Source organism: Epargyreus clarus, unplaced genomic scaffold (genome assembly GCF_041222505.1).
Source record: "Epargyreus clarus isolate Ecla_fem2 unplaced genomic scaffold, WU_Ecla_fem_2.2 ptg000017l, whole genome shotgun sequence".
In the NCBI taxonomy this organism is placed as follows: domain Eukaryota; kingdom Metazoa; phylum Arthropoda; class Insecta; order Lepidoptera; family Hesperiidae; genus Epargyreus; species Epargyreus clarus.
The window spans coordinates 13,918,910-14,035,044 of NW_027332225.1; the positions used below are offsets into that span (position 1 = coordinate 13,918,910).

Here is a 116,135-nt window from a genome sequence, read left to right on the forward strand (position 1 = left end):
AGAGTGCCAAATCGTCACGGTAGACGTAACCGAGAGCAGCGCAAAGCGCGGCGGCGAATAACTCTCCACACGCGTATCGCGCCGCACCGTGTTATGTCCACTACGACTCGTCATCAAGTATCATCATATCAAATTCAATTCGAAAGAAAAAATATTTATCTCCCGCATCTAACTTCTGAGTGCAAGCATAAAGTAAGTGTAGACAAGTGTAGCAAATGCAATTCCCAAATTTAGATTATGTAAGGTGGCTAGATCTTTCATGGGTAACTGTATTCGCTACTACAATAAAATACCCGACCACATTTTGAATCTCACAGAAAAAAAAATCAAACATGTCAATTAAACAAACGCTATGTAAATAAGCGTACTAAGCGATTATTTGACTGACAAAACGGTGTGGTCTGAAGTAGTTCCAGCTCCAATAACATTTTTTTTTTCAAAAATGTGTGTTCCATAACGAAACACCTTGTGAAGTGGTTGTGTTGACATTGAAAAGTGCTCTATTTTGAATAAAAAAAAAATAATTTGATTTGATTAGACAGGTTGTTGATTACCATTGGGCTGGTCGGCCTCGGGGTCGGTGTTGGAGCGCCTGCGCTTGCGCGGGAACTTCCAGCCGCCCGCCGCGTGCTTCAGCTTCGGCAGCGGCTCCATGTCCAGCACCTGCACACAATACACTTTGTTATTACACACTATTTACACGAATAATTATATGAATAGTTTATTATTGCAACATTACATACAGTACAAGCCTAACATGCAGTTGGGATGATAATATTTAGTGTCAGATGATGATATTTATATTTTGAGTTAAGATGTTCTTGGCCTTGTGTCGTAACCGAAAAAAAAAAACAAGGACCGTTAGTGTAAGGCCATGTGTGTAGAAAGTTTTTCATTTATTGAGCTCATTCATCTTACTTCATACTAATGTTATAAATTCGAAAGTTATTGTGGATAGACGTATGTTTGTTTCTCTTTCACACTAAAACTATTGATCTGGTTTGTGAGCAGAAAAACACATCAATCATCATTTTTTAATATTTCGGTAGTCAGGTGGTATATAATAATCTTGATTGATCACCTATATAAATAAAATGTAGAACAAGAGTGGTACTGCCACATCATCTTATACTTATATTATATTAAAAAGAGTGTAACAAAACGTTCAACGCACCTTGTGAATTTGTCTAAATGCGATTTGTCTGAGGAACTGTTGCGCTGACGCTGTTAAGTCTTCTCGCTTTTGCGGGGGAAGGTTACCCAGGGCATCCTAAAATAACAAAAAAATACGCATTAGGAAAAGTGATTATAGTTTAGTGGAATTTGAAAACATTTTGGGTATCATGTGTAACCAGTTGATGTATAGTGATAGTAGAGTGGTTTGCAATTTAACATTAATCTGACCATACAAGGTTCGAATTCTAGGCAAATTTACAAAGCTCAGATCGAAGTTAGACAATGTTTAGAATGAAAAATATAATATAGCTGCAGCACATGAGCTTGCAGTCCACCTGATGGTAAGTGGCTATTGCCGCTCACGGACATCAACCCCAGATAGGATGGCTTTAATTGTAACTGAAAATATTACGAGAAATCTACTTATTCGGAACTTAGGAAGTTTTTTATAAATAATAGTTTTTATCGCGCAGTATCATTAGATATTCCTACCACAGATGCGCCGCTTCCCCTGAGGACTAAGCTGGAATGCCTCGTAAAAGTATGTCTCCTGTACCAGACCCTTCAAACCAGAACACAGCAGCGCTTAACACTGTTATGATAGAAATAGGTGTGGCGGTGGTTCCGCCGGAGTTGAACCACAAAGGGTTCTACCACATATACACAGTGCGTGTTACGTGTTGAGCGATAGCGTGTCGTGTCGTGGTGTGTTGTTTTGTGTCAGTGTACAATATATCATGCACAGTGCGTGTTGGGTGTTGAATGTCGTATCGTGTCGTGTTATGTTGTGGTGTGTGTGGTACGTACGACGAGGTCCTTCTCGCAGGGGTCGCGCAGGCCGGGCCCGTGGTCGAGCAGCAGGCCGCCCGCCACGGCCTCCATGACGCGGCGCAGCGCCTCGCCCGGCGACAGCGCCGCGCCCGCCGACTGCATCACGCCCGACACCAGCAGCTCCATCGCCTGCGCACACACACACGCTCACACATGTAACGTGCGCTCGCACCGTTACGGCTCTTATAGTATATGTTAGTTTGTCACGGCTTTCTCAATAGTAATATAACTCAATTTTATGTACTATTTTTTATTATAATATGGGCATTAACTTGTCAAATTTGTTAAATTCATATTTAAAAAAAGATTAATAAATATTTAACAATTTTTTATTTGTAAAGTTTAAATAGGAAATGTGTATATTATTAAATTAATCATAAGTGACTATCGAAATAACCATAAGTGACCATTTTCACGCGATGCGATGCTTAAGTGTTACCATAGGCATATTACTACCCTTACAGATAATTTAAAAATTCTTGTAGGACTCTTATCAAACTAGAAGAACTTTGTAATCTAAACATAAAACCAAAATATGTAAATAACCAAACCATAGACAATTTATTAATTAAATTATTCAATTATTATCAATAACATGTAATAAATAATATATGTTTTAATTATGTTATAAATATTGTATTATTAGCAAAAATAAATAATAAATACCCTACATTGTACAATACAGTAATATTAATATTTTAGATAAAAATAAGTACTGCTATTTTGTTTTAGAAACTATGAAAAGACCTCTAGTCAAAATATGTATATTAAGCATGAATTTGTAAATATTATGATAATTAGAGACAAAATCAGTATACTCACGTAGGGGTTGAGCGGCGTCCAGTTGGGGATGCGGCGGCAGAGGTCGCGCATGATGCGGATGATAATGACGCACGACTGCAAGTTGGCCGCCCTAGCCTGCGACACCGCGCTCGTCAGCCACCCGCCCAGTAGGGCTAGCGGCTGCCTTCAGCCCTATTTATTGCTCCTCTCTCTCTCGCACATAGCGAGATCTTATCTCACAAACTTTCAAAAATTACCAAAGGATAAGAGCAATAAATGAGGTTATTAAAAAAAATTGACTCAAACTGCGTTTCCTCATTATGAACTCCCAATGGCTATCATGCTGTGCGCGGAAACGCAGCTTTTTATCGACGAGCACGTGTAGCCACATGTTCACGGGAGCGGAAACATTTTTGAGGAGCAAATAAAAAATTAATGTTCTCGTGACTAAATCGATTAGCTACTTGATTATTGATCGTAAAATAAAAAATAAACATGTGACTAAGAAATACGTGCGCACTCCCACTCGATACTGTCAAGTTAAGGGGGTGAATTCGGCAACGCTGAACACGAAAAATTTGTTTATTCTTTTTATTCTTCAGTGAAGAAGAATACGTCGCAACTCCGGTGTGCAATTATAATAAGCAATAGGAACTAGCTATATTGGTTTTAAATTTTTATTTTATCACAAAAAATACACCTTCACTGCGACGTAGCTTGACCGAATAAGAATGAACAACTTTTGACTTTTTGCTATAAAACTTGTGACTGAGGCAAAATTATTCTAGCTTGTATTGGAGAAAAGGGGGTTATTCAAGTTACTTTTAAAGCGGGGGGGGATGGTGGAGTGCGCACACGTTTGGTAATGTGGGCGAATGTACCTGGAACCACTTGGCGTGCCGAAGGGCGGCCAACGCGTCCAAACACTTCTGCCGCGGTAGCACATCCTTGTCGTCTCGCTTTATGTCGCCACCCTCTAGCGACAACAACATAAAGGGTGTTTGACCATCAACACATCGACGAAAACGGGGCAAACATTGTGGCGTCCCTACGGCCCTAAACGTTACGGAGGTCGGGGGCGAGCTGCGACAAACTCACCAAAGCCGATCGCAACCCGAATCGACCACGTAACTTATATACATATCATGTGCGTGCCAATTGTTAAATTACATCATATTAAAAATACTAATAAATAAAATGCACGACCAATGTGGTACGATACATTTGATAATAATTAATAATAAATAAATAAGACTGATGTGTACGGATGCGATAGTGAATAATATGATATATTTATAGCGACAGCAAATGGTATGTTTGCTCCGTTTCAGTTGATATCAATATACCACTGCGGAGTCTTGCGTAGCGCATCGAGTTCGCATGTGATATATCTACGGGGATGATCAAAAATCCTTTCTTCTCGCCGCTCTTATCCTACTCACACCTAAAAATAAGCATCCAACACGGTGCCCGGCCTCACGCCGGGCGGTAAACTTAGAACAAATTATCTTTTTTTCCACAATCATCATCCATATAAAACACAAGATACTTCATGAAAAATACATAGCAACAATTATAGTACGGATTAAAAAAAAAGTATATGAAGAACAATAATTTAAATAGAGGTGACTGCTTAGCTTTAGTAGATAGTTTGTTCGCTGGGGGAGTTGGTTACATCGGGGGACGTTCGGGTCATCGGGACAACGACGACAACGACCAATATCAGCTGCCGTGTAATCTGGCATCGAGCGATCGTGAACATTAAGCTGACCGTCCATTGGCTACTATCACGTAGGCTACGATACGCTAGCTTGTAGCTTAAGCTACAGAGTAGTTGTTTAAGTGTCTGCCGGTCGGAACAGCGGTCGATCTGTAAACGATGGATCGTCTACGCGTCTGTATAGATGATAGTCATAGATAAGTAAAGATTACTCACTCCTAACAAGAAAATGGAACCAGTTTGGACATTTGAATGAAATTTTCTCTGTCATCTAAATTAAATTAAAAAAATGTAATTTTAAGATCATTTACGAATGAAACAATATTTCTCCGCACTTTTTCGATTTCTTGTTTCTGCAATGTCGGCATTGTTCCGCATAAATTACACCATGTCAGCCATTAAATGGTTGACAGAACTGTCAGCCGTTTAAGTCAAATAAAGGCTTCCTTCAATTACCAGGCAGTGAGATATCTATACTAATCTATGACCCACCTAAACCACCATTACGCAAAGCAAAGCAGAACACAAACGTTTTTATATTATTATGGCGGTCTATTCAGTACACAACTTCACTTGTTTTTTCGGGAAACCTAACACCTAAGGCAATTAAAACAATTTCAAGAAATTTTTTGGGCATCATCTTCTTGAAAATCGAATGTAATCAATATAGTTAAAAAATTAAAGAACTAATCTACGATGATAGTAGTGAACGTGCGGTCAGCCGGGTACATAATGCTTCAGGTCGTTTGTCCACCGCACCGTCACCGAGCCGATACCGAGAACGAGATTATTTTGGGGCCGATTTTAATATGTCGTAACTGCGATAGTTTTCCCAACGCGACCGATATCGGCGGTTTATTTTGTTCCTGCTGTCACGTGTGTGACGGCAGCGTATGGACAAGTTCCAATGCGTTTTATACTGCCGGCACATCGGCACGTTAAAATCTCGGTGTCGATGTAGCGGTCACGCCGATCTACTCGAAATATAAGCGGCCGGGATGACGGACGCGCGTTTACAGTAAATGTATGTACGCTACTTCAGCGCCATCATTGATTATCGGTATGGGCTCGGTGACGGTGGCGTCAGGCAGCGCGGCGGGTCGTTGTCGTTGGTCGTGGGTCGCGGCGTAGTACCTGCGGGCTCGCGCATGACGGCGGACGTGAGGCTGACCAGCACGTTGACGGCGCCGTCCGACACCTGCACCGCGCCCTCCGCCGGCAGCAGCTCCACCTTGTACTTCGGCTCGTCGCCCGGGCCCTGTAACACTCCCTGCTTTAGGTGTCTCGCACAGATTTAGCTACTGAATAAATAGCATTGTATCAAGACTGTATTCAATTACATTTTATGATGGAAAAGGTAAACAAGAAGCACACCTATGGTTATTGATCGATCTTGTGTTATTTACGTAATGTTAAGTAATGAGTATGAAGTTATTTTAGTCAATTTTTTGATTTTTACAATCGACTTATGTACATCACAGACATCACAGATCATTATGTACCTGCAGAAGTCTTAATAAAATTGGCACATATGGTTTATTAATAGTTTCATTGACCACACATATAGTAAGTCATTTACAATATTCTTTGTCTCACTGTAAAAAAAATATATGCGAAAAATGCGAAATCAATTACAACAAAATGGATATCGTTTAGACTTTTTTCCCATGCGTACTACTGTTATAGTCCGCGTAAAACTCCGCAAAAAGTCCGCTCTGAATATAGAAATGAATCGCATCGCCATAGCAAATTGTATGACTATACCTGCTCGCAACAACTTCAGAGCGGACTATACATCCAACAATATCGGATACGTACCTTGACGCGCGCGAGGTGATGCGGCAGGTCCGCCGCGACTCGCTTGAGCAGCGTGACGGTGGGGCGGTCGTGGCAGAGCACCACGAGGCGCACGTCGCGGTCGCCGCGCAGCAGCAGCCCCTTGGCCAGCAGCCCCACGCGCATGACGCCCTTCAAAGCGCGCGCGCCGCCCTCCGCGCCGCCCGCCCCCGCGCCGCCGCCCGCCCCCGCGCCGCCCGCGCCGCCGCCCGCCCCCGAACCAGCGCCGCCCTCGCCCTCGCCCACGAACGAGAACCTGCACACAGATTTTATTAATTATAAAGGGAAACAGTCAAATATTAATTATTCATTTTTATAACACTATAACTATTTCTTACTTATCACAATCGCATAGTACACAATAAACATGGATTTTTTTTTATATACATAAATCAATATTTTATAAGACAGAAAATACTCGAAACAATTAGAATACAAATCTGAAAGTGTATTAATCATTAGTAATGAATTATATTTGTACTTACAACTGATTGTCACGGCCGTCTTCTTTTCCATCTGGTTTATCATCTTTTTTGTCATCTAGTTTTTTCACTTGACCCTACAAAAGACAATAACAAACTTTAATATTCACATTAATTAACAAAGCAAACAACTACGAATTAAAATGTTTTAAGAGAATCTTAACCATACAGGCATTTTTAACTTTTCAAAGTTATGTGTATATCAAGAATTAATTATTATCACTAACTTACAGTAAAGGAAACATCGCGAGGAAATCTTTGCGCTCGAGAGTTGTAAAAAAATATTCTCAACGGTGCATGTAGGTTATTAATTTGTATTTGCGAGAATACTTATGTCCAATATTTGGAAAGTAATGGGTTGACGAGGATGACTTTCGTTATTAAATACAATATAGTTTGGAATTAATATATACATTACGTTTAAAAGTTAACAGGGTTAATATTTGTCCTATCAGGATTAATTATGTCATTGACCACAATAGTTGTTGAGAGAGTTTTATGCCTTTCTGAGTGCCATATGCGAAGTAGTTTAATCTTAAGTGAATAGTATGTTTAGTGACCTTGGGCTTGGCGTGTTCGGCGAGCGCGTCGGAGAGCGACTTGAGCGCGCGCTCGGTGTGCGAGACGGCGCGCTGGATGTCCTGCAGCTGCGCGTCGGCCGGGTAGATGTCCGCGTGCCGCGCCAGCACGTGCCGGTCGTCCGACGTCTCCGGCCGCCGCCCCACCGGCCCGTAGCCCATGCCCATGCCGCCCTGATCAAAATTATAATTAAGAATAATAAATATATGTAATAAGAAAGTATATATTATTAAGAAGACCGTAAAGTGATCCATATTTGTTTACTTATAAAAAACAGCTATTTAATAAAGAAATCTTAATTGTTGATCAACAGATTATTCTCGTAGTTTAATAAAAGTTTGTACTACACATATATCTCAAAAAAATCCTAGTAACAAAATACCTTAGTTACTCAAAGAACAAGAGAAAAGAGAAACAATTTTTATTGTTAAATATTGTTTGCGTAAGGGTCAAAAGATTTTCCAGGTGATTTTCCATTTGTACTAACATAATCGCGTGAGTTCTAATCAACCTAATCGTTGAAACTCCATATTTTTGAGTGTAGTTATCAGATTTTTTAAAAATAAATCTCCACTCTGACCATTATTACATGAAATACTGTTTCAAGGTCTTTATATACCTTACTTTCGTTTTCGTCGCTAGATTAATTTAAAAAACATTTTCTATCTAATCTACTTTTCAATGTCCTGGTATCAAATCAAAATCCCCCTTAATATACAACATCTGATGAATTTACAAGATTTCGGATCTCTCTGATAAGTTTATAAAAAACCCGTCCTCTCTTCTCTTAGGTCGCCTAGTATAACAAGATATCCTCATAGTCGTAGAACAAAGACGGATTTGACAAAAATGCGAGATTCACTTTTTATCATATTTAGATAACATATTGTCTTAATATTATTACTGCATTACAGAAAAAATCTATGTATTTTAGTTTTCAAATTAATCAGTCAGTATAACGACGGATTTGAAATGCGCTCATAGTAAAATGACGTTTGTCAATAACTGCTGAAATGGCTGCCCTGTAAAGTTTGATATTTTTTGAATCCGACTTTGTTCTCTACGACTATGACGATATACTGTATGTGTATTTGCGTGCGTGTGTACATACGTGGTGGTGGTGGTGCAGATGCGGCGGCAGCGGGCCGCGCGGCCACCACGCGTCGGCGCCGCCCTCCCAGTACACGCGCTCCTCCTCCTCGCCCTGCCAGGACACGTGTTAATATCACACTCGATCATTTTACTATTATCATTGCAATTATCATTTGCTACCAAATTCTATCTCATATCAATGCAATGTTGCAATGTTATGGAGTGAAAGGTATGTTAATGAAAGAGTAATTAAAAAAAATACTATAACAGGAAATAAGAGCTTCCGTTTTCTTATGTTTTTTTATAATATAGGAGTAGCAGACGAGCATGCAGTCTACCTAATGGTGAGTGGCTACTGAAGCCCATGGACATCTATAATAAACCCCAGATAGGATTAGATATTCCTACTTGAGGTCGGCCACAGACGCGCCGCTACCCCTCAGGACTAAGCTGGACCGCCTCATTAAAGTATGTCTCCCTTATCACACCCTTCAAATCAGAACACAGCAGCGCTTAACACTGCTGTTACAAGGCAAATATAGGTGTAGCGGTGGTGCCGCCGGAGTTGAACCGCAAAGAGTTCTACCACCTTCAAAAATTTGTTGATTACAGACGTCGACGGACATCATGGGCTCCGTGATATTAAGTGAGCTATGACATGTTTTGATACGTCACATGCGCCCAAAGTAGCTTTTGGTTAAATGTGCCAAGCATCAAGTTACTTACTTTTTCCTTACTGTTTCTAAATTAATTATTGACAACCCATAATCGCTCATCGCAAAACTATACTTAGTATTTAAATAAAGAAAACATAACTTACATCGTGCATGCGACGACGCGACCAAATCTCGTCGCGCACCATCATCCTCTGTGCCTTGGCCTCTGCCAACTTTCTCTGGTGCATAGAGGGCTTCACTTTTACTTCCAAGTCTGGTTGCACCTAAAAAACAAGAACAATCTAATATTACAATCATATCCAGCATGGTCATTTAATTATTATATACTTAGATATTTTGATCTGTTTGCAGTTCTAGTGTTGCATTTTGCCGATCATCCTCATCACGCCGTTTAATCATTTGACGACCACTAAGCTGACGGTGGCCGTGAGGCCTCCGGGCTCTGCGACCGCCTCAAACCTTTTACTAATTAATCATTGGATGATCGTGGATGCACACACGTTTTTGTATAGAAAAATAGTATAGGTGCTACTAGCACCAAATATCTTCGTGTGCGTACGACGGGTTATACATGTGTGGCGGGTACTGTTTGACCAAATAAGTTGAGTGCCGCTACATGCCATCGGTTACACAAGACAGACAGACACACCCGGCCGCTCCTTACACAGGCGTAAATTTTACGCTTACGCTTAGTTAGCGTGGCTTATTTTTTCTCATAATATAAAAATGTATTTAGTACTGACCTTCTTCTTGTACTGGAGCCGGTGGCGGCGTCCCTTCATGTGCATCTCCTTCGCGTTGGGGTCGTTGAACTTGCAGTCGCAGAGCTTGCAATTGAAGCTGAGCGCCTTGCCGTCGTCGCCGCGGATCTCCTCGATGTAGTCCTGCCCGACGGGCTGCACCTCGGGCTCGCCGTCCGCCTCGTCGTCCTTATCCTCCCCGTCCTTGTCCTTGTCTGCGGGCGAGCGCGCGGCGCGGTCAGAGCCGGCCACCGTGCGGAGCCCCCCGCTCGCCACGAAAGCGACCAACGGCGCTCCGGCCACCTTCTTATCGGCTGGTACAACGAAAAACTCAAATTTTCCCTCGGACGCTCGGGGGCGCGCCCCTCCCCCTGCCCCGCTGTCGGAATGCTCATCGATACAAGGCCAACCAAATTAAAAAGAATAAACCCTCTTCAAGTACTCTCTAAAACTTTAACGATACCAAAAGCATAGCGCTCTGTATAACCTACTAAAAATATGGTTATTGATTTATGGTTGGGTCATAAGTGAGCAATGGATGGTTTCTTTCGCTTAGGAGTTTATTTATGGCAGGCCCCGAGACGTCCGTCCCGTTCAATCTACGGTACCGAAGAGGCCCGTGCGACGCACACATATCTGTACCGGGTGCTCGTAAGTAGCATACGATTGGAAAATTTGACTTTTTTTAAAACTGTTAACAGCCGAGTGGTCGCGTAATACAGATATGATACTGTGGCATCGGGGGGTCAACACGAGTGGGAAATATGCTATCCATACTTACGCTTTGGAGAGCATATTTGTTATACATAAATTACAATATTTACATATAAAACCTGTAATTATTACTATGCATTCGCTGTCAATATTTATAGCATAAATTTATGTGATATCTGAGATAGTTATAACATGCAAGTTAATAGATTGACTGCAACTTGAGGGTATGTGGGTATAAATAATTAGTAGCTTATAATAATATGATTTTTTATATGTCAGTTGAAAATTAATTTTGCATGCATGCTTTTGTATGGCCAATTATTGAAAAAAAAATACACTCATCTCACTTAACATTCATAATTTATCTAATAATAATTTTCTAATTGATAGCACACATTATATATACCACATATTATTTACAATCGTATTTATCTAAGTAGCTGAATCAAATTTAAATAATTAATTTCAATGTTTATTCTACTTTGTTTATTTGTAAACGTACAAATAACCATCACATGAGACTATAGGCAAAATATGTCACAACTTGTGTGTGTGTGTGTGTGTGTGTTTATGCTGGCGACTCACCGGTGGCGAGCTTAGTGGGCTCCGTGGAGGGTATCGGCTTCCCGAGCATCGTGTGCAGCTTGACCACCTTCTGGTGCTTGATGCCGCGCACGTGCGCCGCGTACGCGTCCGCGCCGGTGCAGGTGACGTCGCAGAGCTCGCAGCGCAGCGCCGAGCCGCCGCACGCGCGCCCCGCGCCGCCCGCCGCGCCCGCGCCGGCCGCGCCCGCCGCAGCCAGCTTCACCGCCGCTTCCTTCTTCTTGTGCTTCTGGCCCTCGAGGTGCTCCTTGTATGTCTGGTTTAACCGACGAACATCAAGTAAATTATACGTTTTAAAAGTGCAACGAGCGAACATTAAGTAAGGCATACGAGTTAGATAGTAATGATGTTTCAGCATATCAAATTTCAGAGGTGATTCGATGAAAGAGGTGCTATTAAAATTGAATTATGTTAAACATTTTATATGTGCAAAAGCTTCGAACTGAGTCAAATGCTCCATAGGCAAGGGCATCCATTTTATCAATGAAACTATAAATATCTCTTTAGCAAAATAACATAAAACACCATAAATCTCAGTCAAAGTATTGTAATACTAGTTCTCAGTCAAAGTATTGTAATATTAGTTCATTGCTAACACATAAAAATGTGTTAGCAATGAACTAAGTATGTTTCAGTTAAATCACATTCATGATGGACATTTGATACTTGAAAGATAGTTTAATAAGGTTAACATACTTCCAACAATTTCTTGGAATTTTATACATAAAAATGGTACAAAAAAGTAATAACAATGACCAACTTAATGTGACCACCTAAAATCCACAAAACCTTAACTGTGGTCAGCACTTTAAAACTCAAAGGAACCACAGTAATTCAATCACAAAATAATCAAAAAAGAGACTCACCTGTGGTCCAGCGCAGGAGATGCGGCACACGTCGCAATAGTGCAGTTGCTGTGCCTTGGGCGGCGGCTTGGGGCGGCGCTGCTGGCCCGCGCCCACGCCGCTCTTGTTGTAGTTCTTCCACCCACTGCTTTGCACAACCACACTCATCAATGCGCTAAAGAGTTCACATGCCGTGAGCACTACTAGCCGAGCTAGTTAACCATTAGACTTATCCTATGAGCGATTAGTACACAGTAAGCCAACATATAAGTGCAACTTAAAGTTAAAGGTCTTGAAATTGGTGATGCTTTTTAATACGCTTTTATTAGCTTCAGACGTATGTATGTTGGTATGTTAGTATGTAACGAAATCTTTGAACATGATTTTAACCCCCTTCAAAACGTCGGATTAACTTGAAATTTGGCATACTTATTAATGACCGATGACAAGACCGTGGGGTGCTTTTTAAGATATTATCAAAATGATATTGCTTCTACTCAATATCTATCAATAAAATATTTATAACTATTGACACCATGCACCCCACGCTTTTTTTACAATAAAAAATATTTTTATCTTATTTACACTATTCTTAATTCAAATTTTAAAAAAAATATTTCCTATTTTTTTGTTGGATTTTCTATAAAAAGTGTATTTTTTTAGTTTTTTTAAACTATTATTTATTATGGTTACAGCCTAAATAGGGATGATTTACTATCAGGGGTCGCTAACCTTTGGCTTAAATAGATTACAGTGTTTATGGGGCAGTCCCCATCACCCTTTAAAATCTAGAACAACGCTGTTTTTTTGCGGCGACAGTCATGATGGTAGTATAATCGCACTAAGAGAATTATTGAAGACAAAATATCGATTTTGTCTTCAATAATAACTAAAAAATAAATGCATAGTTTTATTTTAATCATCTAGCTAAATTCAATCATACTCCGTCCACTGTATTATTCGCATTCATAACGTAAGTGCAGTCAAATTAATTTCAGATGTACATTGTAGTACAATTTTATTATTATTAAATGAAGATCCTTTAATAACTATATCAAAAACATGAAATAAAATTATATTATTAGAGTGTAAATGCAATAACTATATTATTTTAGAATATAAAATATTTATACGTAGGAAAGCAAAACAAAAGGGGCATTTTTATCTTCCTATAGAATGGTTCTGTCTTCCAATGAATCCGAAGAGCGAAGTGATTCTTAGCACAGTGCGCATTATAAATCTGTCATCTCTCGCTGTTGTTATACTTTTGCGTATTGTATATTCGTATTCTTCAGACTGGCATTGTTTAACTTCGCGAGATATGACAGACTCGGAAAATCGGGACGGGCCAAACTGTAAATACGCATTTTGTATTAAAGTCACAATAATAAGAACTTTTTCAGTTTTCAATTTATTTTCACATTGGAAATTGGAAATTATTACAGTCTTTAAAAAAAATCCAATTAAATAAATTCATAGCATCAAATTGCCACAAATGTAAAATAAATAGGTAAATTCGTTTTATAGTGGCGAGCACGAATTACACTAGAATCAAGTCAATCAGGCATCACTAAAACAATCCATCAAATAGTGACTAATATAGTGGACGGAGTATAAGAGCAAACTGAAACCTATGTTGATTTATTTTATGACATAGAAGTACATTAAATGAGAATGTCATCAAACAAAATAAGCGTTAAATATGTAAAGGTATTTCAACTCACCCTCCGCCGGCGGTTTTGTTCTGCTGAGCCACGTACATGGTAGCCGCGTTGTAGAGAGCTGTATCATAAGCAGAGGTGCCCCTGTTAGCCGTCTCTACAACACAACACAACACGGACGCTCACTCAACGCTCTCTACCGACTCTACTGGCGGCCCTGCGCGGATACGCGCGATACGCGATGCCACAGCTTATACCCGGGACTCTTGCTATATTATCGTACGGGAGGATCTCATTATCGCCATTTTAATTCCAAAAAACGAGTGACATTATTATTACATTCAAAATACTAATTAAGGGATGTAATATAACTTACGGGGAAAATAAAAATTACGTTTAAACTTCATTAAAAATATTGACCTAAACACCTTATAAAAATTAAGGTTGTTATTACATTGTTTAATTAATAATTTATTCAATAATGATTTGGATAATTTTAGATTCGAAAACGATCAGAGAAAACTGTAGTTTTCTTACTTTTGTATAAATCAAGATAATGTTACTATTGAATGCGTTGTGACGAATTAATAATGAATTCAAATACTTAACACGATACTATTTGAGATAAAGTGGCCAATACGATAGTTTAAATAAATAAATAACAATGGTCAAAGAACTAAAATATTGAATAAAAAATATACTAACTACATGTTTCGTTGCAACTTACAAATTGTAGAGATTCTATTCACGAGATATGAGCACAATAGAGCCTGGGACTATATTTAGATACGGGGGAGGGGAAGATGCGGCTAAGTGGCGCGGCTCTCGACTGTAGGTCGCGACTTGTTTCCACCTCGGTAACGTACGCGTTGTGTTATGTTCATATACATTTATAAGACAAAAACAACAATACAAATATAGTAATTTCATGACAAAACATCAACATTCAAAAGGTAAAATTATAGTTAACACAAATGGGGCATGCAACTCGAGTAATACGAAACTACCGAACAGTATCAAATTTCATAGAAATTTGATATTCATAACTTGTGATTAGGCAAAAAATGTGCAACATTTAGAATGCAATTACACAACATTATTTCAGATTTAACTTCTGTAACTATAAAAGCAATGCAATATTGTAGTAATATTAATGTTATATAAAAATATGTTACTGCTAATTTCTGAATGATAATAGTAACTAAGATGTTCATCAAATGAATTATACTAATAACGATTACAAAGTAAAATAGAAAGTAGTAAACAAACTCAAATTTATGTAAACTATCCACATTTTATACAAGACAACATGCACAAATAAAAAAAAATGCAGCATGTAATGAACATATCTAAATCACGTGTGCTTGCAAGCTTGTAAATCAGAAAAAGCTGCGTGAAATCATTCAGAATGCCTAGAATAAATCTAAAAATATTGCACTCTAAGGCTTAGCACGCCCTAAGATTAAACGCATGCATTTAACCGCAAGTCTGAAACCGTAAAAAAAGGTAACGCATTGCTTTCTATACAATGACTTTTTCGGTGATTGAATTAAAAAATAAATAACATTTCGATCGCGGCTTGTCAAGCGCGTTTTTTTATCTCCTGTAGTAATAGTATGGTGTTGTACGCATTGCGTTTAAACGCATTCGGTTTTTCCTTAGGTCTCGATGGGCGAGCGATAAAACTAACGCCACAATTCATGTTGTTCGCCAGAAATCCATAACGTTACTGAAATAAAATTAAGCCAAAAACCAACCGCAGGGCGTGTTCGTATGCGTTTTTGCGTTTTCAGCTATTTGTATTCCGCTTGCGTTTAACCGCAGTGCGTGCTAAGCTTGTCATGTGGACGCTGTCAAATCAGAGTTTGCTTTCTTACTCACTACTCGCGTGATTATGTAAAGATGTGTGCGTGTAAACGGTGTTTCTATTTTACTATTTGTGTGTATATATGTGTGCGTGTGGGTAGTGCTGTGTACTCACGCTTGGCGGGCTGTGCGGCGGGCGCGGTGTAGGCCTGCGTGGGGTAGGAGGCGGCGGCGGTGGTGGCGGTGTAGACGCCGCCGTACGCCGCCTTGGCGCCGCCGCCCGCGCGCGCGCCGCCCTGCAACACCGACACCTGACCGCTACATCTCGCACCCCTCTTACGCGACCGCCAGGGGAGACTCGCAACGGTTGCGAGAGCGTTTGGCGCAGTTCGTCGCGCTCGAATGGCGATTTCCGTATAGCGGGTAATGAGAAGTCGACCACTAACCCCACATTTACGAAGATGCAACACCGACACCTGACCGCTACATCTCGCACCCCTCTTACGCGACCGCCAGGGCAAACGCGCAATGGTTGTGACTTGCGAGAGCATTTGGCGACACTTCGTCGCGCTTGAATGGCGATTTCCGTATGGCGGGCTCGTTTTGATTGATTGAATGAGAATTTGACCACTTTTACTAACCAACCTCACATTTACTAAGACAAGCTACATTTTTATTCATTCAAAAATGCGACCATTCAAATTTGTTTTTAAGGACGATAATTAACATTATTTTGTTTGGTAAACAGATCTACTCCGATTACAAATAATATGCCTTACTTAGCTCAACTGATAATTTGCAATACCAAAGTTTACTGATCGTCGTGAGGAATAATCGTGTTATTTGTCTTCCCCGCCAGTTGAATAAATACCGTATAGTTGAAAAACACTGAAAATGCTCATTTCTATATTTGACAAGTAAACAAGTAATAGAACACTCACAACAGCTAGAATTATTAAAATATTGTCTCCAAAATACAACAACCCTTTAACTAAGTTAATTAAATTTTAAAAATTATCTTATATTTTTGCAACTTGAAACACTTCATACTTTCGACACTTGATGCCTAATTTTAAGTTCAAAAACACGGCAATAACCACGAAACAACGCAGCGGGACCGTCGAATGATATTGTCGGAAGACTCAGTCCAGTTCACCTTTATCGTCTCATCGGCCACTCGAGACTCCCCCAATACGCTATTGAGCACGCTCCCGAGGGTCAAGAGATTCGAGTGGCGCCTTAGCATCGGCGATGTACCCGATAGATATAAACACGAGATTCGAAGCTTAACAAAGTTAAAATTAATGATTTTCTTTTATCTATTCATAAGTTACAAAAACAGTAGTTTTTTTCGCCAATAATAATAATTAATGTATATTGTAACCAAAAATATTTCTATAAACTTGTTACAATTTTTTAATTGGATCTCTAACTACAAGAGTTTTGGTATCATTGTTTCAAAAACATCAAATACAATAAATTGTTAGTTAACTAAACATTTACTTCTGTTACAATTTAACTATTTACTACTTAATTGAAGATTCATATGGGCTTTTTGGCAAATAACATAAGATTACTTGTAATACATTAATTCAATAATTGGTACAATAATTAGCTGATATTATACATTGAGCATATTATTATTTGCTTACTCAACTCAATGCAAATACAAATTCGAATTTTGTAGTAATATTACAACATTGATACAAACTACAACATTGAAACTTGCATTACCATTAAAGCTGTACAAAATAATTACTACACAATATATGACTACATATTTTATCAGGGAATTACTAAAAAAATGCAACAAAAATGTCTATGATAATGACAAAAATGCAAATTATTTAAAATAAATTTAAGCCACATATAATATTAAACACAACATTTAGAATTAAGCCCACAGAGCATATTTAGACCTTTACTCAGACATTAAGGACAATTTTATTACAGTATCTACCAAAGAATAATTTACAATAAATTTACATGTCTTTTAAGTTGAGAATGAAACTTCGAGCCCTTTCTACTTATATTGTGGTAACTATGATAATTTTATTGCATTGCAACTAATCTGAGTAAAGTTCAAGTATGCTTTATGTGGTGAATATTTTGTGTGTAATGTGTGTTGCGCGTCAAGTGTCGTGTGTCGTGCATGTCGAACAGTGAGGGTTGTGCGCGATGACAAGCAAACTAAACGTGATCCGAACCTGGGTGTAGGAGTAGTGCGGACCGACCTGCGCGTAGGTGGCGGGCGTGGAGTATGCGGGCTTGGCGGCGGCCGCGTCGTAGGCGGGCTGCGGCTGCGGCGGCGCGGGCGCGGGGTACGCGGCCGCCGCCTGCTGGTAGTACGCGCTCTTGCTGGCGTCGTACGCCGACGCGGCCGCCGCCGCCGCGTGGGCGTGCGCGTGAGCCGCTACTGTCCACAACAACACCGAGTTACCCAATGCATTCACATTCACACAGCCCCTACACACAACAGAACCGGGCGGCACCTACCTGCTTGCCTGAGACAGCGAGCTACGGCAATAAAAAATTCTATTACATTTTTTTTAAACAATTTTGAAATCATACCAAATTTTCCAATACAAGTAACTTTTTTCTATATCCCAATTAATAAAAACAAGGTAAATATGAAATAAAGCTTCATTCAGCTTCATAATTTTAACACTTTAATGCATAGGTACCAAACAGGTAACTAATTTATTTAATTATTTTCAGTAAGAGATCAAATATTCTGTATGTTTTTTAGGAATCTTGAATACATTATTGAGCTAAAACAAAATACAACAGATTCATAAGTCATGTCAATAATTTCTATTATTTATTAAATTCTGCTTTTAAGTTACTACCTTGGTAAGGATAGTAAGGATTATTTGTCTTATGTCATTTGTTTTGAATCCCCATACTAACACAAAGATAATTTACCTGTATCAAGGATATTTATTTAAAATCAATACAAATCAGATTTTTTATTAATGTCATTCAACACACATTTAATACTCTGAATAACTTCAAATTTAGAAGTTAAGAGTGAGCCTGTATGATGCTTATATAAAGGCTATGTACACTATGTTGTTTATATTTTTACAACATGAACTGTCAAATATTGTTGACCTTGGTTTAGACAAGAAAAAACGGGTAAATAATAATTACGCAATGATAATCATATGAAACAAATAAGATATTAAATGTATACATACATTATAATGTGTCTAATAGATATTTTGATGAAGTTTTACTAATACTGATTTTGTCACGCTTGACTAATTTTCATTGATGGAAGCAAATGTATGAGGTTTCTTAGTATTGTTTATTTCATTTTTCATAATAAATGGATTGAATGTTACCTTGTGTGGCGGCTGCGGCTTGATACGCAGTGTCATAGCCGGTGGCCGCAGCGCGCTGGGTGCCGTACGTGGCTGCAGTCGCCGCCGGCGCCACGGCGTACCCCGTCTGCCCGCCGTAAGCCGCTCCGGCGGTCGCCGCGCTAAAAACACACCAAGCGACCTTCACTACACGAACAACACACTTTCCGAATAATAACCCACGATCAATACACACCAGACGCCATTTTGACTACCACGGAAATACGACCACAAGGGAATTTTGCTACTACGCACTCTACGGGCTACGCACTTTCTATCAATATTTATATTGCCCAGACTAAATTTCCAACTCACCCGTATTGGGTTCCTCCGTGAGTAAACCCAAAATAGTTATTTGCTGCCATCATTTACCAATTCTCCTCGTAGAAACAATACACGCGCTTCTACGGGCGGAAAACGGGAAATAAAAAGACCGGCGTTTTGTCTTTGATGAAAACAAAATGGCGACCACTTTTCAATTTTCATAGACAAAGATAGACCGGAAACAGATGGCGAATGTACATAAAATCGATTTATAGTCTAACTTGTAAAAAAACACCAGCCTTTATGCTTCTTATATGAAAATATACTATTTATATATAATTATATACAAGTATTATACTTAATAATGTTTTTAACAGTACAGTAAGTACATACAGTACAGTTAAGTTAAGTATCCAAGGTAAATCATTTTTAAAATTATATCGATACATGATTCGGTCTTGCATCATATTGAGCATTGGTAAAAAAACCAACGTATAAAAAATGAAATATATATAATAAAATATTTAGAGAATTGTTAATCTTTAGTAAGTTTTGATTTCTTCCAGTTTTGGTATTTCAATAGGGTACTTGACTCCAATAGGTTACTTACTATACTCTTTGCTTGACTCATATCAAAATAACTTCAGATAATTTCTCCGTGACTACTACAATGTTTATTTCCTAGAAAAATATATCTCAAAATTAATTCATAAAGATGAAGGATAAATGTAGTTTCTTCTTTACCGGATACTATAAAAAAAGATAATTTGTTTAGACCGATTTCCTGTTACTTATCTGTGATCGAAAGTATCAATAGTATATATATAATATTAATCTATGGTATCAATCAAGACAAGTCTGACACACTTGTCAGACAACAAGTGACAAAACTGACAACTGATGAGGTGGGGATGTTCGATGTGGTTGCCGTGTATCGATATTTTGGATCGTACTGAATCATTATACCGTATTGTATCGACCCAATCAATTTAATACGATCTACTGTATCGATTCCGTATCGATTATTATTTAAAAAAAAAGTAGTCACAATTAATTGCACAACTTTAATTAAAAATCAATATATAAACGAAGACCAGTTCCTTTTCAGTTACCTATAATAACAATAAATTTGTCGTGAACTAATTTATACAATCGTGTTCATAGGTTGGTAGTAATCTATGATGGCGTTGGATAAATTACATCATATGATAGGCCAATGAAAAGAAACGTGCGGATGAGACATAAGTTACTACAACTATAAGTGTTATTAGATGAATTAGATCATCCTTTGAATCTGAAAAGATACCAAGTTGGTGGTATGATACCAAACAAGGGTTGGCTACATTACCAACATTTGTTTATGTAGGTTACTTACCTATGTAAATATAAACAAAGTACACATTATTTGTCAAATATATAGGTAAAGACCGTCGTAAAATGTGTTACTTTGTATAAGATGTTTAGATTAAATCTAAAGAGGATAGCGAAAGAATCATCTAGATCGTATCCGTTTGTATCGATCCGAATCGATACGAATTACGTTATACATTGTTGAATTACTGGACTGGATATGATCGAGCTGTGAGCATCCCTATATGAAGGTGAACTGATTGCTCATTTAATTTGAAAATAAAAGATTTGAAAAAGAGTTTTCAAAGAGTATTCTTAAGTCTTCAAATAATTCGCGACTCTTCAATTACCTTGGTACGTAAATTTACGACTTAAACATTTTTAACACGATGGAGGAAGCGGACGAAGCAGTTACAATCGGTCATGCCCCTGATCAAAATGTACAAGTTATTTTATTGAGAGAATTAGATGAAGACGAGAGTATGGATATGGACGAAAGTAACTCAGATCTTCGTAAAAACATCTCTAAGATGGTTTACGAAAGTAATGGCAAATTAGTAATAAGAAGACAAAGTGAAGATCACATATCTTTGTCCAGTGCATGCTTAGGGGATGACTTTGTGGAGACAAGTCAAAGTACAAGAGAAGAAGATTACTCTATTCAAAATGAACAGTTAAAAAAATATAAAGCTATGTCTGTGGAGGTTTCGATCGATAGGTTAAGCAGCTTGGATGTTAGTGTGGATAATACAAACAGCTCATTTCCTGAAACATCAAAACCCGTAAATTCGGCGGCTTTAAAATCTGTGCTTGAAGAGCTAAGCATAGCAACTGCTAGTGACAGTGAAAGTTTGAAAGATAGTTCAATAAAATCTCCAACTACCAAGGATGGAAGAGCTGTAATATTGGAGTATTTACGCAAGAAAACATCGATTGGTGATAGTGAAAAGATTGAACCTGTTGAAGAACCTGTCACAATAGTGAAGCCACCGACATACAAAGATAATAAACATGGGAAGGTGGAGCTGTATGCACCTGACACGGGCCCAAAAATATATTTTGTGAAAGGTAATATTGTGACCCCGCCGTTAATCACAAGGAATCTTCCGGAAGCGTTCAAGGCACTACCTGTGCATGGGAAACCTGAAACCAAGGCTGGTCTTGGTAAATTCTACAGACAGAAAATAAGAGACTATGTTGGTTATGGTATCAATGATGATGAGTTTAAAAGGTTGGAGAATTTCTGCAGGTAACCATTGTTTTGTTTTACTATTACTTATAAGTATCTCTTTAATCCTTTAAAATTTTTCTAATTTCTCAAATTTTTAAAATACATAGAATTTCTGTGTAGTATTACTAGTAAACCACTGCCCTGGTACAAAATGTTTTTTTAGTTCTTAATAATAGTTACACATCATATCATTATAATATTTCTATAAATGTCTCAGATAGTCTTTTATTGTCATATATTTGAGGACTTAGTACAGAAGGTTGATTAAAAGAAATGGTGTTTTGTGTAATGTATAAAGTATCATAGGTAAATCCCAGTCTACAATCAGTTATGACAATTAAAAATGGTAGAATGGTAGATCGACTTCATTAGCAGAAATACCACATGTATCTCTGTTTCATAACAGCAATATTAGGCCCTGCTTGAATGTTTGAAAGGTTTTGTAAAGAATTAAAATCTTTTCAAGGTATTCCAACTTAGTTCTTCATCATAGTAATGCATCTGTAACAGACCTTGGGTAGGCTTTTAGTCCTATTTGGGATTAACTGTCCATGGGAGGCAGTGGCTACTTGTCGTCAGATGGACTGCACATTTTAACTTCTATTTGATAAAAATGATAAACATCTGAAATGAATATTTACTTTACATTTATGTTTAATTTTATATCTGTACTTTTCAGTCCCGAATACTTGAAGACTGGTAAAGAATTAGCAGTGACATACAACTTTCCCTCTCATGGGTCCCTACCTGCTGACCTAAGGAAACCCCCGGAGGACAATGGCCCTGGTGGGAGTCTATGCATAGTGAAAAAATTAAAGTTGCGCATGGAAAAGGACAGACTAAACCATTACCCGAGGAAATTAAAGTACAGAGGGCTAAGATTGCTGCCTTTAACACAAGAGGTACTCAGATATTCTAATATTCTTTATGTATTTAATTTTAATACAAAGTGCATTTATTCAGAATTTATTCATATTCAACTCTTTTGAATGTTGACTGGTTATTTATTGAAGTTTTATGTGAATATTGTAATTATAAATTTGATTATTTCTCAATTTTATGAGAATCTTACTATCAACTACAAGTTAATAACAGAAAACTTAATGTTTTATGAGGTTCTTGATAGGTTATTGGTAGATTTATACTTAATTTTGCAAATTAATATGTTTCTATAGCTTTTAAGTAAATTATTTTTACAAGCTTTTATTTAACCTGCCTCTTCATACGTACATCAGGGTCAAAGCGATCATCATCAACCCATTAATGTCCCACAGCTGGGCACGGGTCTCCTCTCAGAATGAAAAGGATTAGGCCATAGTCCACTGCGCTGGCCAAGTGCGTATTGGTAGACTTCACATACTTTTGTGATTTTTTTTTTATAAATGTCTTAGGTATGCAGGTTTCCTCACGATGTTTTCCTTCACCATTTAGCAAGTGATAATCAATTTCCAATACACACATAACTTTGAAAAATCAGAGGTGCGTGCCTGGGATTTGAACCTTGTGGATCCCTCGATCGAGGGGGCGAGTTTTTTAACCACTAGGCTATCACTGCTTAAATGAAATGCTTCACTATCACTAGGTTATCACTGCTTGAGTCAAATCGATAGGTCAAAATTATCGCTAAACATATATAACATATTAAATATACATAGCACAACTTAAGATTGCAGCCATCTTCATAATACAAGGATTAAATGAAAGGGTTATCTAGCAAGCATTCGAAAGAAGGTGGTTTTTAATAAGTTTTAATGTATTTTTTTTTTAGGATGATGACCAGTCCAGTAATGCCTGTGATATGAAATCAAGTAATGTAGTGGAAGAGGCAATGGAGGGTCCTTTGGAGCCGGGCCGCGACTTAATATTCAGAGTGCGTTTCTACCGGCCCTATTCATATGGGACTAAGACTGCAAAGGTACTGGGGTTACTTTTCATTATTTATTGATTGTAACGATCCTCACAGTACCAAATATTTTGGTTAGCATCTCGATTTGTTTACATTTATTATTAAACAGTAATAATTGAAGTGACGACCCTTTTTTTTTTTCATTTGTGGGAGACTATTAGAAGGTTAAGTGACTCCTAATGTCTAGAAATAATCAATAATTTACCATTGAGAAAACAAATAACGATTCTGGAACGTTCTATTAATTCGAAGTGTGGGTACATGAGCGCTGTGCATAACTTATGTTTTGTCAAGTTTTCCATACTCTCTGAGTATTGACGAGGTTACGAATATGTAAACACTTGCAATATGTAAAAAGTATTATAAAAAATGTAAATCTGGCATTACAACTACTACTTTTTTTTATAATATAGGAGTAGCAGACAAGCATGCAGTCCACCTGATGGTAAACGCCAGCCATTAACGCCGCCAGCTACTGCCGCCCATGAACATATGTAATCAACCCCAGATAGGATCAGTATATTCCTACCTGAGGTCGGCTACAGATGCGCCGCTACCCCTAAAGACTAAGCTGGAACGCCTCGGAAAAGTATGTCTCCCTTATCACACCTTTCAAACCAGAACACAGCAGCGCTCAACACTGCTGTTATGAGGCAGAAATAGGTGTGGCGGTGGTGCTGTCGGAGTCGAATCGCAAAGCGTTCTACTACCTTCCAACTACTGTGTCCTGAACTATGTGACGTTTCCCAGACCACCCGTCACTCGGTGTTCAACAACGACGTGGTGCTGCTGGGCCGGCACCGGCTGTCGGCGCTGCGCGACCGCATCGGCTGCGCCAACGACATCGGCATGCGCATCGACATGTCCGACGACCCCGATATATTCATCACTGAGTCCGCTAAGGTATTTTGTACCTTCATTTTAACCTTATTAGTTAACTTTATATGAAAGATGTGTGAGGTAGCCAAGCTTGTGGGTCGAAGCATCTAAAAGGCTTGTTTTTCATTTGTTAGTTTAGCTTTGGTAGCTTGAATGCAAGCTAATGGTTGGAATTATAGTAGAGACCGGTTCGCGACTGGAGATAGATTTTAAAAAGTCTATAAAAAATTAAATTTTGCAAACCAATCATACTATCAATAATGCGTATTGGTGTTATAAATAATAGAAAAAAATCAAATCAATTCAGATCTTATCAGATCAATCTGATCTTATCAGATTAATTGAATACAAATGTTTCTCTATTTTCCTGTCACAAGTGGGCACACAATAACTAGTATTTACTTTACATTTATGTTTAAGTTTATATTCATAAACGCAATTGAAATTTAAATAATTATATCTGAAAATAAAATAAATAAATACCTCTTTTACTTTGTGTGACTAGTAAGGATATCTATATTAGAAATACCGTTTCTCTCCATGTAACCGATTGATAAGGATGGCATTATGTGCATGTTGTTACACAAGGCTCCTGTGAGTTCCAGCGCGTGTTCCCGTCGACTTCTAAGGATGGCACTATATGACACAAGACTTTCATGTGTGTTCCAGCGCGTGTTCCCGTCGGGGTTCCTGTTCATCAACAACGTGTTCTACGTGGACCGGCGGCGCGGCTGCACGGACCAGTCCGCCGCCATCCGCGACTGGGCGCGCCGCCGCCGCCTCGGCACCTTCCCTGTTAAGGATCTCGCTTCTACGCGCCTGGATACCATCGTGCTGAGGCTGGGGCATCCTGAGGTTGGTGTGTGGGATTCATGAAATGAATAAGCAAGTTGTTAACCTGATGGTTAGTGGCTACTGCCCGTGGACATGTGTAATCAAACGCCGAAAACATTGGGTTTCTTCCTGAGGTTGGCCACAAATGCGTTGCTACCTAAGGACTAAGTTAAAACGCTTGTGATATGTGTGTCTTTCTTAGTAACCCTTCGAAGCCAAATACACTTAACAATGATATTATTAAGCAAAAATAGAAGATACCCCAAAATTCCAATATAGCCTTAAAGAGTAGGCAAAAGGCAGATGTGACCGACCTCATGTGATACTTATAAAGTGGTAAAATCATTATAGTTCGACTAAGGAAGTATATCTGCCACATCTATTTCCGAAAAGGTAAATCCCAGTTGAATTACATATAAGGTAACCATCTCAACCCTCAGAAGTGACAATGTTCATAGAGAAGGATTCTATAGGTTTATTCCGATTTAATTACAATAATCCATAGGTAGCGCATCCATATATAAGTAACCACTTACCATGCAGATGCATTGCATGTTCATTTATTACTTTTGTAATATAAAAAAAAAATATAACATAAAAATATTTTTTGATCGAAAATATATTGCAGGTATACATGCACCAAGGGAAATGCGAGCACCTATTCACATTCTCAGAAGTACGGTTACTAGGCCCATCGGACCCACTGCAACTGTCTTCTTACCCATGCCACACCGCTATCTCACAGAACCAGTCAGTCTACTGCACGACATGTGCGGAGTTCGGTGCTAAGTGGATCGTAGTGGGTTGCACCCGAGTGCCCTTCGATCCTGCCTTCTTCTGTGACACATGTTTCAAGCTTTACCTCTACGACAAGGACGGGAAGAAGATAGGTGACTTCAAAGCTTACTCGTACAGAGGGAATGCGGTCAACTTCTTGAAGCCGACCAACGGTTATACTGACGAGGATGACGAGTATGAGGAAGTGAATGGTGATGAGGATGGAGAAGAAAAATAATATTTAATTACCAGGGATGTGACTTTTTGTGTGATTTGATAAGAAAGGTGGGCATTGCAAAACAATAGTAAAGATAGAGTACTATACAAATCGACAAGCTTATCTGTGTGTGTGGTAAAACTGCCACTAGATCCTTGAGGTATTCACTACTTCCTCCTTAGGTATTCCCTAGGTGTCAGGACTATGACATGGGGCTCTTCAAGAGGGGTGTAAAAATAACTCCTTCAAAGCCGGCGATGCATTGGCGACTCCTCTGGTGTTGCAAATGTCCATAGGCGACGGTGACTGCATTCCATCAGGTAGCCCGTTTGTCTTATCGTTAGGTTAAATATTAAAAAAAAGATCTTAATGTTGTTGTACTGTTGCTAGAATATCAAAACTACAAAGCGGAAAAATGAAATGCGTAAAATTATCAAATTTTTACATAAATTGTATGCCCTTTTATGTAAAAATTTGTATTTTATTGAAAATTTTACATGAGATCTACTTAGTACATAATTATCATTAACTTAACATGTAAAGGAAACACTTATTACTTGTCTAAATTGAAAATTTTGGTGATAGTGTGCAAATGACCATAGGTATGTTTATAAGAGAGTAGGTATATGTGTTTCCGAATATCGCCGCACATGGATAAGTTTGTCGGGGTGTATGCAGTATCGTCATTATATATAAGGCAATCATGGTATTTTACTTAAAAAAGTATAATATTTTTATACAATGCATGACATAATATGCATAATTATAAAGTTATGTTCGTTTACACTTTTATTGCATTATTTTTATGGGTCTTTCTAAATTGTTGTATGAAATATAGGATCTCATTTGTGTTTTAGTAGATAGATACCGTGTGATGGCGAGAATATAGAATTAGTTAGTGTTCATACATTCCTTAGGTCCTTAAATAGTGATCCAAAAACATCTTTTGTACATGGTTCTCGCGGTTAAAAATAATAAGATTATTGAACTGTCAGTAATTATTTTAATTGCAATCGTGATTCTATTGTAATATGTGTGGCAAAAATGTACTCATTAATTAATAGTTCCTACGTTGTAAACACAACTAATAAATATTACGCTTTGTATACTTGTATGATATGTATGTCTATGTAATTTTAACGCACAAATTGTAGTTAATTATAGTTATCATTATTGTATTATAGTTGTAAATATCTATTAGAATTTATACCAAATAAAGTGTGTTATTTATTATTAGAATTACGAAGTTCTTTTACCTTTTAATTCTACAAATGCTTTGCTACCCCTGAGCCACAATCTTTAAACTAGAATACAGTAATGCCTAATACTTGTTATTAGGAAGAAATATGGTGTCAGTTTGTCAGTTTTGTCTCCGAATTTGAACAATCAGTTTTTATATAACCGCCTTAAACAATTTTATTGTTAGTAAGCGCCTACTTAAATATCACAGCTTTGAAGCTTTGATGATTAAAATGCTTTAAATGCCACATATTAAGAAATCTTCCGCGATGGTTCTGTTATTGGACGTGACGTGGCATCGCGTGTCCAGTCTCGTTGTCCAGATTGATATCAGCATTTGTTGATTGGACAATCAGCGCGTTCCCACACCGCCGGTGTTTATGCTCTCCTGGCGCGTAAATTGCAAGATACCACGCAGATAATGCGGTTTGTTTAGCAGAAAATATACTTATTACTGGTATTTATTGTAAGGAGCCTAGATGGTGTGAGTTTATCGGCTTGGACAGTTTTATGCTGAGTAAACAAGAGACAAGTGAGGAAAATATGATCAATTTAAAAGATGAGTCGTGAGATTATCTTAGTGCAGAGTAGTTTTTATACAGCTGAGAAAAATGGCTAGTCGTATGAGTAGCATCTATGCCAGTCTATTTTTGGATCGGTTTGGAAGTTTCGGATCCGTCGGAAAGTTGATATAAGTATTAGATAAAACACTAAAATAATTTTGGACGGTCTTGAAAGCTTACAGAAACCCGATGAGAAGTCCGAAAGTAATTCCTAGCACTCTGTGCTGTTTCGGATGAAAATATGTATAACGTCTGTATAAAGGTTCACAACCAAGAATTCCAGGTTAGAATCTTGGCCTGGCTAGTATTTACACATATTGTAGGTGAACTACTATCAAATAGTAGTACTCATAGCTGTCATGTAAAAATTGGGTTTTTCTTGACTTTAGACCTTAGGGGATTTGGCTCTCCTAGTTGTCTGCCCAAGGGAATCCAAGGACATGTGTAGAAGTTAAATCGTTCGTAAATAACCGTCTGTTCCATTCATGAGAATAGAACGAGATTATTTTAAGTTAACCCTAATGATGTTTCATTTAACCCTATTGTTGTAGGATCAAGATGACCGGTCTCCGGGAATCGTTCAATTTCCATTAGGGAGGCTTGTCAGATAGTGTTACTAGGTCTTGGGCATTCCTAATGGATTCCCTTGATGTTTTGACCTAATATATTTGTCTGTTATTGTATAATGAGTAAAGGATCTTCTATTCGCCGCTGCTCTCGCGCATTTCCTTTGTAGTGTTTATTAAGTAACTATAAATATTTTTTGCATATACAGGATGAATTTTTAAAACGGGCCTTCAGGGCCAAATCCGAAACTATAAGGATGAGCGAAAAATGCTGAAAGGAGTTACGAGACCGATTTTGATAAAAACTAAAACTGCATCATTACTTTTTTAAAATAACTTTTTCCCTAGCCGGGAATCGAACGAGTTCATTTTGAAAAAAAATGCACCTTCTATATTATTCCACTATCTGATAGTGTTGCTTATAAGGATCAAAATCTGGAAAGTAATGATAAATGACAAACTAAAAGAAAAGCCTCAATTTTAAGAAAATACATATTTTTTCATATTAATTTGGCAGTTAAGTTCCCGCCATTCATTACTTTAAACATTTTTTTTGGCTCAATGTTCCTTATCATTCGAAATGGACGTTTTGTTTCCCAATAATTTTTATTTTTTATGTCCGACTTAGCTAAGGTTATTTTTAGGACCATTAAAATAGATTTACTTGCTATGGGCGGAGTTTCGTTTAATACAGATGTAAAGTTGACAATTTGCGAGAATTACTTTTTAGAGTCAAATCCGAGTGATTACTTAAAAAAAGAGATATAGAAAATCATATTTAACGTTGAAACGAAGTTGTAAACAACAAACAATAGGAATTTACTATTTAATCAGTTATCTATTTTCATTAAAAAATAAATCCTAAAAACGGCGGTAACTTATTTGCCAAACTATTACTTTCTCATACTAAGCCGTATGTCATAGTCATAACATCGAATAATTAGTTGATTAACCAACAAATTCTTCAATGGTATGACTTATGTCTGTTTCTAAAGAATTATACATAAATCATTTGTTATGTATAATCCTTAAGGATTAGTATGCCAATGTATGGAAAAATACGTATTTTCTTAAAAAATTTCCTTTTCCTTTAATTTGTCACATAACATTACTTCCCAGAATTTGATCCTTATAAGCGACACTATCAGATAGTGGAATAATATAGACGTGTAATTTTTTTCAAAATTAACTCGTTCGATTCCCGGCTAAGGAAAAAAATATTTTAAAAAACTAATGATGCAGTTTTAGTTTTTATCAAAATCGGCCTCGTAACTCCTTTCAGCATTTTTCGCTAATCCTTATAGTTTCGAATTTGGCCCTGAAGGCCCGTTTTAAAAATTCACCCTGTATATGCAACGCAATCTACTCTTACAATAGATTGCGTTGCATAACTATCAAAATAGAATTCAAGGAAAAAAATGTTTAAAATCATTTTATTATTATTTATCTACTTGTGCACAAAGATAGATATTACTTTTATCGAACGCAGGATTGATCGTTGGAACTTGGAACCTATAATTTTCCCTTCCCAAAAATAGTGGTATTTATCACGATATATGCTTTCTATTAAAGATACCTTGGTGCTAGTTGAAAACCAAATTGCTCAAGCGCCTGCCAAAATTTAACGGCAAACTGAATCAACGTTCTTCAACACTTTGAAATTTATCAAAGGTGCTATAGTAACACGAATACAGGTACAAAAAACTACAACATATTTGACTAGCCGGGATCGAACTAGGATCCCTGTATATGATAGAATGGTATAGTGACTACAGCGCTACGAAGATCATTATAGTTTCAGTTATTCACACATCCACGTATATGTTTCAAGATTAACGAAGATTCATGGAAGGTTGTAGCATGTTCCTTACACGGAAGTACCTATCATTCTAAACGTCACCATGTAGCAATTTAAATTTGAAGGGATGGCTGCAATACCTGAGCTGTATTAAAAATAATCGCTTCGTAGGTGGTAGAGTGACGCTGATCCAGTCACAATTGAGGAGTTAAGATAGCGGGTAATGAGACAGGTGCATTCTTCCGCGGGGGCGAAGTTTCCTGTATGCACCGCCATGGACAGGGATTCTCATTTACGTTTTTCTTGGATCGCTTTTATTGGAAGAATACATAAACTGCATTTACCTACAGAGTATAAAAATATGCTTATTAGGCTTCGAAGATTAGGATCAAATAACTTGTTGTAGGTCTTAGCCATCAATGGTATGTAGTAAAGTTTCGAAAAGGTTTTGCTATGGAAATAATATTTATTGTTATTTGATGGTAATAAACGATGTGACGTTGTTAATTGCATATTCAGTAGGTACTTTATTTATCTGGTAGGTATTTATCTGGAATAATAAATATTTATACAGTGTTGTCAATATAGAGACAATAAAAAGCTAATAAGTTACGTTTCCATTTTAATTAAATATTCATACATCACATCTGCTTCTGCCTTGTTAACATAAAATTGGTGTTTCAATTTAAGCTTCAGAGGATAACAACCTACCTCACCTACCTGCAATAGTCTCTAGATAATATCTTCATTCGATTTAGAATTAATTACAGTTATCTATGAGTGGTACTAATCGATTAGCCTAAATTAATTAAGTGGGCATAGTCTCTTGTCATAGTGACGGGGTTGCGGATTGCCATCTTTAAGGACCTTTCGTCAGAACCTTTAGGCAGTAGTTTTCCTTCATCATTAAAGCAAGCGATAATTAATTTCCAATATGGTACTATAATTTCATGAAAAGAATTGATGACAAAAAGACAGTAGGTACATTAGGTATGTAATTATTCAGTATTATTTCTACCAGCGTACGTAACATATGTGGTAACTCATTGTAACGACCGCCGATTGAATGCCACTGTCCATTGAAGTACCTTCGTGTGAACAGCAAACAACGTGTTATTTATAGGATACTGGGTTTCAAATAAAATTTATTTCTTGAACACTATTTCTGTGACATGACATACTCGTACTCTTGAGATGTACCTAGCTGGGACGATTTGCGAGAGACTCGTGTAATACTAGACGACTCAAGGATCATTCCCTTGGACTGAATGCGTTAATTCAAGAAATTCATATCCATAAATTTAAATATTACCTAATGCTAGTATATTTACTTGATACTTATAAAATTATAGTTCAAATTTTCTTCAAAATTGTTTAATTCCATAGTAAGTAGCTGAATTTGATATTGTAAACAAATAGGCACAGGATAGTAGTAGGACTGCCTAATTTTTTACGATTTAGGAAGTGATTTCCTTGTGTGATGCAATTCGGTTAGATGGAATTGGGAATACGGAGACGCTTGTTTCGGAAAGAGTCTAAAACATCGTGCAAGGAAGTATCACTTGGCATTTTTGTAGATTCCCAAAACTTCGCAAGGTTCGGAGGAGTCGTTGTAATAGTATCATATCATCATTTAATCTCTGCTTCATAAAGTTGGTATTTTTACAAAAATCTTGTTGTTGCTATCACGTGCATAAAGCATGAAGTAGGCACATATAAAATAAATTACAATAAAAATAAATTAATACTTTTCATATAGGTACCTATAACTAAATTATAAATACCTAAATAGTAATAATTAACCTAACTAGATAACATACAATCAAATCGCTAACAGAATAGTAGGTATGTAGTCATAGCCATTTCATAATAGTAGTTACAGCATCTATCCGAGATACTACTCGTAACAACGGTTTCCGCTGGTTAATTGTTTAACGTTGCGGGCCAATTACATCGCAGGACAGAAGGGTTTTAATTAGCCGATACAGCACCGGGGTCGGGGAACTCTAATTAAAATTAAAACTCATCTATACGGGCATGCTCTTCAATATTTAGGACGAAAGAAGTTTAGGATAACGCGTTCCAATTTGTAACCGAGTCAATGTAATAATGGTTGACCTTAGGATTTCAGTTATCCCACGGGACGTAGAGATCATTTATTGGCCACATTTTACAATTTTTTTAAGAAGATTAAGAACTGAAATAGGTAGAAAGAAAGTATTTCTGTATTATGACGACTGAACTGAGCACAGTTTCGCTTATAACTGTCACTGTTAGGTATATGGTAGAAATATGTGTGGCCGTGGTGTCTCGTGAGTCGAACCTCAGAATTCTATCATCTTTTTATCATTCTCGCTGATGTGCTTATGTTATAAGATAGTTTGACACTATAGTCACTTACTAATTACGCTGGTATTCTCAATTTAATTTTCGAGGGTAGCAACGGGGGTTTCAGACGTAGTTTGCATAATGTAAATAAAGTTAACTTTCTGGCTATAAGATTATGATATTCAAATTATGTAGTACTAACTAGTATAGTACTAACTTACGCTACAAGTATTCCATGAAACATTTGTCATCAATATTTTGCGACTGTATTTTCAATTGTGTATTGTATATGTACTTAGGTATACCTAATTATATAAGTTTATGAGGACGATGCATATATGGAACGACATATTTGGAACGACAAATGTCCTAATTAGGGTTGCTTAAAAATAAGGTAATATTTAGAAAAACTGTCAAAACATGATTAAAAAGTATGCTCACGTAATTGAAACATGCAATATGGGTCACATTCCAACGAAATGAATCTGTTTGCTATCACTTATCTCTGCATCGCAGTGCATGCAAGCCTTGCTAGATAATGTGCGCTAAATTTCAGACATATTTTTCCGAAATGTACATACTGCACGGAAATTCCTGATTATGACCTTGGATGTAAAAATTAATCCATATGCATGCAGAATAACAATTTAACACATAATGTGTTAACGTTAAGTGATCAGGGCACCCATGCTCAACTGTGATCAATTTAATGTAGAATAAAAGTTTTATTAATCTGTAATCTACCGTTGCTTAGAAAGGACGCTTCAAAAACTGTATTTCCCTTACACCCTTTAAACCAGAGTATAATTATTACATGTATGGTGTAGTGTACCACTTCTATTTCTGGCCCGGGTGATTTTTCGGGGCGTTGCTTATTAATTTTCAGGAGTATCCATGCGTCTGCGATTGACTTTACGTAAGTCTTCTACAATTTGTTTCAAGACTTTCAATGTTATACCTATATCGTTACGGCTAAACAGAAAAATAATAGCTAGTGAATTAAGATAATCGTTCAAAATTTGGTTGATTTTATACATTGTATAATAAAGTTACTGTATAAAGTAGATGTAGACGTTTCACTGAACACATAGCAGGATCGGCAAGCGGCAAACAGGGTGATGTCACCGACACCATACACCGCTTCGCTGCGATTATTATTGAGTCAATATTATCTCATGGGTCTACATATTTGTCTTACATTTTACATAACTTACGCCTCTGTTTGTGCGTTTTCCATCTGTGACAGTTTGTAAATATTGAGTGAGTAGTTTTTATAGTCTTAGAATAATATTGCCACGAAGCTACTTTGTTACTACTTACTTATGGTTTGTTAAGAGTTTTTGATGTGTACAGTTCATAGTGCTTGGTTAGAAAAAGTTCCGTTCGGATTCGCTATTTGTTTGGAATGTATACTATCTAAGTTCTTCGCAACTCTTTTCAGAAGTTAGATGAAGCGATCAAATGTTTCCCTGGACATATTTAAAGTTACGTTTGGATGTTCGTTGCTGCAACTGAACGCAGAAATCGCGATGTAACATTAATGTGGTAGATAAAAACGTATATTTTCAACCCCGCGACTGAACGCAACATCGATGCAATTGCTAAAATGCTAATGACCCCTTTAAGTTCCTACCATATTTTCTGAATGAATCAAATTTGATTGTAGAGACACTATAATCATCTGGTTCATATGATGGTCTGTCATACTTTTATAATAATCGGGCCAAGAAATTCTACAGTTTCTTAACTGAAGAGCCTATTTAATAATAGGTACAAATAATTTATATTTTTCGTACGTTTATGGTGTATAAATATTTCAAGTATAAAATGTAACCTAATTTACATTATTCTTCAGAACTTGACATGCTTATCCCACTTCATCATCAGAGTCCATGTAAAGTGTGATGTAAGTAAGTATGTAGGTATCATGTTAAAGGTAGACATTTTGTAATTTTTCATCTTTTATTTCACATTCATCTTGTCTTTGTATATAAAAGTATAGGTAATATATGGTTCCCGAGGTACCGAAATCCATATACCCACGAAAGCTTTTCCCAAGATGAGGCACCTCAGCAACAGTTAAAGGCGCTCAAGGCTGCAGATAAGACAATAAGTTTAACGAGCATTACATCACAATACAATTGCGCATATAACCATATAGCAGATAACTGCAATTGATTCCATTAATTGCCGCATTCCGCCACGATTCATTAGCTAATCTCATAAAATACCCCTTCAGTGTCTGTTAGATCTGTACATTCCTCTGTCAAATAGTGTACAGATTAATTGCAAATTGCATTGATCATTAATGATTTAACTGTAATGTAACATGTGACATGATATAATTAGAATAATGTGAAGGCGTAGAAGAAAACAGTAAATGAGTACATTTTACTCAAAAGTACATTTTAGCAGTAGGCCTGTCTGAATTACAATTATGTTCAGATATATTATGTACGAGTATCTATAAATATCTCTAAGTATCTATAAGTATCTATAAATATATCGAGTAAATATATCTGCCTTACCAACCCCACACACCAGCTATAAAAAATAAGACTAGTGCAGTAGTAGAGCTGTCGCAAGCTGTCACTTCACTGATGTTTGCTTTATTTCCTGCCTGCCTTTTTGTATGCCATGTTTCTTAGTCCAAAGTCGTTCATTTTGGATAAGGATCTCAATAAAAGACTACTAATTTTAACTTCAGATTTGTAGTACTTGACAGCCATTACATGATACATTTTAATAATATCGAGGTGTGCTAAATATAATTTTAGCTTGTAAGTTTGTTTGCATGTTTGTTCCGGAGGCACAGAGCCGCTCAACGGATTGTAACCCGGTTCTTCATGTGTTTGCTTTGCTGTAAGATTTGGGTTACAAAATCTAGTTTTTATAGTGTTTTTGGATAAACTAGTGTGATTCAGGGTTAATTTGAAGTACATTCACCTTTTTACAGATATTTCATATGTTTTTAATTGTTACCACTTCTATGGAGTGAATGGAGTCATTCCTCTAGTAACTTCTAGTTTTTATGAAAATGGAAATTGGATTGGAAAGGTTTAACTTTGACTATAATATTATACGTGTACTGGTAGACTTTTCAGGCAGATGAGCTAATTATGGAATATCAGGTGTCTAGAATTTCTTTTGATGATAAAACAAGCGATAGTTAGTTTTTAATACGTCAACAACGTCGACGAAAAGATAAAAATGCGTACGACAGCTTTCAATAATGTAACCAAAAGTATTTTTACTTCTGGGAAAATTGTAAACAATTTTACTCATCGTATTTTTCGAAGATGTTCTCAAAAGGCGTCTTAGACAAAGTACGACATTAATTGGGTCACGTTGCAGTAAGGAGGCTGCGGCAAACAACAGATTAGATATCGTTCTCAAACGGTGTGAAAATGTTTGCAGAGCCGAGCGCCAAGCGATAAATGTTAATAATTAGCTCATTTCGAAACTGAAGCCTGAAGCGGATGCGTTTTGAATTAATGCATATTTTGATTGATAGCTTTATTTATTTTAAGTTGTTCCAGTGCTGCTAATTTGACCTAAATCCTTTTGATCGCCTATAATGTGCTACGAATACATGTAATTCATACTTTCTCTTATGTATGTCCATTTCGTATTGATTTGATGAATAATAGGGATAGGACCGTTAAACCCTTACTTCCTAAATCTAATCTTCAAAAAGATTGTCATTGGCAGTTCTTAGTAGATTGTAACGTATATGTACCTTCGTGGATGAAGTAGATCTCCAAATAATGCGAACATTGTTGCTATATGACAGAGGTGTTATGACAATTACTGGGTTCTGCCCATGTTCTGCCCATAGTAAATAATCAATTTATCCCATGTTTTCTTCATACTAGACATTGTCCAATTTCGATCTTTGTTAGTAATATTTGATACTTTGATTTAATTAATAACGGCCGTTAATGAAATCTTAACGATATATAATACTTTTAATGTACATATGCCTACGCAGAGGTATTACATTATATAACTAATATAGGTAACTGTTTAACTATATTAGGTAGGTACGTGCGATATTGGATTTAAGCTGAAGAAGAGTAAGATGTCGAAGTAGTGAGGTTTGTAAAAGAAATAAGTAACTAAACAATCAAAGAACTGTAAAAATAAATTTTGAAAAACAACGATACCAAAGTCACCATCATCGGTAAGGTCATTCACCGATTTTCAGTCACAAGTGAAACTCAAACATACAATATGTATAAAAATTAGAAAGTTCGAAGTTTGCAAGGCTTAACATTCTTTGTAGAGCCTTCGTAGCAACAATTCGCAATCTTATCAGCGCACATTCCTGCACTAATCCTTCGTTTGTGATGAGCGAATTTTTAACAGTTCACGTAATCGGTCGAAAATGAAATCATAATGTTATGAACACTATGATTTCATTGTAATAACATTATGTTGTATAATTCTACTGTTACTCAATTGTGGCCTGTTTTGCAGCGCAAAGTAGGTACATACTCAACAATGTAGAACCCGGGTAGTAACAGCGAACGAGTGCTATCAGTACCTGTGCTCCCAAAGGGTGTCCCTCTGGACATCATGGGGATTTAGCCGGTAAAAGTCCGGCATATCTTCTCTGCGCGACTGAGCGGAACCCATGCAGAGTATCCCTATATACCTACTAAAAAAGGGCAGATCATTAGTAGAACATACGAGAAAAAGTCCGTTAAAACATTATATATGTTACAACCTAAATTTTATCTATATTCTTACGAGGGGTGTAGAACTTTTCGTCGTTCGACGTCAGTCAATGTGTCAACATAACATTGACGTAGAGCTATGGAGACCAGGTTTTAAGTTTGGGATACAGTGATAAGGGAAATAACGATTTAAAATGTTATACCTTAATACCCAGGAAAAGCATTGTTTTTGGAATCAATTTCAGTTAGGACTGATGTCTTGGGATTCCTTACAGAAATTGATTTACAGGCTTAGTTGCATTGAATACTTTGTAGTTTATTTTATCTGTCAATAAAGTTTCGTCTTTTATTTAAAAAGCGAAAAGCGAGTTTCAAAAATCATATTTTTTTGTTTACACATATGTTATCTAAAGAATCCCTTGGTTTTAGAAAAATGTGTTAGTTTTAAGAGTTTTATTAAGTAGAAGATGTTTAATTGGAAAGGTGTTTCAACTTTCACGCTCCAGATAAGGTGAATGTCCTATGACCTACTTGAGAACATATTGCTACCGATCTATCCGATCGATACGAAGTGTATGAAAATCGATAGTTTAGTAAAGTAGGTGAGTCGTACGCACCTGAACATCTGTCTTCGAGACAAATGGTCAACATTGGGTAAGTATATGGGGCAATGAGCAGACTTTGTCATAGATTAAATAATTTTATTACTAGAAGTAGAGCAGGCTCTGTATTGTGGACTATTATTTCCACATTTTAAATATTTTACTGGACATCTTTCCTTAAATCCATTTGTAAGAGTAGGGTTCATGTTATTAAATAAACGTAAAAGACGGCCCTTTTTATGAGTTGTCGCGGTATTAATACATGAAAAGGACTCCTGAAGAGTTACTGGCATTAGTGATGTATGATCGGCTTTGAGAATTACTTATTACTTTTTAAGAGGTATAATCACTGCCATTTATCTGTAATCACTTAAACAGCTTCATAGATTCCCAACTCCTACATAAAGTCGTTAGATACTCTTAAGGACTACTAAGAAGTTACTCTTTCATGACTGAAGTGTGCTTTACCATAAACTTAAATCAGAACACGCAATACCAACAATTATAAAGTTTTCCTGTGTTCTACTATGCTCTTGGGCAGAAAAGTCGTACCTGTAGCGCTGCCCCTAATAAACCAAATGAGCTTTATCTTCCCTTTGTGTAGTCTTTGACCATCGCTACTGGAACATATTTTCGAAGACAATGTTCATCTGACGCATAAGTCTGGTTACGCATGCTGAAAGAATTGCGAAGGTCGATTCAGGGTTAAATCGAATATATGGCCATATTCGCAAGTGTATTGCAATACTAATATTTGTGTAAAATTGTGCTATTAATGGTATTCGTCAAGGCCTACTTATTGAAAATCAAGAGGCAGCCACATTTTCTTTTTATCCTTATTTGTACGTTTTTAAGAATAATGTAAACGCAAACACAAATAAACCTATTTCAGTCTAATAACAGTAGTGTTAAGCGTATTACAAATTAATTATCATTTTCTTAAACGGCGAAGGAGAACATAGCGCGGAAACCTGTAGGTTACAACTGAGAGTTATAAAAAAGTTCTCAAGGATGTGTAAAGTCTACAAATTCGCACCCGGCTAGCGCGGTGGACTATGGTCTAAACCAGCGTTTCCCAACCTTTTTCAATCCACCCTTAGGAAAAACATGATTTGAAAGACCGATTTATGTATTTTGTTCTTGTTTTTTTTTTCTCTTCATTTCACACATCAAGTTTTTCTAAAAAATCTGGTTTGTTGATTTAATGAGCAATTTATTTATGGTCCGGAGATGACACCGCGGACCCCCTTACGTATACTCGCGGATCCCCTTACGTATACTCGCGGACCCCCAGGGGTCCGCGGACCACAGGTTGGGAAACGTGGGTCTAAACCCTTCTCCTTCTCACATTTCGAGAAGAGACCCGTGTCCAGCAGAGGGGCAGTAATAAATTGACGAGGAGGATAGACGTTGCCGTGGACAACAACTAGTAATTGGAAAACAGGTGTGTAGTTCTGATTTGTTATTTGGTTTTGGACACATTAAGTAATTAGGATCGGTTGTTATTATTACATCTGTTTAAATGTCTTAGTGCGGTAGTATGTTGGAAATACCTTTTGTCACTTTAATTACTGTACAATTTACATATTATCTCTGAAATAAGCTTAAACCTCGCCAGAAGAGGTATTAATGACAGTAGTAGATTTATTTAATTATCACTATCGCCACTCCTATATTTTGAAGGTGGTAGAACCCTTTGTGGTTCGACTCCGGCGGCACCACCGCCACACCTATTTCTACCTAATAACAGCAGTGTTAGGCGCTGCTGTGTTCCGGTTTGAAGGGTGTGGTAAGGGAGACAGACTTTTCCGAGGCGTTCCAGCTTAGTCCTCAAGGGTAGCGGGGCATCTGTGGCCGGCCTCAGGTAGGAATATCTAATCCTATCTGGAGTTGATTACAGATGTCCATGGGCGGCAGTAGCCACTTACCATCAGGTGGACTGCATGCTCGTGTCGTGCTACTCTTGTATTATAAAAAAAAAACTCCTATTTCTGACTAATAACAGCAGTGTTAAGTGCGGCTGCGTTCTGGTTTAAAGGGTGTATTAAGGTAGACATACTTACCCGAAACGGTCCAACTTAGTCTTCAGGGGTAACAACAAATTGGGGCCGACGTCAGGTGAACCTCTAATATTATTTGGGGCTGATTACATATCTCTATGGGCGGCAGTGGCCACTTACTGTTAGATGGACTGCATGTTCGTTTACTTCTGCATTATAAAAACTTCTCGTATAATAAAATACGCCAAGAAAACAAACTCGAAAGCTATGTTCAGTCTAACCTGGCATGTTTAGTAGAAACCCATTACCATGTGCTTCCTATGTGCACGATCGAGAATTGAAGCCTTTATTTTTTGTCGCATTATGCATGCTCATGACATTATTAAGTGACTATCCTTGTTCTAACCGGGAGGTGCGGAGGCCACAAAAAGTGTGTGCAGCCCGAGGACTCTGATGAGGCTTTTGATGTGCCGTTAATGACACTGGATCGCCTGTCCTTGTCCGCCACAAGGAGAGCCCTTTGAACGACTCTACACGTAATACATGTCACATAACATAATTGTAATATTATTATAATAGTATGTAAGTAAGTAATATATCAAGAGAAAATGGAGCCAATTTTTAAATAAATTAATTTACGTTTTTTTGTGCTTAAACTTTTTTGCTTCTAGGTATTTTATAAGTGTAGAGTCACTGAAGTTATTTTATGCCAAAATCAATAAATATAATAAGATTCTACGTTCAGTATTAAAAAGGCCTATGATTGAATTCTGTAATATAAAATATTATATAAACATAAAATCATATGGTGTATAGTTTCATACGAGAGACTAAATGCAAGAAAAAATATCGAATATCGTATTTTCGGGCACAATAAACAAACATTGGGCGGAGAGCGCCACTTACAGCGTAACGGAAGCACCATAGATCTAAGTGGCAAAGCATACGTGCGCGCGCGCAGTTCCAATGTTTGCCCATTGATAAAGCTCGCAATTTTAGCTGTCAGTCTGGAGCGTGCCGCCGACCGCAGCGCACGTGTCCCGCGTCCCGCGCTCTCCGCGGTTCATGATCTCGACCGCCCGCTCGCGTGCTCCTCTCGTTCACACCACCATCACCGCACCGACGGTATCGGTGCCCGCAACCTAGGAAACCAGTGGCATGGTAATTCGGGAATTTATACAAATTCAAAAGGATACATATCGTAATTCTGTCCAAATTTTTGACTGGACGGAACCCGCGCGCTAGCCGCCCATTGTCTCGTAGAGCTAGTAATAGGTATTGTATTACGTAATGTGTATAAAAAATATTAAGTTTCTCTATATATTATTTCAGCTGTCCCGAAATCCGTTTTGTTCTTATTCAAATAATTTGTTGGTACATTTTTAATTTACAGATAGTTCAGGATATTATGTTTAGTTGTTACAGCAACAGATCAATTTTATGGCTTCGGCAACTAGCGATAATAAAATAACTATTTATAATTTTAATGTGGTGTAACGGTCGTCTACGACATTTATCTTCACTCATAGATTATTTTAATAAAGGGAAGTTATATCATTAATTAATGTATGGAACATGCACTTGTCGCTATAGCAACGTGTCAAGACGTCGATCAGCGTCTGTTATCGGAACTTTAGCAAAATTATCGATCTGTTTGTGTCGGTGATATGTAAACATGTTTATTTGTGATGGTGTCTTACAGTTCAAATCGTTTAAAAACGTGTCCCAAGCCCTTAAAAGTCCTAAATAAAAAATGACTAGAAGATTTCTATTGATTTAATGTGAAATTGATATGCTCAAAGCATTGAGCTTTGTGTTATACTTTTATTTAGAATCGCTTTTAAATAGAGTTTACACTGTTTGAATATTGTGAACTTAAAAGTAAAATATACAACAATAATGTTTTGCAGCTGATAGCCTAAATACCAAATCAGCCCTAAATATTGTCTGCCTACATCCTCAGCGAATAGGGCCAGGGTTACATTCTGGTGGGTGCTGGACTCTTATCAGTATAGGAACCGCCCGAAGGCTAATGATTTGCGCAATCGCGCCAAACGTATCGCGTCCGCTGCTAAATTCAGTTGTGTGGGAATCTTCTCATTCTCTGATACACACATGATATATTTAATTAAGTGATTCCAGTACAATCGAGAATTCTAACTAAAAATTGCTTGCACATGTTAGAACCACCGCGTTCTTCCGATTTAGATGGTTAAATTACCTGAATACCTTTTGAACAAGAAAATAGAGTTGCAATAAATGCAAGTCGTTCCATTAAAAATAATTATAATGGTGGTAGAGAAACTCATGAAGACATATGAATCTCTGAAAGTTTGTTTCTATTTGCTTTAGTTTTTCTGCACACCCTTAAAGTTGGCTGGTAGAAAATGGTATCAAACATGATGTCCGCCTTTAGCACCATTTTTTTAAATATAATCAATTAAGAGTAAATGAATATAAATAAATCTTGCGTAGATCGGTACCTGGTAGAATCTATACAACTGATGTATTTAATTGGGTATGCTCCATTTTTTATCCGTTACTTTATTTGGCAGAGTCGTTAGCGTTCAACCAACAAGGTAGCTCGTAACAATAAAATTTCTATAAGGTTGTATCGATTACTCATTAGCTAAATTTGTGTTTTGATTAGATAATTGTATACATATAATTATAGTATACATAATTCGAAGCCATTTTGTTCAAGTATGAATTTTGATTATTCTATTAAACAATGCAAATAATAAACAATTTCCTATCCTTTTAAGGCATCTTCATTTTCTGTGTGCAAAAATGGAGTCTGCATACTCGTTTTATTTTAGAAGTTTTCACGTATCAACACCTATTTACTAATAACACCAACAAAAATATATTCAATATCAATATTGGCGCCAATAACAAAATATTTTCAATAGCCAAATTGTAATTCACTACAAATAGCAAAATATTTCCACCACCTATGTCTCAATATTAACATTTTCTTTAAGTTAATAAGCACATTAAAAACGATTACTATCAAGTTCGAATGCCCATCCGCCGATATCTTTGATCATGACGCCCATAAAGTTCCACAAGCTAAACGAATCGTGAGCTTTTAATGATTCATCGTTCAATCCATCCAGAACAAATTCATCGTCGTAATTTTATTAATGACTTCTTTCACGCTCTCCGGACAGGCTTCAACTCATTAACCGTCGAAAAATCATGATAATTAAATTTATTGGGTAAATATTGGTTGTACTAAGCCCTTTACATGGATTGGCCTGAATTTAGTTGTTTGTTTATTTTCATGAAATTGAAATATTTTCATGCTTTGATGAATTCAAATGTTACTACTGTTTTATCATCGTTTTATTATTTCGTACTAACTTTTCGTCTCATTAATGAGTGGTACGGGAATGAGCCGGGTTTGGCAGGATTCAGTTATTAAACTTGTAGTAAAATTTATAAAAGTAAGAAAATATTTTGTTTTATATCGGTTTGAGTACGGTTTAAATGTTTGTTGAACTATTTACTATTGTGCATGTTCTAAGGTTGTCTTACATTCCAGAGATCTCATTAACATCCTTACATAAAGTTAAAATATCCAAGAGGCGTAAAATTATGCTAAATAGCTATTTCTTTAATAAATAATCCGATTTATCCAAGTTTATGATTAGTATAATTACTTTTTACACAGATTCCACGGCTAATCTATGACTGTGCTCAAGCGGAAACATTATCGGCCGTACTGATTTTTTAAAAATAAAGCGTCCATCCCGTGTTAACACATACATAACTTATCTCTCTGACTCATAAATCACATTAAAACAATAAATCTTATTACAGCTCATATTATATTATCACCGTAGGTACGCTACGAGTAGAGTGACAGTTTTAGTAGTAACGCCTAATTCTAGATAAATGGAGATGTTGTCATTGGCCCTAAATGCCATTCAAACCAAACTAATTCGCTATTGTATTCATAATTTTACCGGCTTGGTTTCACCAGTAAGCGTATGTTTAGATCCGGTACCTTTGAAATTTGAAGCTTATGTGTGGCTCAAGGTAGCTTATTTCCTTTTAACGGAACTGTGAGATAGGGCTGTAAAGTTGTACAGTTGGATGTTGTCGGTATGAATTACAACCTGTCGTTAAAATTGTCACTCGGTTGTATTGTCCCCAAGCTATAAAGTTAAGAGCTGTGAACTAAGCAATTATCGTGCCGAAGGTGAGATTCTTGGTTTCATATCGTTTTGTTGTTTCCTATCTATCGTTCATTTGTTCGCTGGAACAATTTAGATGGAAAAAGTTAATTGTTTTTATAAGTTTATTGATATTTAAAGAGCTTTTTTTTTAGATATCAACTTGTATACATTTATGTCTAAGGCTATATTCCCTAATTAAAAGTCTTCTCAAATTGGTATTAAAATTACTTTAATCTGACATTGTTAAATATTGGCCACAACTATTTATATCATGTCATGATGTATTTCTTTTATCTCCTTTTCGCCTCTCTATGGTATAATGACTTTACAATATCATCTTTGCACGTGAGATTTGTATTTATAAGACCTGCGATAATTTTGTTATCTGTGTTTGAATTTGGCAAATGTTGTATATTAAAATCTGCTTTAGTGACGTCAGAATCTAAGGAATGTAGGTCTCGTTGGATTTTAATGTTTACAAGACTAATTAAACTGTTCAAACATTGGAAGTTAAATTAAAAAATGTGAAGTTCTTACCCATGAGCATTATTTTAATTTGTTAACAGAAACAAAACGTTTACATATGTAGATTCAGAATATATAATCAATTATAAATAATTAATGTATTTTAAATAAAACAAGTCCATGAATATATTGACTTACTTTTTGTTAAACTTATTATTCATACTTAGTAGACACATTTTAAATATTTAAATTGTCAATACAATAGACATAAGTTTTGTAAAGATGAATTATTATCAGAAGACATACCTACATGTGGAACCATGTGTGAATTTAATTTATTCGTGCCTTTCATGCTCAAACATTTACCGATAAACATATGAATTAAGCTAAGACATCATATTCATTCATCTATATAGTAACAATGGACTGGTCTGGACTGGACTTGGGCAAAAAAATAAGATCCACGAGTTAAAATGACTAATCTGAAATGTATGTCAAAAGAAAATCCATTCTAGATGGTGTTTTGTGTGAAAGCTTTTATATGAAAATCTTGATACCGTCCACTTTAATAGCCCTACATATTTACTACTCTTTGGAATACCCCTCTGAGATGTTATACTAGTGTACATACTCGTGTTCTTCACTATTCACAAGTGGATGAAGCAGGCGTATCAGGATTTGCTTTTACTCTTGTACGTCTTGTATCACAAGTGATCAAATCGATATAGACTTATCGGGAACATTTAAGTCACATTAACCGTGTCAATTCGCAGTTCTACAATGCACTAATCAACACGATATTAAAAAAACCTGTTTGCCATTAAGCAAGCCACTAACATTAGAATTACCACAACACGGTACCCAAGCGTTAATCTCTGAATAAACAAGGAATGATCAAACGCAGGCGAGGCAGTTACAATAACAATCTGCGCTTATCAAATCATTTTTCCTAACAAAGTGCAGGCCATTTCTATTCAATCGCGTGCTATCTGCTGTCGGCAGTGCATCAACTAAGTAGCCCTTTGATCCGGCTTCGCTTCCTTGTTCCATCAATGCTCTGTTGTACACATCTTGCTGCGTCTGTTATGATATGCGATACGCCACCAATATTGCTCTATTATTTAGTTCACAGTTCCTGGACGTTCTTAGAAGCCACCTCTGTGTGTTTCGGCTTCACTTTGATGCTATGTATTGTTATCTCGTTTACGTTAGTTCTATCTAATTGCTCATCATTGTGCGTTATCTTATATCTTTGTGTTGATTTAATTTAATAGAAAACGAGACGTGTCACGCGTATTTTCACTGAATTCGCTACATATAGGTGGTGCTTTTAATTTTTTTCTAGTTTGATCAGAATAAACACACAACCAATTTTAAAAATAAGCTTTGGGAAATGCAGTTCACTATAATTACGAGTATGTATCACCCTAAATGATAGTGAATCGTTTGTAATGAACTTTTACATGATATAAAAGCGTATATTCTGAAGAGTTTTTTTTAAGGAATATGCTACATTGGTTTATAAATAGTATATTTACTTAATTTATGAACATAGCATATAAATATTAATTAATAAAAAAGTCCTAATACAACAGGTAGAATTTGGCACATCTTGAAATTTCTAGACTTAAGTAAGAAATTTTAGACTTAAGAGATTAACCAGTGGTGACTCGAAATGTTAGCGCCGTTTCTTGAATTTAAAATTACTAAAATTATACCAACACATTGACACTCCCCAACGCATCTACGGTAAATATGTAAACTACGACAAATATTTACATGTCCCGCGTTCTTTTGGCAATTATTTATGAACACTGATCAACACTGCTTAACCGAAACCTAATTATTGTTCTTTTTAATTTACTTCTTGAATTACGAGTATAATATTCTTTTGTGTAAATATGAAATGTAGGAATATTCGGAAAGTACAAGTATTCATTTTATTGATTTAAGTATAATTACGTTTAGTTTTTTATTTCTTTTGATGCTTGTTTTAATATTTTATACTTAGAGGTGCTGCAATTTTATGAACACAAATATTATATTGTTTTCAAGAGACAGTACCTTTTCTATATGAAAGTGATTAAAAAAGTATCGTAAAGAAAGTACTTAATAGTAATGTGTATTCGTCCAACTTTGTACCAAATCCACAACCGTGTAGGGTATTAGAGACAATCGGCTCGGGATTGACCTCCCCGGCGCGCTGCCGCCGCCCTGAATCCGTAGAAACGAATCAACCTCTGCTCCAAGAGCCGATAGCCGATACACTCGTGGTGTTAAATGCCACGCCAGTGTACAATGTAACCCACGTTTTTAGATTGTTGTCAACGGGAATATATAGTGGTTGTGGATTTAAAGGATTAGTGTAGTGCCTGAATATGATGACAGAAGTAAGTTTTATTTTTTCAATTGCCAGCTATCGCTCTTGGTTAGTATTTACTACTTTTCTGTTTTTACAGTTAAATATACCGTAGATGTTTTAATGTAGTTTCTTTTAATGTAATGTAAAAATTAGGTCAATTGATTTTTTTAAATTATGGCTTTGTGTTAATGTCCTGTTATAACTAATTAGTTCTTTGTAATATTAGACCATTTGGTGATAAAAATTAAAAGAAAAACATTTTTATACATAATAGTGTTTTGTAAATAAGCGTATATATGTAGAAATGGTTGCCATGTTCAAATCATAGATAGACACATCAATCTTATTTATTTGCATAGAAATAATAATGTAATGATAGTGGCTTATGTAATTTATGTCATTTAATTACACTGATATGAAAATAACAACTTATATAACATCTTGTAACGGATCATTGTGTCATATTCATATACGTATGTATGTTTTCAAAGAAATTATTAAAAACTGTTATACAAAGAAGCGACTTAGAATAAAATGTTAAATACAATCTTATCTTTTGCAATTACCTCAGTCATAGTTATTTCTGTCATATAGCGGCAGTTTCACATGGTTTCACTCTATATGAAAGGTTACGTTTTAAATAATTGTATAACTTAAATTACTTTAAATCTTTAGGGGGTAGAAACACGGTGATCAATTGTCGAATTGTTAGGATTTTCAGGATCGTTGGGCCATTTGGGATAAATTGTAGAATTTCATGAGCGGCAAAAACGACGCAACATTACCTAAGTAGTCCAACATTAAACTGACAAGAATTGAATGCCTTTCTTGAATGTAACTATTTAATGCCTCGTAGGAAACATGTTCTAGTTTTCATCTCAAATAAACGTTTAACAAAAATTTCATATGATAGTTTGTAGAGAATAAATAGAGTAGACCCTTATGTGTCCGTGGCATAATTTAGTCATTTAAATTGAAGCTTATTGATAAAATAATTTACGATTTACGATACTCGCCAGTAGATGTATCTGGATCAAAAACTATCCTTGATTCTGCATTGGGTTAAGTGCGATAACCCTAAAGTTACGAGATTTACTGATTCTATTCTTTAATGATTATAATAGCTAAATAGTATTAATTTCGCCTTCACACACACAGTCCAGGATCAAATTCCAAATATTGTGGATATGTCTTAGGTTTAGTTGTGTTTGAAGTTAATAAAATATTTCTTCTTCACGTGGGTACTTGAGGCATTCCAGCTTAATTTTTTCAGATTTTTTTCAGAAGTATCTATCATCTGTAATCAGGAAAGATTCGAGTGCGGCATTGAGCGCTAGTCACTAGGTTACCACTTGTTAATTTTCAAAAAATAATACGTGCGTATATGCGTATCTGCGTGCGCAGGTGTTAAAGAATAATTGTTACTTGTTTACCAGTGACGGAAAATAATTTGAGTAACATACGTGCCTTTTAAAGTTTTTAAAGGTCTTAAACTAATACTGGTGAATTACTCCTCAATCGCGCTACAAATGGTTTATTGGAATTTAATTAATTTATTATTTTATTTTATTATACATATTATAGTATGTTAAAAATTTATTTGCACGTAGTTTTTTAAATTATTGGCGCCTTTACGTGTCACTTTTCGCGCCAATGACTGATGTTTCTATACTTACATAAAGTCTTCAGCACATTGTACTTCAAACACTTAAAATTTAAAACTTACTCAAATCAGATCTGACCCAATTCGTGCCACATTTTTTGTGTCCTAATACATTTTAATCCGGGTCATCGTACCAGTCTAACGTTGGTTCTGTTTACCTGCAGGTACATGCTGTATACATAACCTACTATCAATCTTCTTGATTGATGCCTGCGCGACACTTTTTCGCTTTTGTTTTGCATTCTAATGAGGTTAAAGCAGTTTTATCATAATCATGTGGTTAGAGACTATGTGCTCCTGAAAGTGTTTAGAATGTTTTACATGGTTTTTACTAAAAAAAAATAGGATTATTTTTTAAAAGTAACTAAATATAATAACACTTTGTTATAGGAATTTTCTTAGTGGTTCCTCGTGTAAAACAAATGAAAAGACCTGATTTAATCTAATTAGACTAGCATTTTTTAATTACTTATGTAATACGTTCTCTATTTGCTGAGCTTAATTTAGTGTTGGAATAAGTAACGTACAAATCATTAAATACATTGAAGTACAAATACTCTGTAAATCAGTCTTCATTAAGACGTGATTTTTTCATAAACGTTAGTTTTTTAACTAGCAACACCTGCATTATTGTAATTTCTAAGTTCTTTCCGATCAATACCTGTACAGTTACATCTTTAGAAACTTTGGTAAGTCTTTAGTGAGGGACCGGTTCGGCCATCAAATCATGGGATTATCGATCCATCAATCATTGATGTCAATGTCAAATGTCGAGCGTGTGCGGCGCCTCGCTGTCTACATTCATGCTAAAGTTCGTTGACTCCCGAATGTTCGGGAAAGTGTTTGTTTTTGGTTTCTATTTGTTTATTTATTTTATTGTTTTAATTTTTATAAATATTGAAGGATATTTGTTTGTAAGAATAATATAACTAATGGTGGATCCTTAGTTAAACAAGGTTTCGTTATGAGGAAGCAACATAGTACTGTGCTATGTGAAGTTATTTTAAAGCTTTAAAAAACATTAAAAATGTTGTTGGATAATTATAACATAGAATATTACCATTGACTAAATATTATATTTCAATTAGGCATTTAAAAACTCGGCCATTTTAAGGTTTGAGGAATTAGAGTTGGGAGGCCGATAAATCTATACACAAATCTATATTATTTTTAAGTGATCGGGAATAAAATACTTTTGTAGAACAAACCTGTTTTGAATCAGTTCCTTAATCTCACGGTGGGTCCTTACGGGTCCAGGCCGTTGGTATTAATTAAGATTCTCATTACAGACCACATTATTAATTGCTACCAAACAATTTATGGTAATCGCTTAGATTAATTATTGTTTTACAATATATCGGTTAGGCTCGGGTCGGAAATGGGCCACGTTTGTTGTTTGTTTTTTACTATGCACTACAGTTACATTACTTAGGTACATAACTACACAGGTTATAGGAAGTTAGAATATGAATTTAATATTAACACTTGATATCTGAATAAGTTAAAAACATTTTCTTTAAGAGTTTAGTATAAAGTAAGTTAAAACGTAAAAAAGTTTAAGTTTTTGATGAAAATACATACAGTCCAACACAGAAAAACCTATTCTTTCGAATTCGGTAAAAATGATGTGTTATAGTGTTTTCGCTCCCTCTTTATAATAAAACATCTTGCGAAGTGATAAGTTTTGGTGTCTAAGGGCATTAATTTTAACTTTGACAATCTCATCAGTAACATTGTCAATGGCAGCTTTGAAGAGGGTGGTATGGGAGACATGATGATATCATCAGGTGGACTGTATGTTCGTTTGCTTCTTCTATATACTCAATAGGAAAAAATCACAGACTTCTTTTAACCCCGTGCACAATTAGCATAGTTACGAAGAATTAAAAATCGTGCGCATAGGTGCACGCCGTCGCAGTCCCATAAATAACAACCAGAGACAAGTAAATTATCGAACGTAGCTGAACTTACCGTAATAAAAATTAAAACCACGGCGTTATCGTACTGTTAAATATGGCTGACATTTTCATAGCTCCAATAGAATGAACTAAATCATCGGTAATGCTGGAATCGTGATGAGCGGAAGACGGCGATGCATCACCGCTGGCCAATTCTCTTGACAGGAATAGTGCTCGCTGTTGCAAAGTGCATCTAACAGTGCTCTGTGTTCTAGGTAGAATTGCTGGCGATTAAGCTTTGTACTACTATCTACTTACTATTCGTACAGTATTGTTCATTTAATTTTCAAACTGAAAAAGGAATAATCACGCCATTGATGTAGACTAAAAGACGTCACCAATATTTCGAATTCAGCGTATAGGTACCCAACTTTAGTTCAGTTCTTTTAATGTATCTTTTTGATGTTGGTACTTAGGTAGGAACAAATAATAGGAATTACTGATGTACATAGGTAAGGGTCAAGTCGTCTTCTGGGCAACGAATTTTTTACTCAAAAGTAGTCGGTATAGTCTTGCAGAGTTTTCAAACTCTACAGGCACAGACCTCTTGCATGGATAAAAAGGCACTACTGCTCAGGTAAACAGATATTTGGTTTGAAATCACATCCACTCACTAATTTTTTGTCAAGAACTAAATTTTCCAGAGGTCTCTATAATTAGACACAAATATTTTATGAATTATTGAATTTGTTATATTGTTACGTTACTCTTATTGTATTCAACAGCTTTAACTAAAAAGGCATATCATACTGCTATATTTAATTTAGTTTACCAAATATACTTACTGGAGCGGTACTGTCAAACTCGTAACAGTGACCTCTGATAAGATTTACGTACATTATAAAATTATATCAATTCTTGTGCCTTCACTGACCGCCCGAATGTAGGTCATGTGGCGATTACGAGAATATTTTTAATTTCTTTATTCATAATGTAACCGTGAATGAATGATAAATTTTATGTTTGTTTTGTATGAGCGTGTGGTCCGTTAATTAGTTTAAAAACAGATTGTTTTATAGTGGTTATGCCGTTATCAAACAAAAAATATCGTAATCTCGGAAAGCTATGTCACTATTTCGAAAATATGTTAATTACAACCTTTTTTTTCCGTCTAAAATTACCAAAAATAGGCATTTGACATTAGTGTGACTACTACACCTCCGTGTAGTGCCGTCACGCGTTAACGAAGACAGTAATTATGTAAAAAAACATTTTTCTCTATTTATGACGTCACGAAACTTATGACCTACATGTTGTCGCGTCGTGTCATACAATTGTGAACCATACATCCTGCAAAACGTTTAACGGGTACGTTATACGGGTAAGCTACGTCTAATACATAGTAATTCTTTACTATGTCTAATATGTAGGTATGTCTACGTAATGAAATATATTTTCAAATATCTCCAATTCACCGCTCTTACTTTATAACGCAACACTAAAATAAATAAAAATTGTTTTCATAAGCAATGCGTGTTCGAATTATTGGGGTAGGACCACATGCGGCGGCTGCGGACAGGTAGATAAATTATTGAGAGCTCGGCGGTTATAAATGTTATAATTCAAATAGTTTTCGAGTTACGTGCAATGAGTGATTTATACAATATTATGGCATGAATGTTTTAATTATTTTGGTTTTTTTTTCGAATCAACGCTTCTATGTTGAGCGTGTTATTAAAGTAAAAAAGCGTGTGTACATGTAATGTTGAAAAATATTTTTGTGGACGGAAAAATAAGTGACAGTGATTAACCCTGTAAAAAAATAAGGTTACCGATTTAACTCTTCAATTTACAAGATAAATTGGCAGTTGGACATATTATATAGAAGGCGATTTTCTATTACATATATATTATGTCCTAAAAATATATTATAGCTGAGTAAAATGACTAATATAAAGAGTGAAGACGGACAGATGGGACAAAACCAAAAGATTGCTACTTGATATTAATGTACAACAAAACCATAAAATCGAATCGGCTTGCATTTGGAGCATCGTAGTTTTATCGAAGAGGAACAACTTATTTTATATCTAGTGGCAAACTAATTATTAATATTGTTAGAACTTATTATTAAATTAACGAGTGAGCACTAGAACATCTATCAAATAGGAACAGTGATGAAAGTAAGATTTTTCATAAATCCGAATTGATATATTTAACTGAGCATTTTACACTTTTCTATAAAAACAAAAATGTGCGTGTGTGGTGCGGCCCTTACTGTTTATCTAGTGTCAGGGCTGTAGTAGGGTTCGTTAGGAGGGAAAGTTCGTTATCCACTCCTTGCTCCCACTTTACCTCCAGAATCCTTGTTTATTTGTTTAAGCATCTGTCGGCCTTTCATTCTAGTGATCAATGAATTGAATCAATCCTCAGTGAGTTGGAAAAGATTGAATGACTTTCGAATAATTTATTTAAATGATACCTATTCTATTTCTTTTTTTCTTTCTTTCATGTGCTTGAAGCTTTAAGGCCAGTATTTTTGTCCTTTCGAAATACTAAATTCAATAATTTAACCCAGGAATATTAATAATTTTGCATGTAAATTTGTATAACTTCTTTAGTAGAACTCTACGTTTTCTTCAGAATGCGGATAAACCAATTCCGATACTACAAAGATTTGAAAAATCATCAGTTAGGATAAAAATAAAAACCATGAGCTTGGAAAAAGTCATTTTAGCATAACATCCAATTTTTTCCCATGACTCTTTAGCCGCTTCTTTATAATCCAAAACAATATTGACTATAAAAAATCTTCTATAATGATATTTTCAGGGTTCTATTAATTTATGTAAATTAAGTGTGAACAAGCCTAATGCTGTATCTGTCATTACAAGGACTATAGGTACTCTCGTTTGTATTAGTATGACTCAGCTGGTTATATTATAGGTATTCCTGTACATCCTATTATATTAATTTGCGGATACGGATATAAAGACGACACGTACAGTCATATCCTCACTCACATTCCATAAGCCAAATGCTTATAGGAGCATATTATGATTAAGGAACAGTAAAATATCATAAAACAATAAAAAAAAGTTAAAAGGTAAAGTCAGTATGTACCGGCCAAGGAAGTACTAACGCCACACTTATTTCTAGCGTTAGGCAGCTCTACATTTCGGTGGAAGAAGTACCGTATGAGCTTCCACCTGCTTACAATCCACCTGCACCCAGAAAGTGGTCACTGCCGATCATGAACATCTGTAACTAACTCCATATAATACACAGGGCTTTCGCATAAATCGATCCTATCCAGAGGACTAAGACTGTTGCTTCATATCAAAGTCAGCCGAAATTCATACACATCATCCGAAAAGCAATCAATGTTTCAGATCTTTTAGAGATACTGGTAATAATCTCTTTGAATCATATAAGTACTACCCAACCATATTTTGGTTTAAATATAAGATATACCGACATAGACCAGGGTAGGAAACAGCAAACATATTTGTGACATTGGTTACAGAAATATTCATGAGCATCACTTAACATCAGGTGGCTAAAACTACTTTTACCTAAAACAAAATTAAATATTGATACAATTGTGATCGTATCTGTAACTAAGCAGCATCATATGTGTATCTTGGTAACAATTTCATAATATGTAATGTGCACACTACTTACGGACGGTTGTAAGGAAGGCGAGCGGTGGGCGGCGTGACTCACTGCCACTGCTACCGAGATACCTACTGCTCTATATACGGACATATGTTGTATTGTATTTTTATTGTAAATGGCTTTTGTGATGTACAATTGTTAATTGTTTTTATTATTGGTGGTACTCTTCGTGGATCGGCTAAGATCCTACATCTATAATAACAGTATTAAACGTTGCTGTATGGTGAATTCAGAAATACATAAGTAACTCAGTTTAGAACTTGGTGATACTTTGTAACAGATCTGGAGTCGATTATTGAACTATAGACCTATTTGGGCCGATGGACATCAGTAAACAGCTACATCTAGAACACACCCCTCCGAAGCCGATCCTCATACTCGAACTGCTTTACCTACGATCTGAAGAGTTGTGACGTAGGTACTTCCACTATCGAACTACGAGTATAACGGTTCTATTACCTTTCAAATATTCCATTCGTTTAATTCTTCAACTATATACATAAAATAAAGTATACTTAATAATTGAGCTTTATAAAGTTTCCGATTTTTTTTATTTAACCAATTTGTTAAACTTATTATCGTTATTAACTAAGTAGTAGTCCGCTCACATACCCCGTCGTGCAATTTTAGTGAGTTAGGTTAGGTTAAGTTTTACGAACGCGACTTGTTTTATTGGACATGTAATATACCTATCATCGTTGAGTAAAAAATAAGCCTTTACAATAATAATAATAATAAGACTTTAAAATATTACATACTTAAACTTGACTTAATTAAAATAAATATATGTATGTAATAGATACAAATACTCATAAACAAAACATATAGAGCTTTTCGCTGAGATCGCTTTAGATAATGACGTCACGCTTTCAAATTACCTAAGAGTTAACTTCAGTGTGGTTGTCTTGTAATGAAGTGAAGATTGAAATCAATGCAACAACAGCACGGCTCGGGGCGAGGGGTTCAGGCAATCTGTGCCGAAATGATAACGTCGGCCGACGACCCGCCGCTCTGCGCTTAAACAATCACACGCGCTATATTTAGTAAAAAAATACTGATTGATTCACACGGGTTTTAATTAGGAGCTTTATGCTGCTTTTGTGAGGAAAATATATGGTGATTTAATCACGGCTGTACTAGGCTTGGGGAAGCAGGCATTTGTTGGAAAGCCTAGTTTGCCATGATATAATCTACTTTAATCGTTATTTTCATATTGTACGTAATACAAAACGAACTTAAACCATCCTTTCACACCGAAAGGAGTTAAGAGTATTATACGATTGATTTTTCGCGCAATACTCGTATATCTATGTAGTCTACAATGTTGGCATAATGATCTTTCTTTGAAGAATTAGAATCCATAAAAAGATTGATAGATTATTTCATTAACAGGCATTCATTAATATGAGTAATAAGCGACAACGCATCGGTCATAGATTAGTAGCATCGGTGATCAACTTCAAGTAGATTTTCTGATACACTGATTTTCTGTACTTAGGACGCATCCTGTTCTTCTTTAAAACATGTTATTAGTAATGTGCTATGCTCTGCTGTATTCTGGTTTGAAGGTGTTCATTAATTTCCTTCTTTATATGTTATGAATGTGCTATGTGTTCTGTGTGTGCAGGGTGATGGTGGCGCTATGCTGAAGCTGCTGCCCCTCGCGCTGCTGCTGTGCGCGGCGGCGGCGGACCCGCGCCTGCAGAACGGCACGCGCGCGCGGCACTGGCAGCGCGGCGTGCGCACGCTCGGCGACCGCGCGCCTACACAGTTTGTCGGGTGAGTTACTAATATTTATTAAAGATATTTAAGCAGTCATAGTTTATGCTTTCAAATTCGGTTAACGCTTGGGGTCCAGGGTTCGAATCTCAGACACGCTCTGATTTCACTGTTGTCGCACACGATCCCGAATTGACGTGCGTTTTGGAAATCAATTAGCACTTTAACGGTTAAGAAAACAATGTGAAGACACATGCCATGATTCCTGAAATTTAAAAAAAAAATGTTCACAGGCTTATAAAACATAGAGAGATAGCACTCTGACCTTGGCAGATGAGGTGGATTATGGTTTAAACCCATAAATTCTAAGAGGATACCCATATCCAACCGCAGGACAGTGAGTGAATGATTATGATATTAGTAAGTTCTGACAACGTTTCCAGTGCAAATGTTTATAAAAGACATCGGCCATTCACCATCAGGAAGTCCGTCCGTTTATTTGCTATTCTGGGAAAAGATACTGTCAAAACTCGAAGTTATCCTGACTGTCGGAATGTGGTTAAGCATCAAAGAAGGAAAAATGCGTGCGTGCGGGCCGCATTCAGTTATAATCGCGAGTGCATCGTACGCGACGCGTGATGCATGCATATGCGCTTGTATTTACATGCACGGCGCGATTGATGTTCAAATTGTGCTCAGGTGGGCCTTACGGGGAATCGTAAGAATAGCTCGTATGACTACAATCGGGGTAAATTTAGCTATGTAATAATAAGGCATTAGAATTTAGATTATCTCACTTACTAGGTATGAAAGTATGAAATCATTTTGTATGCTCATTTGCAACATATGTTGTCATCGATGAGTTATATCAACCTTAAGTTTTATGTCGCTTTTATCGGAATAATTATAGAAACAACGGAATTGCTTTTGATTATACTTTCATTGGTCTTTAATGAGGTTTAAGAGTCTATTGATACAACAGCTGACTTGTTTTTATTCTTACACGTGAATGCAAAAGTGTAAAGTTGCATTTGACAACTTACGCTCAATATAAAATGTGTAACAGTTATAGAAGTTTATTTTTACCAAAAGTATATGTAACCGCACTTAAATTATATCAGTTAAGCGCTTCATACGTGTCCTAAAAATGCAAAAAGAGAATAACGCTTTTGAATGCATGACCCCACGTTACAAGCTACTAGAGTCCCGGGGCTTACAATTCGCGAATTTGACACCAGTGGCACGCGGGCCCACGGGAACACGACACCACTGTGTAGGCGGTTACGGGCTGGTTACGGTGATGGGTTTCACGCCAGTTTCGGCACCGCGCAAAGGTTAGTTTTTTAATAAGATTTGAGTAGCAAACATTTCTCCGGATGGTCTGAAGTTATTTTTGCCAATGGTCTTCTGTAACGAGAGATGTAGACCAGTGGTTTTACCTGAAGTTGATCACAGATGGGATGTTACTCTGAAGGACTGTGATGGTCGCCTATAATGGACATATGTAAGTCAGCCGGGATCGCAAACGCAGAAATGCTTCATGCTAGGATTAGGTAGGTATCTCTTCGGTCTAACCGGACTGGTTCTACCTTATAAATGTAGGTCCATGTTTAGGATATCTAATTTATATTCGCATCGCATCCTTGACCTTTACAATTAATAGTTAACCGAAAAATAGGTACTCACAATTTAAATTAACGACATTCGATCCAATTGTTCACCCTTAAAGTAATTGTCGAATCTAATTCCATCACACGAGTGGCGCTAAATGCACCTCTGACCTAAAAACCGAATTGCTCGCTTAAAAGGCTTGACAAATCGCCTCAGTGGCCAGCTGACAATTACAAGGATATAGTCATTAAACTAGCAGTACTAAGTTTATGTATGATGTAACCTCCGGCACTTTTCCGATTATGTTACGGAAGAAGGGTAGCACCATCGTCACACCTGTTAAAGCTGCCGTTCATTTTTAATACGTAAAGAGTGAAGCTAAATTGTAAAGTAACAGGTAGAACTCTATGATGTATGCTTCATAATATGAATGTAAGATAGTGATTTGAGTGATGTTGTAAATATTTTTCGCAAAATCGTGTCATATGTTGACTTTTTCGAGTTATATTTATGCCGGGCATAGTAGTAGCTAACTATTTGTGACTGACTTTGGTTTTACTTTGCATATCTCGTCGCGAAATATATTTGAGTTGAGAATCCTTTACTACAAAGTCGATTCAATCCTCGCCGTAAAAGTATTCGTTGCCCCCTTGTACCTACTAGTACAATTGGAACATTTTCATATTATTTGCAATTAAAAGCACGTTTGTAAACCATATAAACCTCACATCATTATGTTTTACATAATGATCTTGGACTTTTTATAGACATTACGTAATGGCCATACCTTAGAACCTGCTTGGAATTATGAAAAGCCATCATTCACACTTAGAAGGACAACAAAAGACGACCGCCACGACTGACAATTAATTCTGCCAGCATTAGAATAATAATGGTTTATGCTTCGCGTTACTATGTTCTACAATATATTGCACTTGTTGAAGGAGTTTGAGCTCATCTTTCATTCTGAATTATTGTTTGTTATTGTTGCTCATCTCATAATTAAGTTATATTCTTGCGGATTTGATTTTGTAAAAATCTGTAAACTAAAAACTTTCTTAGTCATATTGCTCTTGCCGCAATTGTCTTGAAGCAATAGGTAGGGTTACTATGGCTTTATCATATGTAAGCTTTAGTCTGTGTCTTTATCTAGCTTTTTCCGAAAATTAACGTTATCTTTTCTTTCAGTCTTTCAGAAACGGATTTTCAAAAATCTTTACCTATATAAAATATGTACCTATATTTTAACTTATTTGTTATTGTTTCAGACCTCACGTGTGTCGGAACCGCAACAGCACGCATTGCTGCCCAGGGTGGACCTCCAGGCCTAATTCATTACTTTGTATAGTCCGTAAGTAATCATTACCTAATATATTATGTAACACAAAAGTATAACCCTAGTGTTTTCAAGTTTTTATCAAATATATGTAGGATATTTGCCCAGAATTTAAACGTTTTCGAAATTTGAAATTATCGAAAGGTGCATGTTCTGCATGTTTTGACAGCTTGCATAATATGGCGCCCATATTTCGGTAGACAACTCTTCAATTCCCGTATTAATTATTTTGATTATGTATATTTTCTTATCTTTAAATTAAACAAAACAGGAGATTAAGAAGCTTTCCTGATTAATGCAGTTAATAAAAATTAACAAATTTAATTTATTATCTAGCTACTAAAAATATTTTATTTTCCAGCAATATGTCGTCCGGATTGCGGGGGCCCCGGCGACTGCATCGCGCCCAACATGTGCCGTTGCCCGGGCGGCGTGGAGGCCCCCTCGTGTGGACCTAACGGCGCGCGGTACCCTTACCCCGGTAAGACGATCGGCCCTTAGAAAGTTATACATAATATCGAACTAGAAAGTCAAAGAAAGGAAAAAAAAATCAAGTCTAGGAACGGAGATGAGGGGGAGTTCTCCTTCGTCCAAAAGTCGACTTTAGTAGCAAGACTGTTGAGCATGTCCTGAATGAAATCCCTAATTCGATTGTTACGATATATACGCAAAATAAGAGAATTATGCTATTTTCCGCCGTCACTATATGCGACAGGACAACACTGGGATTCGCTTACAAATTTTCCGCTACATAAAATGTAAAACACATTTATACTACTACTATGTAGCTCAAATCTTCGAATAGATTGACTCTGTGAAATCACATGAAGTTATAAAGTGTTGGTAATTTATCGGTTATAAACAATAGTTAAGTTCTAAATTTTATTATATTTCATTTTTTTTATATATTTTGTTGCTCGAGAATACTAAGCAATCATCCGTATATTCCTCGACAGCTCGCACGCGCGGCGGTTGTCGTCGAATCTGCATGAACGGCGGCACTTGCACCAACGGCACGTGCGCATGCGCACCCGGCTGGAGCGGAGAGTTCTGCACTGAACGTGAGTATTCATGCGTACTTTTTAAAGAAGTAGTAAATGAAAATGCAGCGTTTTTTATTTTAAAGAAGTAGCAAAGGAGCACACGTGTAGACAACGTGGTTTAGCACAACGTGGTGACTTGGAAACCAAGCTATGAAGGGTCCAATATACTTAAGTTGTCCCCTAAGTGTACAATTCAATATTTGTGAAAAAAATTGACAGATAGAAAAACAAAAAATATATTACCTAGTTAAAAAATATTCTATAGACTTAAGTATGCTAATCTCAGGACAAGTGCGTGAAGATGAAGAGTTGTTATACGGATAGTTTTTCCACGTTACAGCGATATGTAGAGAGCCATGTCTCCACGGCGGTCGGTGTATAGCGCCGGACAGATGCGTGTGTTTCCACGGTCTCTCGGGAACCAGATGCGAAATTGACAGAAGAACTGGTGAGTTTTTTTTAAACGTATATAGCTTGAAAGAATTTAACAGAGTGTTATATTTAGATTTCATAGAAATATTTCTGGTTTCTGGTAATTAATAAAAAAATAAGCCTTCAATTAATTAATTTTACGTTAAGTTATTTGCTAAAAACTTAAAAACTGATTTTTATCGTTTTATAAGAAAAATGCTAATGCTAAACAAGATTCCGAAAAATTACAACCTTCTCTTTTATGGAATACCTAGGTTAAAAATATGACATCGTAATTCAGGATCAGTATCCTGTCAGTGACATTTAGCGCCATCTGTTGATGAACACTGTAAGTTTCCAGCATATATTGATAATGGTGTAATACCCAGGTCCGTGCTACACGGACACGCGCGGCGCGCTGTGCACGGGCGCGCTGGAGGGCGTGGTGTGCACCAAGCAGCTGTGCTGCGCCACCGTCGGCGTGGCCTGGGGACACCCCTGCGAGCGCTGCGGGGACCTCGACTGCCCCCCGGGACACCTGCGGAACCTCGCTACTAAGGAGTGCCAGGTTAGTTAACATCATCCCAATATTGTACTTTACCATTTGGACATATCTCATGAATACCTGTAACGAACTAGAATGTAATATTATAATTATCAGGAGTAGGGTATATCCTTTTAGCCTAAGTTCGAAACCCTCGTATGTTCATGCAAATAATTCTTAGCTTCAGCTCTCAAAAAAGATGGAAAAAACGATAAAAATCCACAATTGAACCTTCTAAAGTAGAATGCTTATCTACAAGTACTTAAAGCAATAAATGTGCGTTTGTTTGTACTGATTATATCTTATTTTTTATCGAAATAAATTCGAGATTTTGTTAAATTTCGATGGTATCATGGGGTCATATCATGGACATTTGTAGAATATCGCATTTGCATAAAAATGATTCGTGTTTAGTTTCTACATATTTAGTATATTATATTATTTGTATACTATACTTGTTGTGTCGATTTGGTAGTAATAAGAAAATGTATTAACTGACAATTTGTAAACATTTCGATAGGTTTAATCAAGATAAATACATTTCAATTCATCATTCGGTGTTGTACACAGGACATAGACGAGTGCGCAGCAGTGCCGGGCCTGTGCGAGGGCGGGCGCTGCGTGAACTCTGTGGGCTCGTTCTCGTGCGAGTGCCCGCCCGGCCAGCGCCGCCACCGCACCTCCAACAACTGCGAGGACATCGACGAGTGCGAAGACCCTGATATCTGTCCCGTGAGTCACATATTTTTATGCAACATTTAAGCTACGTATCGATATTCGCCGGATTGTGACAAAATTATTCGGTAGCCAATTCGCCGATAATCTAAATGAGACATTAGAGTTAAAATTTTCTCATATCTTAATCTAAATGAAACGGTAAAAACCTTAAATTTATATCACAGTTTTTTCACTCGACACTCGGAGGGTAAAGTTTTCCAGCGTATGTGTCTCATTGTTTAGCTCGTCCTGCGGTTCAAGCAGCTTCACACATTTTAATATGTAAAATCAGGTTAGATTCTTCGAAATTGTGGGAGAAATATAGACTATATTTTTAAGCTGTTGTTTTATAGCGAACCCCCTAGTTCACATTGCGAATTAATTTATTTTTCGTATTTCAGAACGGCAAGTGCGTGAACACTGAAGGCGATTACTACTGTCTCTGTAATCCACATTTCATACCCAGCCCGGACAAGAAGATTTGTATCGGTACGTATGAGATATGAGTCTTGAAATACATAAGTCTGTTACTTAACATCTTTTGAATAAATTAGATAAATACAATGAAATCCATTTGTACCCAATATTAATATTCCAAAACATAATCGTGTAACATCAATTACATTAATTACCAATAATACTAACATTGTTCTTTTAAAAATTATAGAAGCTTGCAACCTACCCGATCTTTCTTTAGTCTAATAACTAATTCGTTTTTCTTTAGTCTAATTCTAGTCAACCTTTTATGTATCTACCAATCTACCATCAAACTCATTGACGTTTGTGCACAGACGGTCGTGTGGGAAGTTGCTTCGCGTACCTGGGCGAGACGGGCGAGTGCGCGGACCGGCTGCCCATGCCGCTGTCCAACCGCGACTGCTGCTGCGGACACAACATCGGCCGCGCGTGGGGCGAGCTGTGCGCGCCGTGCCCGCCACGAGGATCCAGTAAGTTGCTTGTAGAGGATCAAAAATGTTGGATATTCATTTAGGAAGGTAACTGTCTCAAGCTCGAAGTTGAGTGGTTCAGGTTTTCATAGATATTTCTATTAAATGAAGACGGTGGTAAATTCTGTATTTTTTTTACAATATGAGTGAGAAACACATCATGGAGTAGGTTGTTAAAAGAGCTAAGTTGAAGAGAGATTTTTGCAACTTTGCTAAAGGTTTGCCAATTTCAATAACAAAAACTGTTATGAGAAAAAAAAGTTTAAAAAGCCATTAAGTGACTGATTGATGATAGAATTTAAGATATTATGCATACTTTTACCCACTTTATTTTTTACTATCGTTGTATGTGTGGTATTTCTATTCAGGACTCCTTTTATTAATGTTTATTATCAATGTAGAGACGAAATGAGTAATGATTTGATGATGATGAGAAACAAAAATAAAGACCTGGTATTTCCACAGCTGAATGGAGCCACCTATGCGGAGGCGGTGGCATCATACCACCCGACTGGCGCCGCAACGACACGAGCGGCGGCGGCGGTGGCGGCGGAGGGCTGGAGCCCGCGCCCATCGCCAAGATCAACGAGTGTATGCTGCGCACCGGCATCTGTGGCCTTGGGGACTGTATTGATAAAGACATCGGGTGAGGATTAATATGAAGAATATATTTACCAATTTTTCAATTTTTGGCCTAAAAAAGTTTTGGCAAATGAGCCTAATTTACTTTCTACTAAATCGTTTCTTAGTATTTTCATGAAAGATCCATAAATTCTATTCATTCATAAGTAAATTTCACCTTTAAAAAGTATATGCAGCGTACGTGCAAAATGTGCAATGAACTTCTTCCCGAGGTTATTTTCTGAGCGTTATGACATGGAATTATTTAAGAAAGGTACAATACGAGCTTTCCTTCAAAGCCGGTGATGCATTAGCAACTTATCTGGTATTACACATAGGCGATGTTGACAACTTTTTTTCAGGTAGCTCGTCTGCCTTACCGTTAGGTATACATATACAAAAACTTCCAGCCTCTGGATTTATTATACCCACACTAGCAATGCATCTAAAGTATACGATGTTCTGCAGCTACCAGTGTGTGTGCTGGGACGGCGCGGAGGCGGCGGAGCAGGACGGCAACCCCACCTGCATCGACATCGACGAGTGCGCGCTGCAGTACTGCAAGGGCGGCACCTGCGTCAACAAGCCCGGCGGCTTCGAGTGCAGGTACTAAGAACTTCGAATTTTCACTGCACTTGAATACATTTTCAGGCTTGCAAAATTTGAATGATTTTACCATGGTAGAGTCTATCATGGTTCAGATGCACTACTAAATACACGTTTGCCTTATAACAGGAGTGTTAAGCGATGCTGTGTTTTGGAGGGTGCGGTAAAGTAAAGACACAATTCAGTTTCATTTCAGTTCTCAAGGGTCTCTAGACGATTTCAGCCATCATAGCTTCATATTAACAGTTTTCATTCGGAAATAAATATTTACGATTATTTTAATGTAATAAAAAACCGCTAATATTCATTGTATTTTAGATGTCCTCCTGGGTTTGATCCTGTTGAAAATGGCTTGAGATGCAGTGACACGAACGAATGCGAGATGACTAATGGTGGGATGTGCACTAATGGAGTCTGCACTAATATCGACGGAGGGTAAGTACATTTTTAAATTACATAGCTTATAACATATCTCATTTTTTTCCGACAACTCGTCAAGAGATGGCGCTATATATTTCTGAATCACTCTGTCGAAGTTTTCTCAACATCTTGTACATATACATTTACACAAGCGCCAAAAGATTTTTGCTGAAAGTAAGATATAAAAAAGAAACTACAACGACGTTATTCCCACCAGGTACCAATGCACATGCCACCCAGGCTACGAGCCGACGGAGACGGGCCAGGCGTGCCGCGATGTGGACGAGTGCGCGGACAACCCGCGCGTGTGCCGGCGCGGGCGCTGCCGCAACACGCCCGGCGGGTACGACTGCCTGTGCGAGCCGGGCTTCGCGAGCTCCGCCGGCGGCTACTGCGCGGATGTCGACGAGTGCGCGGATCGCACGCTCTGCAAGGTTTGTGCGTCAACAAACAATCCAATTACTTAGAATAAAATAAAAAATCAGGAAACCTGATTATGTGTGCTAGCGTTTGATCTGGAGCATGATTTTAAGTATTTTTAATTCTAGAGTAGGTTTCACTTTGTATATTTATTGTGTGTCAACATAGGAATTTGTACTGGATACTGACGTCGTTTTTGACTCCGCAGGGCGGTCGTTGCGTGAACGGCGAAGGATCATTCCAGTGCGTGTGCGAGGCGGGCTACCGGCCGACGCCGGACCGCAGCGCGTGTGTCGACGTGGACGAGTGCGGCGAGCTCAACGTGTGCCGCAATGGCCGTTGCCACAACACACCCGGCTCCTTCCGCTGCGAGTGCCTGCCAGGGTTCTCGCTTAGCAACGATGGACGGACTTGTATAGGTGACGGACAGTTGAACAACATTCTGAAAATAATCCGCTTCACAATGACTTTAATAGTGGTTGTGTGATTTGAATGGGTACTGAAGTGACCGCGTGAAGGGGTACTGCCTTACCTAACCTTATAGTGAGAGTACAAACTTTTTTATACTTCGATTTGAAGGGTGGAATTAGTCGTCATGTCGCAATATATTAATCGGTTTGTTTTACAGATTTATATAGGTAGCTCATTAGCAAGATCACTAAATAATGGTTTAAAAATTATTTTCTTACAGATGAGGTTCAAGATTTATGTTACGAAAAGTACGAAGAAGATCATTGCACTGGTCCCGGTACCACTCCTGTTACTAGATCACAGTGCTGTTGCAGTTCGAGCAAAGGTTAGATTTGTCTTAGAACTGTTCTATATGTTGTCATAAATGTATAATTAAATGATATTAAAATTTAATTTAGCGAAATCTATTTCAAATTTTAATGTTTTTTTTCAATGTTTAGGTTTACGTCTGGGCTGGGGTGTATCATGCAAACCTTGTCCTAAACCTGGTTCTAAGGACTACGACATCCTATGTCCCGAAGGGCCTAGCAAGGATAACGGCGGAGTAGACATTAACGAATGTACGATGATCCCTGGAATCTGTTCCCATGGCACATGCGAAAACTTAGAGCCAGGGTACAAATGTATTTGCGATCCTGGATACCATCCCGATGCTGATGGTATCTGCAAGGATATTGACGAGTGCGATATGCATCAGTCGGTAAGTATTTGTAGTGCACATAAGTTTATTATTGTGCTTTTGTGTAATTCCATATAAACTTCTTTACAGTAGATTAAATGAGCAGTATGTTGTTGTATATCGGTTATAAAATTATAAATAAGTACACAGAAAGTGTCGTATTTTCAATGAATCGAAATTGTGTGTATATAGCCTACGGCTAAGGAAAAAGTGCTGGTTGCATAAGAGACCTTGCTAAAATAGACATTTTTTTAAATAATAATATTTTAATACAGTAGAGATGTAAGTGAACCATGTAATTTCAGTATTGCACTGGCGGGCAATGCCGCAACACGCTGGGCAGCTTCACGTGCGTGTGTCCGCCGGGCACGCGCTACGAGCCGGACGAGCAGATCTGCCGCGATATTGACGAGTGCGAGGGTGAGGTTATTTTCATCGAAAAGGATAATGAGCGCGGGGACATACCACCCTTGTTCCCTGTACCAACAGGTTATCTATCTTTGTGTGACTCGCGTATGCCATCACACTGACCCATACCATTGGCATTCTAACTACAACTACTTGTCCAGTGTCGCACGAGTCTTCATTTCAAAATTATCTTCGATTCTTCTCTAAGTCATGATTTTTGTAACATTCATAAACTAAGCGATTTCGAATTGGCTTCAGCATCCATGAAATTATTTCTTTTTGATTAAGTGTATGCAAAATTTATATAAATAATATTATGAATAGCGATCAGTTTTAACTTACATTTGTCACGCAATCGATATCACTGCACTGCTTAATCAAACGATCATTAATAAATTTAAATAATAAATTCTACGTTTAAACATGATTATTACTGTAATTGGCATTGTAGCTAATATTGATAAAATGAAGACCCAAAGTTGTGCCTTGTAAAACACTTAGACATAATGATGAAAAGTGGAATATTGACGTGATGATTAAAGGATGCTTTTTGTTATGTACCATATTATCTTTAATAGGTACAAAATTTAGTGGCAATACGTGATTGTTGAAAATGTAAAGTTTAATTTAATGTAAATAATTTTGTCAAAAGCCTTTACCAAGTCAGGTAAATTGTAAAGTTTCTCTTTCATATTTATTATGATTCTTATTTTCCTTCAATATTTTTGAATTTAAATATGAATAAAATTGTGGAATTATACGCCATACAATTTTAATGATCCATTTTAATATCGAGGGTGTTTTCAGAACAATCGAACCCGTGTGATAACGGGCGCTGTATCAATACACACGGGAGCTACGAATGCGAATGTGAACATGGATTTGTTTTGGATGCCACCGCTCAGCACTGTGTCGGTAAGTTTTACTTTTGCACCAACTTGTACATATTTTTATTAGTATTGCCATTAGCTAGGGTAATTGGTAGAGCTAATTGCTTTTCGACAGGCTTGTGTTACTGTATTTAGTAACATTAATTAGATCTAAATGTCGTATTTTTATATAATAATTATAATTTTGTTATCTATACTATAAATCTCGTTTAAAATTAGCAAAAAAATGAGAACCATGATAATTAAAGAAAATTCCAATATTTCATTGGATAGTAATAACTTGAAAGTGTGTTACAACATGCTAATAAGGTTATTATATTGAACTCTCTTATTACATTCTACAATAAAGTAAAGAGTGACAGATACACTATCGCTACCTACCCTTAAAATTCATGTCATGAATATAGACATACCTTTTTTAAAACTAAACATAACACATATAACATGGTCCATTTAGTCTCCCGATAAACTTGGCGGTTCGCCCACCGCTACAACATGTGTACTGACGTATGTTTAGACAACCGCCGCGGGTCGTGCTGGCGGCGCGTGGTGGACGGGCAGTGCGAGGCGCCGGCGCCGCGCGCGCTGCTGCGCCAGGAGTGCTGCTGCAGCGTCGGCCTCGCCTGGGGGTCGCCCTGCGAGCCCTGCGACCCTGAATACTGCCCTTGCCCTAAGGGATTCGCGAAGGTATACTTTATTTACTATTTACAGCTAGATGTTTTTAACCGACTTCAAAAAGGAGGTGGTTATCAATTCGGCCGGTATCTTTTTTTTTTTGTATGTACACGAATTACTCCGCCGTTAGTGAACCAATTTTAATAATTCTTCTGAAGTCGGCGCTCATATTAGACACGCTGTTTACATCGTTATCCAACGAAATATACAGGGTGAATTTTTAAAACGGGCCTTCAGGGCCAAATCTGAAACTATAAGGATTAGTGAAAAATGCTGTAAGGAGTTACGAGGCCGATTTTGATAAAAACTAAAACTGCATCATTACTTTTTTAAAATAACTTTTTCCCTAGCCGGGAATCGAACGAGTTCATTTTGAAAAAAATACACCCTCTATATTATTCCACTATCTGATAGTGTTGCTTATAAGGATCAAAATCTGGGAAGTAATGATAAATGACAAACTAAAGGAAAAGCCTCAATTTTAAGAAAATACATATTTTTTATATTAATTTGGCAGTTAAGTTCCCGCCATTCATCAATTGAAACATTTCGTGTATTAACAATTTTTTGGCTCAATGTTTAAAATCATTCGAAATGGACGTTTTTTTCTTCAAGAATTTATATTTTGATGTCCGACTTAGTTAAGGTTACTTTTAGGACCATTAGAATAGATTTAACTTGCTATGGGCGGAGTTTCGTTTAATACAGATGTAAAATTGACAATTTGCGAGAATGTCTTTTTCGAGTCAAATCCGAGTGATAACTAAACAAAGAGATATAGAAAATTATATTTACTGTTGAAACGTAGTTATAAACAACAAACAATAACAATTTATTATTTAATCACTTATCTATTTTTATTAAAAAATAAATCCTAAAAACGGCGGTAATTTACTTGCCAAACTATTACTTTCTCATACTAAGCCGTATGTCACGGTTATAACATCAAATAATTAGTTGATTAACCAACAAATTCTTCAATGGTATGACTTATGTATGTGTCTAAAGAATTACACATAAATCATTTGTTATGTATAATCCTTAAGGATTAGTATGGCAATGTATGGAAAAAAATGTATTTTCTTCAAAATTTTCCTTTTCCTTTAATTTGTCACATAACATTACTTCCCAGAATTTGATCCTTATAAGCGACACTATCAGATGGTGGAATAATATAGAGGGTGTATTTTTTTTAAAAATGAACTCGTTCGATTCCCGGCTAGGGAAAAAGATATTTTAAAAAAGTAATGATGCAGTTTTAGTTTTTATCAAAATCGGCCTCGTAACTCCTTTCAACATTTTTCGCTAATCCTTATAGTTTCGGATTTGGCCCTGAAGGCCCGTTTTAAAAATTTACCCTGTATAGAGCGCCGACTTCAGAAATATGTACTAAACCAACATTTATTTGAATTATTTTTTACTTTGTAGTGACATAGAAGTCGGTTGTATTTTTTTGTTAAAAATTTTATTGAAAACTCATGTCATTATAGACGTAGCAGCAAGGCAGCTTGAGAGGTTTAAATTTTGGGGGCTATTATTTACTTATTTACTTAATTACAAGTATTTTATTAACAGAGCTATGTTGCCTTAATTCACAATTGTTAAACAATTTACTTCAAATTATTTTTATGTCGCACGTCTCTTAATTAGGAGGACCTGAATCATACGCCATTATATTGTTTTAGTGCAGTGACTTTATGTTACTATACCTTAAAAGTTTGATCAAAATATTTTAAAGAGTAAACTGACTTATGTTTGCAGTTGGATGGTGCGACTTGTCGTGATGTGGATGAGTGTCAGCTCGATCCTGAGCTTTGCGTTGGCGGCTCCTGCGTCAACACCGATGGCTCGTATCGATGTGAATGTCCTCCTGGCCTTACCCTGGATTCAACAGGTAAACCTTACGTTAATTTCGCTAATTACGTTGCACGAACTACTTATAATATTTAAGTAATTGTCATTAATATTTCTTTAATTTTACTTTTGAGAATTGCTGATTAATTGGATATTGTAAAATCGACAATTAGCATTAGATATTAACAGTGTCATGTACTTGATAAATTTCTTTAAAAATTTTAAACCATTTTTTGCTAACATGCAAAGGTAAAAATAAAAGAATATTTTAAAACACAGTAGTTTAGCTTTTCAACTGTTTTAAACTGGAATATTTGATAGCCTAAATGTGTTCCTCAGGCAATCGCTGTGTGGACACTCGCCGCGAGTACTGTTACACGGACTATATCGGCGGGCGCTGCTCCAACCCGCTGCAGGTGGAGGTGTACCGCGCCGTCTGCTGCTGCTCCTCGCTCGGCAAGGCCTGGGGAGACGGTCGGTGCGAACCTTGCCCCAAGAAAGGTGAATATTACAGTAGCTTTGCACTCAAGAACTGAGAATATTGAGTTTATTTAGTTCCTTCTAATGTAGCTGAAATGTCACTGGAAGTTTATCAATAAATATTTTTCTGGGATATATCCTGGAATTGTAATTCCGGGAACAATCTGGGTAAACGAGTGTATTATGATATAGTTCGACTAAAATTAAGAATGTTATTTTAATTAGGAACCGACGCCTACCGCAACCTCTGTATATCGGACGTGAATGGACCCGTCGGCACGTGGGATAGACCATACCCCGGCGGCCCAAACAAGACGGACATCTGGAGCCATACAGGCCCCGGCGGCGACATTGGGCCCTGGGACTCCGGGACGGGCGGTCACTGGGGTAACGGCAGCAGGGACCACTGGCCCCCCGGCAGCGGGGGTCTGGTGCCCGGACAGATGGAGGTCAACGAGTGCGCCGCTTTCCCCGGACTGTGCGGACACGGCAGATGCAGGAATATGCTTGGAAGTTTTACCTGTGACTGCTTCCCCGGATACGAGAAGGTTACAAATTTATTTTATTGCCTAATCTAGCGTAAATGTCTTCATTGTGTTTTTATTTTTGTACAAATGTAATTTTTGTTTAACTTCATAGTAGACGAATTTTTATATTAATACATAGGTGAACTGTTACGGTATCTGGAATGCATGGTACTGACAACGTAACAACATCAGGTATATTACGAGCTGCGTTACCTTTATACGTTGAATTTCAGATTGCTTGAAATGCAGATTGATTGATTTCTTAAAACTCGTCAACAGGATTCGAAGAACCACACGTGTGTTGACGTGAACGAGTGCGAGATTGTGGACGAGGTGTGCGGTGCGGGCGAGTGCCGCAACACGGAGGGCGGCTTCACGTGCCGCTGCCACGCTGGTTACGTCACGGATGAGCTCACCAAGGTGTGCGTCGGTGAGTGTTTGAACGATTTGTATTGATAAGGGTTCTAATTAAAACTAAAAAATTAAGAAAATGTAATGGTCGCACTAATAGAGCAAAAACTTCACGACTTGTGAGCTTGTTATTTATCGAACTGGCAGGGTAATAATGTACAGTAAATAAAAAATATTATTACCTCAATAACATTGTTCAGGTTTTACTTATTAAACGCACCCAAATGTTTGCTAGTCCTTATATTCTGTTATATTTTTGCTACAGTATTTAACATTACACTACTGTTACAAATATATTCGGCTAATTAGATACTGAGCTACAACAACTTAGCAGCAGTTATCAGTACACTATGTCCTTTAACTGAAGCGGGTGACATACTCTGATCTTTTGGGCTTCCAGGACTGGGACATACGGGCCTTGATGTATATCCCTTTTTATTTATTACTTTGTTTTCTCAGATATCGACGAGTGTGCGGAGAACCGCGCGCTGTGCCGCGGCGGGCGCTGCGTGAACACGCCAGGCTCATTCCGCTGCGAGTGCGGCGCCGGCATGGAACTCGCGCCCGACAGACTCTCCTGCAAAGACATCGACGAGTGCTCTATCACCTCGGGTACGTTTGACACATTTCTATGAAATTAGAAAACAACCACGCTGTTCAGCTCTTAATCCGTGGTCATAGCTCTATGGACATTTATAATCGATTCAAAATAAGGTTAAGGTGATACGTACGAGCATATTATTATGATAGGCTACAAATGCGTTACTCCGAATACTGATTATGTAGTTGTGAAACGAAAAGAACGGCTGAAAGAAGAAAGGTAGACTTCTAATCGAAGGTGGTTAACCATTCCAAATAGAACATTGGTTTTACATGAAATTGGTCATAAATCTAATAATCATTTCATAAATCTATGTCTCTCTAACGATATGACCGTCAATAAATAAAAAAACTGTACAGTACTTTTACAGTAAAACAATTTTTGGGGCTTTTAAAGTAAATTAAAAACAGATTATTATATACAGAAAAAAATCAAAGTAAAAAAGCTTACGAAACGTCTCCTCTCCAGGAATTTGCAGCAACGGCGCGTGCGAGAACCAGATGGGCACGTACCAGTGCGTGTGCGACGAGGGCTACGCGCAGTCCACGGTGAAGTCGCACTGCGAGGACATCGACGAGTGCGCGGAGGACGCCTCGCGCTGCCAACACCAGTGTATCAACTCGCCCGGCTCCTACCACTGTGTTTGCAAGTAAGTAAGCCTTGTTTAGTCTTAAATTAACTAACATACATAATGCGTATGAAAAAATGTGCGATGAAAATATTTTTTTGAAAGAAAATGAAAAATAAAACAAGTTTAATAAAAGTAAAACAAAATTGTAACATTAGGGCAAATATTATTTAACAAAGAATGTAGGTCTTTTTTTATAAAGTTTTAAAATATAAATTCCATTACCTACAAAACAGCTAAGAAATCATTTGTAGTTGATTAAATTTTAATTGCAAATAAAGCCTGGCGATATTATACTTTAAGCTTTGGATTTTTAACGATGACAACTATACAGATGTATATGTGAGCTTTTCGTACTTCTAATATCAATGCATTTATATTAATACAATACTTGTACGTATCACAGTGATGGCTGGCACCTCCGCGCGGACGGTCGCACGTGCCGCGACATCGACGAGTGCGCGGGCGGCGCGCGCGCGTGCGGCGGCGGCGCGTGCCGCAACACGCCCGGCGGCTACCGCTGCGAGTGCGGCGACGGGCTGCTCCCCGCGCCTGATGCAAACAAGCCCACGTGCCTTGATATTGATGAGTGTACTGACGTAAGTATTGCACATTTTATGAATGTAAGGACTAGGACCATGCACCTTAATAATAAATTAAGTACTATTGATTTTTAAATTATCTAAGTTTTAATGAGTCACATATGTGTGTTGTAGGGATATTAAGGCGTGATAAATTTATTACCATTTTCGCGTATTGATCGCGTAAATACATGAATTCAATGTCTACATTTTGATTTATTAACATTACCGCAATAAGACGAAAAACGAGAGGGTAGGAATATAATAAAAATCAAATCATAATGTAGAAGTTCTAATAATAATGATAAGTTGTACTTTGGTTTTTGGAAAGTGTAAAAAAAGTTGCATTTACTTAAGCCGTGTCAATAATATTATTATTATCATGAAAAAATAGTACAAATGTTGTTATGGCTTTAGATTCCGGATCTGTGTGGCGCTGGGGAGTGCCGTAACACCATTGGCAGCTTCGTGTGTCGTTGTCCCGATGGTTACAGCGTGAAGCCAGAGCAGGGCCCGGCCTGTACCGATGATGATGAGTGTGAACTGGGCACGTGCGATTGTCATCCATCTGCTGATTGTATCAACTTACCTGTAAGTTTTCATTCGTATTAAGATACCCTGCTTGCTAAAATAAAAGCTTGATAAATTTATAATTGTTTTTGTTTCTTTATTTTCATTATACTGACACTTTCATTGTGTGGTTCCAGGGTTCATTCCAATGCCGCTGTCGCGACGGTTGGCGTGGCGACGGCTCGGAGTGCGAGGACGTGGATGAGTGCCTCACTAACAACGGCGGCTGCCACCCACGCGCCACCTGCCGAAACACCGATGGCTCCTTCGTGTGCCTCTGCGATACTGGATATAAGGGAGACGGGTAAGCTTATTTATACTTTATACCTTCATTGTTAAATCAGAAACTCGAACATCTGTAAAATCAAATAAGACAAAACTACTTCAAAAGGAATTTCAAAAAATAATCGTTATTTCGCAGTTACTCGTGCGTGGACATCGACGAGTGCGCGAACGACCCGACGCTGTGCGAGAACGGGCACTGCACCAATACGCCCGGTGGCTACGAGTGCGACTGCGACGTCGGCTTCACCAAGTCGCCCGACGGACGATCTTGTCTTGGTATGTGTACCGAGCAATGTACAGATGCGTACACACGTATATTATGATTTTTATGTATTGTATTTTATTACGTTATATTAAATTAATCGAGGTTTAACGTAAAGATTGTAAACCTTAAACATTACAGTTCGTTTTACTGTCCATAGTGGTATGATACGACTATGTTAATTATATTTTAGCTAATATGTAACTAATTTTATTTTTTTTTCCAACAGATATGGACGAGTGTGCAACTTTTGACAATGTGTGCGTGTTCGGGCGCTGCGTCAACACATACGGCATGTTCAAGTGTATCTGCGACAAGGGCTACCAGTCTGACAGCGTTGATGATTGTAAATATATTCCCAATATATAAATAATAATAAATAAAAAAATGTCAATTTTACTATGTTCTAATTTAGGAAAGAATTGACGAAATTTGAGAACTTCATAGGCCTTGATATAGACTTTATTAGACTTCATTAGACTTTGACTATTAATTTCTGTTTCTATAATGAATAGGTTTCGTTCTTTCCATTTTCTTTAATTAATGTGCGTAACATTTGTGCAGTGATGCCCGGTTTCAACTGCACGGACGTGGACGAATGCAAGTCGCCGCAGTCGTGTCAGTACGGCACGTGTATCAATACGCAGGGCTCGTACGTGTGCCGCTGCCCACCAAACTACGATCTAGTCTCCGATGGAACTGCCTGCTATGGTGAGTGAATTGTTACGTTTCATAATGTAGCCACAAGATGTCTCAAAATTAAATTTTACCAGCATATTTTTTTTCTTATAATTGTTTGCAGATTCCAGAAAAGCACGTTGCTATGCCAAAGTCGATCTCCGCTCCGGTACCGAACACTGCCATGATAGCGATGAGCTTTCTGAGGACGGCACCATGGCAGCTTGTTGCTGCTCTGTCGGTAAGAAATAAGATTCGAATAGCGTCATGAATGTAACTGTGTGAACATTTGAAAGGTACGAAAATTGTAGTACTTTTGAATGTACAAGCAGTTTATATAGTGATTTACATACAATTTGATTATAGTCTGAAAAAGTTGTTTGATAAATTTATAAAATTTCACAGGTGCGGCTTGGGGCAACTACTGCGATCTATGTCCCGAACCCGGCTCGGAAGCCTACCGCCAACTATGTCCTGGAGGATCTGGATATCAACCTGTTCTTGAACCCGTAAGTATCTCTTATTACTAGGCGACGAAAATTAATAGCAATAAATTCATTTAGCAATATTTAGATTTCTATATTTCATATATATCTTCAATTTAGCTATTTTCCATAATAGCTACTTAGTTAAATATAACCAAATCCTTTCCGAGGAAGTGCACTAAATGTCATTAACTAGCGTACGAGTGACTATTAGTGAAGTTGTATCGTTGTTCCGCAGCCATCATACGTGGTGACGCTGGCCGACATAGACGAGTGCGCGCAGCACCCAGCGCTGTGCGCGCACGGCACGTGCACGAACACGTTCGGGTCGTTCGTGTGCGCGTGCGGGCCGGGCTGGCGGCTGGCGGCGGACGAGGCGCGCTGCGAGGACGAGGACGAGTGCGCGGCGCCCGGCGCCTGCGGGCCCGGCGTCTGCCGCAACCTGCCCGGCTCCTACGTGTGCCTCTGCCCAGAGGGGTACGTCGCCATGCCCAGTGGCAGTGAGTATGCGACCAACAGTGCACCTAACACTAGATTTATCACATCTACATTATTTAATTTTTATGATATTTTTTATGTAAATATAAAAGGTAGCTTTTAGTTTATGCCAGTTCATTTATGACACATATTTTTGTATTTAATAGCAGTGAAATACTTGATTATGGAGAATTATACGTAGGAATACATACACGGAAAATAACTAATAAAAATTCAAGATGCAGAGTGTAGAGCCCTGATAGATAGCATTGGGTATGGGTATGGAGATGAACCTCGCCAAAATGATACAAATACAAATGACAACGGCAACATTAAACGAACACATTTTGTCATATTTAAAAAAAAAATAAACTCATTCAGTCCCATTTTGGAAAACTATCTACTTAGATGTTAACATATTGTTTTTTGTAGTCATAAAAACTAGAGAAATAAATTTTCAGAGGAGTGTGTCGACGTACGTCAACGACAGTGCTACATGGATTGGGATCCGGATACTGGCCGCTGTACCGCCGCCGTCGGAGTGCCGCAGACCCGGTACTTGTGCTGCTGCTCCGTGGGCAAGGCCTGGGGGGCACCCTGCGAGGCGTGCCCGGACAAAGGCTCCCAGGAACACATGGCACTCTGTGGAGAGAAACCTGGAGAGTACATCAACCCAATGACAAACGAGACCCGACCGATCAACGAATGTGACATTATGCCGCAGCTCTGCAAGCCTGGCAGTTGCCACGACACCCCTACTGGTTTTCAATGCGGATGTGATCATGGGTAAGTTGTACTTGTCACGTATTCCAATACAATACATTTCTAGAATATATATTACAATTCGATGTAGGAAGTGATTCCATAACGCTGGATTCTTATTATTGCTACTAATGTAATTGTCTTCAAGCTAAATGGAAATAAACTTAGCTATCAGGAGTTGTATAAAAAGATCACGCAGATTGTTCGACTTTAATATTATTTATTTTACTACAGCTACGAGCACGACAACACATCGCACCTGTGTCGCGACATCGACGAGTGCGCGTTGCACCGGTCGCCGTGCCACGGGTTGGCGCAGTGCGTCAACCTGCCCGGCGCCTTCGAGTGCCGCTGCCCCGCCGGCTACCGCCTATCGCCGTCGCTCGACGAGTGCGAGGACGTCGACGAGTGCGCCGACCAGCGGCTCTGCGAACACGGCGACTGTAGGAACACTATTGGTTCTTATCGGTGAGTATTCTTCGTAGAATTCGTTAATGAGTACTATTCGCTGGGTTTGCATATTCAAAATTATGAAGCTAGCCAAAAACGTGACGATTTTTTATATTATATTAGTTAGTAATAGTCGAATAGTTCTGCAATACTTCATATCAGGTAGAGTCAATTCTGCAATACTTCACATAAGTAGAAAATCACAATAAATGTGAAATTCATTAAAGTAATCGTGAAGTAAAATCCGTGTCAATTAAATCTTAGGACTTTGAAGATCTGCAATACTTTTTACTATGACGTAGACGGCCGTAGACCTTATAAACCACTCATATGCGATCTAGAAATAACAGTGAATTGTATCGTCAGATGCGAGTGCAAGCCGGGCTACGCGCTGCGCGAGAACGCGTGTCGCGACGTGGACGAATGCGCGCGGCCGCGGCCGCTGTGCCGCAACGGCACGTGCGAGAACCGCCCCGGCTCCTACATGTGCCACTGCGACGAGGGCTTCAAGCCCGGCGCCAACAACGACTGTGTCGGTCAGTGTACCTCTCCTCTCTTCATTCGAGCTTCCTTAAAAGATATACTTATTAATAGAAACGTCTTTCCCTTTTCTAAAATTACGTCCATTGTCTTTTGAAGTCATATTTATTAAATGTACTTTTACGATTTATAATATTTTCTATCTCGATAAAAATATCATGAAATATTTGCATCCTGTATTTCTTTTTTAATAACGTTTTCTTTAGTAGTGCTCTTGTATCTTAGTAAGTATGTTTTAGTAGAATGTAGTTAGGTAAATTAGGTAGTTAGGTAGTATGTTTTAGTAGATAGAGTAGAATATATATAATTATAGATACGAGTATTGTTTTATTCTATAAATATGTATATATCAGAGATTTTTTTACTTTAGTCTTAGAATAAATATTTACTTAACATCAGTTCAGTCTCACAAAGATTAGGAGATTAAGCTTTTTTACTACTTTCAATGAATAAAATATAGAATGTTTATAAACATAACCAAAAAAACCAAAAACACTGCTTTTAATTATCATATTCAAAGATATAGTAGTGTAACAATAATTATATATGTAATTACTTGCCATTCAATACAACAGCCCAATGTCTTAATATAAATTCTTCTACTCATAAGACATGAAAAATCCAACTTGAGTTTATATTATCAACAGATATAAACGAGTGTCGCGAGGGCGGCATGGTGTGCCGCAACGGTCGCTGCCGCAACACGGCGGGCTCGTTCCGCTGCGAGTGCGCGCCGGGCTACGCGCTCACCGGCGACGGCCGCAACTGCCGCGACGTTGACGAGTGCACTGAGCTACCTGCGCCCTGCGGAAGGGATGGATCGCCCTCTTGTACTAACACTAATGGCGGGTGAGTACTATTGAGGATCACTGACTATCCATCACCGTCGCTTAGACGACGCGATGTTGGATTTTGACAATTTATTGAAGACTATCGGTATATTCCATAATGCTCCTTCGAACTTATAACAATTGAAATACGGATAAGAGTCGTTCAAATAATTATTAAAAAGAGCAGTTAGTGACGAATTTCAACCTTGAATGATTTACAACTATCTGAAGAGCAAATTCGTTTAATAGGATCCAATTATTTTTATGTTGAACACGAGTCTCTTCCCCCAATAGGGACAAATCTGAATCATATTCTAGCATGATGCTCTAATAAAGGTTGGGTGAAGTCTGCTCATTTAACTATTGCTTTATACTCTATCTATTTAATATTTTTGTGGAGGTATACAAAAAATATCTATGTTTGATGGGTTTCCAGATACGAATGTTCTTGTGGTGCTGGCTGGCGACTTGTAGGTAGACGCTGCGTGGACAGGGACGAGTGTAAAGAACTGCAGTACGTGTGCGCGGGCGGGGAGTGCCATAACTTTAATGGAGGGTACGTTTAATGATAGCGGTATTAATTATGCCGAACAGTCTTACATCGATATTTTCAAATTTTTATTTTTGGAGTTTACTTCTTAAGAAACGATTTGAGTTATAAGGCCCGGTACGGAAATTTTATGAGGAGTAAAATCAAGTGTAACACGAAAAGTTGAGGCGTAACGTAGAAAGAGACAAACATATATATCCACACTTTACGCGCAACACCAGTGAAGTCACTGAATAGAAATGTCATAATTTTATTTTTTTGTACTAGTGACGTGAAGGAATGCGTTGTATCGGTAAAATAGGTTCACAGACTACATATTTTTAGCCACAAATAAAACATAGATAATTTAAAATAAGCCAAATACGAAGGTGCTAAACTCGGACATGTGTACATGTCCGTGGACGGTTACGGTACATTTCGTTTCGGACATGTATACATGTCGCTGTGCGGCAACGACGCAACGTATAATGATCCATTACAATCCCTCCTTTTTATTACAATCATCATATCCTCTCAAAAAGGAAGTAGCGTTTTTAACCAAAATATGAATCAAGAGTGCTTTTATTAATTTAAAATACAGTAAGTTCAAATCCCATATGAAAGTAATTATTACAATAAAAATAATTAGAAATATATAAAACATTAAAACGTCATTAACTAATTTGTTTACATTTTTGCATAAATTAAGTTATAGGTTTGATCATTTATAAACACTGTGAAAAATATGAACATTGGCGCCATAATATGATTAACAATCTTTTATGAACGTTTTTAAAGAAGAGTAACATATAAAATCAGTAAGCAATTGAATAAGATATAATATTAGCAAAATAAGTTTTTAACATAAAGAGGCTTTTGTAAGTTACTGATATATTAATTTAACTTATAAAAATGGATGCATTATTGATCAGCACCATCTATCAACGATAAACGGGCAAAATCAAAACAGTTATATTTAATATTTATTACAGAATTATTGCTAATGAATTATGTTCGAAATAAGTTATATAAAATTAGCAATAGGTTTTAAATGAATTCTAGAATTATAAAACATTCAGAAACAATCCAAATTACATATAATAACATGTTTATTGAGTCTCATATAAATTGCATCCGTAAATTGCAACAAGGATATTTTATAGATGGCAAAGAAATTATAATTATTAAGTTTTAAGTTATAAAACGTTTAACATTGTTTTAAATATAAATAATTATATTATATTAAAATTTACTTTAATATAAACAATTATATTAAATTACCATTATAATATTTGGAACCAAAATACATAGATTGATAAACTTGCAAACTTACAATTTATAAAACTTGCCACTAGATGGCGCTATTATTTATATTATTTTGTAACATACTTTATGTAATACGCATTATTGAAGTAATATAAATAATCCGAATAATTACAGATATGTTTGTTTCTCTTATCATTTTAGCAGATGCGTTCATTTACCCTTTTTTTCTATTCGATATATATCATAATTATCGTTCGTAAGGAGTAAACTCCAATCGTGCGTCGTAGCTGACACACACACACTTTTTTTTTTCGATAAATCCGGTAACAATTGATTTTTTGTGTCATAAGATAGTATCGATATCGGCTAAGCTCTTCTGTCCCAACCAATGCCTCTTTGTACGTTATAGGCATAGATCTATTACCTAAAGATACGCCGCAAGCGGGCAAAACTTGAAAGATACAAAATACGTCGAGTGGTGTAATACGATAGTATAAAATGTCATTGGTTATAGGTACCGTTGTGATTGCCCGCCGGGTTGGCGATTTGATAAAGCCGCAGCCATTTGCGTGGACGAACGTAAGGAGCTTTGCTATGACGAGTGGGAGAGCGGCCGCTGCCACAAGGCCAGGCCGCTCCAGCTCGGCAGGCCGGATTGCTGTTGTTCAGAAGGTATGTGAAAATAAATAATTGTAGTGATTATACCTTAGTGGGTAATCGCCACACAACAAAATAAATGGCGATATAATTCTGTACGAGTTACTTTGTAACTTCCTTTATAAATGAAAATCATTATAAGACAAGTTAAATAGTGCAGTCTTGTACGAGTGTTTCAACTTTTCTTCCATATTTTAGGTGCTGCGTGGGGTAGACGATGTGAACGATGCCCATCTCCGGATTCCGCTGAGTTCATGAGAATCTGTCAAGGTGGAATGGGTAGACCGAATTTAACCCAGGTATAGACTTTTCCTACTCCATTATTGATTATTTTATTTAGAAAATGTGTGCATGATAAATTTTTGCTGAGCTGTGCGTAAACACGCAGTGAGCTGCTTTTTTTTTGAATAGGGGACTTACTGAAATAACTTTTTGTCTCTGAAATATTCATGTATCTATAAATCAACTTTGACCCAGTAACCTGCCGCATGCCTTGTATGATTAGTTTAGCTGACAACGCTGTTATAACAGGATCTAGACGAGTGCACGGTCCGTCCGGACGTGTGCCGTGGCGGACGTTGCATCAACACGGACGGCTCGTTCCGCTGCGAGTGCCCCGCGGGCTATGCGCTGGCGGGCGGCGGGCTCGCCTGCGAGGACGCGGACGAGTGCGCCGCCGACCCGCGCATCTGCGGGAACGGCACGTGCACGAACACGCCCGGCGGGTACGAGTGCACGTGTAACTTCGGATTCACGCAGGGACCTGAACAGGTGCGTCATACTTTATCATTGCCAGTGTTATTGAAAGAACGTATAAACACTGTATTTTGTTAAAAATGAGCCTTCCATTTTTGTTAGTCATTTATCATGTCATGTTCCAGAATATGAATATCTTAATGATTTTCCTTAAAGGTGATGATACCTAATGGTGTAATAATATAGGCTGTGTATGTGTGAGTATTTTTACGTCGTTCGATACCTGGCTGCGGAAATAGATTTAAATTTTTATGTACTTAAGCAGTTTTAATTTTTATTAAACTCGACCTTATTCTTGACATCTTTCAATATTTTACGGAACGTAAGAATGAAACAATTGGAATATATCAAAGACATGTATCTAATATCTGTTTGATAAACAGAGTAAAGTGTAAACATCATTATCCCTTTTAGACATGCGTGGACATAGACGAGTGCGCGGAGGGCCGCGCGACGTGCTCGTTCCGCTGCCACAACACGGCGGGCTCGTTCCGCTGCACGTGCCCGTTCGGGTACGCGCTGGCGGCGGACGGCGCGCACTGCCGCGACGTCGACGAGTGCGCCGCCACGCCCGCGCCCTGCCCGCACGCATGCGAGAATGTCGTTGGTTCCTACATCTGTAAATGTCCGGAAGGTGAGTCGTGTAGTTGCAGTAGTAGAGACCAAACGAGTAAAAAACTAGATATTAATGCAGATTAATAATATACTCAATAATTGATTAACATATCATGTTACAAGAAAGTTATGCGGCAAAGACGTAGTAATGACCAATAATGTTACTAAACATAAACATAGTATTATAAATATCGTTGATGGTGGTTTGACTTAAATGCGTTACAGTTAAAGGACTTAGATACTTGGACTTAATCCCATTACAGTACGTAGCTAAGACTTTCTTTCGGCGGGTATTTCATTAGTTTTAAAATTTGATACAACGCGTATGTTGCTCTGTTTTTCTTTTAAATTAAAAAATAAAGAAAATATGGTTCTTGTCTTTTTGATAGTAGTATTAGGAAAGGAATCCTATGTTATTACGATTTATGCGTATTGAAAGTCCATTAAAAGTTCTACGTACAATATTGTTTCACTAGTCACTACTAGGTATAATTTCCAAATTGTTATTCTGAACTGATCTTTTCCATCGCAGGTTACAAACGCACATCAGCACCCCACGACGCGGCGGACGCGTGCGAGGACGTGGACGAGTGCGCGGAGGGCGGCGAGCGCTGCGCGCCCGGCGTCTGCATCAACACGGACGGCGGCTTCGCGTGCGACTGCGACGCCGGCTACGAGCCCAGCGAGGACGGACGCGCTTGCATCGGTATTGTTGTGGAACAAATTATCGTATAGCGTCAGAATTAAAGCGGTTTTTCCTTTTATACAATGTTTGTCGTAGACAGTTTAAGGATAAAATTCAGATGATCGAAGAAAAATTCAGAAAAATACAGATTTCTGTGAAATTATTTATCGCCGTTTTTCCTATAATACGAGTATATTGGTGACTAGGTGGTGACAATGTTATAGTCCGCGCCAAACTACTAGTCCGCTCTGAAGTTATTGCGGGCAGTTGAAGTTGTTCTATCCCTGGTCAAACAGATGCCTGAATGATGAATTTAGATATCGGTCCTGGGTCTGGGTGTTTGTGTATTCGTCTTTGTGTGTGTCCACGGCACCCACAACAGAGGGATTTCTAATGTGGGGCTGTGAGTGTAGAAAGCGTTTAAGTTAAGGTTATTGAATTAACAAGCGCTTTTTCCTTTTATACAATGTTTGTCATAGGAAACAGTTTAAAATTCAGATGAACATCGGTGTTTTTCTGTGAAATTATTTATTGCCGTTTTTTTACTTTAGTATATTGGTGACGGGGTGATGGCATGGTTACCTTGGTAATTACAGCCAAATAGAGGGAAGGATACCAGTGGACTTATAAGCCTTAAGAGAGATGGTAGATAATTGCTAAGGCAAGCGATACGACGTGCCACAACTAGTATAATGACAGTTTTAAAGGTGATAGAACCCTTTGTGATTCGACTCCGGTGGCACTACCGCCACACCTATTTCTGCCTCATAGCAGTAGTGTTAAACGTTGCTGTGTTCTGGTTTGAAGGGTGTGGTAAGGGAGACATACTTTTCCGCGGTGTTAGTCCTCAAAAGTAGCGGTGCATTTGTGGCGGCAGTAGCCTTACCATCAGGTGGACTGCAAGCTCGCCTGCTACTCATATATTATAAAAGAAGCTTTACAACGTATTGATTGTTCTTAGATCGTCGCACGGGCGTGTGCCACCGCTCGCTGGTGGCGGGCCGCTGCGTGCCGGAGCCGTGGCCGCGCTCCGTGTCCGCCACACCCGCCACGCCTCTACAGGTTACTAGGTAATAACTCTTATAGCTTCACATGATTTCACCAATATTTGTGTCCATGTATCTATCTAAACATATAAGTAAGCAAATAGATTTGGGACAAATCTACGATCGGAATCGTTAATATTCATTGAGTTATGCTTAATTTTATTACAACTTTGTGTAAGGGTATATTATTGCGATAAAGGGCGCACGTACCACTTCTGAATTGTAAATTCATATTCCTGAAATACTATTTTATATAATAAAAGATTCAATAACAACTCCATTATTTATTTTCTATGACAACGAATTTCATAGAATGATTCTACAATCTATTATATGAAATTTTATTCTCTAAACAATATAATATCCCTCGGAAAAATTTGCTAGTTATTGTTCCGAGTAATATCATTATTTTTCTTTATATAGTTTTCCAATTAGAGGCGAGGCGTCTATACTGGAATAGGTTCAGGGACTAGCGGACTAGGTAGGACCTAGTCCAACTTTTGATATGTACGTATTCCAAGAATAAGTACCTAGTCCAAGACCAGATTGTACGCGTGTCGCGTACACGAACCATAAATAATGAGACTTTATGGGACTAAGTGGAACAGGTTCAGGGACTAGGTAGTAGAGGAGAGGCGTATATACTGGAACAGGGTCATGGACTAGGTATTTTACCGGATTAGGTAGCACTTATTACAACTTATAAATATTCGATCCACCTAGTCTCATCTTGTAGCTACTACGGGCGGTACTTTCGCCCAAAGGGAATATAATCTTTACATTTTAGTTGCGCCTCGCCTGCAACGCCTGCGTTAATAAATCTTTTAAATTTGAACCTTATTTCTATATATAATAAAACTAACGTAATCCGCCCTCATGTTTGTCTAAACTATTAGTGAGTCAGTCTTTCAAATTTGAACCATATTTTAATGCGAACATCAACTCATGGGCATGCAAAAATATACTTGTCCTTTTTAACTACACCTAGTCGCTGTCGGATCAAACACATACTCGATGCGAATTAAGTATGAAATGTCAAATGTGTGAAAATACTGAATTGTTCAGTCTCAGAATGTCATTTAGGTGGACGCCGCGCCGGCTCACGAAACCTTTAATGATAAATCAAACTACTATTTCGATGAATCTAACGTAGAAAGTCCTAAGCCTGTATAAAGTATGAAGGAAAGATTACAATTCATTATTACTAGTGAGTGCGCGTAAACCTCTTACCGTCCTTACGTATTGATGCCATGGCTTATGAACGAACTAGCTTCCTAGTCCAAGAATAAGTACCTAGTCCACACCAAATTGTACTAACTAATGAGACATTATGGGACTAGGTGGAACAGGTTTCTGGATCACGTATTTTTAAATACTAGGAACAGGCATACCTAGTCTCAAATTTACCTACTACAACCCATCCCTATTTTCAATAGATTGCTACTCACCAGCAATTAAATATACTCTTATTAACATAAAATTAATCAAAAATATTGTAATGAAAATATACCCTTACATTTGTAAAATATTTTTATGAATAATTTCCAGGGCATCATGTTGCTGTACATTGGGAGTGGCGTGGGGTCCTGAGTGTGAGCTCTGCCCCCCGCCGGGCTCGCCCGAGCGTCTAGACCTGTGCTCGCAGACCAACCTCGTGGGCATCGACGGCGGGAAGATCATCGGCGGCGGCGACATCGGCACGGGTTCAGACATCTTCATGGGCGACATCGACGAATGCGCCGCCATGCCTGGACTGTGCGCACCCGGCAGATGTGTTAATACGATTGGCAGGTGAGTGATTATGTGGACATAATATATGTGCTGAATTGAAAAGGGAAGGGGTACAAAAATATGGTTATTGATAAAGAGACTCATGGAAAAAGGAATTTATGTGATATGAGGAGTATTTCTCAGTGTGTGAGGGTATGATAATCCTAATTCGTACGTAGTAAGATTTTTTATTATTAGGAAAACGATTATTACAATGGGAAACAAAATTATTGGTGTTAACAGACTTAAGTACTTAACATTGGACATAGATGGAACATTTTTACTTTCAGCGGTTATATAAATATTTTATGCTATTTAATAATAAATTCGTCTGTGTTATGACATTGAATTTAAGGTGTTAATTTAGTGTCCTCATTAACAATAAATAAATACGGATATGTTAAGTTGCCCCTCTTTTAAATTGCATAATAAAATACTGTAGAAGCTAAACATATTAAACCTCATTATGTGGAACTGTATTATTTTCGCTACCTCTACTCAAATAAAAGTTATAACTTATCCATTATCGTTAATTCCATCAGTTTCCGTTGCGTGTGCGGCCGCGGCTACAAGCCCTCGGGCGCGGCGTGTGTGGACGTGGACGAGTGCGCGTCGCGGCCGGCCCCGTGCGGGCAGCGCTGCCGCAACTCGGATGGCTCGTACGAGTGCCTCTGCCGCGCCGGCTACGAGCTGGACGAGGACGGCGCCAACTGCCGCGACGTGGACGAGTGTGTTCGCAACACGCATACCTGCCAGCAGATCTGTGCGAATACGGACGGATCGTTTGAGTGCTCCTGCCAGGATGGATACGAGAAGCGTGGTGACGCGTGTGTTGGTACGTATCTATTGTTCTATTTAGCAATACTTTGTTACTATTGTCCGCGCAAAACTGCTAGTGTGTTCTGAAGTCATTGCGAGCAGGTATAGTCAAACAATTTGCTATGGCAACGTGATTTATTTCTATATTCAGAGCGGACTAGCAGTTTTACGGGGACTATAATACCATATATTAAATCATAATATAAACAAAGTGCGTTTCAAGGAGGGTTGCAATCAGTAAACACTAAGGGTCAAATATCAAAATATGTTTCAGCCAACCATTTATTATGGAGTCCCAATAATTTTAAAACTGTTTCTGACTCGTTACTAGTAAAGTAATAAGAAAGAATTAGTAGAAGAGTAAAATGGATGGAACAAAATGGAGAAGCGATACTTTTATTCTTTTTACATCATTGATATCAGTTTTCATATAAACAATATATGACATCAGTATTCTGAGTCTTTTTTATTGAATATTTTGAAGGTTTAATAAAAAAATACATATATTATCGTGAAAACCATATAATTACAATTTACACAATGTTCACAGACATTAACGAATGCCACGAAGAAGGGCTCTGCCCAGCGCCTGGCAAATGTGTGAATCTACTGGGTTCGTACCGCTGCGTGTGTCCGCGAGGGTTCCGGCTGGACCTCACGGGGTCGCGCTGCCTCGACAGGGACGAGTGCGAGGACGGCAGGTGCCAGTCGCCCTGCAGGAACTACGCTGGAGGGTACCGGTGTGACTGTCCTAGTGGTGAGTTGATGCTACATATATAAGAAGCTAAAAAGTGTAAGACTTCATCAGATCAGGACGTTGACAAAGTAGACATGAATTTATTACATTTCAATTTAAGATTGTCCTCGTATCACTGAACCTATGGTTTGCATTATAAACTTAAAATTGGTTGCTGAGTTCGACCAATGGAAAAGTAATGTAATAAGTAGTCATTAACATTTTACATCTCACTGCCTTAAGCGATACGTTAGTATCAGGATTTTTATTAATTACTTATTCCAGTGTGTTCATTTACGGCATAGGGTAATATATTTGCTAGCATAGCCTGGTATAGTGGTGTATACAGGGTGAATTTTTCAAACGGGCCTTCAGGGCCAAATCCGAAACTATAAGGATTAGCGAAAAATGCTGAAAGGAGTTTCGAGGCCGATTTTGATAAAAACTAAAACTGCAACATTAGTTTTTTAAAATATATTTTTTCTTAGTCGGGAATCGAACGAGTTCATTTTGAAAAAAAATACACCCTCTATATTATTCCTCTATCTGATAGTGTCGCTTATAAGGATCAAATTCCGGGAAGTAATGTTATGTGACAAATTAAAGGAAAAGGAAAATTTTGAATAAAATACATATTTTCCATACATTGGCATACTAATCCTTAAGGATTATACATAACAAATAATTTATGTATAATTCTTTACAAACATACATAAGTCATAGTCATTGAAGAATTTGTTGGTTAATTAACTTATTATTCGATATTATGACCATGACGTACGGCTTAGTATGAGAAAGTAATAGTTTGGCAAATAAGTTACCGCCGTTTTTAGGATTTATTTTTTAATAAAAATAGATAACTGATTAAATAGTAAATTCTTATTGTTTGTTGTTTACAACTTCGTTTCAACGTTAAATATGATTTTCTATATCTCTTTGTTTAGTAATCACTCGGATTTGACTCGAAAAAGTCATTATCGCAAATTGTCAACTTTACATCTGTATTAAACGAAACTCCGTCCATAGCAAGTTAAATCTATTATAATGGTCCTAAAAATAACCTGAACTAAGTCGGACATAAAAATATAAATTCTTGGAGAATGAAACGTCCGTTTCAAATGATTTGGAACATTGAATTGAGCCAAAAAAATTGTTAATACGCGAAATGTTTAAATTGATGAATGGCGGGAACTTAACTGCCAAATTAATATGAAAAAATATGTATTTTCTTAAAATTGAGGCTTTTCCTTTGGTTTGACATTCATTTTGACATCATTACTTCACAGATTTTGATCCTTATAAGCAACACTATCAGATAGTGGAATAATATACAGGGTGTATTTTTTTTCAAAATGAACTCGTTCGATTCCCGGCTAGAGAAAAAGTTATTTTAAAAAAGTAATGATGCAGTTTTAATTTTTATCAAAATCGGCCTCGTAACTCCTTTCAGCATTTTTCGCTAATCCTTATAGTTTCGGATTTGGCCCTGAAGGCCCGTTTGAAAAATTCACCCTGTATATTAGGAACTTAATATTCAGTGTGATGACATAGTACGGTATAACATATTTGCGGGCCTTAACATGTAACCGGGTATTGGCGCAGGTACTGTGCGTTCGGGCAGCGGCTGCGTGCCGGCGGACGCGTGCGGCTCGTCGCCGTGCGGCGGCGCGCCGTGCTTCCCGCTCGGCGCCGCCTACCGCTGCGGCTGCCCCTCCGGATACGGCTGGGACGCTGGACACGGCGTGTGTTTGCAGGTACGCGCTACCTCATCATCAACCCATTGCTGTCCCACTAAACAAAATGAGAAGGATTAGATGGTCTAATCCCTCTCATTCTGTTTTTGTATTTGTTTACGTATTTGCCCATATATTTCCAATCAGAGCCCTTAGCGGACTGTATCAGAACTGTTTGAAAATGTATGGGTAATACGCAAACAAATACAAAACACTAATTTTTGTCAACACGTAAATAATCTTATATCAACGGTAGTAACGGGGGTGAGTCCACCGCGCTGGCCAAGTGCGAATGGGTAGACTTATTCCTAACTTAGACTATATTCCTACTTGTATTGGCTCTGCTGTTGTCTATATTGAAGATTGTGAAAAGCAAACTGGTAGCCTTGTCAGTATTCATAAGCGTATTAATTTGCTATTTGAGGAGAACTTCTAATTGCTATAAATGATATGATCCAAGAACTCAAAATAATAAAAATGGCTCAAGCACACAAAGGGACGTCCCCTGTGGAACACCAATAAATTGTTTAATATTTATATTAACACCATATTTTTCCATTGATCTTTGTATATTCTGATTCGATTTAATTTGACAAATTACAATGCGATGGCTTTAATTAATAACCTGTTCTACTTCATTTTATTTATCTAAAGGAGTCATCTCATCTAAAGCATGACCACAATCAATAAAGTAATATTTTATTTTGATGATTTTTAGTTGGCCGGCGGTTGTGCAGCAGCAAGTTGTCTATTCGGCTGTACGTCATTCGGCGACTCCTACCAGTGCGGATGTCCCGCTGGCTACCAGCTGGTTGGCGCTGGACATTGTCTTACAGCCCTGGACGGTGCACTACCACCTGATGATATTGGCGATGCTCCAGTGTTCCCTGTACGAGATCAGTACAAGATTGGTGGCAAGAATGAGCTCATTTCTACTGAAGGATGCTTCAGTTGCAAGGTATTTCTTATGTTATTTAATACTACCTATATAGTCTAAGATCTGGGAATGATTATGGGAAGTTAAAAGTTAAGTAAATAATATTAGCGAATCAGGGTCCATATTACAAATGGATGGAAATAACTTTTTGCAGGTGAACGGTAGAAGAAGGAGAGCCAACGAAGAGGGCATTATTTTCGCAAACGGAACAACGGTTGTGAGGAGACGCAAGCGACGAAGCAGACGTAAGTTGAATGAAATTTAATGAATGAATCAATTGAAATATGACTAATATTTTAGTACATAAAATATAGTGTAATCGTGATTAATGGAATGTGTACATTTGTTATAAAATTACCTTTTGGTAGTTGTAGTGGCGGCCCTAGGAAAAATTGTTGGTTGCATTCTCTAGGTCCTGGCGACGTTTCTTTTTTCTCACACTGTATAGTGACAGCAGAGAATATGTATGTTGCAGACAAGTAGCTTAGGTTTTCGGCCCTCTCATATGACGGAGCCCGGTGCGGTTGCACCGCTGGCGCTGCCGTAGGGCCGTTCCTGTCTATAAGTATATTAGATAATATCAAATAAAACTCGGTTAGTTGTTTCTAATGTATCTTTCGTCGAATTGAATGTCAAGCCACTAAAGAACTGCGTTTCTAGTGACAGATGTTATTGTTCATGTTAGACAGTATCCCTAAGAATGACTACAAATATATCTACAGGTCGTCGCTCCGTAGCGGAGTCAGAAGCAGAGCTAATCGTCGTTCGCGCGCGTCCGCGGCAGACGTGGGGCCGCGCGCCGCTGCTGCGGCTGCTGCCGGCCGCGGCCGCGCGCCCGCACTACCGCCTCGCGTACGGCGACCCCGACCGCCTCTTCCTGCTCACCAAGCGGGACGGCGCCTGGGCGCTCAGACTGCGCAAGCACTTGAAGTCTAACGAGGTAAGCATTATCATTATATTAAATGTGCTATGATCTTCGATCACTAATATGATGAAGAGTTAAGAACATTTTTTTTTATTTTCAAAGGATACCTTTCTTTTTCTTGGTATATAGTCTTCAAATTATCTATAATGATCACTGTCAAACTTCGAAAGCAAAAACTACTAATGAATATTTTTATGTGGATTAAGGTACACGGTTTTTTATTAAACTTTCAACCTAAATCAGGAAAATATTATGTTTAAGTAAAGTTTAGTTTAGGAAGACAAAAGCTCTTTTATGTAATTATATAAATCCATAGTTATTAAATTCAAGTGTATCCTGCTAAATAAGCTATTGTTCACGAATATAAGGAATGATACTACTTAAGAACTTTTTATTCCATATCCGCTGATTCTTTTGCAGGATCTTTTCAATTGAGAGTGTGGCAATTTGTATGTGACCTGGTAATAAAGACATTTAATTTAATTTTGTTCTAAATTCATCTCAGGTATTGGAAAGGCAACTGGAGCTGGAAGCGCGCTTCGTGCCCGTCCCCGACATCGGCGTGAAGCGCACGCGCCGCAGCCTCGACGTGCCGGCGCCCATGCGGCTTTACGTCTCCATCCGGATCGCGCCGGGCCGCTGACACTCGCTGTTAATATCCGATCCTTAGTATAGAGCCACCAAGTTAACTGTGATGTGGCAGGAAGTGGAACTAGAACCGTCATGCCACGTTTTTAATAGTTTTTGTTACTATAGTTCTACTAAATTCTCATTAAACTCGTGTTTAATTTTTTAAAATATTAACGATAAACATAAACAATAAAAAATATATTTGTAACTTCATAAAAGACTTCATCTTAACTAGCTTCTTTTTAGATAAGCTTCTTATTTTTATAATTAAGTTTAAAAAAATAACCTAATATTCTACTTATTGAAGTACTTTGTATGAGATAGTAACACTAAAGAGAACACAGCGACGCTATTCACAGATAACTTGGTCGCACTATAGCATCACTGCCATTTACGAGTCAAGTCGCACTGCCATTTTTAATTTTATTTCACTTTATCTGTTGCCGGTTGACAGCTGTCAGTGTTACCCGTTCGCGCGTTTGAACCTTAGCTTATGGATTAGGATTTAGTTAGGTAACCTCGTTGTTAATGTATAGAAGGTTTGTCTCACTACATGAATAATGAATTGGTCGTTGAACCGATCGTCAGGTACTCTTTAATTGTCCTATATTAAAATATTATCAATGACAGTTTTAATAACGATTTTGTAAAAGTATCTATTTGAAGGCACAATAAAGTCGAGGAATAGCTATTCGTTCAAAATCTGTAAACTATTTATACCACAAACGAAAATGTAATTTGCAAATAAAATTGGAGATTTACAAATGTATACAAAATACCCTGAGTATATTGCGAAGAAAATTTAATATTTGCTAACGTTATGAAATTCTTTAATCAAATAAGTCGGAGTATAGATAGGTATTGAGGAGTATCCGGCGGGCGGTCGCTTCGGGGACGATCTCGGCTGCAGTATTAAATTATGTGTGAGATTGAGTGCATTCGGTACAAGTGCTGGCTCCATACAGGCTCAGTGCTGATACTCGTACGGACCTATTGAGTTCGAGATTTATCTATATGAAATTAATATTGCGACCAGTTGTAAGAGCTGAATCATGGAGTTGATAAAATTTATTAAAATAGAAATCTAGTTGTTGAAAAAGGTATCAATTCTGATGAATCACTTATTTTGACTTAAAAAAATAAAGTTGGTGTTACCAATTAAAAAAATGACTTTTAATATGTAAAGGTAAATATTAAAACACGATGTAAAGCGGCGTATACATGACTAGCTCTTACAATATTTTATACAAGAAAATTTTATTTAACTAAATTTAGATAAGGGTGAATCATAATAAAAATAATTGATATAGATTTTAGGCTTCGTCGGCATAACATTTCATACTTCAATCATTCGTTAACTTAAAAGAAATATCGTTTAATAATTTTAATTTTAGTTACTGATGAAATACTTATTCCGCCATTAACTAAGTGCCAGTGTATAGAAGTAAGAATTCTAATATTATTAAATAATAGAAATAAGGGAAATTATTTATTTTTTATTTCCGATAATATTTTACATGAAGTCTACTTATTTTTGTATAATGGCGTTTTACTGTATTTACTTGTATGAGATGCTTTTCGACCTTATTTTTAAACCAATGCAATAGTTTCTTTTTATTTTGTAAATATGTGTATACAGATGATAAATAATATGGAAATGTAGTGTTGTAATAAGTACGTTTTAACTTCGATGTTAGGGTAGAATGGAGGAAAGAATTAATAAATTTTTACTATCACTTTGTATTTTATTTCTCCTAAACTCGTAGTAAAATATAAGTGGTATAACTCGTATTTTGACACTTCACGTCTCTTGCTTCCGAGGTGACTCATAGTAGGTATAGTCCGCGCCAAACTGCTAATCCGCTCTGAAGTTGTTGCGAGCAGGTGTAGTGTTACAATTTGCGTTGACGACGCAATTTATTTCTATATTCAGAGCGGACTAGCAGATTTATTTAAATGGTTACTACGGTAAAAAAAAAACTGTACCACATATGTGTAAATAACAATAAGTCACAATATCTTACATAACTTACATAAGATTACGCTGGGGAGTACACTGGGCCTTTTTCCTTACATCTTGAGGTTTACTTATAGATATTTATAATAGAAGAAAAAGTAAAACTTCAGAAATGATTGATCTGAAAACAGTGATTTTTGTATGACGACTATTTTTCTTTGTTTTTTGTTTTAATCCTATAGGAGAATTGGCTACTTGACACTTTTTGGGAAAGTGTTGTAATGAATTAGTATACGTATTATATATGCCTTTCATTGATCACTTTTTCGAAAAAAGGGCTATTTATTAATAAAAAACAAAGTTTCTTTACGGTGAACGGAACGTCGCGTTAAATCAGGCGGTCAAGTGTCATTTTGTGGCGAAACGTCATTATACTGTAAACAAACAACGCTCGGAAGAAAATAGGGAGTTATTTAGCTTTTATAACTAAAATTGAAATAAATGACAAGTTATAAGACGTGTGCAGTGACGATGTGTACAAGTACGATCGCTAAATATCCTAACAAATTTGCTTATACACGTTCCTAAACCGAAATCTCATAAACGTTAAAAGAACTTGCAGACAGAGGATTCAAACATATAATAGAAGTATTAATGAGAAAAAAGAATAAGGAGTGATTCCTCTACTCTAAATCATCAAACCCGGATGTAATCAGAACAAAACAGCAAGTTAAAGTATTCATATATTATAAAGATGTCTACAATAAGAATAGAGTTAGAATAGTATTAGTTAAGAATAGAATAAATGAATTAAAAGACGTCTACGAGAATTCTCTATTTTAAGGCCTCATCCTGTAATTAATAAGAAACAAACTAGTTATTATTACTTGTGCATGGATTAACTTACAGGACTGTATAATTAAAAATACATGATTTGCTAATTTTAATCTTTTATTAACCGACTGCTTTGTTTGTTAGGTTTATACGGGTCTATTATTGAGTACACACCATAGAACTTTTGTATATATTTATCATTATATGTTACATTTGCAATATTTACTACAGATAACCTCAAAACATTTTGAAGCTGTTATTTTCTTGTATATTGAAGCTCTTGCTAAGCTGAATTTTTGTGCTGCTTGAGTGTGTACTTTCTTCATTTTTTAAATTATTTTCTGTAACAACTAGATATATAATTTTTATCATTGTCATTTTAAGAAATCTGTAGTGCAATAACAGCAACTGTATGGTGTTTTTCCTTCCTTCATCTTGTTACTCAAGTAAAGAACTACTATTTCCCATTTCCTTTACTTTATGTACTTCAGAGTGCTGACCACCTTTGAAACTTTTGGTTCCTCACTTTCTATGACTTCACATTAAAAATGCTACTGCATGTTTGCTGCATCCTTGGGAGGCAGGACAGTCATCACATTTAATAATACTTTGTTTTTCATATACAGTCATGGACACTGAGCATGACTTTTGATGTACCTTGTATTCAGGACAACTTTTACTTTTCATGAAATATAAACTTGCCTGCCTCTTAAACTGCACATACCCTATAGCGTCGTTACTATACGATTGTCGGGAAGATCTGTAAATATAAATATAACCAATAAATAACCTTAGAGCAGTTCACATAAGAATATAAGTATAGTTTAAAAAGCTTGATAATCACTTAAAGACAACCTTTCTTCTATCGGAAATCGGTTAAGAAATGTTTTAACTGTCCGAAATGATTAAATGTAAATATAAAGAATATTTTACTTACGTTATTTATTTGTGATTTCCATAGGTTATTTCACGGAAGTTTTTGTATTCATTTTTATTTATTGCATTGTATATCTTCTTTAAGCAGATTCACGCTATCAGCTTTAATATTGGATTCATTTCGGTTCACAACATAAATTCAACCAACTCTAACAGCAAACGATATCATTTTTATTTGTCTTGTTTATTATGCATGTGGTGACGTCACCTGACATTTAAGGCAGCACTGTCGCCGTTTTGGGATTTAAAATCCACAGATAAAAAATCGAAAATTTCTTTTAAAAAAATAAAATACTTAGAACGTATTAAAAATTAAACTAAATACTGCATAATTTATGTTTACTTATAAGCTATCATATTGGATATATTTCATATTTTATTGTTATAACTGTCAAGTACCCAATTGATTTCAAGTAAAGGCTGGTTGTTTGCTTAAGTCTGTGAATGAATACATATATTTGTACAATTATCATTTATTTTTTAGAAGTTTTTTTATAGTTAAAATTTAAGGTTGGCAGTCCAGTCATCTATTCATATTCTTGGAATTATATTCATATTTTTGGATTTCTGCATGCAATTGAGAATATAACAAGAGATTTAACGATTAAGTTGGGATGTAGATACTCATATGTGTATACTGGTTACGACGGACACGTATCAGCTAGGCATATAAATTAGTAATAGTGAAGATACACCTATTTATGTGTAAAACTTTGGCAGCTTCTACCAAAAAGAAGAAATTCACTGTCACAACAAAATGCCACTCAAACTGTCTGTCTATCGTACTAAGTATAAAAAATAGCTAAATTCTGTATATTTCTAGATACTTATCGACCATTTTGGTTTTTCGTGGATCAACATAGTTAATTGCATGTTGGCATTGATACAAAAACAGCAAAATGTCGAAGAAAGAAGAGTTCTCGTGCGAGATGTACAGCAACAAGTTCTTCATGCTGTGCGCGGCGGGCGGCGCCGTGGCGTGCGGCACCACGCACACCTTCGTCACGCCGCTCGACCTCGTCAAGTGCCGGCTCCAGGTCGACCCAGCCAAGTACAAGTCCATATTCAAGGGTTTCGGGATATCCTACAGGGAAGGAGGCCTCGCTAATCTCGTCAAGGGCTGGGCGCCCACGTTGATAGGTTATTCCTTGCAGGGAGCGGCGAAGTTTGCCGGCTACGAATACTTCAAGTACAAATTCGCTGCCATGGTGGACGAGGAATCCGCATACCTGTACCGGACATACCTGTATCTGGCCGCCTCCGCGTCCGCCGAGCTCATCGCCGACATATTTTTGGCCCCGTTTGAGGCCACGAAGGTGAGAATTCAAACTACTCCCGGCTACACGTCTCAGATGCGTAAGGCTATGCCCCACATGATGGCCACCGAGGGATTCGGTGTGTTCTATAGAGGTTTGACGCCACTGTGGGGGCGACAGGTTCCGTACACGATGATGAAGTTTTCATCCTTTGAGAAGACATTGGAATATTTGTACGCGAATGTGGTCCCGAAACCTCGGGAACAGTGTACAAAGGCGGAGCAGCTGGTAGTGACGTTCACGGCGGGATACATCGCGGGGGTGCTGTGCGCAATCGTGTCGCATCCTTCGGACACCATCGTATCGAAGTTAAACAAGGATCCGAGTGCGTCTATCGGAGGGATTCTGAGTGAAGTCGGTATCTTCGGAATTTGGCGCGGGCTGGTGGCGCGTATCATCATGATCGGTACGCTGACTGGGCTGCAGTGGTTCGTGTACGACGCCTTCAAGGTGTACACTGGCATGCCGCGACCGCCGCCCTCGCCCATGCCAGAGTCACTCAGAAAGAAATTGGCGGCAAAAAAATAGTAGATGTTAATTGTTTCGCTGAGGCCTAAAATAAATATGTCAAGAATTTTTGAGGCTGAAGCTTGAATGCTTGGTACTGTAATGTTGTCATAATCAGGTGAAATTTTTGGTTATTATTTTTTGAGAATAATAAAAAATTAATACCGGAGTTTTCCGTTTCCTTTTAACGTAGTAGCTACGGTTCATCATGTGTAAACACTGGACAAATATTCGTGCTTACAATAAACGGTGGCGTCTTTCTTGAATTGCTGCGATGCGAGTCGGCAATAACAATAATGGGAGGATTTATCCGAACATCGTGGCCCACTTACCGGACTTATCCTTCGCGGTCGCTTCAAGTGACCCACCGGACACTCTTACCATAGATGATACAAGTTGACAGAAATATCATCATATATTTATGTAACAAATAATATATATAGGAATATTAAACATGATTACTTATATGGTTTAAGATACCTTTTAAGATTAATAAACTATTAGAAACATGCTGCGACCGGGGAGGGGAGGAGTTATTGCATTTCTTGGAATAGGGTGGATGCCAAGTAGGGTTGTTACCTTTTTTCTACAGATAAAGTATGTTGATTATTATAGGTAAGAAAAAAAGTACATAGTATCAATTTAAAGGACACTTTATTTTTCTCTTATATATTTAAGTTAAGGGATGTCGCGCTGGCGAGTGACGACATCAATTCAGCACCAATCAATAAATGTTGTTTAAAGAAAAAATACTTACGACTAAACTTTTAAATCAAATCATGCGAAATAAAGTATTTTCGTGTACTTTATTGTTCACATAAAGTATAGAGTACAATTACCTCAAATAACGTACAATACTTTATTATAAAGTACGGGTGGCAACCCTAATGCCAGCTGGCTTACTTACTCGTATGTCCGATCTTAGTCCACAAGAGTGGCAAATTTCATGTAGAGCCACTTTTCTATGTGGAGTTGGTTGGAAATAACCATGAGCAGCATTGACAACTTATCATTAGGTGGATTGTGGACTTCGTGGGAAATCTGAGAGTTTATAAAAAGTACTTATAGGTGTGTGAAGTTTACCAATTAGCACTTGGCCACCGATCTTTGGCCTAAACTCCTCTCACTTGAAGAGAACCGTGAACAGTGGGACAGTAATGGGTTAACGAATTCATGACCAACTCATTCTAAGTATGCCAAATTTACCTAGTTTTTAACCGACTTCAAAATTGAGGTGGTTATCAACTCGGCCGGTATCTATTTTTTTTCTTTCTATGTATGTACACGAATTACTCCGCCGTTAGTGGACCGATTTTAATAATTCTTTTTTTATTGTATAGAGACGAGCTGGAAGTTGGTCCCATTTAAATATGGTTAGGATCCATCGATGGATTCTGGAGAAAATGAGAGGAACTCCTCCACCCATGTAAATATAATAGCCATAACTTCGCCGTTTATGAACCTATTTTAATGCCTTTAATTTCGTGTCTGGACATTTGCTACAAGTTGGTCCCATTTAAATATGACGAGGGTCAGAGTGGGTTCTGGAGACAAAATATGTAACTCCTCAACCGATGGGTATAATTGAGTTTTGTTTAAAGATATTTGGTGTAGGTTCTAATGAAATTGCAAAACCAGTTTATCATTGACTATTTAAGCGTCTGATAATGTGGCTCGGAGACAAAATATGTAACTCCTCAACCGATGGAAATAATTGAGTTGTGTTTGAAGATATTTGGTGTAGGATCTAATGAAATTGCAAAGCCAGTTCATCATTGACTATTTAGTTAGGTTAGGTTGGAACATATAAGACAATATAAAACAAAGCGAGCAGGGCGCGGCAGCGCCCTGCGAGTGTGCGTTTCCAATTTATACAATTTTATATTTTTATATTAATATAAATGTTAATATGTCATCACTAAAAAGGGTGAAAAATAAATTTAACAAAAAAATACAACCGACTTCTATGTCACTACAAAGTACAAAATAATTGATATAAATGTTGGTTTAGTACATATTTCTGAAGTTGGCGCTCATATTAGACATGCTGTTTACATCGTTATCCAACGGAGCGCCGACTTCAGAAATATGTACTAAACCAACATTTATTTTTTACTTTGTAGTGACATAGAAGTCGGTTGTATTTTTTTGTAAAATTTTTTTTAATGTTCATTTTTCAATAAATACTTTAAAAGAAAGAGATATAAAGATATCATGCAATGGTCCTTCTGCGCAAAGCTCTCTATGGAGAATTCCCGGCCGGGCTATGTTTTATAAGTGGTCGGGCCGATCGCAAACACTAGTCCTCCCATTTAACATAATCTTGGAGTTATCTGAGTGGGCGCCCTTGTGGCAGGCTCGCCCAGTTTCACTTTAATGTGTTTATGATCGATATAGGACCTTATATTGAGTAGGTACTTACTAGAAATGTATTTCGATTTTTTCGATAATCGTGGACCAAGAAGTTTTTGTATAAAATTTCTAAATCACTATTTAATAATGTTAATAGTTCTGGATTCGTTTGGTAGTCAGGCAGGAATTTATATGCAATGATTTTTTTGGTCTGCGAATGTAGAGTACTGTTTTTGCTCTGCAAGTTTATATACTTGTTTATGTTCGGACATCTCATTATATTAGCCGTGCATGCATGCATAGCATGTGTATTGACACATATCGTGTCAATACACGGTCACATTTTCGTATATTTTTAAAACATTTAATGTTCTCCGATAACCGTATGAAGTTGGACCGAAAGTTTCCTCGTAGGTACCTCTGCTAACAGCGAGCATTCACTGACTCAGCGTATGAATATTGTACGGGAGCAGATTTTAAAACTTCCAAAACATGAGCGAGCAAATTCGAAGACACGACGCGAGCGGATAAATATTAACAACGATTTCGCCTTTAAATTCACCATTTTCAAACCAAAAACGCCTTTATATGTATTCACACAAAAGGGCATATTGCCATAAACATACAGTCCGGTCAAACTTTTTAACGTTTGCAAGTTCGGGGCGAATTTTCCTTGGGCTCATGCGAAATGCATTTGCATCGCTATGTTATTATATTTTTGAAAGCTCTGACAAACTACGGCGAACTAAATTATGTTTCCGTCGTAAATAAAAGTCTGCTTTTTCTGGTGTTCGTAATCTGAGCTCTTGAATGAGAAATGGCGGACGTCCTATTTATTTAAATTGGGTTATCGTCGTGATAAAGTTGCGAATTTTTTGATGTTTCGTTGCGTTCGAGTGCGGCGGTAATACGGACAGAATTATTTCTGCCTTATTATAGCAGTATTAAGCACTGCTAAGTTTATTTGAGAGAGTGGTAAGGTACAGACACACAAAGTCAACTTAGTCCTAGGGTTAGAAGTGCATCTATGACTGACTTTAGGTAGAGCTCCAAATAAAAAAAAATACAAACGTCCATGATCGACAATGATCAGTTGGTATCAGGTAAAAAACAATACTTACCTATATAAACGAGACCTATAAGATTTATTTTAGTCAAATTAAGGAGAGTTACAAACAACATTTCTTTTAATAAAATTATACTTTTAATTTTTCTTCAGCGCTTAAATAAAATCCAAGCTTTTATTTATTACGTGTACATCAAACGAAAAACTTGATTACAAAATTACTTTTAGGGTCATGATGTTAATTATTAAACTTAATTTAATTTAACGCAAGGAAATATTCTTTTACTAAAGTGTTTTAAATTGACACGACTTATGAAGAAAGGCCATTTTTACTGATAGGTAAATAATAAGTACTTATTGATTATTAGTTGTAGCTAACTTTGATAAAAATTCATGTCCGTTAATAAAACAGTACGTTGATAATGATACAAATTAGATAAACTAGAATGCGCAATATTGTTATGTACTGTTTGGTTTGTTTTTTTTCCCTCATACTTATCAAATTATGTTTACAATTTACAAAATTTGCGAGCACTCATAAACTGCATTTTCACTATTTTTGTTAAATATTTCAAATTTATTCACACTACATAATAGTGAGTTCTATGAACATACCAATGTGCATATATAAATTATTGATAAACAGAAATGAAGAATGTAAAATGCCATCACAGTCAAATATTTCGGAAACATGCAGCTAACTGAACAGCATTTTAAAAATTCAACAATTTTGTGATCTATCGGAAAAAGTGGCTAAAATCCGCAACCAGCTCGCGAAATTGCAACAGTTCGGACTCTGTAAATTGTTGGGTACACGTCTATTTGTTATATTGGTACCGACATATTTATCGCAAATTCTCGTCTTAAACCAACAAAGTTAAAGTTTGAAATCGAGTGCATCGAACGCAAATATAAAGTGGTAGTCTTCTGACTTGTGCGGTACGATCAAACTTCTGAAATACTGTTCTGCATGAAGAAGAGGGGGTGGTTGAAATAGCGGGGAATATTGGAGAATAGCGAAGCATAGCGGAGAATAGCATGTCTAATGCCCCGCGACGTATCGTGTATCGATTGTCTTTGTTGGTTCCTGGCGGCAGACTACCTAATGGGGATGCCGGTTTGTCTGTTCCGCTATGTTTAGTTCACCGGCTATACAGGATGTCAGTACGTCATCCCTGAACAAGGTTTTTGAATTTAATGAGATCTATTCTGTCCGTGCCATACTCTCGTCGGAATATACCGTGGCGTGTTTCACCATAGGATATCCCATAATATGTATGTCTTTAATTCGCTAAAACATTGTAAATTGCCGTAATATCAAGTTTAATTACACATTTTAAAACAATTAATCTAACTTAATATAACTAAAGAAGTCTTGGAATTATCTATTGTGTTGTAATAACCGAATACCTCACTGAAAATAATGTAGCTACACTGCACAATAAAGAAAAACAGAATAAAGTACTAAGAAAAGTAAATAATACTACTAATTCTTAAATAAATTAAGCAGAATAATTGCTCATGTTATTGAGCTCCGAGTATTAACTCATAGGCAGTGGGCGCGGCGGCACGCACGAGCGGGCCTCTGAGTAAGCTGGATGGATTACTGCTACGAGCGGGCGTGATCGTGCGGGCACCTTTATTTTGCTCTATTTCAACAAACCATTGCTATCCACAAAACTATTAGAATATGATATATGACAGCTATGACAGTATGTATTATAACTGCAAATGATTTACATCCATATGTATAATTATCATTTCTTACATCATGATAGAGTAACTCAGAGATATTCCTTAGAAGAGTTGTTGTTACAAAGCTTAGAAGTAAGGTTTAACTAGTGGCTAAATATAATTTGTTAAACATATATTTGTTGCGTGGTTAGCCTTTTAAGTGATACAAATAGGAAAGGAACAATAAATAACAAATTGATCATAGAATATGTTCTAATTCGTACAGATTTCGTGAATAGATCACTCAATAAGTTTAGGATAAATATTATAATTTTACCTAATACTCTTAGTCTTTTATAAGTTAAGCAGAATAATTGCTCATGTTGTATAGTCCTTAGTATTAACTCATAGGCAGCGGGCACGGCGGCACGCACGAGCGGGCCTCCAAGCATAAGCTGGATGGATTACTGCTACGGGCGGGCGTGATCGTGCGGGCGCCTTTATTTCGCTCTATTTCTCAATTTCCAAACAACCTTCGAACCTAGAAATGATAGGTCACGTATATCGCCCACAAATCCCAAATAAAGATTGTTAAATACACATTTTTATATGCATAAAATATAAACAATTTACGGTTTTAACCGACTTAAAAAAATGAGGAGGTCTCTCAATTTGACCGTATATGTTTTTATATTTAAATTTCAGCTGGGAGTTTTTTTTTAATATGAATGAATTTTGAATTCAGTAATTTTAGGGCAACAAAAGTAAAATGTACGTATAAAGAAAAAAATAAAATTATGAATATATGTAGGTCCTGATATAAGTAGAGTTCTAAGGCTATTTTGGGACGCTTTATGACAAATTGTTCTTATCACACTTTTCACGTTACACTAAAGAAAACATTTACAATCTGAGGCTTAGTCAGTTTAAACCTGCAACATCTATTTATTTCTAAACCTACCACACGAATTGCAATTCAGCGTACATTGACATAACAATGAAAATGACTGAGTTCACTCGAAAAATTTACTCGAAATATGAGTAAAATGGTTATGTAATAGAGCCGTCAGGTCCAGACGCTCACACGGCATCTGTCATCACAATAATAGCCTCAAAGACACCGCGATAAGGGTACGAGCCTCATACATTGTCATCGTAATTACAGCTGTCTCATTCATAATGTGACTTTGTGATTATATCAGCCTTTGATGTCTTGATTAAGGATCTCGTTCGAGCAAAAATCAGCCGATTTTTGCCTTGGGCCCGTTGTAGGAAATAACATAGAGCTAATGCCTGTAATGCTGATTATATAGTGCTAAAGGTAATTTGCTACAATGTAGGCCTAAAAGCAGTCTAAATTCTAGATTTTGTAAAAACCTTAGGGAAATGTATGTAATGCTGATTATTTACTATATAGCGCAAAACGTAACTTTTACAATGCAGGTATTATAAAACAAAAAGCTGTCGAAGTGGCTATGGCCTTAGGGAGATTATATAAAGCTCAAAGTACCTAATGCTGATTATATAGAACTTGACGTATTTTGTAAAAAGTTGCCGATGTAAAGGACAAAAGAAGTCTGTATTCTGCCTTACATTTTATGAAATATAGGTAAAGCTGGGACGTAATTTGATCCAATAATATAAGATAATCCAGTAATCGTGCTCCAGGTTTTATGGTTACTGCCATACCTGTTTTGATGTCTTGTAAGATGATATTCATTGACACATTACCGTCTCAATACAGCAAGGGTCTCTACTTTAAGGTCAGTTACAGATGCAGTAACTAATAACTACCAGCTTGGGTCCACGCTTGATTGTGCTATACAATTTCATCTATAGGACACGTGTACAAATACACCAGCACAAATATCCCAATAAGAAACGTATGAATAGCACAATGTTTTAATTATGTTACAGTTACAGCACGTATAAAGTCTAAGGAGATTGACAGATAAAAATTCAATCCCCTAATTACGCCACGCCCGACCTTAGCGACCGTGGCGTCCGCTAAAAATTCATAATATAAATTGCTAATTAGCCGAGACGCGAAACATTTTTGCTAAAAAGTGTTTTTGTTACCACGGGTGTATACGTAAATTCTCTAATTATATGTAAATTAAAACAATGGAATTAACAACTGCTCGGCGCTGGCCGATGTCTAATGTATTTAGGACTCAACATTAAGCCCTTGATTTACATTAGGATAGGAGTGTACTGCTTTGAGATGGCTTTGAATGTTCTTAACGATACCTGAGGAAATGGACGATGATGCAGGTATGGTAGGTGGATATATTAGGTGTCTATTCAGGCCTGAGTGTATAGGTATGTACTCGTATATTGATAGGAGTCCGCGTGCGCCATGATACATTTTTTAAATACGTGTTATTGTTGTTTAGGAAATAACTAAGTAGCTAAAAAGAAAAATAAGGAAGACTCATACAAAGAATCGTAGTTTTGTTTTTTAAACATGAATTTTGTAAACGTGAAACACGTAACGTAATATTTCTTTCCGTGAATGTTCTTTTAAAATCTACTCAGTAATATCCAAGCACTATTGATCAAAATTAAAACTTGAGAATTATGTTGCGTAAGTATGGTAATGACGCTGCGATCAAAAGGTAAAGGCATCAGATTTCACCGTTTTTACATGTCACATGTTTGGACGAGCTATTAACAATGCTCGGTGGCCACAGAGCCCCGCGATTAGCCGACTATCGCCAGTATACATTATGATAATTCGCGAGGGTCGGAGCAGTTCCTTGGCGGATTCTTGGCGAATTTAATTTCGAATAAAGTCATTACCCGCCCAAATCCGAGCAAAACTGTGAATAATGAGTGCGGATTATACCTACTGCGTTTTATACCCTCCATTCAACTGTAGGGCTGCTACGACTGAAAAATATAACATTAAAGTCTTAAGTACCGTCTTTTGTTCAACGTGCTTTCTTCTTATGTCTATCAAAATTATTTGTATATGTATCTCGAAATCACATAAAAGAAACCAGCTGTTGAGAAAATATGTTAACTATATGTAAAATTTACCTTTGTAAAACATATTTTTGTGTTGTTTATCTTTTTATATCTGTTAAAAGCTCGTTTCTCGGTAATATATTTTCATGATTATTGCACTTCATATATAAATTTTGAATGTTCGTACCAAATATATTGAATTGATTAAAGTTGAAATATACCTACTATTGTGTGCATTTAAATTGAAATCACTTGAATTCATGATCCTGATTAATCCTTCATGCAATTACTGCAAGACAAGCCATGATCCTTATCGGACGGTATTATGATATTGGATATTTGCATAGCTGTTATTATATATTAATGATAATATTGGCCTTTCGCCCGGACCGGATATCGCTGCAGGCGCTCTGCAGATTGATATTCTGACGCTAATGTACACATTACTCTGCGTGGTGTGTTGTTAATGCACTACATTATATATGCTTCGGGAAGTCAAAATATACGGTAGTGCGGAAAGCGTGTTATGGTATATGAAGTAACAGGTTGTAAATAGGCATTTTAAACTGATATAGTTGTGGAATGAGTTGCTTTTAATGTGTTGGGTCTGTTATATTTAATAAATTCAACTTATAAAACAAATTTCAATCTTCAGTTTCCTAACATAACCTAACTTCAATTTGATAAACAGTCAATATTTTACTTCCTCGTATTTTGTTTTACATCCATTATCGGTTACCACATATTTTATATAAGTTTTATGATCGTAGTAGACGCAAAATAAATTCAAGTTCTATATGAATTCGGGCTGAGGTGTGTTTGCTACCTCTGGGGCCGAAAATTCCCGTATGTGTAATATCAGTCTTATTAGTGTAAGGTGAGACATAGATGTAACTATAATGCTTTCGAAGGCGGACCACGGAAGATTGTATGAGTATTTTAAAGGTATTAGTGGCCAACCTCAGGTAGTACCTTATTTATTATTGAAAATCCAGCAGGTAAGCTGCATTGTACGTTTGCTTCCTACTTGAATATCATAAAGATATTAGAAGTATATACCTTTCATTTATCGCGCATTCCTTCGGAATCAAAAATAGCCATGAAACGAACAAAAATCTTGTTATCTCAATCAGAGGGCAGCCCTGGGCCGTAAGGCTAACGAATTACTCGGGAGATCGGGCCTCTCGAAGAATTCGTGTGTGAAATTGAATTGTTGCTTCCGAAGTATCTCCGCCGCAGTAATTATTTTGTTTGAATAGGTGCCAACTGATTTCATAATTTATTAGCGCAGATCTGGTCTGTAACAAATCCAATAAATACTTCTTAAAATATACTTTTATTGTTGGCAGGTTCACCCATGTCACGTTTAAAAAAATGACTTTTTTAAGTTATACTTGCCGTATTTGAGAAATATTTTGCAACTACCATCTACAGCTACTACCAAAGCCATCTATTATTTTTTTTTTTAATCTTTCGTTCAAGTATGACTTTTAACCCAAACAGATTGAGTATTTTTTCTATTCACATTTCTCCAAATTATCGATTTATAAAAAGGGAATGACAATGATATCTATGTAACATTAGCTTTGAGCACTGAAGCTCGTTACAAAAGCCTTAAAGCTAGTGCTTATTTTGCCAGCGGCCAGCTGGTGCTCGTCAACAGAATGCTTGTAATCGCATGCCGAGACCCGAAATGAGGGCATTTACCCTATTGCCTATATCCTTTTGCTTTAGTATGCACGTGTTTTAGCTACTCACGTAAACTTCCATGCTTCGTTCTTAATGGATCATTAGAAAACAAAACAATTAAAATATCAAAGAATATTTAATTAATTCTACAAAATCTGTGATCATTTATATACAGTAGTTGAGGCCATTATCAGCTGTGTGTTAATTGCTTGTGTTATCGTTCCAACACACGCTTTTCTATAACACGGTGTTAATTATACACATTAATTATCAAATTAATCTCTTATCTTTATTGTCTTTTATACTTTGTTTAAACGAATATAGAAAGTCCACTGTGACAAAGACTCAGTTTAGATCGGTATTTTGACGTTTAATAAGTATACGCTGTTCAATTTCCGTCACTCCTTGTTATGCAACAATGAGAATATTTATATGAATAACGAGATGACATGACAAGTATGCGATATTACCGCCCAAATACTAATTCGTGTAACGAAAGCCTTAAAGCTAGCGCTTATAATTTGGCCGGCGGCCAGCTGACGCGCTACGGAAGGCCTCTAATCGCCTATTGTAGCCGAAATGCGAGCATTTACCCTATTCCCTATATCCACTTTGTCTTTACGATTTAAGTTATTTTCTCTTTTACGGTTTTTTGTTGTCTGAAGATTTCCATCCGGTGTAAATCACAATAAAATTTGACGATACTAACTTTTGATTAGCAACAAATTGTGAAAAATATTTTGTCAGTAAATATACCTTTTATTAGATTTTGGAATAGTACGTTTTCATTTCTAAAATGTATGATCACATTACGATCTATCAAATTCATCAAACAGAGATTATAGTTGGTCGACCGTTTCCTTTTGGGAAATGATGGGTGTTAGTTAAGTGAAAATCGATAGATTACACCCATTAAATAGAGTTTTCAGATACATAGGCCTCCTCACGATATATTTTTTCAACATTAAATCCAATGATCATAAATGGCTTTCAACAACGAAAGTTGTTCTGGATTCGAATGTTGATCACCAGTGTAGGAAATCGACTTTCATTTACTGATAATGAAAAGGCAGTACCTTTTCATTATTAGTTGTACAAAACTTGTTTGTTTAAAGTGTTAAAAATGTCACAGCACTTCAAGTGTAGAGGTTATTTGGCCACTCGCCAGCTGCTGTGTCAACGTCTCGCTAATCGGCCATTGTTGAAATATGAACTGCCTGCTCAGTAAACTTTGTCTATACTCGTTACCTGACTCAGTAACTTTGGTGTGGTAAGAGAGACATACTTTTTCGAGGCGTTCCAGCTTAGTCTTTAAAGGCAGTGGCGCATCTATGGCCGATCTCAGGTAGGAATCTAATCCTATCTGGGGTTGATTACCGATGTCCTTGGGCGGCAGTAGCCATCGACCAGCAGTTGGACATACAGTCCAACTGCGGGTCGATGCTACTCCTATGTTAAATAAAAAACTTAAATTTAGTTATCCTAGAGTAATTATAAAACGCTTTCTATCGACCTAATGTTAGTACAAGTAGAAGTAGAAGTACTAGTCTAAGGAGTATTAAAGGATTTGGTTGATTATTCGTGGTTCAAATGCTCAACCTTCGCCACAAAAGCTACTGTGTTCTGATTTTCACTGTCTCGTAACGCAAATGCGCCTTTCCAGGTTAATCGTAAAGTGTGCCAGAACATCTGTGATTGATATCAGGTTGAAATCTTTCTGAGGTAAGTATGTGCGACAGTAAATAAGTTTTTTTTTTTGTAACGGAAGCAGCGTACAAGCATGCTAATTTTAAGTTGACATCAATGTCATTTAGACAAACAAATTTTATCTGAAGATCATCACGGATGCATTACGATGAGGTCAAAGGTGTAAGGTCACAAATTAATCTTCATTAAAGTTATAAATAATTATAATGACATTTAGCTACATTGGGAGCGAGTTTGTCCCATTACATAATACCGACATTATGAAATATATATAAACGTAACTACATATATCAAACAACCGCAGAAATTTGGAAACACGTAAAGCATCAAGAAATGGAACAAGAATCCCTACAACAAACAAACTGACTTACCTACACGGTCCGAATACCAAGTCTGAAGCCGGTAAGCCTTATAGCCGATTGTATCTCGTAAATGCCGGAGTATTTCATAAGAATGCCCGCTCTCGCAAGACACTGCCGATAAAATATGGATCTGTGGGGGAATAGTTTAGGAGGAAAGGCTTTATTTAATTTTCATTAGTTACCTATTGGGCAACGTGTATAGGTGAAATTGAATGAGATGTATTGCGTGATCAAATGAAACGAAATGAAATGAAATGATGTACCTATTGCATAATGCTAACATAGGACCTTGTAGGTACAATGATATTTTTAGTAGTTAAATGATTTTTGGCTATACACTCGGGAATTATTTCTATTTATAAAATAAAATTTCGGTTCCAAGAAATACCAATTTAGATATCTTTTTGGCTTCGGGATTATGTTTGCTTGTTTGTGAGTTCATATAAAATAAATATGTAACCGACATTTAGTGTAGATAAAATTGACTTGCATGCGATAAAATCAAATATAAGGTAAAGATGTCTATTGTCTATTACGAAAATGTTGCTGTGATAGAGAACAAATTTTTGTGATATTAATTTTTTCTCACAAAATGTCACATCAAAACATTCATGAACTCACACAATATTAGAAATAACGAGTTGTTTCCACAATATTCTTACTCATAATAAAAAAGGACTGCGTCCGTATTACTATATCGAGTTAAAACCTCGACCGGATGGAGTTTTCGAAAAATTCGCAGCCGCCGGCCAAATGTGAGCGAAATGTCGGGAGGGAAAATTAAAAATGCCGCACCAAAGTTGCTCCCCTACTGCATAAACACGGTCTTCGTGCGGGATATTTTGGAAAATTGCGAATTATAAAATCATAATTCACATTGCGAAGCTTCGCTTATTTACATGATGACTGTTTGATGTAATATTGTAAAATGTATTGTATAGTGTTAAAGGTAACAATAAAGGTACGAGTCCTTTACTTACAAAGTATATTATGTTGGTAGTTCAAAATAACGGATAGATATTCAAAAAGCAGTGAAGCAAAAAGGTGAACATTTGATTGCTTGAATGATGATTGAGAAACTTCCTCCTTTTTTGAAGTCGGTTAATAAAAGAGAATTTGTCAAAACATATTTATTGTATGTTCATAATATATTGTATGTTACATAAATTATATTATTATTGCCTCAGTATTGTACTTTTGCAACGAAGATTAATTGCATACCTGACTACAGACTGACCTTACAAATATCCTCTTTATTATTCACAGATAGGTTAGGATCTACATAGGTTGCGCTTACACTTACATGAGCACAAACGCTGAGAATATTTGTGCTATTATTAATACAAACAAAACATCTACCTGATACGTATTACGTATACAAGGATTAAAACAACCGTTTTAATCTATGAGTGAATGGCGGCGTTCAATCACTCCCCGCACTTGCAGAAACAATGAATGAATTGCTCTGATGAGGGAGGCGCGCCTCTGCCTGATCGAGATTACACCGGTTCTATACTTACAATAAATCACTGGGAGACTATATTATGTAGGGTATTCAATTTACACGTTTTATATGTCGATTTTTTATTATATAAATATCAGTTTTTTTTATAAAATAGGAGTAGCAGACGAGCATGCAGTCCACCTGATGGTAAGTGGCTACAGAGAACTAGATATTCCTACCTGAGGTCGGCCGGAAGTTGGAACACCTCGGAAAAGTATGTCTCATTTACCACCAAAATAGGCTATGCTACAATACAAGTGAACTGTAATTAATACACATCTCGTCACGTCACGTTACATCATATCACGTTTGATCACATGACGTTATATCACACAACATAACATCATTTCGCGTCATTGCGGATCACAATTAAATTTAATTCAAAACCTTACATAAACGCACGGAATAATTAATGATTCCTGTTTAATTAGAATTGCCTTTTTAAATTTATGATATGTCAATATTATTGGCCTGCAAACATTCATCGATTTTCGAGAAATATTTTGATGTGTTTTTTATATTTCTTACATAATCAAAGTTTGTTGTGTTAGTAATTTTCAGTTTAAGAAATAATAACAATGAAAAATACAAACACATACAACAGAAATACATAGCATTTGCCGTCGCATAGCGACAAGGATCCAATCAATGGTGTTTCATCTGCGAGTGGATGGTGTTCAATCACACCCCTCTCTCCCCTTGTACTTGTAAGGACAATGAATGATCAGTGTAACTGTCTGATTAAGATTATGGTACATTTTCCATTTGTAACCAAATAAATATGTTGTCATTAAAACCATAGTTAAAATAATTCGAGTGATTTTAATATATTACTTTATGTTCATAATAAACTCATGTTCCATTACATTTCTTCTATTAAGTCCCACAAACAATCGTTACATTTTTTAAGAATCTTCCTTTTTTAAAGTCAATCTGAAAAAATAATATTCAATTTTAATCACTCGATAATTAACGTTATAAGTCAATCATGTACTACATTACAAAATTACGTAAAGAACTCTGCATTAAGTTTAAGCAATCAGGTTTTCAATCAATGGTTTTCATTTTCATTCAGTGAGTGAATTTTCATTTTCATTTAGTGAATGAATGACTGCGTTTAATCACTCGCATTGAACGGTTTCTCATTGCACGGTTATACCGAGGGGATTTTATTTATATTGTTATACAGTATGTTATGTAGATAAAAAATAAGCTGATAGAAAAGTTATATGCCTTTTTATTACGACCCGCGTGGCGGACCAGTCATCGTTCTTATACGAAGAGGATCCCGGTTCGATTCAGACAAATATCTCAATGATGAATTTAGATTTATGTTTCTATGTCTGGGTGTTTGTTTATTTGTCTCTGTGTGTGTCCATAGCACTCAGAGTACAGGGAATCCTAGTGTGGGGCTGTGAGTGTAGAAAGCGTTATTTTATTGCCTACAAGTTTAGGTAACATTATTCTTTCTTTTATAAGAGATCGTTTCGAATAAACCATTTCGAGTACAACATCCCTTAAAGTTAACACCATCTTATTTGATTCTCATCTAGTTACACTACATAATCTACCCTTTCCAAGAGTTTTATGCTGTTATTTTTTTTAATTCTTACCTTTTAACAAGTATAGACACGAGCATATGCATCATGCCAGTGGCGCAGCAGTGTCTTACTTTTTTAACTGATTTAGGTACTTCAATATCTTCATAAATGTTAATTCGACCCAAAAGTGACTGCATTTACAGATTTAAATCCAAGATGTTAGTATTATAAACGGTATTTCTCATCCCATATAATTTTATATTAGTGTTGGTAAATCTAAATTCGGTTAAAGTTGAATGTACATACATGTATATAATATGTATATGTATGTGCCGTGGGTTCCGCTCGCTGCGTCGGTCTGAAGCAATCTGTTAAAAGCGTGTGGTCTTCGCTTCTAAGGATTCGTGTATAGGGAAGTCCGTTTCGTATGTCCAAATGTATTCATAGAAATTGTGAACTATCGATATGTGGTTAATCCTTTGAATAATTGTAATGATTAAACCGGCTTTGATACTGTGCCGGCATCCGTCACCTTTAATGCCTTATGGTTTACGAGTTTTGTCCCGCTCCTTCATGCGTGTTTAAAAGTCTAAATTCTCGGGAGATTCCATAGGTTCTATTTTGCGCAGAACCCTTATTATTTTCTTAAATAAAGTATATGCTAAGTTACTCCTTACAAAATCAGCTAACTACCAGTGAAAGTGTCATTAAAATAGCCAGCCGTTCCGGAGATTAGTATTAGAATAAAGAACCAGACAAATGTAATAATTGTTGATTGTTGAAGGACCGTATATATTTTCATAATTAAGCATTGAAAATTGAAAATCTGTTATGACATTCCAATCGATTAATTTTTATTTATTTGGATATCAGCCACATACGAGTATCTTACAAAAGTTAAAAACTTATCCTCTGGCATAGCAACACATTTGTGATTGTCTTCAAGATACTATTCGAAGTTGATTACTTTTCAATTTCGTGTAAAAAAAACTGTTTCTGAAACCTAAAACAGACCTAGTGTCAAAGTTATCTATAGTTATTTGTAACCATTTCTACCTTACAAAAGCATATTTAAAGTGTATCTTGACTAGTTTAACTTATGGCTTTCCAAATCAAATTCTCAGAAATCTCTATCCACTTCCACTTACAAACGACGACAGTACGCTTTTAACAAATTGCTTCAAGCTTGGACGTTACGGAACCAGCTTTTTGGTTTCCACTGTGAAAATGTTTTATTTGATAGAAGTAGTGAATGGAGACGTTCTGCCTTATGCTATTATTGTACTTATAACATGCTACGGATAACTCTTTATAGAATAAGTGTTAGAAAAACATTTATTCTTGAAGTAAGCTTTATTTCTCAATTAAAATAATTTGAATTTTGTCATTTGCGTCTTTGCTTTAAATTAATTCGTGATATTTTTATTGTAAATATATTTTATGATATATTTAATTACTTTTTGTAATTATCATGATAATTGTATCGTAATATATTTTATGATATATTTAATTACTTTTTGTAATTATCATGATAATTGTATCGTAATATTTTTTGGTCATATAGTTACTTAGAAATACTGTACTATTTGTACGAAATACGAGGTAGAACTCTTTGTGGTTCGACTCCGGCGGCTCCACACCTATTTCTACCTAATAACAGCAGTGTTAAGTTCTGCTGTGTTCTGTTTTGAAGGGCGTGGTAAGGGCAGATATACCGAGGCGTTCCAGCTTATACCTCAGGGGTTATTATAAAAAATACATATACATAGTATTAGATACAAATTTTTTTCATTAGTACGTCATTGCTGCAATGCGTCAGGATAGATGTATTTTTCTTTCCAATTGCTTGCAAAATGAAGTTAATACAATGAAATTTAATCAAAGCACCAAATATTTTAACTATTATATGACCAAGCCCTTATACCTACGTTAAAGAGCGTTTTAAAGTTCAAAAGGAGCTGCATTTCATTTGATTGTAAGTACACTAGCGGCCGTCCAGCGGAATTAAGTAAAAGTACAAGAAAACTTCGAATGAGTAGGCAAAGCGAAAGAGCTATGAATAGTCACTACTGAGTAAGAGGACCTCTATTATAGGAATTGTAAATGTTCGGCTTTTAAATGTTGATTTTATTTTGTTGCGTTGGGACATAAATGGTTTCATTAAGCGAGGTAAAACTTTTAGTGAATCAAATTGAGACTTTAAATTCTTCATTATTGTGTAAGGTTTATCATGGTTGTAGGTATATAGTCGTACGGCGTGGATGGTAGTGTCATAGTGTGTGTTTATATACGAGGCGATCTGGTTTAGTCTTTGGCGATAACAGCGTATCAGTTCATATCGACCATTTGTTGTTACCCTTGAGAGCTAAATAAGAACGTCTAGGAAAAATATGCCAACCTTACCACATCCATCAAACCAGAACACAGCATCACTTAACACTGCTGTAATTGGGCAGAAATAGGTGCCGTCGGAGTCGAACCACAAAGGGTTCTATCACTTCAAACTATTTCTTCTTTTATTATACTGTTCAAATCATAGCACCACTGTTATATAGCAATAGGTAGGACGGTAGTGTCATCAGCGTCGAACCATGAAATATTTGAACAATGAACCCTTTAATTTTCGACTATACCCATTCTACTTTATATTTGTGAATAAAACGCGAATCTATGGCTGAGCAGATAAGCCGCGTTACTATTATCATGGACCCTCGTCAAACGCACTTGATTGTGTGTTACTTGACGTATATCATATATTGCAAAGGCTTTCCACTGTCGACCACATCGTGATATGTGATTGTACTTCACTGCATAGTCTCTTCAATGATAATGTTGACATGTAGTACACCGCCAGTCGTCAGCCTTGTGTCACGTATATTCAGAGCTAAAAACCTCGAATTCAAATAATTTAAAACAATATCCAACCTACTTATAGCGCCCCCTACCGGTAAATGTCATTATCGTTTTTCGTGCAGCCTGTGTACATTTATGATTTTTCAAAATAAGAAATAAAATAAGTAATTTATAGTAAAAATTGTTAATTTATAACAAATATTTCAATTAATAATTTATAAAAGACGTAGGTGTGATATATTGTGCAGAAAAGTTACAATGGAAAATAAAGAATTTTGACGAAATTATTCTGAAGACTTGTACTAGGCGGCCATTACGAATGCCGTCGCAAATTGAAAATGTATTATTTTCATTTATTAAAGATAAGATGATAATCTTATATATTCATGAGGAATGACAAGGTAAATTTTTACATATATATTTTTCCAAGCAAAGGATTTTTAGATTACCATATTGTTCTGTAGCAAGGAATTTGACGTCTTATGTTCATTAACTAAGCTTGTCACCTATTTAGGTGATCTCGCTTATTTAAATCCTTATATAAATCTCGCTTATATAAAGCTATGAACATAGAAATAGGGTGCTATTTAGCCCCGTGCATGGGTACTAACCCGTTTATACTGAGTATTTACTCACATAAAATAATCTACTATTGAGTAGAATATACCTAATAGGTATTCACCCGTTCAAATAAGGTTATGACCCTTACATATTGGATATTTACCTGCATTACAAGAAATAAGGTGCTATTTAGCCCCGTTCATGGGTACTAACCTGTTTATATTGAGTATTTACTCACATAAAATAATCTACTATTGAGTAGAATATACCTAATGGATATTCATCCGTTCAAATAAGGGACCCTTACATATTGGATATTTACCTATATAACAACTATAATAAGATACTACTATTAAGTAGACGGATACAACGAATATTCACCCATTCTAATAGGGTATGATGTCCTTCACATCGGGTAAATAACCCATATAACAAAATACTAATAATCAGTAGATAGACACAACTATTACCATCAATTGGGTGTAATGATTTTAATGAATGAACATTTTATTGAAGAATCATTCAGATTAATAATGTACATGATACAGGATATAGAGATGACAATTTATATCCTTTTGTAATACTCTAGAAGAACCTAAATTTGGTTTAACCATTCATAAGAATTTGGTATCTAGGTAGATCAGCATATTAAAGAGTAATTTACTAAAGGAACTATCTATCTATCTAGATGGTGATAGATGGACTAAAGGAAAAAATAGTTTAAAGGAAGAACACTAGCCTCTAGGAAACTGTGGGTCGGATAACACATGATTAGACTTTAAAAGTTGCACAAGTCGCAGTTACTATTGTAGCTGTAAAGAGTCAAAAGCCATGCCACATCAGGCGAATGCTTACTGCTCTCGAGCATTT

At 36.9% G+C, this 116,135-nt stretch overlaps 4 protein-coding genes across 17 annotated transcripts in view; 3 read left to right on the forward strand and 1 right to left on the reverse strand.

Annotated features, from left to right (window-relative positions):
• The window catches only part of Zn72D (Zinc-finger protein 72D), a 20,849-nt gene extending 1,464 nt beyond the window's left edge, over positions 1 to 19,385 (reverse strand). The window contains exons 1-19 of one of the 13 annotated variants that reach the window (XM_073082169.1): positions 19,226 to 19,385; positions 18,893 to 19,032; positions 17,753 to 17,958; positions 15,721 to 15,856; positions 13,803 to 13,896; positions 12,100 to 12,253; positions 11,216 to 11,489; positions 9,920 to 10,230; positions 9,320 to 9,439; positions 8,519 to 8,611; positions 7,389 to 7,580; positions 6,832 to 6,905; positions 6,329 to 6,602; positions 5,645 to 5,768; positions 3,672 to 3,766; positions 2,830 to 2,925; positions 1,984 to 2,136; positions 1,175 to 1,270; positions 555 to 663 (exon numbers count right to left, since the gene is read on the reverse strand). In XM_073082169.1, coding sequence (XP_072938270.1) covers positions 555 to 663; positions 1,175 to 1,270; positions 1,984 to 2,136; positions 2,830 to 2,925; positions 3,672 to 3,766; positions 5,645 to 5,768; positions 6,329 to 6,602; positions 6,832 to 6,905; positions 7,389 to 7,580; positions 8,519 to 8,611; positions 9,320 to 9,439; positions 9,920 to 10,230; positions 11,216 to 11,489; positions 12,100 to 12,253; positions 13,803 to 13,896; positions 15,721 to 15,856; positions 17,753 to 17,958; positions 18,893 to 19,032; positions 19,226 to 19,278 — 2,794 coding nt within the window. In that variant the 5' untranslated portion in view covers positions 19,279 to 19,385. Of the gene's footprint in view, positions 1 to 554; positions 664 to 1,174; positions 1,271 to 1,983; positions 2,137 to 2,829; positions 2,926 to 3,671; positions 3,767 to 5,644; positions 5,769 to 6,328; positions 6,603 to 6,831; positions 6,906 to 7,388; positions 7,581 to 8,518; positions 8,612 to 9,319; positions 9,440 to 9,919; positions 10,231 to 11,215; positions 11,490 to 12,099; positions 12,254 to 13,802; positions 13,897 to 15,720; positions 15,857 to 17,752; positions 17,962 to 18,892; positions 19,033 to 19,225 lie in introns of all 13 variants that reach the window. The other 12 variants (XM_073082177.1, XM_073082174.1, XM_073082180.1 and 9 more) reach the window with 12 other exon arrangements.
• Positions 19,386 to 20,743: 1,358 nt separating this feature from the next.
• On the forward strand, positions 20,744 to 27,325 carry Pbp49 (proximal sequence element A Pbp49). Its single transcript, XM_073082007.1, has 6 exons — positions 20,744 to 21,773; positions 22,435 to 22,657; positions 23,524 to 23,670; positions 24,412 to 24,564; positions 25,210 to 25,395; positions 26,003 to 27,325. Exons 1-6 carry the CDS (start codon positions 20,914 to 20,916, stop codon positions 26,387 to 26,389), a joined length of 1,956 nt encoding a protein of 651 aa, XP_072938108.1. The 5' UTR covers positions 20,744 to 20,913; the 3' UTR covers positions 26,390 to 27,325.
• Positions 27,326 to 41,141: 13,816 nt separating this feature from the next.
• On the forward strand, positions 41,142 to 93,172 carry LOC140748908 (fibrillin-1). Of its 2 annotated transcripts, none has more exons than XM_073081825.1 (54): positions 41,142 to 41,304; positions 56,021 to 56,172; positions 58,992 to 59,074; positions 59,421 to 59,540; positions 60,016 to 60,120; positions 60,443 to 60,550; positions 60,903 to 61,081; positions 61,628 to 61,789; positions 62,176 to 62,263; positions 62,566 to 62,721; positions 63,187 to 63,367; positions 63,811 to 63,948; positions 64,267 to 64,383; positions 64,586 to 64,802; positions 64,997 to 65,207; positions 65,480 to 65,584; positions 65,700 to 65,959; positions 66,244 to 66,427; positions 67,154 to 67,261; positions 67,754 to 67,923; positions 69,673 to 69,805; positions 70,105 to 70,266; positions 70,471 to 70,793; positions 71,052 to 71,202; positions 71,643 to 71,795; positions 72,253 to 72,433; positions 72,819 to 73,011; positions 73,411 to 73,584; positions 73,701 to 73,867; positions 73,985 to 74,124; positions 74,340 to 74,456; positions 74,675 to 74,821; positions 74,913 to 75,029; positions 75,194 to 75,297; positions 75,512 to 75,773; positions 76,212 to 76,536; positions 76,747 to 76,980; positions 77,329 to 77,498; positions 78,150 to 78,351; positions 78,769 to 78,888; positions 80,642 to 80,799; positions 80,983 to 81,083; positions 81,316 to 81,555; positions 81,955 to 82,174; positions 82,688 to 82,861; positions 83,802 to 83,910; positions 85,435 to 85,677; positions 86,199 to 86,491; positions 87,026 to 87,232; positions 88,814 to 88,965; positions 89,663 to 89,902; positions 90,036 to 90,126; positions 90,604 to 90,821; positions 91,312 to 93,172. In XM_073081825.1, exons 1-54 carry the CDS (start codon positions 41,302 to 41,304, stop codon positions 91,447 to 91,449), a joined length of 9,006 nt encoding a protein of 3,001 aa, XP_072937926.1. In that variant the 5' UTR covers positions 41,142 to 41,301; the 3' UTR covers positions 91,450 to 93,172. The 2 variants fall into 2 exon arrangements, with proteins under 2 accessions (XP_072937926.1, XP_072937927.1); XM_073081826.1 differs by having other exon boundaries at positions 66,244 to 66,358.
• A 2,706-nt stretch (positions 93,173 to 95,878) lies between these two features.
• On the forward strand, positions 95,879 to 97,155 carry LOC140749100 (solute carrier family 25 member 3). Its single transcript, XM_083059008.1, has one exon. The coding sequence runs from the start codon at positions 96,063 to 96,065 to the stop codon at positions 97,005 to 97,007; it is 945 nt and encodes a 314-aa protein (XP_082915134.1). The 5' UTR covers positions 95,879 to 96,062; the 3' UTR covers positions 97,008 to 97,155.
• The last annotated feature ends 18,980 nt before the right edge of the window (positions 97,156 to 116,135 follow it).

What these genes read in the sequence shown, in the direction of transcription:
- Pbp49 (XM_073082007.1), top strand. Translation starts at nt 20,914, where the DNA reads ATGGAGGAAGCGGACGAAGCAGTTACAATCGGTCATGCCCCTGATCAA. An exon ending in ATGGGACTAAGACTGCAAAG is followed by an intron (nt 23,671 to 24,411) that starts GTACTGGGGTTA and finishes GACGTTTCCCAG; the next exon opens with ACCACCCGTCACTCGGTGTT. An exon ending in TCATCACTGAGTCCGCTAAG is followed by an intron (nt 24,565 to 25,209) that starts GTATTTTGTACC and finishes TGTGTGTTCCAG; the next exon opens with CGCGTGTTCCCGTCGGGGTT.
- LOC140749100 (XM_083059008.1), top strand. Translation starts at nt 96,063, where the DNA reads ATGTCGAAGAAAGAAGAGTTCTCGTGCGAGATGTACAGCAACAAGTTC.
- LOC140748908 (XM_073081825.1), top strand. An exon ending in TGCACTAATATCGACGGAGG is followed by an intron (nt 64,384 to 64,585) that starts GTAAGTACATTT and finishes TATTCCCACCAG; the next exon opens with GTACCAATGCACATGCCACC. An exon ending in AGCACTTGAAGTCTAACGAG is followed by an intron (nt 90,822 to 91,311) that starts GTAAGCATTATC and finishes AATTCATCTCAG; the next exon opens with GTATTGGAAAGGCAACTGGA.